The 134,257-nt window shown below is 49.4% G+C and overlaps 6 protein-coding genes, 2 long non-coding RNA genes and 1 other non-coding gene across 29 annotated transcripts in view; 5 read left to right on the top strand and 4 right to left on the bottom strand.

The window, feature by feature from the left end:
- IGSF9 (immunoglobulin superfamily member 9) overlaps positions 1–12,588 on the top strand; it is a 19,218-nt gene extending 6,630 nt beyond the window's left edge. The window contains exons 4-21 of one of the 2 annotated variants that reach the window (XM_023214211.3): positions 1,756–1,908; positions 2,687–2,841; positions 3,079–3,196; positions 4,761–4,902; positions 5,009–5,154; positions 5,297–5,391; positions 6,965–7,105; positions 7,692–7,808; positions 8,017–8,167; positions 8,359–8,482; positions 8,750–8,925; positions 9,177–9,427; positions 9,641–9,725; positions 9,822–9,998; positions 10,264–10,306; positions 10,639–11,499; positions 11,761–11,888; positions 12,123–12,588. In XM_023214211.3, coding sequence (XP_023069979.2) covers positions 1,756–1,908; positions 2,687–2,841; positions 3,079–3,196; positions 4,761–4,902; positions 5,009–5,154; positions 5,297–5,391; positions 6,965–7,105; positions 7,692–7,808; positions 8,017–8,167; positions 8,359–8,482; positions 8,750–8,925; positions 9,177–9,427; positions 9,641–9,725; positions 9,822–9,998; positions 10,264–10,306; positions 10,639–11,499; positions 11,761–11,888; positions 12,123–12,304 — 3,245 coding nt within the window. In that variant the 3' untranslated portion in view covers positions 12,305–12,588. Of the gene's footprint in view, positions 1–1,755; positions 1,909–2,686; positions 2,842–3,078; positions 3,197–4,760; positions 4,903–5,008; positions 5,155–5,248; positions 5,392–6,964; positions 7,106–7,691; positions 7,809–8,016; positions 8,168–8,358; positions 8,483–8,749; positions 8,926–9,176; positions 9,428–9,640; positions 9,726–9,821; positions 9,999–10,263; positions 10,307–10,638; positions 11,500–11,760; positions 11,889–12,122 lie in introns of both variants that reach the window. The other variant, XM_023214210.3, reaches the window with a different exon arrangement.
- Positions 12,589–13,007: 419 nt separating this feature from the next.
- Positions 13,008–16,096, bottom strand: LOC116418941. The gene is made up of 3 exons (XR_004229155.1): positions 16,013–16,096; positions 15,445–15,484; positions 13,008–14,795 (listed from the first exon to the last, which is right to left on the bottom strand). It is a non-coding gene; the product is annotated as an uncharacterized LOC116418941 (long non-coding RNA).
- On the top strand, positions 14,349–21,797 carry TAGLN2 (transgelin 2). 2 transcript variants are annotated; one of them, XM_023214213.2, is made up of 5 exons: positions 14,349–14,499; positions 19,380–19,588; positions 20,083–20,257; positions 20,542–20,644; positions 20,977–21,797. In XM_023214213.2, the coding sequence occupies exons 2-5, from the start codon at positions 19,409–19,411 to the stop codon at positions 21,116–21,118; spliced, it is 600 nt and encodes a 199-aa protein (XP_023069981.1). In that variant the 5' UTR covers positions 14,349–14,499; positions 19,380–19,408; the 3' UTR covers positions 21,119–21,797. The 2 variants fall into 2 exon arrangements, with proteins under 2 accessions (XP_023069981.1, XP_023069982.1); XM_023214214.3 differs by lacking the exon at positions 14,349–14,499 and adding an exon at positions 16,646–16,780.
- A 17,176-nt stretch (positions 21,798–38,973) lies between these two features.
- CFAP45 (cilia and flagella associated protein 45) lies at positions 38,974–67,918 on the top strand. Of its 2 annotated transcripts, none has more exons than XM_023214208.2 (12): positions 38,974–39,077; positions 46,396–46,471; positions 49,036–49,178; positions 51,134–51,278; positions 51,615–51,785; positions 52,944–53,122; positions 55,077–55,206; positions 59,251–59,397; positions 62,457–62,570; positions 63,171–63,364; positions 67,101–67,325; positions 67,712–67,918. In XM_023214208.2, the coding sequence occupies exons 1-12, from the start codon at positions 39,022–39,024 to the stop codon at positions 67,788–67,790; spliced, it is 1,659 nt and encodes a 552-aa protein (XP_023069976.2). In that variant the 5' UTR covers positions 38,974–39,021; the 3' UTR covers positions 67,791–67,918. The 2 variants fall into 2 exon arrangements, with proteins under 2 accessions (XP_023069976.2, XP_023069977.2); XM_023214209.2 differs by lacking the exon at positions 38,974–39,077 and adding an exon at positions 39,786–39,886 and having other exon boundaries at positions 46,346–46,471; positions 67,712–67,908.
- A 4,691-nt stretch (positions 67,919–72,609) lies between these two features.
- On the bottom strand, positions 72,610–76,701 carry LOC111543857. The gene is made up of 2 exons (XR_002731972.2): positions 73,781–76,701; positions 72,610–73,473 (listed from the first exon to the last, which is right to left on the bottom strand). It is a non-coding gene; the product is annotated as an uncharacterized LOC111543857 (long non-coding RNA).
- Positions 76,702–77,783: 1,082 nt separating this feature from the next.
- VSIG8 (V-set and immunoglobulin domain containing 8) lies at positions 77,784–103,009 on the top strand. The gene is made up of 8 exons (XM_023214200.2): positions 77,784–77,832; positions 81,391–81,569; positions 82,008–82,209; positions 82,333–82,554; positions 83,645–83,764; positions 84,206–84,404; positions 85,257–85,640; positions 102,363–103,009. The coding sequence occupies exons 1-7, from the start codon at positions 77,784–77,786 to the stop codon at positions 85,528–85,530; spliced, it is 1,245 nt and encodes a 414-aa protein (XP_023069968.2). The 3' UTR covers positions 85,531–85,640; positions 102,363–103,009.
- On the top strand, positions 88,282–88,348 carry LOC111544047. Its single transcript, XR_002732026.1, has one exon. It is a non-coding gene; the product is annotated as a small nucleolar RNA SNORD64 (small nucleolar RNA).
- On the bottom strand, positions 102,896–113,700 carry SLAMF8 (SLAM family member 8). Of its 4 annotated transcripts, none has more exons than XM_023214205.2 (5): positions 113,396–113,697; positions 110,111–110,437; positions 107,149–107,454; positions 106,961–107,068; positions 102,896–105,179 (listed from the first exon to the last, which is right to left on the bottom strand). In XM_023214205.2, the coding sequence occupies exons 1-5, from the start codon at positions 113,433–113,435 to the stop codon at positions 105,103–105,105; spliced, it is 858 nt and encodes a 285-aa protein (XP_023069973.2). In that variant the 5' UTR covers positions 113,436–113,697; the 3' UTR covers positions 102,896–105,102. The 4 variants fall into 4 exon arrangements, with proteins under 4 accessions (XP_023069973.2, XP_023069974.1, XP_026312818.1 ...); XM_026457033.1 differs by having other exon boundaries at positions 104,682–105,179; positions 110,111–110,419; positions 113,396–113,700; XM_026457034.1 differs by having other exon boundaries at positions 104,682–105,179; positions 110,111–110,308; positions 113,396–113,698.
- An 11,011-nt stretch (positions 113,701–124,711) lies between these two features.
- Positions 124,712–134,257, bottom strand: part of FCRL6 (Fc receptor like 6) — a 15,627-nt gene continuing 6,081 nt past the window's right edge. For 3 of the 15 annotated variants that reach the window (XM_023214199.3, XM_023214198.3, XM_026457032.1), the window contains 10 exons: positions 134,018–134,038; positions 133,423–133,616; positions 132,185–132,451; positions 131,399–131,683; positions 130,962–131,243; positions 130,428–130,553; positions 127,339–127,404; positions 126,575–126,646; positions 125,407–125,438; positions 124,712–125,330 (listed from right to left, as the gene is read on the bottom strand). In XM_023214199.3, coding sequence (XP_023069967.2) covers positions 125,208–125,330; positions 125,407–125,438; positions 126,575–126,646; positions 127,339–127,404; positions 130,428–130,553; positions 130,962–131,243; positions 131,399–131,683; positions 132,185–132,296 — 1,098 coding nt within the window. In that variant the 5' untranslated portion in view covers positions 132,297–132,451; positions 133,423–133,616; positions 134,018–134,038 and the 3' untranslated portion in view covers positions 124,712–125,207. Of the gene's footprint in view, positions 125,331–125,406; positions 125,439–126,574; positions 126,711–127,338; positions 127,405–128,791; positions 128,933–130,427; positions 130,554–130,961; positions 131,244–131,398; positions 131,684–132,184; positions 132,452–133,422; positions 133,617–134,017; positions 134,039–134,257 lie in introns of those variants that run through there. The other 12 variants (XM_023214189.3, XM_023214191.3, XM_023214193.3 and 9 more) reach the window with 9 other exon arrangements.

The raw sequence follows: 134,257 nt of genomic DNA, 5'->3' as shown, positions 1-134,257 counted from the left end.
AGAGCAAGACTCCGACTCAAAAAAAAAAAAAAAAAAAAAAAAAAAGATTCAGGAAATGCAGCCAGGCACAGTGACTCACAGCTTAATCCCAGCACTTTGGGAGGCTGAGGCAGGAGGATCCCTTGAGGCCAAGAGTTTGAAACTAGCCTGGACAACATAGCAAGACCCCTCTCTTCAAAAGTTAAACAATTAGCCAGGCATGGTGACACTTGCCTGTAAACAAGCTACTTGAGAGGCTGAGGCAGAAGGATCACTTGAGCCCAGGAGTTCGAGGCTGCAGTGAGCTACCATCAAACCACTGCCCTCCAGCCTGGGCAACAGAGTGAGACCCTGTCTCTAAAGAAAAAAAAAAAAAAAAGAAAGTTCCATTTGTTCATAGCGGAGTTCAAGGTGGGGATGAGCAATGTGATGTAGAGGGGAGGAGGCTGGAGGCAGGGAGACCTGCAAGTAGGCTGTTGGAGAAACCCGGGTAAGACATGCCACACGTGTAAAGGTGAGGACAGCAGAGAAGGGGAAATGTTTAGGGGGTAGGATTTGAAAAACCTAATGAGCAAGTAGATATGGGAGGTAATTGAGGAATCTAGGAGATGCCAGGTTCCTGATAAGGTAACTTGGTGTGTGGTGGTGCTGTTCACTGATGCAGGGAGAGAAAAGGAAGATGATGTGTGATCAGTTTAGGGACAGGGCCAGGACTTGAGTGCAGCTTTCTGATTTCAAATCTAGACCTCATTTATTTGTTCAACAACTTATTTGAGCATCTGGGTGATGCCAGGCACCATGCTACATGCCTTCCCTACATTATTTCTCTCCTCCACCCCACCTCAATTTTGTTTCTCTTCTTTTTACAGATGAGGAAACTGAAATTGAGAGAGGTTAAGTAACTTGCCCAAAAGAGTACACAGTCGAGCTGGACTCATGCCTAGGTCTATCTGGCTCCTAAGTGTGTGCCTGTATCACGAGGCTACACTGCCAGGGACCCATGAAGCCGTTTGGGGTGCACAATTGCATCCAGGGAGGGTGCTGAGGGCTTGGGTAGGCACCCTTGGTCTGAGCCTGGCAGTGTGGTGTGGATGCTGACTAAGAGCGGGATTGAGGTGTCTGGTTGTGCTGTGGTTGTGTGGCTTTGTGGAACTGTATGTGGTCAGCCAGCTGGGGCCTGAGTGCCCCGGGGCATGGAAAGGATGGGGTGAGGAGGCTGCTGACTTTGCTGCTTGCTGGGCTGGACTCTGGCCACCCTAAGGCGCTTAGGCTGCTGATAATAGCCCTGAGGGATTACGGGCTTTGGCAGGCGGGGTCTGGGTTCCCCTGCTAGGGCCTCAAACACTGCTGAGGTTTTCAGGGAAACAATCCTCTATCAGGAGTACTCCCAGGAGCTCACACCTTCCCCTACAAAAAAAGCCCAGATCCTGTAAGAGTCCAGAGGAGACTACGTGCTGGCTCTTCACCTCCTTCCCCAACAGTCCTGGACGCCGAGTGCAGTTTGAGGGGAAGGTTTTGTCCACCTGCTGTCCCCTTGGTTTCTCTTTGTGTAGACAGGGTCCCAGCTGTTGAACAGCAAGTGCGGTCACAGGGGCTGAATGGAGGGACCTGTCCTGAATGACCCCAACCCCATCTGCATCTCTGTGGACCTCACACTGTCAGAGTAATTGGGAGAGACTGAGCCTGTTCTTACCTCTAAGAATTACCAGTGTGACCAGGGGACTGGGGCTTCCATGGGGTTCCTTCAGCACCCTTGATTCAGGGCTCCTCCCCCAGGACGAGTCCGGCTGCAGAAGGGGGCCTCTCTCCAGATTGAGGGTCTCCGGGTGGAAGACCAGGGCTGGTACGAGTGCCGCGTGTTCTTCCTGGACCAGCACATCCCTGAAGACGATTTTGCTAACGGCTCCTGGGTGCATCTGACAGTCAATTGTATGAGGCTGTGGGGCAGGTGGTGGAGAAGGACAGGGAGGAGGAGGATGGGGACTCTGGCTGGTGGGAGAAAAGGGAAGAGGGAGTTCTATTTCTATCCCACAAACGACTCTGATGCCCCACCCTTCCTGAGAGTCCTTGTTTGCTCACTTAGTAGTTGCATCTCACCCCTCCCTCATACTCCTGCCCTTTTCAGTTCTTCAAATATAAATCCAATCAGTCTTCTAGGCTCTGTGTCAGGAACTCCCTCTTTCTCTTCCCTCCTGCTTCCCTGGCCAGGGAAGTGGGTGGGAGAGAGGGGGCTCTTGGGCCCTGAGTGAAACACAGCTCACATACATATAGCACTTTGTGTTTTCAAAATACCTTTTCACCCAGGCCCTTATTATTTCTGTCTCACTCCTAAGTAGGAAGGAGGTCATAATCATTCCCACTGTATAGGTGAGGCTGGGTCTTGCCACTGATTAGTGGCAGAGCAGAGTCTAGGACCCAGCCCTCCTCACTCCCAGAACAGTGCTCCTCCTGAGGGGACTTGGCTCTCCTCGCTGGCTCTGGACATCCAGCCTGGGTTCAGCCCCAGGCCAGTGTGTGGGGGTGGGTTGATAGAATCCTCACTTGGCCCGGGTGCAGCAGACAGGGTGGCCCCGGGCTGAGCATTCCTATGAGGCGGGGCTGGTGGGTGGGCAGCAGGCTGGAGCCCTGAGTCGTCTCCCTGGCCCTCGGACACTGCTCTTAGCGCTGACAGCCCCTCTGGGGCCCCTGATGCCTGTCTCCCTTGCAGCACCCCCTCAATTCCAGGAGACACCTCCTGCTGTGTTGGAAGTGCAGGAACTGGAGCCTGTGACCCTGCGCTGTGTGGCCCGTGGGAGCCCCCTGCCTCGTGTGACGTGGAAGCTCCGAGGAAAGGACCTTGGCCAGGGCCAGGGCCAGGTGCAAGTGAGTCCTGGGGGTGGATAGAGTGAGCCATATAGAGTGTGAAGGGAAGGTGGGGGCCTGGCAGTGGGGCCAGAGGACAGAGGAGGCAAAGGCCAGGCTGGAAGATGGACCAGAAGAGGGGTTTGGCATTGTTTGCCCCGAGCCTGGGGTGCTGCCTCCCTCTGCTGGCCAGCCTCGGAAGTGCAGGATCTGAGGCTGGCAGGGGAAAGAACTCTTCCTCGCCCACTTCTTCCCTAGGTGCAGAACGGGACACTGCGGATCCGCCGGGTAGAGCGAGGCAGCTCTGGGGTCTACACCTGCCAAGCCTCCAGCACTGAGGGCAGCGCCACCCACGCCACCCAGCTGCTAGTGCTAGGTGCTCTCTGGCGGGAGGGCTGGGCTTCAGGGTTACCTATGCAAGGGGGCTGTGACCTATGGTTGAATTGATTCACAGCAAGATAGGAATATCTGTGCCTGAGGGCAGGGCCCGTGGAAGCTGAGGGGGCTCCCAATGCAGGCTGTTGCTCTGAAACCAGCACCTTAATTTTAAAAGGCTTGGTAAGCAGACAAAGCGATCTTAGTGCCCAGTAGTGTGTTATAGTGGAAAGGATATGGGTGCTTGTGTTAGGCTGTGAACCGGCTAACTCCTTGAGTCCCAGTTTCTTCATCTTTATAAAGAGACTCATGTCTACCTCTCAGGTCTGTTACAAGAATTTACTTAGGTCCAGCTGAGCCCAGTCACAGGCACATGGAATTCCTGGCCAAGATCCTTCCTTTAGAAGGGAAACTGAGAAGTAGAAGGCCTGGACTGTGCCTTCATAGAGCCTATTATCTTTGTGGGGAAGTGGGACTAATTGGGGAAACAGGGAAGTGTTGCTGTCCAAGGTACTGTAAGAAAGGCAGTGCCCGGTAATGGTTAAAGTGTCGTCTGTGGCATAAGGAAGCCTAATGGGAACGCTGCCTCTCCTGCTGTCCTTGGGCAATCACCTCACAATCTGTCTGCCTCTGAGCCTTCATTTCTTCATCCATAAAATGGAGACAATTCCCACTGCCAAGCTTTTGGTCAGGGTTAAATGAGGTTGTGCAGGTAAAGTGCTTAGCACTCAGTGTTCCGCAGTCAGTGCTCTGTTGTGTCAGCTCGCATCATGACCTCTTCTTACTGACTGCTCATGCGGTACCGGCCCAGAGAGGGGAAGAAGTAGTGGAACTGTAGTAGCAGAGGTGCTTTTGCAGGAGGTATGTGGCGTGGCCAGGCCCTTGGGAGGGACATTCCAGACCGGGGGTGCAGGGAGCAAAGGCATGGAGATGGGGGACAGTCAGCTGCCCACACTGACCTCAAAGAGTTCATGAGGGCTGACATGGAAAGATGGCTGGCCAGGTAGGGAGGGTTTGGATCGCAGGGGTCCACACGGCTGGGTTTGAGCTTAGTGTAGTAGGAGCCAGGTGCTGTTGCACGTTCCTGAGCAGAAGTGTTCTGTGGCTCAAGGGGCTGTTTCTGTATGAATGGCGAGTAGAGTGGCAGCCGCAGGGGAGCCTGGAGTCAGGCGCTGCTGCAGCATCTTGAGGTGAGGTATTGGGCACCTGGGTTAGGGTCAGAGACAGAGAAGTAATTCAAGAGGTGACAAGCAGGGATACAAATGGTAAATGAGCAGAGTTAAAGTGACTCCCCCAAACACACACACCATTCCTAGGCAGTGGAACCGCATGAATGGGGTTGCTCTTGATGGAACACAGAGAATTTGGAAAGAGGAATGGGTCTCAGGGAGAGGATGAATTCTTGTTACATACAGGTGGAAGCTTCTGTTTCCATTCCCCAAAGCCCTGTAACAATGAGCCCTAGGATTCCAGAGGGCAGAGCTGGGAAGGATTGTAGAGGTGACCTCAGGGTTCTGGGAAGACTGTGGGCTGAGGCCACCTTCCTCCCCTTGTGCACCCCACAGGACCCCCAGTCATCGTGGTGCCCCCCAAGAACTGCACAGTCAATGCTTCCCAGGATGTTTCCTTGGCCTGCCACGCTGAGGCATACCCTGCTAATCTCACCTACAGCTGGTTCCAGGACAACACCAATGTCTTCCACATTAGGTGGGGTCACCCTCATTAGGAGGGTAGAGGTGGGGAATTCACAGTCTCTGAAGAGCCGCTTGGCTGGGCAAGGCCTGGACCCCTCCTCACACATGCCACATTGCAGCCGCCTGCGGTCCCGGGTGCGGATTCTGGTGGACGGGAGCCTGCGGCTGCAGGCCACCCAGCCTGATGATGCCGGCTGCTACACCTGTGTGCCCAGCAATGGCCTCCTGCATCCACCCTCAGCCTCTGCCTACCTCACTGTGCTCTGTAAGCCCCTGACCCCAGCTTCTCCCACAGCCTGCTCCCTTCCCCTGGGCCAGGCCAAGCCCCTCTCCCCCAACTTGCCACTACTTTCCCCCAGACCCAGCCCAGGTGACAGCTATGCCTCCTGAGACGCCCCTGCCCATAGGCATGCCGGGGGTGATCCGCTGCCCGGTTCGTGCCAACCCCCCACTGCTCTTTGTCAGCTGGACCAAGGATGGAAAGGCCCTGCAGCTGGACAAGGTACAGGCTTGGGGCAGTACAGCTTGGTGTTATTCTGCTCAGGACAGCAGGGTGGAGTTAGCTCAGTTTAATTCAATTCTGTGACTGGGGACACACATCTTTTGTGAATTTAATTTGTGTTATGAGACATGTTGCATAGGAGACTACTTAAAACCACTGAGGAAAAATTTCCATGGTTTAAGGTGGTGGTTTTGTGTCTTCCCTGGGGAAAGAAGAGAGATGATCTCTGGGGAAAATGATGGCAAAGAGTCAAGAAGCAGAACCGAAGGTTCTTTCGTGTGATGACTGGGGAATTGTGTGTCCCGGGGGAACACACACTTCTCACCAGGTGCTGTGTGGGATACTGGGTTGGGGGCAGGGGCAAGGAGGCATCCATCCTTCAAGTGGGCACTGCCTGGGCAGAGGACAGCAACACTGTCTGGAAGGCCATGGATGGAACTCATGCCTTTCTTTTAGGGTGGTTGAGGATAGACCAGCAACAGATTCTGGGACTCTGGTGATGGGCCTCAAAGAGGAGACAGTCATTCCCTTGCAGAAACCAGGATCAAGAGGCAGGAAGTAGTATAGTGCGTTTATGGAATCATGCGTTATGGAATCATGGATCATCCAATTGGGTGGAAGCTGGAGTGCCTGTAGGGACATGAATGGTGCAGAGAAAGCTGGAAAGACAGGTTAGCATCAAAAGGAAGAACTGTGAATGCCAGGTTACCATTGCCTCATTCCAAGGCAATCGGGATCTTTTGTCTGCAGAGACTATAAATTTTTTGAGGCCCAGTATTGCCATCTTTTCATCGTAGTGTACCTGGGGCTTCTACAACAATAGTACTCAGTATATCTTTGTTGACTGTTTAAGAGAAAAGTCTACAGGCAGTTGGAGCCGCTGGAGTTTGTTGAGCATTGTTGTGATAGCATCAGAGCTGTGATCAGGGATTGAGCTTATCCAGTGGAATGTAGCAGGAGATACTGGACATAGGAAGAGGGGTTCTGAAGCTGCTGAAATGGCCCAGGTGAGAGTTGTGGAGTCTAATTTGGAGAGGAGGACATGAAGATGAATGGGTTCATGCCCGGACAAAAGGGACCTCTCAGGATGACTGGCTTAGTATTTCGCTAGGGGGAGTGAGGGAACGTGCGGAGGCAGACTTCAGCAAGGAGGACGGTGGGCCCTTTAATAGAGAAATAGGAGCTGGTTTGGGGTGGAAGACGCTGAACTTAGTTGTGGAGTGCTGGGAAGGGAGCCGGGTGAAGTCCCAGCAGGCAGGAAGCCCCATGCAGCCCAATTCCGGGGTGGCCATTCACGGTGTATTTTCTGTGAGTGGCACCCCCTGGAGTTGTGCAGTCACAGCCCCACACTATTGGGAGGGGGCCCTCTGTAGGCAGGAGAGAAAGGAAGCACTGGAAATCGGAGAGGGGTCAGGCCTAGACATGGAGCTGCTGGAGTCCTCTGCATAGCTGTGGGTTTCTCGTCCTGCCCCCTCTCTTGTACTGCCATCCCGGGCTTGTCTCTGCTGAGCTCCTCTCTCAGAGGAGATTGAGATTGAGAGGATGCTGAGCTGTCATCTCCTCTTCCTTCCAGTTCCCTGGCTGGTCCCAGGGCACAGAAGGCTCATTGATCATCGCCCTGGGGAATGAGGATGCCCTGGGAGAATACTCCTGCACCCCCTACAACAGTCTTGGTACCGCCGGGCCCTCCCCTGTGACCCGCGTGCTGCTCAAGGTTAGGCCGGGGGTGGGCGGGGGCCTGTGGTGACAGTGAGTCAGATGGCTGGAGATGGCGCTAAGGCCAGGCTGATGGGGGTGGGGTGGGGCAGACACATGGGGAGGGGTTTCCAAGTCTGTTTCCCATGGTGGCCATGGCAGCAGCTGCCTGATGCCATCCCAGAGGTTTCTGCAGAGGTGGTGCTTGGCAGGTGGGACATCAGTCACACACATCCAAAAGTAAGATATCCTGTTCGCCCCAACTCTCACTAACCTTGACCATGCTGCCTCCCTCTGGGGCTCTGGGAGGAAGAATGTTCTGTAGAGGTTTGTACATCTCTGAGAGTCCTGCCTAAGCCTGCCAGCCCTTACTACGCCACCATTTCCCTCCAGCCCCTACCCACTGGGGAACAGACACAGAGCCACAGAAGAATTGAGAGATGGAGAGAGAATGAGGTGGAGACAGGCTTGGTGAGTGTTTAGCTAGGGGGAGTGTGAGAGAGTGAGGTGAGACATGGCATGACAGGCACACAGAGAGGGGGAGTAGCCAACCTTAGATGGTGATGTAAGAGAGGGCCCCTCCCAATGCCAGACCTGGCTTGCAGGCTCCCCCAGCTTTTATAGAGCGGCCCAAGGAAGAATATTTCCAAGAAGTAGGGCGGGAGCTGCTCATCCCCTGCTCCGCCCAAGGGGACCCTCCTCCTGTTGTCTCTTGGGCCAAGGTAAGGCTCCTGAGCCCGCTCTGCCTGTACCCGTGCCCACTTCACCCCTGCCTCTTGTGCCCCAGCCATCTTGTGGGAGGGAGGGTGTGGGAAGGAGAGGGCTGTCAGAGGCAGGGTGGGGAGGAACTGGAGCTGCCTGGAGAGATGAGGGGCGCCCTTGGTGAGGGGTGGCTGCGTGTGTCCTCAGGGCTCACCAGTGATTCTGTAGGTGGGCCGGGGGCTGCAAGGCCAGGCCCAGGTGGACAGCAACAGCAGTCTCATCCTGCGACCATTGACCAAGGAGGCCCACGGGCGCTGGGAATGCAGTGCCAACAATGCTGTGGCCCGCGTGGCTGCCTCCACCAACGTCTACGTGCTGGGTTAGTGGCTGGAGAGATGGCCAGGGGCTGGGAGAAATTACATGGGAATCGTTTTTGGAGGCCCAGAAAGGGGATCATGGGTGTGGGACCCCTGGGATGATAATGGGTGAAGGGCACTGGCCTTGGGGCCCCTGCTACTCTCTACACTCCCTCAGGCCCTGACCACTATTCCTCCATTCCCCCCTGCCCAGGCACTAGCCCTCATGTTGTCACCAATGTGTCCGTGGTGCCTTTGCCTAAGGGTGCCAATGTCTCCTGGGAGCCTGGCTTTGATGGTGGCTATCTGCAGAGATTCAGTGTCTGGTACACGCCACTGTGAGTGACCTGCTCCTGCCATTTCTCTGCGCCAATCTTGCCTCCTTTCCTCTCCTCCTTGAACCTATCTGGCCTTCTGCCCTTTCTTCTGTCCCTCTATCCCTCACCAGTCCTGGCTCTGCTTCCCTGTTTCCAGATTCTGAGTTCAGGGCCAAGGTCCTGAGACCTTGGATGGTTGAGCAGAGAGGAGTTGGTTAGATCTCTGGACGCCAGATCTTCTGGTCTACCTAGCTAACGAGGTACCCCACATGTCCTCATGTCTCCCAGGGCCAAGCGTCCTGACCGAATGCACCATGACTGGGTGTCCTTGGCAGTGCCTGTGGGGGCTGCTCACCTCCTAGTGCCAGGGCTGCAGCCCCACACCCAGTACCAGTTCAGCGTGCTGGCTCAGAACAAGCTGGGCAGTGGTCCCTTCAGCGAAATTGTCTTGTCTGCTCCTGAAGGTGAGAGGCTTGTAGTCCCAGAACAGCAGAGACAAGGATGGGGAAGGGCCGCTAGGAAAGTTAGGATATGGGAGGTTCTGGGTGGGAAGGGGCAGAGGTGCTGGCCAGCTTGGGGTCCAGAGGGGTGTGTGGAAGATGATTTGAGCTTGTCTTCAGGGGCTTTGGGAGAAGAGTTGGGCACTGGGGTCGTGGAAGGCCAGGGGAGGGGCGCTGGGAATCCTTGCTCTGACCTGCCTTTCTGTCCCATGCAGGGCTTCCTACCACGCCAGCTGCACCTAGGCTTCCCCCAACAGAGATATCCCCTCCCCTGTCCCCTCCACGGGGTCTGGTGGCAGTGAGGACACCCCGGGGGGTACTCCTACATTGGGATCCCCCAGAGCTGGTCCCTAAGAGACTGGATGGCTACGTCTTGGAAGGACGGCAAGGCTCCCAGGGCTGGGAGGTGCTGGACCCGGCTGTGGCAGGCACAGAAACAGAGCTGCTGGTGCCAGGCCTCATCAAGGTATGTGCGAGAGGCGATACAGGGAGCAGCCTCCTAGGGGCTCTCCTGTGTCCTTCTCCATTCCCCAAACCCTATCTTCTCATCTTGATTTGAGCTCTTCATCTCCGCATCCTACCTCACCCTTCCGTCCCACCTGCACAGTCTTTCCGCGCACCGCTGGGATGGGCGGTGCTGGGCCCTGACCTCCCTCCTGGCACTCCATCCCCATCGCAGGATGTTCTCTATGAGTTCCGCCTCGTGGCCTTCGCAGGCAGCTACGTCAGCGACCCCAGCAACACGGCCAACGTCTCCACTTCCGGTGAGCACCTGGCGTGAGGGAGGAGCACCAAGGCTTGCGGGGGGGGGGGGGGGGGGCTCCGAGTCCACTGACCCTCCCTCGTGGCCCCCTGCCTAGGTCTGGAGGTCTACCCTTCGCGCACGCAGCTGCCGGGTCTCCTGCCCCAGCCCGTGCTGGCCGGCGTGGTGGGCGGGGTCTGCTTTCTAGGCGTGGCCGTCCTCGTGAGCATCCTGGCCGCCTGCCTCATGAACCGGCGCAGGGCTGCCCGCCGCCGCCGCAAGCGCCTCCGCCAAGGTAAGCTCCGCCTCCACCCTCAGCCCTCCTCCTGCGCACTTGGGCCCAGCGCACCGAAAGGCCCCGCCCCTCCTTAAGCCCCTCCTACCTCGGGGAAAATCCTGGCGCCTGTGTGATCCAGGTGCATTCTCTTAGTCCTGCATCTGGTCCTGCCTAGGCTTTTCCCACCCGGATGGGGTTGGGCGTCTGGTGTTGGGTGAGAGAGTCTGCGCCTGGAGGGCCTGGTTTTTTGCCTGTGTCACCTATTATTCTCGTGCCCTTCCAGATCCACCTCTTATCTTCTCTCCGACCGGGACGTCAGCTGCACCGTAAGTGCCTCCACCTCCTTGGCTTTCTCCTGCTTTTCCATTGTACATGCCAGTATCCTCTGCTTCCTTTTTTGCCTCTTTACTGGGGGGATGTTAGGGGTGGGAGAGGAACAAAAGTGGGAGAGGGTAAGAAGGGATGTGCAGTGGCCCCAGCCTGAGGCCAGTCCAGTATGGCCTGTGCCTTCCCTCCACCCCTTCCACCTGTTGGTCCTTTCCTCGCTTGTTCTCCCTAGCTCTGCTCTGTTGTTCACCAAACCTCTCAAGGCCTGATGCTGGCTCCTGGGAGGGGGACCTGCCCCTACCACAGACCCTGATCTCCTGTCCTTCCCCAGCTCTGCTCTGGGCTCAGGCAGTCCTGACAGCGTGGCGAAGCTGAAGCTCCAGGGTTCCCCAGTTCCCAGCCTGCGCCAGAGTCTGCTCTGGGGAGATCTTGCCGGAACTCCCAGCCCCCACCCAGATCCTCCGCCTAGCCGGGGACCCTTACCCCTGGAGCCCATTTGCCGGGGCCCAGATGGGCGCTTTGTGATGGGGCCCACTGTGGCGGCCCCCCAGGAAAGGTCAGGCCCGGAGCAGGCAGAACCTCGGACTCCAGCCCAGTGTCTCGCCCGGTCCTTTGACTGTAGCAGCAGCAGCCCCAGTGGGGCACCCCAGCCCCTCTGCATTGAAGACATCAGCCCTGTGGCGCCCCCTCCAGCAGCTCCACCCAGTCCCTTGCCAGGTCCCGGACCCCTACTCCAGTACCTGAGCCTGCCCTTCTTCCGAGAGATGAATGTGGATGGGGACTGGCCCCCTCTTGAGGAGCCCAGCCCTGCTGCACCCCCAGATTACATGGATACCCGGCGCTGCCCCACCTCATCTTTCCTTCGTCCTCCAGACACCCCTCCTGTGTCCCCCAGGGAATCACTTCCTGGGACTGTGGTAGGGGCTGGGGCCACTGCAGAACCCCCTTACACAGCCCTGGCTGACTGGACACTGAGGGAGCGGCTGCTGCCAGGTCTTCTCCCTGCTGCCCCTCGAGGCAGCCTCACCAGCCAGAGCAGCGGGCGAGGCAGCGCTTCGTTCCTGCGGCCCCCCTCCACAGCCCCCTCTGCTGGAGGCAGCTACCTCAGCCCTGCTCCAGGAGACACCAGCAGCTGGGCCAGTGGCCCTGAGAGATGGCCCCGAAGGGAGCATGTGGTGACAGTCACCAAGAGGTGAGAGCAGTCCCTGCCTATCCCTGCCTCTGCCTCAGTCCTGCCGCAGACCACACCCCTCTCCCAATACCCTGCGCCTTCTCTGCTCCATTCCCACCCTGGGAATGGGAAACCTTGTCTCCTTTTAGAAACTTTTGCTGAGGACCAGGGATTTTTCAGGGGAAACCCATGGCTTAATGTGAGTTTGTGGTCCCTGAATTCAGACTTTTCTGAACAGCTTCTATTCCTCCACCCACACCATATGTTTGTCTTTTTTTACAGGAGGAATACATCTGTGGACGAGAACTATGAGTGGGACTCAGAATTCCCTGGGGACATGGAATTGCTGGAGACATTGCACCTGGGCTTGGCCAGCTCCCGGCTCAGACCTGAAGCTGAGCCACAGCTAGGTGTGTGAGCCCTGGGGAAAGGCAGGCATCTCGGCCATGCTATCCTACATCCCCCCTGCCACCTTAGGACCCATCTATTCCCAGTCAGGCCCTGTCTCGCAGGCTTCTCTGCCCTAGACTGTACCTTGCCTCCTTGGGCCATCTGTACTGGAAGGGCCTAACAAGCTTCACACCTGAACTCTTCACTCATTGAACCTCAGGGCTTCTTCTCATTGTCCTGCCCACCTCTTGCAGGTGTGAAGACTCCAGAGGAGGGCTGCCTGCTGAACACTGCCCATGTTACTGGCCCTGAGGCCCGCTGTGCTGCCCTTCGGGAGGAATTCCTGGCCTTCCGCCGCCGCCGAGATGCTACTAGGGGTCGGCTACCAGCCTATCGACAGCCAGTCCCTCACCCCGAACAGGCCACTCTGCTGTGAACACCCCTAATGTGAGGCTGGGAAAAGGCATATGGACCTGCAAAGGAGGCCCCCAACCAGACAGACCTAGCTTCAACCTAGGGCACTGCCCCTTCCTGCCCCTTTGGTGCCCAGGCACAGACCCCGATAGTGGGCTTGGGTCACCTTGGTATGGAATGTATGTGCTGACCCCCTAGGTGAGTCTGGGGATTGGAACAGGGATCTTAGGTCTGCCTCTCTCTCTCTCTCTCTCTGTGTGTGTGTGTGAAGTTTTTTACAGGTGAATAAACAAAGTTTGAAAGATGTTTCTGTGTGTTATCAGTCTTTGAGAGAGTGCCAGGAGAATCCCTGGACCCTTAAAGAAGAGGAGAATCGGCCAGGCGCGGTGGCTCAAGCCTGTAATCCCAGCACTTTGGGAGGCCGAGACGGGCGGATCACAAGGTCAGGAGATCGAGACCATCCTGGCTAACATGGTGAAACCCCGTCTCTACTAAAAATACAAAAAAACTAGCCGGGCGAGGTGGCAGGCGCCTGTAGTCCCAGCTACTCTGGAGGCTGAGGCAGGAGAATGGCGTAAACCCGGGAGGCGGAGCTTGCAGTGAGCTGAGATCCGGCCACTGCACTCTAGCCCGGCTGACAGAGCAAGACTCCGTCTCAAAAAAAAAAAAAAAAAAAAGAAGAGGAGAATCTTATTGAATGAATGGAGGTGCATTCAGCATTCATTCAGACATTTATTGAGTGCTTACTGAGGCCAGCTACTAAAGGCCAGCCATTGAAGTAGATACTGAGAAAATAAGGTTCTTGAAGACATGCCTTTGCCCTTGAGTTCTTTCTTTCTAGTCAGTGAGGCAGACAAGTAAAGAAATCGTTGCCATATGATGTGATAAGTTCTGTGATAAAGCTATGTGTTGGTTATTGTGGTAGCACAAAGGAAGATGGTGCATTCAAGGCCACAAACATTTAGTGAACGCTAATATCGTGTGCTGGGACAAATGCCACATATTGGAGGGGAGTCCTCAGGACCCTCACAGATGGTGGTAATAATAGTAGTATTCACTATGTGCCAGGCACTGCTCTAAGCCCTCTAGGTGGACTGTTTAGTTCTCTACAATTCTATGAATTAGGTAGTACTACTAGCTCTGTTTTATGGACCAGGGAACTCAAGCATAGAATGCTTTAGTAATGTGCACAACAGTCACACAGCAGGTAAAGGTGGGGAGCCAGTCAAGGAAGGGAAACTATCCTAGGCAGAGGAATAGCCTTTGTAAAGGCACAGAAGAGAACGCTTGACAATCAGTGGGACTGGAATATAGGGCTGTGTAGGACTTGGGGAGGGAACAGAGAATAGAAAGGTTGGACGGGGCTGGATATTGACATCTTGGAATCTCAGGTTCAAGGGAGGGCTCTAACGTGTGAAGAACTCCACCCAGGGTGACTCTGTTCAACTGAAGCCTGAAAGGGTGGGGGGCTTTCTCTCCATCCCTGAACTGTGCTGTCCTCCACCCTCAGAGACAAAAAGAACCCTGGCCAGCCTCCTCCCGCTGAGGTCTCCCGCTGTGATCCCTCCAGGATTTAGGAAGAGATACCAGGTCATAGAAAAGGAGATGAAAGGCAGGGAGAAGTCAGGTCTGAACCCTGGGTCCCAAAACCAAACACGCCCCTAGGGCCCTGGGCAAAGAGTGACCTCACTGTTAGTCCCTGCCCAGGCTTGAGGTAAGAGATGAGCAAGATCACGTGGGGGTGCTGTCCCGGCCTGCAAGTCCCAGTCCTGTCACACACTAGTCAGCTGGGGTCGGGGAAAGGCCTTCCTGTGCCTCCATTTACCTTGCCAGCCTCTAAACTAAGAGGCTTCTTCCCACATAAACACGCCCACAGTCTTCAGCTAACTTTCTAGGCAGAAAGTTTCCTACTGCGGCACAAGCCTACGGGCTCCCGGTGGAGGCTGAGGTTCTCACGGGTGGAGACCACTGCAGCTGCCTTCGTAGGTCCAGACTCCCCGAACCTTTAACCCTTGCTCTGGTCAACTGTCCCTCTGTCTCAAGCAGTCCTCCCGCCTTCTGCGCTGCGGCGCCTTTAAGCGTTCTTGGCCCTTGCCCCGCCCCGGGTCCGCCCCGTCTGAGGCGGGACCCTCCTGAAAACCCCCGGCTGGGCAGGGCGCACCACTTGCAGCTGCAGCCCTTGCCTTAAGTGAGTGCGCTCTCCAGCCCGCTTGAACGGTGAGCAGGTCGCAGGGACGGGGGTCTGGGGGATGTGCGTGGTCTGTAGAAACCAAGAAGCTAGCGCTTTTGACTTGCTCCAGCGAGCTCGGGGATCAAGGGCTGGCACCAGGCAAGGGTCCGGTGACTACTTTACCCCGCCTCGTGCTGTCAGGTCCTGTCCCCAAGCCCTGACCCGACATTGTTGGACGATGAGGTCAGGCGAGGTTAGCCCATGCATAGACAGGGCATCCGTCCGTCCGGAGCGGGGACTCAGGGACTGAGCTCCACCCGCGGGCTCCATCGCCGAGTCCTCACTGGGGCGAGGGGATAAAAGGGCGTCGGACATTAGCTGGCTGGCCCCGAGTGACCCCGGGTCGTGGCGCCCTCCCTGGGCCAGCTCGTGCTCCTGGGCTTTCCCGCGCGACCCTTCACTTCCTGGTTCCAGGAGCACGTGTGGGCACTGCGTGCCGAGTCCCCGAGGCCGCCCTTTTCATTCCTGTTCCTGCTAGCTTGCTATTCTGGGGGCTCGAGGTCACGAGCTGGGGCTAGAGGACTCCGCATGGGTCGCACAGTGACCTTCTGTGAACCTCCAGTCATCTCTATGACGGTCCCCCGACCTCGGGGGTCTGGGTGCTGCAGCCCTGACTGCGCCCCGGGGTGCCCTGTCTGTGTGAGGTTGTGGGGGTGGTGGTGGCTGCTTTTACCCCAGCCCGAGCGCCGCTGCCCCCACCGGGTGCCCCCTGCTGCTGGGAAACCCGGTGGTGGCCGCGGGCGGGCGGGCGGGCTGCCCAGACCACTGCGTCACCCCAACGGCGGGAGGGCGGTGGGTGACTCATGTGCTGTAACGGCCCAGGGTGTGGTCGTGGGAGTGGGGGCCGGCGGCTGGGAGGCCGGACCTGCAGGACCGGAAGTGGACTGCCGTCTCCCCTCCCCACTCCCGCGCCCTAGGTCTCTTGGGGCTACCTGGAGCCGGTGTCTTGGGAGTTCTGTGAGCAGTTGGTATCTGTGGGGCAGAGAGAAACGGGGTGAGAGTGGGGATGGAGTGTGGGATCCGAGGTAGAAGACCTGCGGCTGGGACGGGGGTCCCCCAGTGTTCTCTTTGACTCCAAAGCACCAGACAGCGATGGCTCTCTATCTCCAGCCCCCTCCCAGTTTCTCCTCCCTACTGCAAGGGGCAGACCTAAAACTGCAGAGGAGGCCATGGCAGGGTGGGTCCAGTAGGATCCTACCATTCCAGATCCAACAAATAGGTTTTGTCCAACCGCAACTCCCTCCCTCACCCCAAGGCCTCTGCCCCTGCCCCCCACCCCGGGATTGGCCCCAATCCTTTCTTCATTCCATCCCTTCTCCTTCCAGAATTTTCAGCTGTGGGTTCTCTAGCTCAGAACACTTTCCCTTCCCAGGGGATTTCTTCTCCTGAACGACTACTTCCTGAGTCCGCTTCTTCACCCCAACACGGGTAATTTCCTATCTTCCCCCCACATGCTTGTTCATCCCCACTATAGCTGCCTCCTGGAGGAATCCCTTGCACCTGGTTACACCCGAGCACTGCTGGGACGATCCCACTTCTGCTCCCGTGCTCACAGCCTCCACCTCAATGTCTGTGTCGAGAGGGTGTTTCTGCCGGGAGCCCCCACCCAGCCTCCAACACTGTTTGGTATACAGAGGCCATGGCAACGGCCCCCCACCTCATCCCCTCCTCCCACGCAAGCCTTGGAGCTTCCTGTTTGTGTAGCCTCAGCTTTCTCTTCTGCTCCTGACTCTCGGTGGTGAGGGGCTGCCCTACGGTGGTTCCCTTAATTGTGGGCCGCCCCCCCATCCTTGCTGCTGCTTGTGGTACCTCGCTCTGTCGGCTGGTGCCTTCGTTGTGCTGCTCTTTGAGAACAGTCCCTGCCCCAAATCTGAGTTGGGAAGTTCTCCTGTGTCCCATCTGCACGGTGGATGGAGAGTCCCTTTGTCTTCCCAATTAAACACCCTAGCCAAGAACGCTGAAGTCCTCCCCGCCCCCACCCATGTCCGCCTTTTCTTTGGCTTTGGCTTTGGTTTTGGTGAGGTAAGCTTCCAGCCTAGGGTCTGGGTGGGGCCGAGTGCCTTGCGTGGCTCCTCCTCATTTCCCGCCTATTGTATGTAACTCCAGGGTGAGGGTGAGGGTTGTTCTCACAGCTGGAGTAGCGCTAGGGTTTAGGTTGCTCGCTGCCAGGCTATCCCCCAGGTTATTCAGCTATCACCTTCCCTTGGGGTCCCCAGCTCTGGGGGTCCCCCACACCTGTCTTCCAGCTGGGCATCTCTTCTCACCCTGGTAGGCAACTTGCTTACTGTTTTCTTTATGGGAGGGCAGGGGCAGGTCCCCTGGGTGTCCCTAGGGTGGGCCTTCCCAGCTCCAGCAGCCGCAGCCCATCAGCTCCTGCCTGCCTGTGGGGGTGGGGAGGAGAAACAGCTGCTGGCCAGGCCTGGCCTGGTTGGAACTGCCCCTTCTCAGGACTCCGCCCTATGGCTCTGACACCTCAGAGCTTGAGGGCAATGGCCCCAGAGTGGAGTAGATACACTGCAGCTGGAGGCCGCTACCCTGTCAGCTGTGTCCAGGCCCCAGAGTTGGGCGGTGGAGGGGGTTCCTCAGCATCCACTTTCCACCCAGTGGTGGGTCTAGGAGGCCAAGTTTGTCCTGCCTTGGGGGTTGGGGGGCACTGGAAGGGTCTGGCTTCAGGCCATTCTCTGTGCTCTTAACCCCAGTGTCTAGGTTAATCATTCTTCTGCCCTTTGTTTACCTGTGCCGTGGTGATCCCCAAGCCTCAGGGAGAGAGGTTCCAGTAGAGAGGTCTGGAACTGGGCTGCAGAAAGGGGGCTTGCTGGTGGTAGTAGCTCTTAGCCCCTTCCTCCTCCTACCTGTCTTCCAGCCAATCCCCTGTGCATCAGAGGTTAGAGGTTTCTGTGGCGGAGTGGCCGCTGGGGAGGGTGGGAATGCTTGTCTTGCTTTCTCCTCAGAACTCAGCCACTCCACCCCTCCTGCCTACCCCCAGCTGATGGTGTGTGTGCCTGGTGCTGTGGGTCGAGGCCCAGACTGACATTTATCTGGCCCAGCTTTCGGACTGGGGGAAGTGGAGGGGGCGGGTTGCTCTTAATGAGGTTTAAAAATAACTGATTTAGGGGAGGATCTGCCGGAAATGGGCAGCTTGATAAGCAGCCATGTTGGAGTCGGGACGGCAGGGACTGGCCTGAGACACAGCCTCTGCAGCTGAGAGGGGTTGAGGGTTTGAGGCAGGCTGGTCCACTTGTATTTCGCGGAGTCCTGAGGCCCACTGAGCGGGAGTGGTGGGATTGTTTAACCTGGATGTGTGGGAGAGGGGGAGCCAGAGTGACTTCAGCCCTGAAGGCCAACCTGGCCTGGAGCCAGATGTGGTTAGAAGGGGTGGCTCTCTTTCCTCCCCTTGAATGCAGATGCCTGCCCTGGGGGTCCCCTTTCGTGAGCAGCCTGACAGCTAGCTCTGTTTCAGAGAAGAGAGAAAAGCCAAACCAGGTTGGGGGTGGGACAGAAAATGGGGACCGTTCTGGGTTCTTGGCTCCCCTTGGCATCCGTAGCATGCCCGGGTGTTGCTCAGCCTCTGAGTGTCAGACCCAGGTGGTGAGTGTTGGTTGGGAACACACTGCCACAGTGAGGTTGGCCAACTCAGGCCATTGATCGGGAAACCACCCAGTTCTTGCTAATCAAGATCCTCCAATGAAGTTAAAGAAACCCTCCTGTGTATTTCCCCATCTTGCCTTCTCTTCCCAGGTTTCCCCAAAAATATCACCCAGAGCTCCTGTATTCGTTTCCTATTTCTGCTGTAACAAATTGCTACAAGCTTAGTGATTTAAAGGAACACAAATACAGCATCTTACAGTTCTACAGACTTCAACAGGGGTCTCACTGGCTAAAATGCAGGTGTTGGCAGGGCTGTGTTCCTTCTGGGGGTCTTGGGGCGAATCCATTTCCTTCCCTTTTCTGGCTTCTGGAGGCCACCTGCATTTCTTGGTTCATGGCCCTGTGTGACTCCAACTTCTGCTTCCATTTTTGTTGTTGTTGTTGTTGTTACTTCTCCCACTGTGACTCACCTGTCTCCCACTTTCAGTTAGTAAGGACCCTTGTGATTACACTGGGCTCATTTGGATGATCCAGGATAATCTCTCCATCTCGAGATCTTAATCACATCCACAAAGTCCCTTTTTGTATACAAGGTAACATCCACAGGTTCTGGGAATTACGACATGGACAATTTTTGGGGGGCTATGATTCTGCCTATCATAGCTCCTAGAAGGGAAAGTAGAATTTGTTTTTATTGCCTCGTAGGAAATTCATTTTGCTTGCTGAAATCCCTAAGGACCTATTCAGGCCTATCTCTTCCAGAAAGCCTTCCCAGGCTGCTTCTGCCCATCTGCTTCTTTTAGCTGCTACAACATGTGATCTGAACTGTGCACTTCAGTATTTGTGTACAATCTTTACCTGTTCATATGTACTCACTGTGTCTCCCTGATGGCACTGTGGGCACTTGAGGACCGAGGACTTCTATCTCTTTCACAATCCCTAGCACAAATAGCAGGTGCTCAGTTAAAATCCAGTGGTTTGCACCAACCTCGATGAGTTAAAAAAAAAAAAAAAAAAAAAGGCAAAGAAAACTCTGAGGTTGAGGGAGGGTAGATCCAACCAGTTTCCCAAGCTGTTCCACATTCCTCCCCCTCTCCCCAAATCATTCTCTTTCCCAGGGCTATAAAGAACAGGGTTGCATTTGTTAACAGTTCTGGTCCTCATCCTTGGGGCTCACCCTGGGGGAAATGGTATGTATCCCTGCAGGCAGAATTCCTGAATTCCCCACTCTCCAGGCTGCAAGGTATTGACCAAAGGCCCGGGTGTATCCTCTTCCTAGCTCCCCCACAGCCACTACCACGCACTGGAATGGCTAACAGGGGACCTGCATATGGCCTGAGCCGGGAGGTGCAGCAGAAGATTGAGAAACAGTATGATGCAGATCTGGAGCAGATTCTGATCCAGTGGATCACCACCCAGTGCCGAAAGGATGTGGGCCGGCCCCAGCCTGGACGCGAGAACTTCCAGAACTGGCTCAAGGATGGCACGGTGAGAGCCGGGCCCCACTGGCTTGGAAGTGCAGGGAGAGCAGGACTGGGTCCAGTGGACTGGGGATTGTTTAACCTGAAGAGGGGAAGACTGAGGGCACACATGTCCCAGCCTCTTCCTCAGCCTGAAGATCTTTGTCAAGGATGTGAGAGGGCCCGTACTTTCCTCCCTTCCCGTGGAGTGGAGGGTAAGGGTGAATGTGTCTCCCAGGCAGTGGAAGGCTGAGGTGACACTGAGGAAGAATATCTCTAAGGAAAGAACTGTGGGAGGGTGTATTAGCAAGGAAAGACTAAACACTGGCTTTTCACTCTGGGCTCGGAGGCAGGAGGCTGGCAAGAAGGACTGTGAGGCTTACTCTAGTGAAAGAGTCCAAACTGTCTTCAGGCAAGACACGAGACTCTCTGGTTCATGGTCTCTGGTTCTGAGGGTGGTGCACACTAAGCTGCCGTAGGTAGGCGTATTCTCACCTTTCCACCTCTGCTGTCCTCATCCAGGTGCTGTGTGAGCTCATTAATGCACTGTACCCCGAGGGGCAGGCCCCAGTAAAGAAGATCCAGGCCTCCACCATGGCCTTCAAGCAGATGGAGCAGATCTCTCAGTTCCTGCAAGCAGCTGAGCGCTATGGCATTAACACCACTGACATCTTCCAAACTGTGGACCTCTGGGAAGGTGGGACAGGTCCAGGGGCTGGGTCCTGTCATCCAGGAGGCCAGAGATTGGGCTGGGCCCTCTTGACTGGGGAGAAGGGACTGTTTTCTGGCTCCCTGAAGAGAAAGAGGGGTGTGTTTGTGTTCCATGGAACACTTGGTCATATTGGGGGCTGGAATGGAGAAGGGTATGGAAATGAAGAGTAAAAGTAATTAGGAAGCCAGGCCTGCTGACTTAGCAATAGAGGTGGAATGCTGGCATCCAGAACACTGTGGAGGCTGACATATTCCCATTCTCCTTCCCAGGAAAGAACATGGCCTGTGTGCAGCGGACGCTGATGAATCTGGGTGGGCTGGCAGTAGCGCGGGATGATGGACTCTTCTCTGGGGATCCCAATTGGTTCCCTAAGTAAGTATTGCTGGGACAGCCGCAGGGTCCAGCAGGTGCATCGTTTCTGCCCAGTCCTGTCCCTGGGAAATAACTAATCTCAGTAGCAGCTGGCCCTTTACAAAGCACTTTCAGAAAATTCCTCATCTCACTTAATCCTCACAACACCCTCTGGGATGGCAAGTGACTGTCCCTTTGGAAACATGACGAAGTGGCTTCAGAGAGCTTACGCCTCTCGAGGGCAGAGCTAGCACCAGCCCTTGAGCCAGCAGCAAAGCCTGTGTTCTGTCCAGGGAAGGGATTTACTAGGGCAGCCTGTGATCTCCTCTAACCACCACTCCCTTACCACCCAGGAAATCCAAGGAGAATCCTCGGAACTTTTCGGACAACCAGCTGCAAGAGGGCAAGAATGTGATCGGGTTACAGATGGGCACCAACCGCGGGGCATCTCAGGCAGGCATGACTGGCTACGGGATGCCACGCCAGATCCTCTGATCCCACCCCAGGCCTTGCCCCTGCCCTCCCACGAATGGTTAATATATATGTAGATATATATTTTAGCAGTGACATTCCCAGAGAGCCCCAGAACTCTCAAGCTCCCTTCTGTCAGGGTGGGGGGGTTCAGCCTGTCCTGTCACCTCTGAGGTGCCTGTTGGCAGCCTCTCCCCTGTGCTTACTAATACATTCCCTTCCCCGTACCCTTCAAAACTGGACCAACTGGCCTCCTCTTTTCCCCTGGGACCAAAATTTAGGGCCCTTAGTTCCTGACTGCCAGGCCTCTCCTCTTTCCCCCTGGCCTGTTCTGTCTCTGAACTCTGTGCCCTCCGTTCATTCCATGGCTGGGAGTCAGTGATGCTGCCTCTGCCATCTGATGCTGGACTGGCCTTGCTTCTACAAATATGCTTCTCCCACAGCTGTGGCTGCAGGAACTTAATTTATAGGGAGGAGCCTGTGGCAGCTGCTGCCCCAGCCACAGCTGCACTGACTGTGCTCACCACACATTTGGGGCAGCCTTCCCTGGCAGGGGCCCTCGTGGCTTCTCATTTTCCATTCCCTTCACTGTGGCTAAGGGGTGGGGTGAGGGGACGGAGAGGGAGGGCTGCCTACCATGGTCTGGGGCTTGAGGAAGATGAGTTTGTTGATTTAAATAAAGAATTTGTCATTTTTGAATGGACTCTGGCTGTGTCTGGGGCCACTGTGCCACCGTGGGGAAGGGAGGAATACTGGGCAAAATGCAGTGAGTGATGCAGGAAGGAGGGCAGAAATGAGAGGTTGCAGTGCTAACCTCTGTCTTCAGTTTCCTCCCCATCCTCATTCTCACTTGGTTTAGGGGAGGGGAGGTTGGAATTGAGAGGGGACAGGACCTCACTGCTGAATGCAGACTGCGTAGCAGTGTCCACAAGGAGGTAAGGCCCTTTCTAGTCAATGGAATTGGGTAATCCTGCCTGCTGCCTTTGGCTGGGTCTGCCTCTATAGCCGGAACAGCTTCTCAGTCACTAGGAGGGTGGGGCTGGCTGCTGGCACAGCCATGAGTCCTGGCAAGTGAAGCTATCTCCAGGTGAGAGGCCCCTCAGGCAGGCTTGGGGCGAGGTGGTCTGTGTTGGAGTTGGCCAGACCCGTGTAGGGGCTGATGATGGGAGTTGCGGTGGTGAGGAAAGGTGGAAAGCTGGGGAATGAGCAGGAGTGAGTTGGTGGTGGTGGCTGGAGGGAAGAAGCCTTGTTGATTGATCCTAAGCACCTGTGAACTAAGTGCCTGGGAGAGACTAGCAGCAGAACTTCCTTTCTAGGTGGGTGGCCTTGGGCCATGATAATCAATTTTGGGTCAGGTTTTCTCCAGCACCTATCCTTGACTGAGGCATGAGTGTTCCACCCATAGTTTCTTTTTTTCTTTTCTTTTCGTTCCTTTTTTTTTTTTTTTTTTTTTTGAGACAGAGTCTGGCTTTGTCACCCAGGCTGGAGTGCAGTGGCATGATCGTTCTTGTTGCCCAGGCTGGAATGCAATGGCGCAATCTCAGCTCACTGCAACCTCCGACTCCTGGGTTCAAGTGATTCTCCTGCCTCAGCCTCCTGAGTAACTGGGATTATAGGCATGTACCACCACGCCTGGCTAATTTTTTTGTATTTTTAGTGGAGACGGGGTTTCTCCATGTTGGTCAGGCTGGTCTTGAACTCGCGACCTCAGGTGATCCGCCTGCCTCGTCCTCCCAAAGTGCTGGGATTACAGGTGTGAGCCACTGTGCCTGGCTATTTTTTGTATTTTTAATAGAGATGGGGTTTCACCATGTTGGCCAGGCTGGTCTTGAACCCCTGACCTTAAGCCATCTGCCTGACCTCATGGCTATGCCTTTTCTTGCCAACACCGCAGCCTCCCAAAGTTCTGGGAGCCCCACCCATAGTTTCTAACCACTAGGTGTTACCTTTACCCCAAGGCTTCCCAATCAGATCCTGTGTCTCCCCAGGGGGAATTTGAGGGACCCTGGGCCAGTCTGACAGTAGGTTCCAGCCCCATCAGCCTCACCCAGGGGCCTGGCCTTCCTTGCCCCTCTCCCCTTTTCTACTTGAGGGTATCTCTGTCTCCCTAGGAGGAGAAAGCCACAGCCCTGTACCTGAGGGAAACAGGTTTGTAACCAGAGCTTTTGTTCTCTCCCCTTTTGTTACCCTGCTTCTCTGAGGCTCCCTCTTCCAAGAAGCACCCACTAGGGGACAGGCCCCATGCCAATGCTTCATAGCCATGGCTATCAACCTTATCCCCACACGCTTACCCTTGCCACCTAGAGAGGCCTTGCCAGCCTCTCTCATACCTCGGGAGAGACTATTTGCTTGCTTGCTGCATTCCCACAGGCTATGGCACAGATAAGATAGGCTGCAGCCTATGGGCAAAATTCCCAGGAGATTAGATCCTTTATCTCCCATTCAGGAAGGCTCTGTGGAATGTTAGTGAGGGAGAGTGATGTCATTGCAGAGAAAACATTGAATTTGCTATTTATACTAAAACAACAAGCCATTTGCCACCTTCCCTGGTTTAACTATTTATAGCTATAAATTATTGGCCACACGCCTCGCAACTCTGAGAAATGCCTTTTGTTTGTCACAGTGCCAGCACTGAGAACCACTGCCTCCTCCCAGAAGATTCTCACAAACGCCCAGGAGGTGGATATTACTGTAATGTGTTCCCCATTTTGTCCTTAGATGAGGATACTGGTCTCAGAAGGGCCAAGGAACACAAAGCAATTAAGGGAGAAGCAGGGATTTGCATTCAATCAACCCGGCTCTGAATCTGGCTGAGCCTGTGCACTTCTAGGCTCAGCAAGAAGCGAAGCTGTCAAGGGACTAGGGGACAGAGGTGGTGGTGGGTGGCAGGGCGGTGCTCCTCATCTGTAAGCTGAAGATGATAATTCCTCCCTCATGAAGTTGCCGTGAGGCTTAGATGAGCGCTGGAAAGCAACTTGCATGGGGAATGCTAGCACATAGTGCCAGGAAATGGAAGTGTGGGGAATAAAAGGTAGATCATTTGTGTATGGACCCTGGGCTGAGAGGGAGCTGATGCCCAGCGGTTTCACGCCCTTCACCACTGTCCTGTTGAACACAGGCAAAGATGCTTTGAGTAGCCCTATCCCCACTACCTGGAACAGCTGATTTTCAAGGGTGACACCAGCTGTATTTGAGAGGTGCTCAGTCATTGGGCTCACCTTTCTTCTGGCTGTACCCACCACCACCCAAGCCTTGTGAGGAATCTTAGTGTCCCCTTAATCCATCTAACTGCAGAGTCAGTTGCTTCCTTGTGGAGCTGGCTTCCACTGGCATCTCAACATTTTCCAGCTTGTTTGTCTGTCTGCTTTTTAGCATTTTGCCTCACCCGAGGTTACAATTTCATCCCTAACTTGGCTTCTCTCATCTCTGACCCCACTTTGGGCCCCTGAGCCCAGACTAGGCACCAGCTTGTGTATGATTCTGCCTTTTCTTGCCATCTCCTAACACCTTATTCTGTGTGGCTCTCTACAGTGGTGTCTCTCTCTCTTTTTTATTTTTCTTACATTTTTCTTTCTATTATTATTATTATTATTATTATTATTATACTTTAAATTCTAGGGTACCTGTGCACAACGTGCAGGTTTGTTACATATGTATACATGTGCCATGTTGGTTTGCTGCACCCACCAACTCGTCATTTACATTAGGTATTTCTCCTAACGCTATCCCTCCCCCAGTCTCCAACCCCCTCAACAGGCCCCGGTATGTGATCTTTCCCTCCCTGTGTCCATGTGTTCTCATTGTTCAATTCTTTCTTTCTTTCTGTCTTTTTTTATTTTAAGTTCTGGGATACATATGCTGAACATGCAGGTTTGTTACCTAGGTATACGTGTGCCATGGTGGTTTGCTGCACCTATCAACTCATTACCTAGGTTTTAAGCCCCGCATACATTAACTATTTGTCCTGATGCTCTCCCTCCCCTCACCACAGCCCTTCCCTGACCACAGGCCCTGGTGTGTGTTGTTCCCCTCCCTGTGTCTATATGTTCTCATTGTTCAACTCCCTACAGAGGTGTCTCCTAACACTCTGCACTTGCAGGGCTGCTCCTGCCGCCTGGAACAATCTCCTTCCAGGTCCCACCCTCACTTGCTCCTTTATCTCCTTCAGGTTTTTGTTCAGACATAATCTTCCCTGATCACCTCATTTCAAACTGCACACTTCACTCTCAGCCCAGACCCCATGCTCCATTCCTGCTTTCTTTTATCACCACCTGACACCCAATATATTTTACTTATTTTCTGTCCCCACCTATAGAATGTACACTACACAAAGGCAGGCTTTTGTTGGTTTTGCTCATGTTGTAAAACCAACAACATGGTTGGTTGTTGGCATGTTGTAGGTGCTGGATAAATATTTGTTGAATGAATGAGCATGACACCACCGTCATGCTCCTCAGCCCCCTGGCTTGGCAACACAGTGCCCAGCCAGCCCAAGGGCCTAGCAACCCAGCCTGTCATCAGATCTGAGATACAGCCCAGCTCATCTGTACACTTCCAATGCTTCCGGATTATTCATTTCCAAAAAATAAACACCCAAGAAGCTGCATTTCCTATGGACAGAGGAGAGGAGGTTGGAGAGTGGATTGCATGCTCTGGACGAATGGAAGGTGATTTGAGGATCTGGGGGACAAAGAACGAACGGGAGGAGGGCAGGAGAAGAGGCAGGAGCCAGCTTCGGTTCATTTGCTCCTTGCCTTCAGACTGGAAGTGGAAAATCACTGTGGAGGTGGAGGAAAAGCCAGCTTGGCCCATGGTGGCCAATGGAAAGGAGAGTTGGGGAAGGGAGGCAGAGAAGAGGAGGAACAGGGGGAGAAGGAAGAAGGTTTCAGATGCTCCACCCAGTTTGGCTCACCTGTGGGTAACAAGCGTAGCTCCCTGCAGCCTACTCAGATGCGTGTGAGTGTGCATTCAGGTGTGTGAGAATTGGCAGGGCTAGGGCTGGGAACCGGGGGGTGGGGTGCGGTGCAGGTGGGAGGAGATGAATCTGTGATTGTGTGGAGGCTGCCTGTGAGTATGTGTTTACCAAGGATTGGGGATCATGGGTGCAGAGAGGTGTTTGTCCTGCGTGCGTAGGCATCTGTGTGTTTGTACATGGCTCTGTGGAGAACAGTATGTCCCATTCCTGCCTCAACAGCTGAAGGAGGCCTTTGAGAGTTTGGCAGAAGGCCCAAGGAGCAGTGGAACAAGCAAAGAGCTGGATGATAGGACCCCAGGGAGGGAACAATAAAGGGCCTGGGATTAAATTTGTTGAAGAAAAGGCTAAAAGGGTAAATTAATAACTGTCTTCTTGCAAAGAAATGGGTTTTAGTCCCAGTGGCCAGGGAGGTAGATTAGAAGAAAACGCACCAAAGGTGCATCTAGAGAAATTTAGATTAGACAAGGAAAAATGATTCTCTTGACTCTGAAGGTTACTAGCCTTTGGAATCTCTTAAGGGTCAGGAGGAATGTCTTCAATAATAGGACAAATCGCATCTTCTTGCAGAGGAAAATGGGCAGTTCTGCCTGGGAATGGTCATATACACACTCATTTTTTTCATTCATATATTCATTCATTTAACAATTATTGAGGTCCTACTTTATGTCAGACTTTATGGAGGATGTGGATTATTAATACGTGATCTCTTTGCTCAAAGAGTGCATAGTTCTGTAGGGGAGATACAACACAGATAGAAGCCATAATATTTATTTATTTTTTTTTTTGAGACAGAGTCTCGCTCTGTTGGCCAGGCTGGAGTACAGTGGTGTGATCTCGGCTCACTGCAACCTCCATCTCCCGGGCTCAAGCAATTCTTCTGCTTCAGCCTCCCCAGTGGCTGGGATTACAGGTGTGAGCCAACACGCCCAGCTAATTTTTGTATTTTTAGTAGAGACGGGGTTTCACCGTGTTGGCCAGGCTGGTCTCAGACTCCTGACCTCAAGTGATCCACCCACCTCGGCCTCTCAAAGTGCTGGGATTACAGGTGTGAGCCACCGCACTGGCCAGAAGCCACAGTAATTCAGAAAACCTGTGACATGTGCCTTTGGAGAAATGCAAATAGGGCTTTGTGGGAGGACTACTGCCTACCCCTCAATGCTCTGGATGAATTCCTGGATGGTGACTGGTAGTGATGTCATGGGGTGCTGAGGCCGCATACCTCAGGGCTCATCTCCCCTGATCAACCCAGGGGAGTGGGAGAGCCAGTTGGGGGGACTGCTCTGGAAAAAGGAGCAGTCCCTGGCTTTGTGGTCACAAGTCAAGTTTCAGTGTGGGATGAGGGGCTATTTCTTTCCTGCCTGGGGTGGGGAAGGGCAAAAAGGCCTGAGTCAGGGTGAGAACCAGGGATCAGGTAAGGACAGATCAACATCACTGGAACTGGGGGTAGGTCTGAAGGGGTCATATAAACACCTCCTCAGACACTGGGACTATCAACTGTCAACTGTTTCACATCACTGGTGGCAGGACCTGAACTTTTTCTGTTTCCCTTTTTCTTGAGACGGAGTCTTGCTCTGTCGCCCAGGCTGGAGTTCAGTGGTGCGATCTCGGCTCACTGCAACCTCTGCCTCCCGGGTTCAAGCAATTCTCCCTGCCTCAGCCTCCCAAGTAGCTGGGAGTACAGGTGCCTGCCACCATGCCTGGCTAATTTTTGTATTTTTAGTAGAGAAGGGGTTTCACCATGTTGGCCAGGCTGGTCTCGAACTCCTGACCTCAGGTGATCCACCTGCCTCAGCGTCCCAAAGTGCTGGTATTACAGGCATGGGCCACCGCCCCTGCCCTCTCTCCCATTTTATAGGTGAGGAAACTGAAGCTAAGAGAATAAAAGTAACTTGTTGAACCCAGCTAGCAGAAATACAAGCCTGTTCAGCCTGCAACAGGCTTGAGCTGTGGTTTCTCTGTGAGTGGAGGCCCAGGGCCACGGTGGAGGAAGGAAGAGGTCAGGTTTGGGAAGAGGTGCAGGAAGTTCAGTTCTGCAGCCGCCACTCCTCTGAGGCAAGCGAGGATCTGGCAGCTTTAGATGAGAACTAATGGAGAGTACCTGAGACCCAGCCCCTGGATCCTACCACTTGAGGTTTTTGTCCCCAAGTCTCCCTGATCTTTCTGGACCCTCCTCAGACAGCCAACTTTTATCTCCAGCAATAAAAGCTACCACAATGGTCAGGACAATACTGAGAGTTGCACTTTCAAGGTATTAGCATATCTGTTAATTCCAGAGAGGCTTGTCTCCTCTTGGTAGGGCTTTAGCAGTTTTACACTCTTTAGAGAGAAGAGAAGAACTAAGCCCGGAGACTGTAAGTGATTTGCCCAGGGTCCCAGTATTCTCGGGAGTAGAAAGCATGTCTTATGTATCTTTGTGTGGCTCACAGGCCTCAGAACAGATAGTGTCAGGCCCAGAAGGAGCTCCGTCCAAGTTCATTGTACTGAATTGGTTCTGTATGCACTAGAATCCGGGTCTCTGGACTCCTGGTCACTCACTTGTTGAAAATACCCAAAGTCAACTGTACCCCTGGAGATAAGTTTGGCTGTAGGCTACAGTGGACACAGGGTGGTGGGATACCCCAGCTCCTATCCTGTATTTTCTCCTAACCCTGCTGCAAGGAATCTCAACTTCTTAAAACTTGTTCTGTTCTCTAAGTGACGTCCTCAGACTGCCAGCATTGGACTCTCCTGGCGTGTTGGTTAGAAATGCAGATTCCATGACGTGGTCTGGTCATAGAGACACAGGCCCAGTGGTCACTGAGGGATGTGGTCTCTGCATGGGCAAGACTGTGACTATCTTAATACCCTGCTGGGCCTCCACATGCTGCCTGGTAGAGTAGGCTTTCCACAAATAAATGTGTTAAATGAATGGAAAAAGAAAAAAAAAAAAGAAATGCAGATTCCACTTAGACCTATGAGACCTATGGACTGAGAATCTGTGGCAGAGGTAGTGGAGGTGTTATCTTGAATTTGCATTTAAACAGGCTTCCCCCATAATCCTTAGGCAGCAGTGACCTAGGAGATTGGGGTGAGAAGTTTCTCCAGCAAGAAAGTTGGTCCTGGCCTTGAGGCCCTGAACAAGAGTTGGCCCTACCCCCCACCCTGCACTGTTTGGTGACTGTGGCTAGGTTGCCAGGGGAACCAGGCTGTGTAACTTCCTGGCTTTGGCGGTTTTCCCCTCCTTGGCCTTATCTCAGCATCCGCCACCCAGTCCAGGGCCTGTGCTGGTCACGTAGGAGGGGAAGCTTGTGCCAGGCGTGCAGAGGCGTGTCTAGGATACCAGGACAAGGCTGGCCCAAGGACCTGGGGCGGGCAAGAGGGTGGAGATGTGGTTTTCAAGAAGGCAGGGAGGCTGCAGATTTGCTAATGTCTTTCTCTTTGGTCTGGGAGATATCCGCACTGTGGGAATGTGGGGAAGGGGGTTGGTCAGAGCCTGGGGCTCTGTCTGTCATTACTCTGGCATTTCTACTCCTCATTCATGGCCTAATTCCCCCTCCCTGGGAGTAGGGGCACCAGTAATACTGCGGCCTGGCCTGTGTCCCCTTTTCTCCTCCTTCCTCCTTCTGCTCTCTAGACTTAGGGCCTCTAGCAGCAAGCTCCCCTCAGTACTCCTCACTACCACCCTCACCCTAACATCTCTGCCGCAGCTTTATTCACCCCTACTCAGTCTCCTTGGTTCCAAATTTCTTCCTGTTCTTCAGACTCTCTCCCCTCTCCATGCCCCGTGCTGGGTCTCTCAGAAGGTAGCAGGAAGCCCTGACAGTCTTTAAGAATGGAAAAGAGAAAAAGTTTTGAAGAAAGAGGAAAGGCAGGAAATAGTTGAATAAAATAATTCACGCATTTAAGTATTTGTTTATGTTTTAAGCCATACTTTGAAGCAGTTTTGAGAATTCAAGTGTTTCAGGAAGAAGGAGAATAATGAAAATAGTGAAGTAGCCTCTCAGGCCTCTGTGCAACTTGGAGGATTTATGATCTGATTCCTGATGGTGTTTATATTACATTAAGAACAAATACTCCCCAACCCCCCCGCCCCACCATATTCCCATGCTCTGGGGGAAAGAAGTGCAAAGAAAACAGCCAGACCCTATGCAGATTGATTTATCCAGAATGGTCTTATCTTCATGGTACCTCTCTTTGGGGCTATTACCCTATCTCACAGATAAGGAAACAAGACCCAGGTGGTTCAGCAAGTTACCCAAGGTCTCTCAGCTTTAAGTGGCTGAGCTAGGGTTGAAAACCTGCTAATCTTTAGTTTCCAAAATTAGTCACCACTTCTCTTCTTCACTTTGCTCCCCCGGGGAGCACAAATCAGGGAGACTTCTTCTAGGATATCCTAGATGGCATTATTGACTAGGAACCAGGCCTAGAAGAAATGATGCTGTACTGAGGACCGAATGGACATTGCAGAATTCCTTTTTGGGGAGGTGGGCACCCCTAAAATGGGAGCAGAGGCTATATAGGTCAATGCGGACAGTTCCAAAGGAAGGGGGTCCCCTATCCTGGAGAATTCCCAGTAGTTAGCAAAGGAGTTCAGAGGAAATATGAGAGAAATAGACCATCATTGACACAAGCTGTGTGCACTTACAAAGACACTTCTACAGGAATGTGGAAACCCCATGTCTCATTCCAAATCTATGGCCCTGCTATCCGCATCCCAGTTTCTTCGCCTTCTTCTTTCACATCCAGCTTCAGCATCTCTGATCCCTGCACTGGGAGGTGCAGTTTCCTAAATGCGGTTCAGAGAAAGGGGACAGGGAAGAGAGGAGGAGAAGGCAGGGGACAGGAGGGGAGAGAAGGGGACAGGAAGGACAGAGCAAGAATCGCGGAACCAGTCTCCTTTCTCATTGTTCTTAGACAGGAGGTATGCTAGAGTAAGAGGCTAGTCTTTTCATCATAACCAAACGGCCATGCTGGACCTTGTCTCCCAGACTCCTCTCATTTAGATATGCTTATTCATCAGAGGGCCAAAATTCCTATCCCTCCTACCTCCGCTGTGTGGGGAGCACCTCAGGGCCAGTGGGTGACCAGCACCCAGTTCCAGTGGCCGTAAGATAGAGGTGCCAGGACCAAGTCTAGCCCAAGATTGCTGGGCTCTGCTCCTGGCTCCTCTGCACCCAGTTCCTCTCTTGGCTCCGAGATCCTGGCCCCTGGCTGAAAATCAGGCTTTATTCTGAGACTTCTCTGGGAGTAGGAAGGGTCAGGGAGCCTGATGTGGGGTTAGGGTTGGGCAGAGAATCTGGACCTGCCCTCTTTCTCAGGCATCTTTAGCCTCTAAACTTTCCCCATTGTTCTCAGTCCTTGGCTTTCTGGGCAGCGAGAACGGGTTGAAAATGGCACATGTATACATATGTAACCTGCACGTTATGCACATGTACCCTAGAACTTAAAGTATAATAAAAAAAAAAAAAAGAAAATGGGATTGAGAACTAGGAGGAGAGTGAAATGTGAGCTCGGGGGAAGGAAAGGGACTCTAAAGATGCACAAGTAGATGGGAGAAAGAAAAGCTGGAAAACAACGAGGAGAAGAGTGAGTGGAGCTTGGCCTAGGTTGGGAGGTGAGAGTAAGGACACCCCTGCTCCCCACCCCCAGCAGCACCAGATATGGCTGCAGTTTTGAGCCAAGTTTTCCTGAGAAGGGGAAGGTTGCCTCCCCGCTTATCAGGGTGGACCTTGGTTTTGTCAGGTATGAAGCTTATACAATTTCGAAAGCTCCATTTGTGAAAAACAACACAAAATTATTAAGATTAATTACAGAAGTAAACATTTGTTTTGAATAATAAATTCACAACAAATTACAAATTTTAAAAAACCTGGCAAATACTATAAACATCATAAGATTTAGAAAAGGAACACAGGATTTGTATGAATTGACTGCTTGAAGCAACTCTAAAATACAGTAGTTTCATCCTTACATTTTTGCCTGCATATACTTTGTCTCTTCATATGACAACAACGTTATATTATTTCCTACAGAGGGAATAGAAAGACGGTTCGGTCTTTTCTCTGGCATTGTGAGTGTGGGAAAAACACTCAAAGTGCTTTTCCTTATTTTCTCACTCAACAACAACAATCAAGGCAGACAGAAGACTTCTGTGATCAAATGTGGGGATTTTCTCCTTACCAACAAACAAGCAGTTGATTCTGCAGCAGATACCAGCTCGAATGCAATTCCTGCTGTCTACCTGGAGATAGTGTCAGATCCCAAAGGTAGGGGACTCAGCCTCCAAAACTGCTCCTTGCTTCAGACAGCAATCACAAATCTGGGTATCTGGAACTTCTGACTGACCAGCTTCAAGTTGGGGTTCCCACAACCCTCTCTTTGGGTTCAATTCATTTGCTGGAGCAGCTCAGAGAACTCAGGGCGACATTTACGTTCACTGGTTTAATATAAAGGATATTGTGAAGGATACAGATAAAGAGATGTGTAGGGTTAGATATGGAGGAAGGAGTGTGGAGTTTTCATGCCCTCTCTACCCGCCTCCAACCAGGTGTTCAGGTTCAGCTGAACACCTGAACCTCCAGGTGTTCAGCCATCTGGAAGCTCCTGAACCCTATCCTCTTGGGCCTTTTATGGAGACTTCATTGGATAGGCATGACTGAAGCATGGACATTGTGTAGAAATGCGATTGGAACAAAGGAATTAATCTAATACTAACAGACTGACTGGGGAAAACCTGGCAGGACCTGTCTGTTCAGATTTCTCCTGGCCTTTCTGTGTAGCATTCCTTCATTTAGGTATGGGGCAGGACTCTCTGGAATGAGGGTCTTGTGGCCCACAACCAGATTAGAGTGGTACCTTGGGCAGATGAAAGGAGAGCAGAAGATCAAAGAGAGAGAGATTCTGTTTCCTGAGGCCTGTTTCTGAGGCCTAGAGCACCCCAACATTATAACAAAAGACTATGGGAGTTATGAGCCAGGAATGGTGGATAAAAAAAATTATATATTTAGATGACTGATAGATAAATGATAAATATCACAGGCATGGATTGATCAACACTTCTATTAGAGATTAGAATGTTTCACTTCACAGTTTTTTTTTTTTAAATCATGTCAATTTTTATGATAGCTGTCAATTTGGGAAAATTTGTATTAAATTTTTTATATGAGTTGTGTGATTTCAGGCCATTGTTCAGGAATTAATCCTGAGTGTTCTCTTTTTTCCTTTGAGATAGGGTCACACTTTGTCACCCAAGCTTGAGTGCAGTGGCATGATCTCGGCTCACTGCAGCCTCGACCTCCTGGGTTCAAGGGATCCTTCTGCCTCAGCCCACAAGTAGCTGGGACTATAGTCATGCGCCACCATGCCCGGCTCCTAAATGTTCTTTCAAATTGGTGGCACTCATTAACCAGTTTGTGATAGGTCCTCATTTTAGTGTACTTATGTGAATTTTACACAATCTCCACCAATGTCAATGTTTTATGTCAAATCAACAAGACATTTAGTATTTTCTCAATGTATTCATGGAATTTTCCTTTTTCTTATTGGATTACAAATAATCCAAATGCCTATTTATTCTATTACAAATTTGTCTACCTTTTTTTTTTTTTTTTGAGATGGAGTCTCACTCTCTCTCCCAGGCTGGAGTGCAGTGGTGTGATTGCCGCTCACTGCAAGCTTTGCCTCCCGGGTTCACGCAATTCTCCTGCCTCAGCCTCCTGTCCTCAATTTTTTTTTTTTTTTTTAATAGGGGTGGATAGGCTTCAATTTCGTCTAATAATATAAAGAAAAAAAAAAAGTAAAAGAAAAAATAGAGATGGAATCTCGCTATGTTGCCCAGGCTGTTCTTGTGCTTCTATGCTCAAGCCGTTCCCCCACCTCAGCTTCTCAAAGTGCTAGGATTACAGGCATGAGCCACTGTGCCTGGCCTGCATATTCCTGTTATTGAATGATAGGCAGATCTCATTTTATAGCACTGTGCTTTATTACGCTTCACAGATATTGTGGTTTTTACGAAATAAAAGTTTGTGACAACACTGTTTGAGCAAGTCTGTTGGCACCATTTTTCCAATAGCATGTGCTCACTTCATGTCTCTGTGTCACATTTTGGTAATTCTTGCAATACTCCAAACTTTTTCATTATTATTATATCTATTATGGTGATCTGTGGTCAGTGATTTTTGATACTACTATTGTAATTGTCCTGGGGTACCACAAACAGCACCTATATAAAACGCCAAGCTGAATCAATAAATGTGTGTATTAGACACAACAATATTGAAATTAGGCTAGTTAAAAACCCTACAATGGCCTCTAGGCATTTAAATGAAAGGAAGAGTTGCTGTCTCTCACTTTAAATCCAAGGCTGATCCAGGTGAGGAGGCACGCCTATAGTACCAGCTCCTCAAGAGCTGAGGCAGAAGGATGGCTTGAGTCCAGGAGTCGGAGTCCAACCTGGGCTATGTAGCAAGATCCCATCTCTCTCTGAAAAAAAAAAAAAAAAAATCAAAAGCTGGAAATGATTAAGCTCAGCAAGGAAGGCACATCAAAAGCCAAGATAATCTGAAAGTTAGGCCTCTTGTGCCACTTAGCCAAGTTGCAAATACAAAAGAAATGTTCTTGAAGGAAATTAAAAGTGCTATTCCAGTGAACACATGAATGATAAGCAAAAGAAAGAGCCTTATTCCTGATGTGGAAAAAGTTTTATTGCTCTGGATAGAAGACCAAACCAGCCACAACACTCCCTTAAGTCCACCTAGTTGGGCTGGGCACGCTGACTCAAGCCTGTAATCCCAGCACTTTGGGAGGCTGAGGCAGGTGGATCACGAGGTCAGGAGATTGAGACCATCCTGGCTAACACGGTGACACCCCGTCTCTACTAAAAATACAAAAAAATTAGCCAGGCGCAGTGGCAGGCGCCTGTAGTCCCACTATTCAGGAGGCTGAGGCCGGAGAATGGTATGAACCTGGGAGGCGGAGCTTACAGTGAGCTGCTATCGCACCACTGCATTCCAGCCTGGGCAACACAGCAAGACTCTGTCTCAAAAAAAAAAGAAAAAAAAAGAAAAAAGAAGTTCACCTAGTCAAGAGCAAGGCCCTAACTCTCTTCAGTTCTGTGAAGGGTGAGAGAGGTGAGGAAGAAAAGAAGTTTGAAGCTAGCTGAGGTTGGTTCATGAGGTTTAAGAAAAGAGGTTATCTCCATAACATAAAAGTGTAAGGTGAAGCAGCAAGTGCTGATGCAGAACGTGAAGCAAGTTATCCAGAAGATCTGGCTAAGACAATTGATGAAGGTGGCTACACTTACAGATTTTGAATGTAGATGAAACAGCCTTCTACGGAAGAAGATACCATCTAAGACTTTCATGACTGGAGAGAAGTCAATGCTTCAAAACTTCAAAGGGATGGCTGACGTTCTTGCTAGGGGTTAACACAGTTGGTTCCTTTATTTTTTTATTTTTATTTATTTTTTGAGATAGGGTCTTACTCTGTCACACAGGCTGGAGTGCAGCGGCACAATCTCAGCTCACTGCAACTTCCGCCTCCTGGGTTCAAGTGATTCTTGTGCCTGGAGTAGCTGGGATTACAGGCACACGTCACCATGCCCAGATCTTTTTTTTTTTTTTTTTTTAGTAGAGATAGGGTTTTACCATGTTGGCCAGGCTGGTCTCAAAGTCCTGACTTCAAATGATCTGCCCACCTCAGCCTCCCAAAGTGTTGGGATCACAGGCGTGAGCCACCACACCCTGCCAGCTGGTTTCTTTAAGTTGAGAGCAATGCTTACTTATCATTCCGAAAATCCTAAGGCCCTTCAGAGTTATACTATTTGGCTCTGCCTGTGCTCTATCAATGGACCAACATAGCCGGGATGACAGCACATTTGTTTACAACATGGTTTACTGAATATTTTAAGCCCACTATTGAGACCTACTGCCCAGAAAAAAAGATTCCTTTCAGAATATTACTGCTCATTGACAATACATCTAGTCACCCAAGGACTCTGATGGAGATGTAGTAGAAGAGCAATATTGTTTTCATTTCTGCTAACACAATATCCATTTTGTAGCCTATGGATCAAGATGTAATTTCCAGTTTCAAGTCTTATTATTTAAGAAATACATTTTGTAAGGCTATAACTGCCATAGATAATGATTTTTTTCTGATGCATCTGGGCAAAGTAAAATGAAAAACTTCTGAAAAAGATTCGCTATTCTAGATGCCATTAAGAACATTTATGATTCATGAGAAAAGATCAAAACATTGAGATTAACAGGAGTTTGGAGGAAGGTGATTCCAACTCTCATGGATGTCTTTGAGGGGTTCAGGACTTCAGTGCAAGAAGTAATACTAGACATGGTGGAAATAATAGCAAGAGAGCTAGAATCAGAAATGGAACCTGAAGATGTGACCAAATTGCTGCAATCTCGTAATGAAACTGGAATGGTGAGGAGTTGTTTCTTAGGGGGTAGAATCTACTCCTATTCCATTGACGATGGAGCTTTAAAACAACAAACAAACAGAAAAGAGTTTACTCATGGTGAAGACACTGTAATCATTATTTAAATGACAAAAAAAGAATTTAGACTATTCCATAAACTTAGATGATACAGCAGCTGCAGGGCTTGAGAAGATTGATGCCAAGTTTGAAAGAAGTTCTACTGTGGGTAAAATGCTATGAAACAGCATGACATCCTACAGAGAAATCTTTCAAGAAAGAATCAGCTGGGCGCAGTGGCTCACGCTTGTAATCCCAACACTCTGGGAAGCCGAGGCGGGCGGATCACCTGAGGCTGGGAGTTTGAGACCAGCCTGACCAACATGGAGAAACTCTGTCTTTACTAAAAATACAAAAATAGCCGCGTATGGTGCTGCATGCCTCTAATCCCAGTTACTTGGGAGGCCTAGGCAGGAAAATCGCTTGAAGCCGGGAGGTGGAGGTTGCGGTGAGCGGAGATCGCATCATTGCACTCCAGCCTTGGCAACAAGAGCAAAACTCTGTCTTAAAAACAAACAAGCAAACAAACAAACACAAAATTAACTGGGCGTGGTGGCGCATGTAATCCCAGCTACTCTGGAGGCTGGGGCAGAAGAATATCTTGAACCCGGGAGGCAGAGGTTGCAGTGAGCTGAGATCGCATCATTGCACTTCAGCTAGGGCAACAAGAGTGAAACTCCATTTGAAAAAAAAAGAAAAGAAATGAAGAGCCAACTGATGCGGCAAACTTCACTGTTGTCTTATTGTAAGAAATTACTGCAGCCACCTCTGCCTTCAGCAAGTGCTACCCTCATCAGTTAGCAGCCATTAACACGAGGCAAGACCCTCCACCAACAAAAAGATGATGACTGTCGCTGAAGGCTCAGATGATTGTTAGCACTTTTTAGCAATGAAGTATATTTAAATGAAAGTTTTTTTTTAGACATAATGCTATTGCACACCTGATAGACTACAGTATAGTGCAAATGTAACTTTCAGATGCACTGGGAAACCAAATAATTTGTGTTGCTCACACTGTGTTGTGATATTAGTTTTATTGCAGTGCTCTGAAGCCTGATCTGCAATATCTCCAAGGTATGCCTGTAGACACATTGCCAAGGGTTCTTCTCTGAGCCTTGACATGTGCTTACGTAAATGAGAGGCCTGAAGCTTAAACATTGTTAGCTTTGAGATAAATTTTTATTGTATTTTATTTACTTTATTTTTCAAGACAGAGTCTCACTCTGTCACCCAGGCTGGGTGCATTGGTATGATCATGGCTCAGAGCAGCTTCAACCCCCCAGGCTCAAGTGACCCTCCTAGTGCAGCCTCCCAAGTAGCTGGGACCACCGGCATGTACCACTATGCCTGGCTAATTTTTGATTTTTTGTAGTGATGGGATCTCCCTATGTTGCCCAGGGTGTTCTCAAACTCCTGGATGCAAGCAATCTTTCTGCCTTAGGCTCCCAAAGTATTGGGATTATAGGCGTGTACTTGCCTGCTGGGAGGCAAGTCCCTTACACTGAACTCTGTCATTCCCTCCTTCCTGCCTCAACCTTTTTTTGTTTTTCCTCCAGACAGAGTTTTGCATTGTCGCCTGGGCTGGAGTGATCTTGGCTCACTGCAATCTTCCCCACCCGGGTTCAAGCCATTCTTCTGCCTCAGCCTCCTGAGTAGCTGGGATTACAGGTGCCTGCCACCACCGCTGGCTAATGTTTTATATTTTTGGTAGAGACGGGGTTTCACTATGTTGGCCAGGCTGGTCTCGAACTCCTGCCTCGTGATCTGCCCACCTCGGCCTCCCAAAGTGCTGGGATTACGGGCATGAGCCACCGTGCCCAGCCCTTTCTGCCTCAACTTTGCATCTTCAGACAGTCACCCTGGGCTAAGATACAGACTTTCAGTTTGGACAATTATTTTTCTTGGCCTCAGTTCCCTCTTTGGTTACAGTGATAGTAACTACGTCATGCAGATGTGCCTGGGAGAATGGGGTGAAAAGAATACAGGAAGCACCTTGTCCACAGTGGGCCGGTTACTTGTTTTTCCTTCTTTCTGAGCTGCAGGGAAGGGGATTCTAAGGTGAAGGCTTAGTAAGGAAGGTTCCCAGGAACAGAACAACCCCTTCTCTCAGTCCCAAGCCTCCCAAGGACTGTGCTCCTTCTCTTCAGGCCTTCCCTTCTCCCTCTGATTAAGCCTTCAACACTTGGTGGGACTCTGCGAAGGGGACACAATTTCGTACTCTTGATCCCAAAGGAGATAAAGACTGGGAAATCTAGGGAAGGAATGTGAAGCCTGTTGGAGAAAGTCCTTTTAAAAGCAGCAAGAAGTGACCTTGTCTCCCTTCTTCCATTCCCCTGGGGCTTGTGAACAGCCTTCAGTATCCAAGTTGGAGTAAGAGCTTCGGAAAGACTGGCTGTGAGGGTTTGGAGAGAGGTTTGAGAAAGCAGCTCAGAGACTCACAGAGTCACACCAAGAGCTTAGCTAATCAGCACTGGAGGAAGACAAATGTCCTTGGTCTGGTGGGACAGCTTTGTGAGGCTTGGAGCATGCAGCCTACCGAGGTGAGTTCAATGCCGGCCCTGCAAGTTGGGAGGTAGAGAGGCCAAACTAAATTGGAAAAATGACAAAACCCCTATGTACTTTCTAGAACAGTACATACCAGCTAGGAAGTAGTACCCCAAGGTCAGTTCCTTAGCTTTCGACTTATTCTAATGTAGGGCCTCCATTTTTAATAAACTCTCCAGGTGATTCTTAGCCGGAGATTTGAGGCCCGCAATTTAAGAAACTGCTTCTGACACTGCAGAGACATCCTCAGGGCTGGAAGTTCTTTCTTGACCCGACCAGACTCTCTTCTGCTGTGAAAGTAGTTTGGTCTGATCCTGCTGGCTTCTCTGCAGATTACACTCATCCGGGGTTGGCTTGGCGCCTCCTGGGCAGTGGGGCAAGGGTAATCATAGTAACCTAGGTGAAGTCCCCGGGGAAAACTGTGACCCTGGGCCAGGCTCTTCGGGCCGCTGACAGTTAGAACTCCCTCGGCCCATGGTAAGCTCTTTAAGTTCGGGTTCTGACCTAAAAGTTTGGCCAAAGCCAAAGTGCAGAGCAGGGCACACCAGGGCGGGTCAATCCTTCAGAACCGCGGTTGGGCTGGAGCGCGGGGCTGCAACGGTTGGAGCGACCGGCTCCTGTTCCCTACGCCACCACCAGCCCAAGGCAACTGCCCACTGGAGGTGGGAGAGGGCGGGGCCGGGGGCGGGGCCTGAGCCGAAGAACGCGGGCTAGTGGTTGCCACGGGAACGCGTCAACACCAGGGCCTTGGAGGCGCCCGGGCGGCGACAGAGGTCCGGAGTCAGGGCGTGTGGCTGAGGACATGGTGAGGGAGAACCTCAGATGGGGCCTCTTGTGTCCTGAATTGTGTGGGGGCTCTGAGTGGGGAAAGTGGGGGCCTAGGGGAGGGCAGAGTTGGGTCTAAGGGTCGGGAAGGCCCAGGAGTAAGGAGAACACCTCTAGAAGAAGCAAGGGAGATCATGAGGTGGGGTCAGAAGGGGAATTAAGGATAGCGTCGATAGTGACTGGAAATGTGGAGCGCGCTGAGCGGAGCAGTTGGAGAGAAAGGGATGTCCCAACCCTCTCCCCCATGCCATCAGACTGGAGCCTCAGTGGACTAAAGATTGTGGATGTGGTGTGGGAAAAAACACTGGTGAGGAGGCCAGATAATGGGTCGTGGTACCTGTTTTGCCACTAACTAGCAAGGTGACTGTGCCTGAGCCTCAGGTTTTTCTCCTGTTAGCAGGGCTTCATGTCCCTCAGTAGATAGTCAATAAATATTTGTCAGTGAATGAATGAATGAATGAATGAATAAATGGGTGAGTGAGTGAGGAGGGTCTCAGGTTTGCAAGGCCCGGAAGAGAGACTGGCACAGGCCTGTCAGCCTGGGTTTCACTGGAATGGGGAGGACTGTCAAGGTCCTGAAGGTTGAGAAGGCCAGCAAGGCCTGGGAGGAACCATGAAGGGGATGCCTGGGCTTGAGTGTGTTGGTCCCAGATGGGAGGGGAAGGGCAGAGGATAAGTGTTGGAGTCTTGGGTTATTGGAACTGACCTAGAATGTCTGGGGCACAACAGGTGGCAAAGGTTGCTACTTGGGTATACTTGTGGACAAACTTCAGGCCCAGAGGCTGCATTGCTTTTCTGGGGCTCAGTGGACTTCAGAAGAGTTTTGTTACTTATTAAATAAGCCTTCAACAAAGAGCAGTTCCTGACTTTCGAGGACTCCCTGCAGTGTTGTAATTGGGGTGGGGGGATCCCTTTTCACTTATGTATTCTATTTGATTCAGTGTCCCATCTTCTCTCAGCACCTTACAAACCCAGTAGTGTATGTATGTATGTGAGCACCTACTGTCATGCCTGGTGTCTAAGGGCATATGTTAAATGTTAGTTCCCCTTTTGTTCTCTTTTAAAAATTTCCTATTTCCAAGCTCTCATAGGTCATAAGTTGCACCTGGGCAAGACTCGTGGCCTTCAGAGCACCCAGATCGGGGATTCCCCATCCAGGAGCTACTCAGGGCAGGGGTTTGACTCACTGACTGAGCCCCTTTGAAATTCCTGGGACAGGACTGGGCATATGGACACCTTTGAGAAGCAGTGGGTCTAAGTTAGTGATCTCTGGTAGGCCAGGTGTGTGTGTTTGTGTACATATAGTGCTACTCAATAGGTTTGGAGAATATTTAAAGGCATGAGAAGAGATAGTAGGGGTGGTGAGGCTCACAATTAGGCAGACTTCCAGAACTCTTATAAAAATAATGATTAAAATCCTCCAGAAGGAGAGATGGGGACCTCAGTACTGACTGGGATATTATCTTCTGGTGGCATCCTACAGATGGCCAGCTTGGTCCCACTTGAAGAAAGAGGATAATTGTGTGGATCACTCAGAGTAAAAGGCAAGGGGTCTGGTTCATGGGAATCTCCCTTACTTGGTAACCAAAGTCTTCAGAAAGGGAAGTAGAACCAGACCAAGAGTTTGAAGCCTGAATTTGCCAGCCTGCGGTGACTCTGTGCAAAAAAAGAACTAGATCAGAATGGGTAAGACATCTAGGAAAAGACATATCTTTCCTGAACATGTCAACCCGTTCAGTTGATGGGTGTTGAAGTTACATCAGGGAAACTCCACAGTGACCTATTCTAGCCCCATTCCAGCTTTGTCTTGCTGGATTTGAGTGAAACATCCTGGATCCCAGAATATATAATGCTATGTTTTTTTGGTTTGTTTTTTTTTTTTTTTGCTTTTTTTTAAGGGTTGTACTCTCTTGCTTTCAGAGTTGGAGCACCAGGCCCATTGCTATGCTTTGTTTTCAAATAAAAAAATAGTTTGTTTTTTTTTTTCTGGTCATAAAAATAGCTGTCTACTCATTGCAGGAAATTATTCAATAAAGAAACATCTTGAGATGGTAAAGCTTACCTGACATACTGTTAAACATTTTTTTGAACATGCTTTCAGTAATACATTCTGGGCACATACCTGCCATTCAAACATCTTTACAAGAATACTTCTACATTTGTTTTTCTTTTTGAGATGGAGTCGACTAGGCTGGAGGGCAGTGGCGTGATCTTGGCTCACTGCAACCTCTGCCTCCCGGGTTCAAGCGATTCTCCTGCCTCAGCCTCCCAAGTAGCTGGGATTTCAGCCTCCCGAGTAGCTGGGATTACAGGCATGGGCCACTATGCCTGGCTAATTTTTGTATTTTTTTGTAGAGACGGGGGTTTCACCACGTTGGACAGGCTGGTCTTGAACTCCTGACCTCAGGTGATCTACCCACCTTGGCCTCCCAAAGTACTGGGATTACAGGCATGAGCCACCATGCCCGGCCAAGAATACTTATATTTCTTTTTCTTTCTTTATTAATATTATTTTTTTGAGACAACGTCTTGCTCTCCAGGCTGGAGTGCAGTGGCTCAACCTTGGCTCACTGCAACCTCTGCCTCCCGGGATCAAGCGATCCTTCCGCCTCAGCCTCCCAAGTAGCTGGGACTATAGGTATACGCCACCACGCCTGGCTAATTTTCATACTTTTTATAGAGGTGGGGTTTTGCCATGTTGCCCAGGCTGGTCTTGAACTCCTGAGTTCATTCGATCCACCTGCCTTGGCTTCCCCAAATGCTGAGATTACAGGCATGAGCCATGGCACACAGACTTATGTGTTTCTTACAGTCTGTTTTCTTTACAACTTAACATGTTATGGAGATCATCCTATACCAATGACTGTAAATCAAAATCATTATTTGTTTGATCAGCAAATCTTTCTGCATCAGAGTCTGCCATAGAGCTCCTAGCTGTGGCTGAATTCTTGTGCTCCAGGAGTTGGAAGGCTTATGAAGACAGGGGGAGTCAGCTGAGTCACCAAGACGAAAATATCAAAGCAGGGCTGGCACCTTTATCTGTCCCCAGTCCTCATTTTCCCCAGACCCCCTGCCTTCTCAGCTGCCTTCCCTTCAAGAGCTGTCTCCCCATAAGCAGGACTGGATATGCTTCTCCTTACGCACAGTTCAGCTTCTTGGCAATATTTATTTGGTCATGCAAAGAAGAAAACCAGCCTGTCACCTCCTAAAAGAACTTCTTCACTATTGCCTCTGGCCCAGAGGGATCCAACTTTACATTTATGCTTGGTTCTTCATGTTTTTCTAGTATGTTTACACAGTGACCTTTGTAATCCTTGTTACCCTTGGCAAAACTGTTTATTCTAACCCTGGTGTAAGGCTGTGGCTTCAAAGTCAGCATTTTCCAAATGAGGTTTTTCTCAACCACCCAACCCTAGAGTTCAGAGCTTCCCACTGTCCTGCTCAGTGGCCACTTTTCTGTGGTCATCTGTTTTTCTTCCTCTGTTCTGGCTCAGGCAGTCCTTGCTGTGACTTCCTCTTGACATGGGTACCAAGGGCATAGGAAACAGGAGATGCAGGCTCAGCCCTGGAGGAGCCTGCAGTCTGGTGGACACTTCAGCACAAGGGAAAACCTGTTGGAGTCCTTGAAAAGAGACAGGAAAACAAATGGAAAACAATAATACTCTCCATCTGTATTCCAAAGCCTTTTCACATACGTTATTATCCATAGTGGAGACCACATACGTGATCTGGAAAACATGGAATGGTGGAGTGACTTGGAGTCAGGCAGGCGTATTCCAGAAAAGTATCCATCTCAATCTGGTCTGCAGTCCTGTCCTTGAGAGGTCATCTTTCTTCATCAAATGCACGTTGCTATATTGTTCCTAGTATGTGCCAGGCACTGCGCCTTTTCCCTTAATTACATACAAAACTCATGATCCAAAGCCTTCCACCTTTTCCAGTTATTCCAGATGCTTAGCCTCAATCCCACCTACTGAAATTTCTATTCATTTCCTCTTATTCTATTTTTGGTGGAAAGGGGAGCCGTAGCTCACCACCTACCATATAATAACCCTTCAGAGGCTGTTATTAGGCATTTTGGGGCTACTATTTTTACCTTTTAATAAATCCAAGCTTCTCTGCTCTACTGTTTTGGGGCTGGCTGAAGCTGTAGAGGGAGACATCCTATGTAAGCCTTTTGCTGGCTGTGCCAGGCAGTGAGGGAAATGCACATATAGCATTGTTCAATGTATAGCACAGAGACAGCTGGAAAATAATTGTCCAATTGAGTGTGAAAACCTGATACAGGTGTAACAGGCACTGGGGTGTCTGGTTGGTAATGACAGATCAGAGAGAGCTTTCAGAACACTGTCCAGGGCTTAGTGACCTGTCTACCCTGTTCCCTTGACAGCTGCTGATTCCCAGTCTTGGGGAGACACAATGTGTCTGGCCCATTCCTTCAAGGTAACCCAGTTTAGAGAGATGTGGGGCATGTGGGCTCCTCCAAAGTGAGGTTTGAGTCAGCTTTATCATAAGCCTGGAGTCATCCAGTAGTCCTTGTAGATACTACCTTTTAAAGATAGATGACTACTCTTGGGACTGAGCTGAAGCTGCCTGTCCTTTGGGAATGGAGGTCGTGTTAATCAGATTCTTAGTTACAAGCGACAGAACCAGAATTGCAATTTAAGTAAAAGAGAATGTGTTAAGAGGATTTTGGAAAGCTCAAACATAGGAACAAAGGAAGGTTCTGCAGCTGGAATCAAGACCACAATCAAAACCTAGAACTGGTCTGGCAAGGACCCTGATGCACTGTTGTACCCCCCCAAACTGCCAACTCTGTACGTAGGGTGCTGCTGCTGGTATCGTTATCAGTATTGATATCAGACCAGACACTGGGTCTGACTGCCAGTTCTGTTTGGGTCAGAAAGGTTTTCCTTGTTCTGCCTTTTGGTTCACTAGTTCCCTAGTCATTGTCAGTCCAGGGCCATCTCATTGGGTAAGCCTAGGTCCCTTGGCCAGGCTGAGAAGGTGAATATTTGATGTTTTCAGCTTCTGTAGTTGGAGATGAGCACTATCTCCCACAACTCATTAGATGGGGAATTTGCCAAAATAGGAAGTTAGTAGGGGCTAAAAAATGACTGAGGCACACTAAAAGGGTCTTGGGAAAGAAACAGCCAAATAATGGATATTATGAACTGGTTTGCTTGATTGTAGCTAGTAATCATTTATCATTCACCACTGCCTCAAGTTTATTGGGCATCAGCCACATTCCAAGCAGTGGGTGAGGTGCTTTTCAATCCTTTATATCCTGTGCTCCCACCATAACCTTGTAAGATTGTGGAGATACGAAGGAGGTCAAACAGTGGTATCATTTGTGAGGAAGACTTGAAGCACAAGCTGAAAAGATTGGAGGCAAAGGGGACACTGCGCATGTCTGGGGAGGCAAGTCCAAATTGCCCCACGAGAGGTTGTCCTCTTGGGAAATTGGTACTAGTCTGATAATGAGAAACTGTTGCTTCTCTCCTCCTGCCATTCCCGCTTCTTTTATCTTTACTTCCATACTATGTGGCCGACTTGGCCTTCAGCTTCGAGGACTATAGAATTGCTTTTTAAAAAACCACAAAAAACAAAACAGTTTTGTTTTTAATTGACACATAATGATTGTACACATTTATGGGGTACAGTGTGATGTTTTGATACATGTATATACATTGTATAATGATCAAATCAGGGTAATTAGCATATCTATTACCTAAAACACTTGTCATTTCTTTGCGGTGAGAACACTCAAAATTCTCTCTTCTAGCTAGTTTGAAATATACAATATAAACAATATCATTATTGTATACATGTATATTAATATATATTATTGTATAAATGTATATTAATATACTTTATATATAGTAATATACATTATATACATTAACTCTAGTCATTCTATTGTGCTATCAAATACTAGATCTTACCATCTCATTGCCCGTTACAACATTTATATTTCTCAAAATCCTCTCCTCTAGATATTGTGTATCTCTTTTGAGATATACAGTACATTATTATCAACTATAGTGGCCTTTCTGTGCAATAGAGCACCAGAACTTATTCCTCCTATCTAACTGTAACTGTGCACTCATTGATCAACCTCTCCCCATGCCCCTCCCCTTCCTCTCTTCAGCCTCTAGTAACCACCATTCTACTCTCTACTTCTATGAGATCAACTGTTTTACAGAAATGCTCCTTTGTGCAGAGCTCTCTTTTTCAGGGACCCCCCTGCTCTGTGGGGATGCCCTCCATCTGTTACTCTTTGTCCCCTACGGTTCAGAGTTTACACAGCCACTTTCCCTAACTGTTTCTTTTTCACATGCCCACCCACTCCCCCAGCATGGGCTGGTGAATTGTTGACTGCTCAGGGTCTGGATGCCACTCAGTACTGATGACCCAAACTTTCTGCCTCTTCCTGCAGCCACTAAGCACAGCTGGCATTCTGAGCTCCTCTTCTGCCGCTTCCAACAGGTCAAGGAATAAGGCTCGCTATCGGACCAAAGCCGTGAGCTCTGAGGTGGATGAGAGCCTCTTTGGAGATATCAAGGTAATCCTCAACAAGTCCTTTCAAGTCGATGCCACCTGCAGGCAGAAGCCCAAAAATGTAGCTCAGGGCAAAGCTTCTGCTGAGTAACCTTGCTCTCATAGGTAACTCTCAGACCGAAGACAAAGGAGAATTCTGAGACCTGAGCTGCAGAGCTTTGGGATCTAGTGGGGCCTATGTCAACAGGGACACCCGGCTTCTTCCACCCCAGTCTCTCATGTCTTCACAGTGTTTAAAATCTGCTGTAATGTCAAAAGGAAGGCTCAGCCGCAGAGAGTGCAATAGTTGCAGTTGAGCTCCGTGACGGAACCGCTGGAGGGCTGATGGGCTAAGCTTGCAGACAAGAGCAACATCTTCCCCCTCCATCCAAGGATAATACCATCAGAGTACAACACAAAACCATCCTCCTTTCCCAGTTGCTCAACTAAAACAATTATTTAGCTTTGGGAAATGAGCAGGTCTTTATTTGCAAGTGTTGTCTAGACCAAAAGGTTGACAACTCCTTTAGTCTAGATAAAGAGAGCTAGATAATAGAGCTTTGACTGATTTTGGTACACATGGAGTTTAGTAGGTGAGAAGGAAGAGAGGGAAGGAGAAAAAGAGAATGAGACATGGAGAGAAGGGCAGTGAGAGTTTAAGAGAAGGGGAAAAGGGAAAGAGAGACACCAATAGTGACCTGAATCCCTCCGCCAGTGGGGAAGGTGGGGAGAGGAGAGGAAAGTCGGTGTCTGTTCCTGCTCTTCAACATCTTCATTGTGAATTGAAGAGGACTCTCCAGAGGGATCAAGATAGGCTTCTTAATCCATTCAGAAGACTCTCACTCTGCAGCAGTTTTCCTGTTGGTAAGAGAAAGGATCAACAGATGCATTTATTTTTTATATTTTTTTAAGACAGGGTTTCACGCCTGTCACCCAGGCTGGAGTGCAATGGTACAATCTTGGCTCACTGCCACCTCCGCTTCCCAGGCTCAAGTGATTCTCCTGCCTCAGCCTCCCAAGTAGTTGGGACTACAGGTGCCCACCACCACGCCTGGCTAATTTTTGTATTTTTTGTAAAGACAGGCTTTCATCATGTTCCCCACGCTGGTCTTGAACTCCTAAGCTCAAGCCATCTGCCTGCCTTGACCTCCCAAAGTGCTGGCATTACAGGTGTGAGTCACCCCACCTGGCCGAAATGCAATTTCACTTACAGACATTTGTGTTGTTGTTGCTGTTGTTGTGGGTACATGTGGAGTTTTCTAGTCAAAGCAAAGAGAGATTTGGAATTGGCTGAGTTCTCCAGGAGCAGTCATGCTGGCTGGTAAAAGGGGGTTATCAGAAAAATGCTTGTCCCTTGTCTAGTTTCTTTGGCCTCATTGGTGGGTAAGAGTTCAGGAAGTCTCTCAACAGGCAGTAGAGGGCAGAAGTGGCCTGTGGCATGACTGAGTTGTGCCCACGTGAAAGCAGAGATGGGCACCAGGTGGCAGCAGCACACAGGGGACTGTGAGTGCAAAGTGAGGTAGGACAAGCGGGGCCATCCCCCCGCCTCTGGTCAGGATCACAGTGGCTGCATTAATGACACATCCTTTCCTGTGTTTAGACATTTTCTGAAACAGGTGATTTCATTTTCTTGTTATCTAATTCCTTCAGGTCGGAGAATTTTGAAAAACAAAAACAAAACAAAAAAAACACAGTCTGTGTTCTTGCTGAATTCTAACTCACTGATCTCAGCACCAACTCAATGAGCTGGTAGACAACTACCCATAGATCTTAAGGGTAGGCCTCTGCAGGTCATTTAGTGATTTCTATCTCCCTCAATATGGCTTTTTGCGGGGGTTAAAGTAATTTAATTGTAAGAAAGAATTTAAAATGACCAATGTCAAAGACTGTAAGAGTCTGTAACAAATTATATTGCTTCAAACCCACTGTGTGGTCCTAGAGAGAGAATTATTTCTTCTTTCATAAAGGAAAATCTTTCATGGAGAGAGGAAAATCTAGAGACCAGAAATTTGCTTTCATTCCTGATGACTTTAGACTAGGTATAGACACACACTAGTGACCGCCACTCCTTACTATCCCTACTGTTCTGCAAGGAATAGCTGTACAAGAACAAGAGACTTGTTCTCCAAAAAGCTGGTCAGGACCTGGCACGGTGGCTCACGCCTGTAATCCCAGCAATTTGGGAGGCCCAGGTGGGCGGATCACTTGAGGTCAGGAGATTGAGACCAGCCTGGCCAACATGGAGAAACCCCGTCTCTTCTAAAAACACAAAAATTAGCCAGGTGTGGTGGTGGTTGTCTGTAATCCCAGCTACTCGGGAGACTGAGGCAGGAGAATTGCTTGAACCCGGGAGGCGGTGGTCGTAGTGAGCCAAGATTGCGCCACTGCACTCTAGCCTGAGTGACAGAGCAAGACTCCATCTCAAAAAAAAAAAAAAAAAAAAAGAAAAGAAAAGAAAAGCTGGTCAGTACAGAACACATCCAGCCACGCTCAGATATAGGGCATCCTGCTGCTCTATCCTTGAAGTTAGGACTGACCAGCAGGAAGGGGGGGTGACAAGCTTCTAAGCTATTCTTTCTGAACTCATAGTCCCCAGCCCAGGGCCAGAGTGACAGCCCCATTGTGCTGCTCCGAGATAAGCATACCCTTCAAAAAACTCTCACTGCTTTGGGCTTGGATCGAAAGCCAGAGACCATCCAGCTCATCACCCGGGACATGGTCCGAGAGCTCATGTGAGTACACAGTCCCCTGTCCTTCTTTGCCCAGTCCCTATCCTTTTGCTAAGGATCTTTGCAGGGAGATGGATAAACCCACCTGGTTTCATTCTGTCCGTCCAATCCCCACTTCTTTCCTATTCATTTTCCCCTTTTTGTTTGATAGTTCTTTCTTTCTTCTCCGTCCTGGCCTCTCTTGTTTCTCCCATTGTATCTATTATTGCCACTGTCCTTTATTCTCAGCTTCATTCTCCTTCCTTACTTCTGGCTGGCTGTGTGAGCTAAGGGACTGGTAGAGGGGAGGTGCTTAGTGAGTCCTCTCTAAGTCCCCATTAGTGCCCTCCCTAAAGGGAAGTGATCCAGATGAGTCACTTCCTTTCGGCTGCATTAAGAATCTGAAGCAAAGGGAAACTGACCAGATGCCTCATTAGCCCCTGGCTTCCTCCCAGACTCTAAGGCCATAAGAGGAAATTCACAGGAGCTCCTTGGTTTCCTTTGGGATTAGCTCAGCCCTGCTTCCTGACTAGAGCTGCCCCCAGGCTTGAGCCCCTCCTGTGGGGCTTAGGCCTAGCTCAACCATGTGCCATGAGCCAACACTGCTCGGTGGTTTAGCTCTTGTGTTACTGCTTCACCCTTTACAACCGTTCTCCCTGCCCTGGCTCCACCTACTGAAAACCCTAATTCCCAGAAAATGCTACCTGTGTCACAGCTGGGGAGGCACATCTGGTACACACCCCAGGAGCTGTGTTGGACTGCAGTCCCTTACTGACCATGTCTGGTCAGCCCTGGCATTAAATGGCCAGATGTGGCTAGAGCCCTGCAGCCACTCCTGGAGCCGGAGGGAGGGCTCCTTCTTGGAGCCATCTAGTCCTGAAAACACGTCAGAGGACAAGTGGTTGGTTATTTTTCAGGGCTGCTGAAAGTAGTATGAACTGCTGTCTTAGATTCAGATCACTGCTGGTCACTTCAGATCCTAGGTTGTTTAGGGCCACGCTGCTTCGTGAAACACAAGATCTTGGCTAAGCTGCAAATCCACTCACTCATTCTGTCCATCTCCTGGACCACCCTCCCCCAACACACACACTAGTTTTATTAGATGAGGTTTCACTTCCTGTCTCAGACCATCTGTCTTATTGGCATGTACCTGCCTCACCCAGAAGCAGCTTTCTTCCCACCTCCCCAACTACTCCCTCCCCCATCTTTAATGTATGTCATTTGCTTGTAATCATTATAATTAGCGATTGGTTTGTTGAAGCGTTGGATAGCTAGAAAGGAGAGGTCTATAGACATGTCTCTGGCTATTGTTGATCATAGATTTTAATTAATATTTAGGGTTCAAAGCTTCTCTCTAGGCTGGATAGGCAGGGAAGCTTAGGTTTCTAACTAGCATCTATATCAACCTTGTCTGGCGTCCTCTTGCCCTTTTTATGTCATCCTTGAGGAATAATCTGTTTTTAAAGTTTAATTCAACAGCTTTGTTTTGAATTCTCACTCTGTGCCAAGCGCTGTGCCAGAGACTAGGCTACCAATGTGGTTAAGACAGAGTTTGTGTCCTGAAGGAGCTCATAAAGGAAACAGAGCCTGCATGATTGGCTGTGATACAGGCAGTAAAAACAGAGTGCAGTGGGGGCTCAGAGGAGGAGGTGATCTATTGGGTCTTGGTGGCTGGGGGGGGCAGAGTGGGCACATGTGGACATGACGGGGGGTGGGTCTCAGCTGCACAGAGAAGGTAACATATGAGTTGGACCTTATAGAAAAAGGACTTAAAATGTCTCTTTTTAGCCTGCAGTGCTACCTGACCCCCACCTTGGAACCTCTACTCCCCAGTGGACTCATGGCACACTTGCCGTCTCTTCTGCTACTGGAGAAGTCCACTGGCATGATGGGGAGAGGGGAAGAGAGCAGAGAAGCCTAAAATATGGTGCCGAGAACTTTCCCTCTCACCTCCCTAAATCTGTTCATTCTTGTATCAGTGTTCCCACAGAGGATCCCTCCGGGGAATCCCTAATCATCAGCCCTGAGGAGTTTGAGCGAATCAAATGGGCATCCCATGTCCTGACCAGAGAAGAACTTGAGGCCAGGGACCAGGCCTTCAAGAAGGAGAAGGAAGCCATCATGGTAGTTAACCTCCCTAAGGCTTTGCCTCTGCAGATGGGTCGCAGAATCAAAATGTACTGAGGAACTCTCATTAGGGGTCCCTGAAATGAGGCACAAATTACGTACTTAAGAAATATTGCAGAAAGGAGACCAAAGAGCAATACCTGAGATGAGAGGTGGGAGCAACTGGGGCGAAGGGGAGGGCTGAGAATGAAGCCAGGCTGTGGAACTTCTTGGTTCTGATGTCATCACTGGCCGAGGCAAAATTGTACTGGGTCACCTGTGATAGCCAGGCTAGCGCCCAGGGCACAGAGCGCATGAAATAATCCCCCACTGAGCCAGATTGGTCTCCCTTAGGATGCAGTGATGTCACGAAAGAAGACCATGAAACAGAAGGAGATGGTGTGGAACAACAACAAGAAGCTCAGTGACCTGGAGGAGGTAGCCAAGGAACGGGCCCAGAACCTCCTGCAGAGAGCCAACAAGCTGCGGATGGAGCAGGAGGAGGAGCTCAAGGACATGAGCAAGGTGGGCTCCTCATCTCTCCCTTCCCTCTGAGCACTCACTGCCATCCTGCCTCCCTCCTCTTATTCCCACACTGGACAAGGTCAGGGACTGGTGGGGGTGTGGGCAGGGGAGGGGCAGCAGGAGAGCTGCACCTGCTGTGGTAGTTGCAGTGATCACAGTGAGGACTGGCTCTGCCACCTGCTTGCTGTGTGACCTTGGGCAAGTCACTTGCCCTCCCTGAGCCTCACTTTCTTCATTTGTAACTTGAAGATGGTAAAACTGCTTTGTGGAATCATTGGCAGGATGAAATAAGCTAATAGATGGGAGAGGCTTTGTGGGCTGTGGATTGGTAAATTAAATGTGAAGTGCTACTTTTATTTTCATCCTGTTAGTTCAGTTCTGGCCACGTATGGTGGTCGAGGCAATTGGATGCTTTTGGAGTACCCAAAGCTCTTCCTTTGGCTGAGAACATAAAGACCAGAGGCTCATTTGAATTCTGTTGTAACTCATTTGCATGTGGTTCATTTCCTTACCAAATGAAAAGTGCTGGTTCCCCAATCCCTGCACCTCTGATTTCTGTCTCTCAGGTAAATCTTCTCTATATTTGCCTCCTTTAATTTTCTAAAGGTTTTACTTTTGGGTTCTTATTGATGGGCCCATGGCTTTTCATCCCTTTTGTGTCATGTTGGGCTCTTCCAGCTTAAAAATCTTGTGGCCTGGCCTCTGAAAGAGTGTCTTAGCTCCCCTGAGGAGAACAAGGGGTCCAACCTGGAGTTCATGGGTCTCTTAAGTGGAACAATGGACCTCTGAAGTTTTATAGAAATTTTGTGTGTATATCTGTAAGTGAATTTTATGGAGGAGAGGGCCTACTGCTTTCATCATATTTCCAAAGGGTGACCCATTACCACCAAAACCCTATGATGTAGCTCCCTGAAAGGTGCTATTCCAGGTCCCTCCTTGCACAGACCCTGGCACCTAGCAGGAGGCCAGTAAATTTTTGAGCTCAACTATATTCAGGGGAAAGGTAAATATAAGAACATTCTTATTTCCCCGGACTTGTGAGCAGTCATGCACACCTCCGGCATGCTCAGCAGTATAGCATTCATTCTGTTCCCATTTCTTCCTCTTAAACTTACACATCCCTAGGCCTAGTGCCACAGTTTAATCTCCACTCTCCAGATCATCCTCAATGCTAAGTGCCATGCCATCCGGGATGCCCAAATCCTGGAGAAGCAGCAGATCCAAAAAGAACTGGACACAGAGGAGAAGCGGTTGGATCAGATGATGGAAGTGGAGCGGCAGAAATCCATTCAAAGGCAGGAGGAACTGGACAGGAAGAGGAGGGAGGAAAGAATTAGGTAAAGATGTGGTTTTGGCATCTCCCTCTCTAAGCTATTTCCATGTATCTTTAGGTCCATGTAGCCTAGCAAAGAGGAAAAAAATGCGAAATGGTCATTATTGTCATCTACTTATCTTAAAACTTTACTAAGTGATACACAGAATCACAGAACTTTTTTTTTTTTTTTTTGAGAGGGAGTCTCACTCTGTCGCCCAGGCTGGAGTATAGTGGCATAATCTTGGCTCACTGTAACCTCCACCTCCTGGGTTCAAACGATTCTTCTACTTCAGCCTCCCAAGTAGCTGGGATTACAGGCATGCACGACAACACCCAGCTAATTTTTGCATTTAGTAGAGATGGGGTTTCACCATGTTGCCCAGGCTGGTCTCAAACTTCTGACCTCAAGTGATCGGCCGGCCTCAGCCTCCCAAAGTGCTGGGATTACAGGCGTGAGCCTGGCCGGAATCACAGAACTTTTAAAAGCTTATTTCTCAAATCCTGGGAGGCACTTCACAGTCTGGCTGCAATCCCGTTTCTTACCCCTACCTGCCATCTACTCTCTGCTTTTTCCCAGGCCCCCAACATGCCAGGCCATGTCACAAGTTCTTAATTTTTTGTTGTTTTCTCTTTTTTTGAATACCCTCCTCTCTTTTTCCTCCTGGAAAATGCTCTCTCCTTCCCTTTATACATAGCTTTGCTGTCACCTCCCTCATGTCACCAGGCAGGCTCAGTGGCTCCCTTCTCTGCGCCCATGACTCTGTGTTTATACTCCAGCACCCCACTCTTGTGCTGTGGCTCTCTGACCCTCCTAGATGCTATGCTCATTGGGGACAGGTCCTATCGTATCCATTTCTGTAGCTTCTGAGCCTAGCACAGTATTTGGCCTGTAATAGGTGCTTAATTCATGTTAGGATGAATCAATTCAGTCTCCCCTTCATTTTGTGCTGAAAAGGACAAGTCCCAGAGCAAGTAAATGATAGAATAATAGTGTCCTAGATTTAGAACGCCAACAATTCAATACATGAATTACCTCTATAAATGATCCTTGTACCACACTGAATGGCAGTTTTATCTCCCCAACTGTATCCTATTCTCTGGAACCATTCATCTCTGTACCTGGTATACTATACCTGGTACATTCGCCTCTGTACTTCTGGTAGCTACCTGGTGTACTATAGTAGGTTCCCAGTAAAAGGTTATTTAGTGGCTAAGTGGCTGTCCATCTTCTGCATAAACAGTTCCAGTAAAGGAAAAATCTCTGTCTCATTAGGCAACAGTAATGATTTGAGCTGGTCCTTATATTGAGCCCAAACTTGTTTTCATGTAACCCTTTTACTCTTTACTCCTGTTTACTTCATCTGGAGTCATGAAGCAATTCGAGCACTCCATCTGAATGTGGCTCTCATACTCTTTTCCCTTGATCCTCATCCTAATCTGTGTCTTCTCCCATTCTTCCAGCCTTTATGCATATGTCATGGGGTCTATGCTTGCAAGTTTATTGACACCCCATTAACACATAGGGAATCACTGGCAACACTGCTTATAGACCCTGGGTTTTTTGTTGCTGTTGTTGTTTGTTTTTTGTTTGTTTGGCTTTTTACTATTCAGCTAGCTTCCTATGATTACTCTGGGAAGATTTGGGAGGTGGTAGGATTTCAGAAACTCTTTATATACTGGAAGGTAGAAAGTGTTTTATTAAGTGGGGTGCCCCTCTCGGGCAAACAAATAAAGAAGGAGAATCTCAGGAAAAGTGAGCCCTGGAACCAGGAGCTCAGGAGAAAGGAGGCCAACCCTTGAGGTCCTTCCTGAGTGAAGGACTTTGGTCTGGGCTCATGAAGCATATCGATGTTTAGGGGGCACTTGTCAATTGTTTCTGTGACACCACCCACCTTGGGGGTTGTTTAGATGGAGGTTGGACTCAGGGAGACGTGGACCCTGGGTTTCTAAGACACTGTGGCATTGTTCTCTCCAAGAGGAAGGCGGCAAATTGTGGAACAGATGGAAAAGAACCAGGAGGAGCGATCACTACTTGCTGAGCAGCGGGAGCAGGAGAAGGAGCAGATGCTGGAGTATATGGAACAGCTCCAAGAGGAAGATCTAAAGGTAACAGGCCAGACAGACAATGCCACATTTCACCACCAGCAGCATCAAAACCCTTCAAGACTCTGGGGTTTCAGGGTGTTGAATGGTTTTCTGCCAGGCACATGCTCATTTCACAACATCATCACCATCAACTTTTTATTGCCATGTTAAATATTTATTTCACCATGGTGTCATGCTGGGGGATGAGCAGTGATTTGGATAGATATTGTCCCTTCCTTCCAGGGACTTGGGATCCAAGACTGACAAATCATTGTGAATAGACACATAAAGGAAATATATGGCTGCATGCCTTGCACAAGTAAACAGGGATGTTTTATGGTCTTCCCTCAATCACCTAGGGATATTATATACTTTGTAGATGAACAGTAGCAATATCTGAGTTCCAGTCTCCCTGCTGTTACTTCACTCAAAGTACATAGCATCCCATTGTCATTAATTGTGTTGTGAAGCCAAACCTTTTCTTCCTGTTAGTCCAAGTAAAATTAGTAGGCATATTTATTGCAAAAGAAATGATGACATACCTGCCCAAACTAAGAAGACTTAAAATGTCCTCTTCTATGTGCCTTTTCTGGGATGTAACAATGTATAAAACCCTCTAGCACAGTGAGGGACATGGCAGGCACTTGGATAATTTTTTTTTCCTCAATTTTTTATTTTGAAAATTTTGTACACAGACAGAAAAGTTGAAAAAATTGTATCACACCCATAAACTCTTCACCTAGATTTAATGATTGTTAATCATTTACCTTAGTTGCTTGTTTCTTTCTAGGTATGTGTGTGTGTGTGTGTATATATATATATATTTATTTATTTTTTATTGTTAAACTATTTGAAAGTAAGTTGCAGATATCTTGACACTCTGCCACTAAACTCTTCAGCTTGCAGCTCTAAAGAACACGGACACTCTCTTACATGACAACAATACCATTATCACCTCCTCCATAAAAAACTTGAATTCAGTGATTCCATAATGTCATTTAATAGTTAATCCACATTCACATTCCCCAATTATTCCAAATACGTTTTTCTGGCTTTCTTGTTTCCAAACTAGATGTTAATCAAGGTTTGCACATTGCAAACATTGCAAATCGTTGAGTCTCTTTAGTTTGTTTTGATCTAGAAGAGTTCCCCCATTCATTCATTCATTCATTCATTTCTTCATTCTTTTTTTTTTGTTGTTTTTTGAGACAGAGTCTCGCTCTGTCGCCCAGGCCGGAGTGCAGTGGCCAGATCTCAGCTCACTGCAAGCTCCGCCTCCCAGGTTCACGCCATTCTCCTGCCTCAGCCTCCCGAGTACTGGGACTACAGGCGCCCACCACCTCACCCGGCTAGTTTTTTGTATTTTTTAGTGGAGACAGGGTTTCACCGGGTTAGCCAGGATGGTCTCGATCTCCTGACCTCGTGATCCACCCGTCTCAGCCTCCCAAAGTGCTGGAATTACAGGCTTGAGCCACCGCGCCTGGCCCTCTTCATTCATTTTTATAACACTGATATTTTGAAGCAGCTAGGCCAGTTGCCTTTAAGAATATCTCACATTCTGAATTTGTTTGATTGCCTCCTCATGGTGCCATTTAACTCGTGGAACACGTATTCTTTTATGATTCTCTCCCTCCCCTGTGTTTATGAATTGTCAAGTTGTCATCAGCTAGTGCATTTGATGGTGGTGAGTGACAGGGGGACGTGAAGAATCCTGCAGGTGGGCAGACTTGTAATTATGAAGCCTTCTCACCACACCTGCAGTGTGAGGCGCTACTAGAGAAGAGGAATGAAGATCACCTGAGTAGCTGGGGAAACCGAAGGGGCACACAGCCCTGTGAACTGCATGAGAAGGAGAATAGCAGAGTGAAGACAATGAGAGACCTGGCCAAGTTACTCCATTTCCTGGCTCAGGGGAGAGAGAATGGGAAAGGGCCAAGAAGGAAAGTTATGGGGCAAATATGCAGGGTAGTGGGCGAGAAGTGAGGGCGGGAAAATCCAAGTAGATGTGGGGAGTGGGAATTGGTGGACTCACTGAGGAAGTTCTAGGAGTCCATGAGCCAGCACCATTACGTTGATGTTGTATCATTATCCTTTTAATGTCCTTCCAACAGGCACTCCTTGAGTCTCCAGGAAGTATTATTGGGCAATTTTAGCGTAGAAACCTGTGCCTTCCCAGCTTTAGACCTACTGTATCATCTCATGGTGGTACTAAGGGCAACGTTCTCCACCTTGCTAGCAAACGGGAAAAGAGTGAAGGGAGTTTATCTGGGGTTGCTTTGGAAAGGCTTCAAAAGAAACAGGGAAAGTCCTTTGTCGTCTTGGAAATGAAATGAACCAACAAAAACAACAATCCAAAAAGTAAATAAATAGGGAAAGAAGTAAATAAATACATAATTGCATGTATGTCATACATCAGAAATCAACAGCATCTTTAGCTTTGAGGGCCAGTGAGATTAAATGATGTCTGGGATACAAACAGCAGGCCTAAAATCAGTGAGAAGCAGTTAGAAAGGAAAGGAAGAAGGGGAGAAGGGGGAAAGGGAGTGTGAGAGTTGGAGGAGCAGAAAGGGAAAAGTGGAGTGTGCAAAGAAATGAGTATGGTGAGAGAGAGGGAATGTCTGTGACTCATGCACCACATGGACCTTAGAGGCAGCCAGTTGCCATACCGCTCAGGTTCGGAAGGCTTCCTGAAGGAAGGAGCCCTGAACTGGGCAGTGAGCCAAGCTGGCAGAGAGCCAGCTCTAGAGGACGACACACAGGGAGAGTTACCTTGGTTGGACGAATCAGGGCAGCAGCTGGGCTGAGGAAGAGCTGGAAGGCCAGGGAGGGATTTAGTCTTTGGAGAAACGGAGGGAGCTGGAAATAGTGTGGGAGGTGGGGTGAGTTAATCAATAGAAGAACTTAAGGAGTCTGAGATTGATTGGAGGTGATTGGGGGGCCAGCTGTTTCCCCTAATTCCAATGCCCCTCTGCACCTGAGAATGTGCTTGGCTCAGAAGTGGTATGATCATTGAGAGACATTGAAGGCTCAGGGCTGGGAAAGGCAGGGGGATCCTTCCTTAAACAGGACCTTGTTCGCATTAGTACTCTGATCTCTGTCAAATGTTTCTCTGCGTCTAAGAACTTTTTTTTTTTTCTTTCTCACATGCCTCTCACTTTGGTCCTACCTTCCCTGCCTCATTTAGCAATGGGTTATCGAATATTTGCTATTTTCCTTGCATTGGGCTACATGTTTTTGGGGAAGAGAGGATTTATGACACAAGGTCCCTTGTCCTGTAACTGGGGCAGAGCGAACACATATGAAATGAGTGGGGACCTGCAAGGCAGTGTATGATCACCTTATAAGAGGTGTGGCACCACCTTAAGTGCAGAGGGAATTTAGAAATGGAGAGAGAACTGAAAGTTGAGGCAATCAAGCAAGATTTCCAGAGAAGGTTGATACTTTACACAGAACAGGTTTCAAAATTTTAGCTCTAGAGATTATAAGCTGTGTGGCCAGTGGGGAAGTCACTTCAATGCTGGGCCGCACTTTCTTTATTGGAGCAAGAGAGATAATGAGGCCTACCTTTTAGGATTTTTGGACATATTTAGGTCATAAATAGGACATATTTAGAGATAGTCTGTGTACGGTGCTCAAGAAATAGAAAGTACTCAGGGCAATAGGTATTATTTCAGTCGTCACTATTGACTGGAGAGTGAAAGTTGGGTTTAAATGGGAGAGAGAAATTGAAGGCCACAGGGGTGGGATTTAGCAAAACATGTGAGAGGCAATTCCATGGAACTTTAAGAGCTTCTGCTTCCTGAAAATATAGAGATCAGTAGCATCAGGGGCTGCCACAAAGTCAAGTTGGATGAAGACTGTAAAGAGGCCATTTGGTTGAAGACCAAATTCATTGATGACCCTTGAAAAAACAGCTTTAACAAAGGATGGTTGTAGACGCTAGACGGCAGGCAATGCATTTGTCCCCCGCCCCCGCCCCCCCATCTGCGTCTCTCTATCTCTGGATGCCAGTGGCTTCTCGTCTTACCTCTTTGTACTCTGAGGCTCTCTTTCTTTTGCGGGCAGGACATGGAACAAAGGCAGCAGCAAAAACTGAAGATGCAAGCTGAGATTAAGCGCATCAATGATGAAAACCAGAAACAGAAAGCAGAGCTGCTGGCTCAGGAGAAGCTGGCGGACCAGATGGTGATGGAGTACACCAAGAAGAAGATGGTAGGGACCAGGTTTCTGGGATCTTTGGCTAGGAATGGAATGTCTGTCACAGGGAGAGGAGGGCCGAGAACTGAGGGAACTTCAGTGGAAGGCAGCCGCACCTTCATTCTACGATGCACATCCTTAGTTCAAAAGCCTGGCTTCTTTGTCTCTTCATCTTAGCCAGGCCACTTGTTTATTAACAGAGACAGCCTAGAAAGGACACCTAAATTAGCTTTATCCTCATTAACACCTTTGTTTAGAAGTTGGGATGAGGGCCATGTGCAGGCAGAAAAGAAAACTAAAACCATTGGTGAAAGTAGGTTTTTTGTGGATTTGTCATGACTTGCATAATTATACCCCTGGTAATCATGAGTCAGAGGTTACATAAATTTCTTGTGCAAATGCCTATATTGGGCATCCTGTATTGGGTGCTAGACTCAGAAAATAGTCTTACCCTGACTCCCACCAAAGAACCTATAAGACAGAGCAAATGCACAGTGGAGGAGAGAACCATACCAACAGTTGCAGATGAATGTAGCTCATGAATGTGTCAGTTCATTCTGGGGCAAAGTTGAGTAATAAAATGATTGGGATCTATGGGGTTTGGAGAGTAGAAGAAGGCTTTTAAGAGTGGTTTAGATAAAGTGAACGTGGATTTATATAAAAAGAGGGGGAAGTACTCAAAGTGACAGGAAAGTTATTATAGTCTTCATGTGTTGGTCTTGTTTGCCCTGCTAGTTTTGAAATTCCATGATGACAGAAACACATTGTACTTCTCTATGCTCCTCTATAGTAGTGATTTTTAAAGAAGGCCAAGGGGAGGGTGTGAGTATAATTCGAATGGCATATTTGGTACACCTATGTGTTCTGAAGACAACCACAGAAAATGAAGCTCAGCTAAGCTCACTTATTGGCTTTAGTATTCTTATTGGATGATGGGGACACTCTATGCAAGCAGTAGAGTGAGAATGCAGGGTTGGGGACATAGATGATTCCTACATAATAACAACCACATAACTATCATTTAGTGAGCACCTAGTCTGTGCATGGGCTCTGTGCTAACATGTGTTATCTCTTTTAATCTTTACAATAATCCTGTGAAATAGTCATTGATGATTCAAAATATACTGGATCCTTCAATATGTGTCCATTCAGACTAGGCTGAAATTACCTAGAATAATGCTATACCATTGGAACTCAACCACTATTTTCCCAAGTGGATGAAGGTGGGGATAATGAGCTAATTCTGTGTAGGAGTTAGTGCACATATTTTTCTGGCTGCAGCAGAGAGTTTGTAGTGGACATAATAAGAAATGAGGGTGGTGAGATGGAGACCTAAGAGCAGTTGTTGGGGTGTCTTGGACCTTGAGTGGAACTGGAAGGGTGGAATGATAAGGAGTCGCCATGAATTTCTAAGCAAGAGAGGAGTATATCTTGTCTTTATCATGGAAAGGTGTAGCTGGGAGAGGCGGGAGACTGGCCACAGGATCAGGCACTTGGGCATGTCCACAGTCCACCGTAAGTATCTACGTATATCACAAGCCCTTACCGACTTCATGGTGGTATTTATTCTTGCAGCCAGGGCTGCCCCTGCAGAGCTAAAAGCAGAGATTGGTCGTAGAAACACCCAGAGTTCCCTGTCCTGCTATCTAGGGCAGGGTGGACAGAGGAAGCAGCTTGGCAACAGCTCTGTACAACTTTACAGGGACAACTCACTCACTGGGCTTCACAGAAGTCTGGTCAGGTAAAATGAGGGCCAAGGAAGGTTTTTTTTATTTTATTTTTTATTTTTAGATGGAGTCTTGCTCTGTCACTAGGCTGGAGTGCAGTGGCGCCATCTCCGTTCCCTGCAACCTCTGCCTCCCACTTCAAGCGATTCTCCTACCTCAGTCTCTGGAGTAGCTGGGACTACAGACATGCGCCACCATGCTCAGCTAATTTTTGTATTTTTAGTAGAGATGCAGTTTCACCATGTTGGCCCCAACTGGTTTGATCTCTTTACCTCGTGATCTGCCTGCCTCAGCCTCCCAAAGTGCTGGGATTACAGGTGTGAGCCACCATGTCGGGCTGGGAGGATTCTTTATTAAGGTCACATTTCCCTCCAACCTGCACCATTCATCTTATGATTGCTTAAGAATGGCAGTTGGGAAGCTGGGCTTGGGAAGCTTTTAAGGATATGTGTGTTTTTTCAGAGAGGTGGAAAGGGAGCTAATTTTGATGGTTCATTCTTTACATATCTGGTAACCACTGTGGGACTGCCCAAAGCGTGGTTGGCTCTTTGCCCAGGCACTAATGAGATAACCTCCACCTGCTGTACTTTACAAGCCAGGCAAAAAACCACTGTTGTTTCTTGGCCCAGTAGCCTTGCAACTTGAAAATTGTCTATGACATAGTGGAAGGAGTGTGAAAGCCAGGGTCAGGGTACCTGTGTTCAAATCCTGTTAGGTAGTTTACTTCCTGTGCAATCTTGGGCAAGACCCTTGATCTTTCTGACCATCAGTTTCCTCATCTATAATATCTGTCTCATGAAATGTTGTGAGGGCTCTCCAGGATGACACATAGGACAGTGTTTTATAAACAATAAAGCATTTTATAAATGTTAATTGTTTTTATGTTCATGCACTGCTAAATTCATTTTACCTTATTTATTTATTTATTTATTTATTTTGAGACAAGGTCTTGCTCTGTTGCCCAGGGGAATGCAGTAATGCAATTATGATTCACTGCATCCTCGACTTCCTAGGTTCAAGCAATCCTCCTACCTCAGCTTCCCAAGTAGCTAGGACTATAGGCACATGCCACCATGCCTGGCTAATTTTTAGATTTCTAGTACAGACAGAGTTTTTCTCTGTGGCCTAGGCTTGTCTTGAACTGGGGCTCAAGCAGTCCTCCTGCCTCAGCCTCCCAAAGTGCTGGGATTATAGGCATGAGTCATGGTGCCTGGCCTCATTTTGTCCTATTTTAAAAGGAGTCAGGAAGTGGTAGGGGGGATATTGGAAAGTCTGTTGTAGGGGTTCTGTTTCACTCTGCAAGGCTGGGCAATGGCAATTGTTCTACAAGATCTTTCCTTCCGGCAGGCTCGAGAAGCAGAGTTTGAGGCTGAGCAGGAGAGAATCCGGAGGGAGAAAGAGAAGGAGATCGCCCGCCTGAGGGCCATGCAGGAGAAGGCCCAAGATTACCAGGCAGAACAGGTACCTGCTTAGTCTTGACTTCCCTCTACTTTTCCCATTCCCTTGCCTATCCATCCCTTTGACAGCCTGTAGAACGGCCTTGAGGGTGGAGATGTGGAGGAAAGGATGCAAGTTACCTAGACTTCAGTAGTCTAAGAAGGAAAGGGTGGGCCTGCTCCCAGGGCCTGTGTCAGCAGGGATTGGGCAGTGCAGCATGTGCTTAAGGTTCAAGAGAAAGTTTTTCACTGCTCCATAAAGAAGAACTTTCAACCTTAACCAACCAATGAAATGTGTCACCAGGGGAAACTGTGGTATCTCCATCATTAGCAGTTTTTGAAATTAGAAGTGATTTCAAGACTGCCTGGAGATGTCTGAGGTACAGGGAAAGAACTGGGATGAGTGGGTTGGAAGGACAAGATGACCCCTCAGGTTATCTTCTAACCCAAAAGTTTGATGACAGTATTCCATTTATCCTTTCCTAGAATAACTAGCTGCCAGAGAAATTCATGGTGCTTTTCAAAGCAGACTGTCAGAGTCTGTAAGTAGGTGTCTTCTTAAAGGCACTTGGTCTGTACTTCCAGCTATGTTGTGCCCTCACTGGTCCCCTGCCAATTTTCCCAGGATGCCTTGCGGGCCAAGCGCAACCAGGAGGTTGCAGACAGAGAGTGGCGCAGAAAGGAAAAGGAAAATGCGCAGAAGAAGATGGAAACAGAGGCCGAGCTGCGGAAAAGTCGGCTCGAACAGGTGGCTTTCAAGGAGCATGCTCTGGCTGTTCAGGTGCAACGGGATCGAGATGAGTTCGAGAGGATTCTTCGGTAGGAGGGGCCTGGGAACCTTGGATTCCTTTCCTTGTACTATAGCAGGGATGGTCCATATTGGATAGAGAGAAGCTGTCTGGCATGTTAACAGATGCTCATCCATCCTGTCTGGGTTGGTGGGATCATTATAACTAGATGGACGATTGAAACTTTTAAAACTCACTTGAGCCAAGAATTTTGTGATTAGAGAATTGGGAGATAGCACCTGGAATTGCTTAAGGAATTGGCGATGACTGGGATTATTTACCCTGGAGCAGTAAAAGTATAAATAAAGGTAAAAATCTGGTCCCTTCTGCTGCCCTCTAACTCATGTCCCCCTGCAAATTAGGGATGAAACTGCAAGAGGAGTGGTTTAGGAAAGATAGAGATAAGAACTTCAGACACTAAGGGTTGTGAATCATTGGAGCAGGACTTTAAGGGAGCTTTTTGCCATTCATTTGACACATATAAAGCACAGAAATGCAGGGCTCTGTGCTGGATGCCATGGAGGACATTAGAAATTAACAAGACACTGCTCTTGCCCATTCCACAGGAAAGGTATTAGAGATTTGTGTTTGGATGGACCGTACCTACATCAATCCATCTTTCTTCCTTGGTAGCTCTTTATCCTTTTACTTTAGTTTTCCCTTTTGGCTCAATGATAATTTCAACACGTAACTGGAAGCTAAATGTTCACATCTCTCACTGTTCTGCTCCCTCCCCCAGAGCAGTCAACAGTCACAGCCTCCATTGGTTTCCCTCTCTGCTCTATTTTCCACCAGTCAGACCTGCCACCCCCAGACCTGGTCCCTGGGAGTGTTCTCCTGGTCTAACTGGGAATGACTGTCTTTTTGCTCTGGTTCAGACCCTACAACATCAGGATTTTTCAAAAGGAAACAAGCCAAGCAAAATTTGAATTGAGGAGATACAAAATTACAGACATTATGCTCCGATAAGTAGAGATTAAACAGAATAGCATCACTTTCTTGGTTCATATGCTCTAGGTCCTTCCTCTTGGTAATGGGTAGTTAGTTGTATGCCAGACCAGGCTACCCAGACCGCTAACTAAAGGCAGAGCAGGTCTTCAGGAACCTCTGTCCTTACCAGAGCCAGATTTTTGGCCTTTTATTGGACTGCAGGCCCCAGCATGTCCCCCCTGCTGTGATGCCCTTTGGGTCTGTAACTTTCTCTGCCCCCAGGGTTGTGCCATGGTCACTGGACACCTAGTGAAGAAAGTAGCTTCCTAAGTGCCCCCAAAGATTCTGCCCTTGGGCTACAGACTGCCTTCCAGATGTCTCCCCTCTCCTCCTTGGCCTCTATGCCCTTGGACATCTGTGTTGCTGTTAACAGGCACTCATAAATATTAATGAAAAGAAATTTAAGTCCTACTTTTGCTACCGACCCATTTGTCTTTCCTTTGCATCATTTGCCTGGAGCATATGCACTAGCCAGTTATTAAAGCTAGACCAGCGTTTTTGGAGAAGTTCAACTTTACCTGTTGTTGTAGGTTAGTATCCAGGCCTAGTGTCTCCAGGGCCATGTGACCACCGTGGTGGATGTTTTCACTCAAAAGCTTCTCTGCCGCTGCCCAAATCCAACTTTCTCTGCTTCAGAAGCACAGCCTCCTGTGAGACGGAGTCTTGCTCTGCTGCCCGGGCTGGAGTGCAGTGGCCGTTTGAGATGGAGTCTCGCTCTGTCGCCCAGGCTGGAGTGCAATGGCACGGTCTCAGCTCACTGCAACCTTCACCGCCCGGGTTTACACCATTCTCCTGCCTCAGCCTCCAGAGCAGCTGGGACGACAGGCCCCCGCCACCATGCCCAGCTAATTTTTTGTATTTTTAGTAGAGACAGAGTTTCACCGTGTTAGCCAGGATGGTCTCGATCTCCTGACCTCGTGATCCGCCCACCTTGGCCTCCCAAAGTGCTGGGATTACAGGCGTGAGCCACCGTGCCCAGCCTATATGTGGACTTTTGTTTCTGGACAGAGGGATGTCCATACTTCTCAGCCTGTTGACTAAGCAGAAATAGCTGACTTCCCCTACCAAGTGGTTTTTAGAAATGTCTGGGAGCTTTTGAAAAATATGATGACCAGGCTCCACTTCCTGGATTGTGATTTAAATGGTCTGGGATGAGGCCCATGCGTGAATATGTTTCAAAAACTCCCAGGTGATTCTAAAACGTAGCTAGGCTCTGTGAGCACTGCCCTAACCCGATGGAACAACCAGGTTCGTCCTCACTTGGATTTTCAACTGCCTGGCACCACCGGGGCTCTCTAGTGACACATACAAGTCCCCCTTTTCCACACTTAACCCTTCACTCAGAAGAGGGTGAAACAATAGAAAACTGTTCCAAATACAGGAAAACAATGGCAAGGGAAAGAGGAGAGAGTCTTCCTGTTATCAGAGATGTGTCTGGGTAGTCAGGATTTGGTGTCTAAATACAGAGAGCCGAGGAAGCCAGCAGTTCTCTTCAGGTAAACTGGGAGGTCTCTGTAGAAGGTGTAGAATTTTAGGAGATGTTTGCATGATGGAAAGAGTTGCTGGGAGTAGAGAGGATGCCGCATGTATGGTGGATCTTGGAACAAAGCTAGAGGGAATTGAGGAAATGAAGCAGTGTTGTAGGTACCTTTTGTTGGGGTATCAGTGACTCTAGGGGAGGAGAGCAGGTGAGAAATTCCTGCCTAAGATGATTTTACATTTCATTTTTTAAATTATGTTGAGAACAAAATTAGATGTTAGCTTAAGAAGGCCTATAAATGCATTTTTTTCTGAGATGCAAATGCATTTCATTTGAGTGCTTTCTAAGCCTTTCCTGTTGCCATTAGTGATTTTCTCCCTGATGTCACGGTCCATGAAGTATTTTTGTGGAAGAGGTTTCTAAGGGAAATTTGGAGAGGTGGATCAGGAAGAGAACTGAGAGATATCAGGATGAGCTCCTTCCTTCCTCCAGTAACCAGGGTGGAGTTAGCATGACACTTTACCACATCTTTTACGTTTCCAAGCATCAAGGGAGGGAGGGAGGCAGGAAAGGAAGGAAGGAAGCAAGGAAGAAGGCAGGCAGGCAGGCAGGCAGGAAGGAAGGAAGGAGAGAGAAGAAATCTCAGGATATGCTGGAGAGGAGTTAAGCATTGTTATCAGGGAGAAGTAGGAACAACAATATCTCCCAGTGGGTGAAACTCTGGGTGTAAGACTGGCTACATAATTTTCAGGGCCCAGTGAAAATTAAGAATGTGTAGCTTGGGCAACATAATGAGACTTCATCTCTACAAATAATAAACAACAAATTAGCTGGGTGTGGTGGCACTCTCTTGTGGTCCCAGCTACTTGGGAGGCTGAGGTGGGAGAATCACTTGAGCCCAGGTGGTTGAGGCTGCGGTGAGCTATGATAGCACCACTGCGTTCCAGCCTGGGTGACAGAGCAAGAGAGTGTGGACTCCCTTGTTCCCTTGAAATTATTAAGAGTTTCAAAACAGTGAAAGCAGAGCATCAAACCAAACTGGGGGCCTTTCTAAGCATGCCCATGACATCCAGTCATGCGACCCTGGAGCTAGTTCTCGCTGGGTGGGAGAAGTGGGGATGCATGGGCAGCAGCTTCTGGGGCTGATCTTTGAGTTACAAAATGGGGCTGGAGCACAGAGGGCTGTGGTCTCTGAGGCATGTCTACTGGAGGAGCCCACCCAGGAGGCTCTCCCACCACTTTTCCTGGCCTGGGTCAGCTCAGCTGAGTTCATTGCATTCCTGTTTCCTTCCCCCAGGGCTCAGAGGGAACAGATTGAGAAGGAGCGGCTGGAGGAGGAGAAAAAGGCCACAGGGCGCTTACAGCATGCCAACGAGCTCCGGCGCCAGGTGCGAGAGAACCAGCAGAAGCAGGTGCAGAACCGGATTGCCACCTTTGAGGAGGGCCGGCGCCTCAAAGAGGAGGCCCAGAAACGCCGTGAGCGCATCGATGACATCAAGAGGAAAAAGCTTGAAGAGCTGAGGTGCGCTGGAATCTCCTCCTTCCCCAGATCCTCTTCCCTCCCCCAAAGAGATGGCACCACAGGCTGGAAAGCATGGGATTTGGGGGTGAAGGGCCATGGCAGAGATGCTCAGGGAGCATCCCCACCCAGGCCTCATCCCTCAGAAGGGTCCTGGGATGGGGTCTTGCTAGCAGAAAGTCCTGGGATGGGGTCTTGCTAGCTCTCTGGGAGCTCCTTGGCAGGATGCTGGAGCCTTGGCATGAATGTATGTTTCGGTGGTGGATTATGAGAGCAGTGTTGGGGGATGCAGTCCTCCAGGTTCTGTAAACCCCATCCAGAGCCTGCTTCCTCCCGCCTCCTGTCTGGTCCAGCACCTTTCCTTATACCTGCCTGCATTTCCCCGGCAGAGCCACTGGCCTTCCCGAGAAGTACTGCATTGAAGCTGAGCGCAAAGCTAACATCCTGCCAGCTACCTCTGTGAACTGAGGGGAGCCTTCGTGGCCCTCAGGATGCCTTCGGGGGACAGATTCTGCCCAGTTTCTGGGTGTCTGTAATTTCTGCTAACCTAGACATTTCATAGTTACAGATTAAATCTATTTGACTTCTCTAAGGAACAGCTTGGCTTTCTTGTGGGAATGTGGCTGCTACAAGGTACTGAAGTGGAGTAAAATAGGTTGTAGGGGACCTGAGTGTGGGTGGTGTGGTGCTGAGGGTAAGGGAATGGGAAGATGCTTCTATGATGGTTTCTTCTAAGCCAGGAGGTCACTTTGTCCTGGTGTCTCCTGGCCTTTTTGTGATTCCCTGGGATGTGAACCTTCAGCACAATCTTGTCTCTGCTCCACCCTGACGCCCAGTTCAGAAGCATTTCAGGGCATTGAGGCACAGCTACAGATGCCTCTCAGGGAGGGGCTGGGGCAAGGCTTGGCCAGGTGGAGCTGGTGAAGGAGGCATCAGGGCCAGGTGAGGCAGGGCTCTTATTAGGATCACACCCATGACTCAGATCACATCTGTGGAGGGAGTGATGTTTGAACCTGGAGCTCACTGTGCCCGTCTCAGCTCTCTCCCACCAGAACCCTTTCAATTCCAGGCAATGCTGCAACACAGACACTGACCCATCCCCCACTAGGGCACACGGAGAGCCCTGCACTCCCCACCCTGCCAGTCCAGTCCCCTTACCCGAACTCAGCCCCTCCTGTGGCTGGGCTCTCCTCAGTCGACCTCACTCCCATAGGTGGGGCTCCTAAACAATTTTCATCTGTTTTCAACTTCTCTCACTTTGCCGCAAACTATACTTTAATCATTCATTCACTTATTCAGATACTTACTGAGTGCCTACTACATGCCAGGTACATTCCAGGCGCTCACTGAGCACAACAGACCTCGCTGCCCCCTCAGAAGCCTCTCATTTATGTCAGTCTGCTCCTGTTTTCTCCCCTGAGCTGCTTCCACCAAATTTCTTGTACCTTTGGAATCATCTCTGGCTTTTTGGCCTCTCACCTGGTTGTCAGGTGCTCCTTTGGGGCTGGACTGCTAGCTTCTAGGGATGGAGCCATGTGCCTGTTTTTGTATGCCTAGGGGAAAGGGCTTTCCTCCAGCTGCTGTGATGATGAGGTCCCTCTCTATCCCTGGGGATGGTTCAATCTCTCAAATCCAGAACCCAGTCTTGCCTTCCTTGATGGACCCTGCACTAGAGGGGGCAAGGAAGCTGCTGGGTGCGTCCTGGATGTTTACAACTCCAGGTTACGAGGGCCTCAGGCAAGAGTCCTCTTTTCATGGGACCCAGGGAGAGTCGGTAAGCTGTTTCCTGTGCTTCCTTTTCCTCTGGACAGCCACAGCTTCCCCAGGTGCCCTCTCCACCTTTCCCACCAGGAAAGATTGTTGCCCCGCCCCACCAGCTGTTTGGGAAAGAGGCTTTCTCACTGTCCCTGCTTGGCACCCCTAACTGCAACCCTCCTTCCTAGAGAAGCTGATGCCTTCCTCCCTAGGGGTCTTGGGAAGATGTGGTACCCAGCCTCGGATGGGAGAGAAGACATGGCAATGCCGCTGAGGATTCCGGGACTCGTCTGCAGTTGGCACACTGGCAAAGGTTCTCTCTGAGCATCACCTGTTGCTTAGCTGATGCTGCAGGGACCAGGGAACAAGGTTTTGCCTAGTTCAGGAGACACTCTTTCCCAGGAAAGCCAGAAAGAGCCTGGGTGCTTAGAGTTTGCCTAGTCTCACACCTAAGTCATCTATCTCAGAGCTGGAAAAAATGGGCCACTGTGGAGAAAGGATTGAGGAGAAAGGGGATTCCACACCCACTGCTAACTTCTGAGCCCACTTAGACAAAAATGGGCCAACACCACAGGTTGAAAGTAAGGCCAGCATTTGACCAGAGCTGCTGCTGGTGAAAATATAGGTCTTTGGGTCCTGGAAGATCCCAAAGCCTTACTAAAAGTGAGTGGGACTATCTTGACTGGGCCTGGACACAGGGGCAGTTATAGGTTATGTAAATAAAGGCTGGCTTTGGAGAAGAGAGAATATAGCCGCTTCTGAGCAAATGAAGATGGTTTGGGAGAGAATCTCAGGGCTTTGCCCCAGGGTTGACCCTTCCACTCTCATCAGGAGTTCTCCATCTTGGAATTGGCCCATGAAGTGGAAGAGAGGTTCAATTTCTTCTCTTGGGATTCCTAAGAAGTCACACCCAGGCTTTCATGGGCTCCAGAACTAGTCTGAACCAGTAAGAAACTAGTTCTAAGATGCCTGACACTCTTGAGAGCCAGGCAGGCAGTTGGGATCTGAGGCCAGTCAACTACGTCTGGGCAATCTTTTATAAACCCTCTACCAATCTCATTCAGGAATGGCAGTGGGGATAATTACAGAGAAATCTCCAGGCGTCAAGTGGGGGCTGGTGGGGTTAGGCTGCATGATAGTAGTGGCAGACCCAGCAGGCACTGTGTGAGCTGAGCCTGCCGAGTAAGGCTAGGGCCTGGAGACAAAGAGAAAATGGGCATTCTTTTGAGGACTCTAGTGGGTTCCTAGGCTCAGTCTTGCTACTACAGGTTGGACCTTCAGTGGGGGTGCTTTCTGCTGAGGAGGTTTCAGTTTTCTCCTTCTCATGCTCAAAGAGGGAGATGGTGAGCTCTGTGTACTCCTTAAGCCACTGAATCAACACAGGGCTATGTGAAAGGCTGTAAGAGATAAGTAGGAAGTGCAGTTTGCTGCATCGTCTTTGTTAACATAAAGCCTTTTTTCTTAATTTCCAACACTATTATTGACATTATTATATGGGCATCTGATCTTTTCATATGTACTTTTTACATTATTTTATGTATAAAGGTACATATTAACTTCCTGTGGACTTCCCAGCTCCCTGTCTTCTGCCTTGGGGGTCTTCCAGCCCTTATGATGTAAGACTGAACTAGTCCACTCTAGAGAATCCAGGGGTTGGGCTCCCTGCTGGGGCACTGAGTCAGATCTGCAGGCAGCTGCCTCCCAGGCATGTGCCTCCTGGCTCCTGGCTGGGATCTATGTCCCACCCGCCCACATGTGCCTGTTGCCCACACCACGTCCTGTTGTGGGTTGGAGGCGATCTCAGTACTTTCGTATCTGCTGCAGAAGCGGCTCTAGCTGGATGTGACTCAGCAGCTGCCCTGGTAGCTAAGCCATGCTGTCCCTTCCTCAGTGGGGTGCTGGGATGTCCTTTACTACCCCTGAAAGCCTCAGCACCCCCACCTGTGACTCAAGTCACAGCTGGACATGACTTGGTCTCAGTAAAAGCATTTGGATTAGGCTCAGATGAAAGGGGCTGAGAGAGTTCAAAGACAGACAGGGCTTTCAGGGTGAGGAAGACTGACCATGGTTTAGGTGATGGTGGAAGGAGACGCTGCAGCCTCAGACAAGAAGTCTGGATTTGTGGGCTGTGGAGACTCAGGGACAGTGAGCTCCTCACTGTTTCTCACTCTCTCTCCCTCTCCTCCTAACTGCTGCTTCTGCAAAGAGTGGGAGCCTGGTGGAGAACTGTGGAAGAAGCAGATGGCTCACTGGAGACCATAGGTCTCTTCCCCTCCTGGGCTGCTGCCTACGGCAACCTGCCTCCCCTACCAGACTCTGAGCTATGTCAGGGGAAATCATGCCAAGGTTACCTGGAAGGTCCTCATTTCTGACACCGTAGAGTTATTCTTGATTTGTCTGGCTTAAATAGCTCAGACCTTCCCTCTGTCCTGTCCCCCAAACCTGTCCCCTCCCAGTTGGGACATTCTCCTTGAGGTGCAAGCTCCGTGTTTCTTTTTGAATTCTCACCCATGTCCTCTTAAGAAAGGGGTAGTCATCATCTCAATACTTTTTGATAACTTTGAGGCTGGACAGGAGTAGGGTTGAGATTTTAGAGGGTTTTCTCAGAAGACTCCCAGAAAGAAGAGTCAGAAGGGGGTGAATGGAAGTGGGGAGCAGAAGAGCTGGGCCTGGAAGAAACTGTCCAGAGCCAATGAGCTTTCCTGCATGGTCCCTGGGAAAGACTATCCCTGTGTAGTGGAGATGGGCACCATATCTTAGAATCTCAAAGCAGAAAGGGACCCCAAAGACCCTCTGATGCTTGAATATCCTTTGCAAACGCTAGTCAAGCGGTTGGACAATCTGAGCTTGTACATCCTGAGAGACAGGGCACTCACTACCTCAAAAGGCAACCCAAACCATCTCAGATTAGCCCTGATGCCCAGAAGGTTCTTAATATTGAGTCAATGTGTCTTCCTGTGTATCCAACGCGTGGACCGAGCTCTGCTCTTTGGGACCACACAAGGCAGGGTCAGACTCCTTTTACATGATATTTCTTCAGCTATCTCCTACCCTGGCTGCTATGCATCCTGACTCTGAGGGGAAATGGCTGTCATTCTAGAAACACAGGACTCTCCTGAGCATTTCAGGGAGAGGAGGAAACTGGGAGAATGGGGAATCTTCAAGTTTATCCCTTGGGCTGGGCCTGCTGCTCTCCTGCCAGGTAATACTTCCGCTGTCCCTGCAGCCTTAGCAGAACTCTATTGCCTCTGAGCCCCACCCCTGTGGCACCACCTTCCCCTTGACTCCTTCTATCCTGGTGTCCAGGCAACAGGAAACAAACACAGAGGGCAGAGCAAGGATTGGTCAGGACGAACTTTGTGAGAAGGGCTCTGAATGAGACACACACCAGCTGTGGCTTCATACTGACGCCTGCCAGCTCCCACACACCTTCCTGGGCAACTGCCAGTGGATCAAGGCAGGCCTGGGGCCACCCTGCAGGTCAAGGGGGACCACAGTTCCCCTCTGTGGATATGTGTTTGGGGAATCCAGATGGCAAAATCAAAGGTAAGTTTTATTTCTACAAATTAAAAGGTCAAAGTCCCATTGGACCTGTGGATTAATTCATCACAAAGTTTCTTTCCCCATAAACAGATAGACTCATGGTTCAGGACGATCAATGTTAGTTGCTTAATCCACCTGAGGGCCTGGCTCTGATCCCTGTGAGGTGCTCTGGTGTTCTGGGTAGAAGATCCCAAGAGTTCTGTTCTGAAGGATCTTCCTTCCTCAGTTAAAAAATAATCATCAACTGTCACTCCTGGCTTTGCTCTTCTCAGGCCATGTCTGGCAGGGACCTGGCTTACTTACCAAGCCCAGAAATATTCCCCTGGCCACTTCTCTCCACCCCCTACTCCTTTCTCTGGCACGCTGTTGTTAGTTATCCTTCAGATCTCGGCTCAAACATCATTGCCACTAGGTCAGGATCCTTGCACGTATTACTGCAGCTTACCACATTGCGGGCCAGGAGCTATTTCCCTATCAGATGGGGTGCTGTGTAAGGATAGAGACTGAGTCTTCTTAATTGCCATTTCCCCAGGGCCTAGCATAAAGCCCAGCTGTTTACTGAATGAATGAATGTTCTGTAGGATGTGGTTGATCTTGGCGAGGTGAAGATACCTTTATCTGCAAAGTCTCTTCATTCTTCCTCAGATCTGTCATAGGAAATCACATACCCCTTACAAGAGATTTCTTCTTGCCTCCACTCATTCTCTTGCTAACAGTTCAGTTGGTGGTATTCAATCACCTCCTTTTGCTCTTGTGCTTTGTTGATGTAGTGACAGCTCCGGCCACTCCTTTAATTGATGGGGACCATGTGTGTGCTGCTTGCTCTTCTGAGTCTGTCAGCTTCAGGACATTGCTTGATGGGAGAGATGTGGGCATATCCAGGTTCCTCCTAGAATCCCACTTCTTCTGAAGTGTACCAGTCAGAACCATTGAGGTTTGGGAAACCTGAGCAGGGGCTTGGGACGTCCCTGTGTCACCTGTGTTCACGACTCTTCCCTGCCAGCTTTGATCTGAGCCTTAGTCTCGAACCCAACCCACACCCTCAAACTTAACCCCATATGTCGATCTCATCCCTCTCTGTAACCAGAACCCGATGTTGTCCCATCACCACCCATGCAACCTCTGAGCCCCCTGCCCTTCTCATGCAACCATGGCCTCACCTGGCAGACTTCCACCTCCAAATCGTCACTGAAAGCTGGGTGGACAAAGAGCAGCTGCAAGGCACCTTGGCTTCTCTGTGACTCTTCGCCTATCCATTGTCACTCACAGCTTCTGTTCCAAGAGTCTTACCTCAGAGGTTTCCTCTGTAGGACAACTCCTCCCTGGGTGCTGCAGGGTGAGCCCTGCGCTACATGGGGACTTGGGAGAGGGGGCTGAGCAGCTTGCTGACTGTGTAGGGAGGAGTTTAGAAAGAGTCAGATTGCAGTGCCAGCCAAAGCAGGGGTTGTGGGGAGCTTGATTGAGCCTGAGCCCAGGGAGTCTGGCGGCTAGTGAGAGGGGTTGGGGTGGGCAAGTCCAGGCAGGGAAGGGCAGGGCTTAGAGGGCTGGGGTGGAGTTGCTGTGAAAGGGACTTTGGAGGAAGAATAGGCTTTGGAGGAAAAGTAGGCAGCCCAAGCCCTCTGCCTGTCCTTCCCTGAAAGGTTCTGGGGCTGGGCTGCACTTCATACTGGAAGCAGTCTGTGGCCTTCTCTGAGATTTTGTCCAGCCTCTTCCTACCTCCTGTATCTCCCTGTTTACTCCTTTCTAGGCCTGTCTTTGATTTTCTGTTATTGTCTTAGAATAGAAGCAAATACCAGTCAAACCAGGGCCATTCTTCCCTGGAGAGTCATGGATTTCTCAGGAAAAAGCAGGGGGCCCTTTCGGAAATTTGTGTTGGTTCCCAGCTCGTGGCCTGGGCGCTCTGCCTCCTCTGTTTCCCTCTGAGTCTCTGGAGGGGCCATTTAGACCATGTGTCTTTCTGTCTGTCTCTGTCCCAGTCTCTGTCTTTGCCCCTTAACTCATCACTATCTCTCCCAATCTCTTTATTCTCTCTCTCTGGGGTCACAGGGGGAACCCCAGTAGTCTCCTTGACCAGACCTTTATAAAACTTGAAAAGGAAGTGGGTGGGGAAATGAGAGATTTGGGGTGGAGACTGGCTGGGGAAAAATGAGAGGGAGGAGTTGGGATAGGGATCTTCCTAAGAGTGGGGCCCTCTTCCACTGCTGAGGATACGGCCCAGAGAGAAATACAGACTGTGAGCTGGTCCCAGAGGGAGGGGACTGTGGGGCTGCGATATACACTTTGGAAACTATGCTGACATCCCAATGCCTTCACCCCATCCACAGCCTCCCCACCACTGCCCTCCCCGAAAACCCTGCAGGGCTCAGGGTATAGGGCTAGAAGGCTGACAGCTTCTTTTACAGGACTCAAATTGCAAGGAGGTAGCAATTAAGCCTCAGAGAGTCAAGGGGGAACAACAATGGCACTCTGCCCTTTCAGGCTTTGAAAGACCCCCATGTGATGCCCCATAAAGTGGCTGTTCTAGGAGCATGTAGACTCTCAGTTTCTCCCAACTCCCATGTCCTGAGGACTCCAAATCCAGACCACCCTTCCTCCCCACTCAGTAAGACTCCCTCTGATGGACCCCATCTTCTAGTTCGGTTTGGTGTCAGAGCCCCACTCATTGTCAATAGCTTCCCACATCTCCTCCCCAAATGCTTTTCCTGGAGCTTGGCCAGGTGGTGAGCTTTAGTAGTGGGACAGGACTTCAGAGAGTCCATTCTGTATGGGATTTAATTGCCTCACACCCCTTAGATGGGCTTGTGTACGTTTGGCTTCCTCCTCCAAGTCTTGGGACCCCAATCAACATGTGCTACTAGTAGTCTCCCTGCACTAAGGGTTGAAAATTCTAGCCAAACCTGGATTTAGCAGATGGAGGCTGAAGTCTTTCTATATTAGAAATAAAACCTCATCTTTGATCCCCACCAACTCCCGCTGCTTACGTGTCTTTAAACCACGTTCCAATCCTAACCACAGCCTATTTCAACGTCAACCTCAAACTCAGTTCTAACCCAGTGATAACCCCGATCCTAAATCAATCTAAACCCAGCATTTGATGTAGCCCTAACTGTATTCCCAGGCAGAGCTCTAAATGAAACTAAAACTCTATTCCTTATTGTAACACAACCCCAGCCATAAACCCGAGCCTCGATTCTAGCTGTATTTCTAACCCTAATCCCAACCTTAACTCTAATCCCAACCTCAAATCTGACCTCAACCTCATTCATAATTCAACTAACCCCAAACTTAACCCCAGCTCTAACATTAGCCCACATCCAGAACCCAATTAAATCCCAAGCCTGCACTGTAGTTTAGTGGAACCACAACCCTACTGCTTTCTCCTCAATCTCTCTGTTTGTAGTCTCACCTGTTTTCCCTCCCACTCACCCTGACCTTCCATGGTTCTTGTTCATGAGTGGGTCTAGTAATCCACAGGATCACCAAGACCATTTTTTGGATACTCTGGACTGACACCCTGGGTACCTGGGTATCCCAGCTTAGGCACCAGCCACATTGGCTGAATCCCCATGTTTCTCAGGCCTTTGTTTCCCCATCTGTAAAATGGGGATAATGATCCCTGCTCTTCAAAGGGAGCCGGACAATCCCATAAACCTAAAAATAAATAAGGAAATAAAGATATTCATTGCGTACATCTGGTAGGTCTCAGAGCGCCCTGTTATTGTTGGGAGTTCGGGTGCAAGGGCTTGGAATGCAGAGACGCGTGGACTCCTTGCGTTTCCTTAATGTTCTGTCTTATTTTTCCTCAGAGGGGTGGGCCCTGGCAGCATCCCTGAGCCCCATAACTCTCCCCAACACTCTTCCTCCTCTGCCCTTTCTGTGCCCCATGGTAGGGATGAGGGCAGTCCCTGACTCCTTTGAGGGAGTCAAGCTATTGAATGGGGTCGCTCATGTCCTGACTCCCACCATGGAGTCCAGTGAGGCACAGGCCCATTCTGTTCCCCTCAGACAAGCCAACAAGGGCGGCCCTCCCCTTGCTCCCCATGCCTACCAGGACCCTCCCCACCCCAGCGCCAACTTACCCAGAACTGTGCTGGTTTAGTCAACCCGATGACCAGTCCAGGTTATGAGGGTCCTTGGTCTCAAGGACCCAGTTAATACTGGGATTGCATTAACCCTCAAGACCTGGCCACTCTTTCTGGGCAGAGAAGCCAAGACACCAAGCGATCCCTCAAGAAGTTCACTCAGAGGGGCTTAGCCATGCTCACAGAGACACCCTGGCACGGACATCCTGCCTCCCTCCCACAGACACATTGCTGAGGGGTGCACACGCCTACACAGGCACCCCCTTCCCCGGTCCTCTTGGCACTGTTCTCTCCAACACTCCCTCACTAGCTCATCAGTCACCTTACTCCTACCACACACCCTGGATCCCCCATAGCACCCCTGCTCCCAGGGGTCCCCTACACTTGGGGATGGCCTTGATTCAGGTATGGGTGCGGAGGACATTTCCAGAGGGGACAGCTAGGAGGAGATGCTGTTCCTGCACATACCCCTTCTCTCATCTTTCAGCTCAGGAGGCCTGACTCCATTTGAAAGGCCTGAAGCCTCGGGGGAAGGTAGGCTGGACATTTCTGGGGAACCCTATGCCCTGGGATCAGGATTAACTCTTCAGAGCCTGGCCACTCTTCCTCCCAAGCCTGGCTTCTCCTTCCTCTTCCCCACTTCCCCCAGGCAAGGAGGCAGCAAATGAGTGGTGAGGGGAGCCCTTGGAAGCTGTAAATGAGGTGACTGTTGTCCCCCTAAGGATGTGGCCAGGAGGAAGTGAAGTTTAACAGGTGCCTAATTACAAGTCCCGCTGGCTATCCTGTGCCACTCTTAGGACAGGGAAGAGCTTGGGTGAAGACTCAGTAATGCCCAGCTAGGCCACCCTGTCACCCCGCTAATTAGGGCTCCTGGGACTCCTCCCCAAGGCGGGGACCAGGCCCCCTCCCTCCCATAGAAATAACTCCGGCTGCTCCCCAGCTGGGCACTCATTGCACCTTCCTGCCACCCCGGGCCGTGTCTAGGCCCTCAGTTCCCCCCCCCCCACCCACCCCCTCACACCCACCACCAAGACCCCACGGGATATCCAGCCCAGGAGGAGGAAACACCGAGTCTAGAAACATGGGAGTTGGAGGAGCATTCCACCTTCTACTCGTGTGCCTGAGCCCAGGTACGGGGCTGGGCAGGGGGCAGGGATAGCCAGCATGAAGCCAAGTGGACAGGAAAGGGGCAGTGAGAGCTCACAGCAGAGCCTGGGGCTGCCTGAGATGCCTGGCAGGGTGCTGTCCACCCTTGCCCTGCTGCAGCCGGCTGTGGGTATTGCCAGGGGACCTCTCCCCAGGAGACCCTGTGCCTGAGGTTCAGGGTGGGTGTCTGCGGTGTGGAGGTCTTTGAGTGGATCTTTATGTGTCCCCTGTTGGGCTCACACATGTGTGCAGGTGCCCTGCAAGCTCATGCTGTGAATAGGAGGAGAGGCATTGATTGCCCTGCAGGAGCTGGAGGTGGGGTAGGAGAGAGGTGAGCACGGGCATTGGGTGAGGGCTCAGGAGGAGCTTGGGAAGGATCAATTTTCATCAGACTGTGTGCTATTCCCAGCGCTACTCCTTCTCTCCCAAGGCCAGGGCCAAGGGGCAGGGGAGTCACTTGCCTTGAAAGGGCAAGAGACTAAGGCTGGTGTAAGTCTGAGTGGTTGCTTCCATCATGGCCAGTGAGAGCTCGGGCCTGAGACCACAGCCCTGGGCACCCTGTGCTATGGGAGGGCAGTGCCCCACTCCAGGATGAGGCCTGATGATGGCGGGGATGGCAACTCCAGAGACTTCTCACCCCACCAGGACAGGTCCACAGGGCAGGGCTCAAGTTTGGACATTGTAGCTTCCTGCTCAGGTTGGGGCAAGTTCCACCAAGGGACATTCTATGCTGACATGGTTGGAAACGGCTGAGTCCCTCCTGCGGTCTGGATTTGGGATGAAGGGGCATGAAGGAGGAATGTGGGAAGGCAGGGCGACATTTTCAGCCTCTGTGTGAGCGTGAATGTGTATGTGAGTGTGTGGGTGTGTGTGCCTGTGTGGGAATGATGACATTTCTGGCAGGATAGCTGCAGCCCCTCTCTGTCTGGTGAGAGCAGGGCTGGCAAAGTCCACTTGGAGGCTCCAGCTGTGCTGTGGGGACCTGGACTTCCCCCTGTATGGTGTGTCAGTGGGTATGTGAGGACAACTCAATGCTGGCTGCATTAACACATCAATACCCTCAGCTGGAGCTGCCTTTTCTCCCCTCCCTTACCTCCAGAGGGAGGGTCAGGAGTTCTGGAAGCACCTTGAAGATTCAGAAAGAATTTACAAGCTGAGAGTAGGCACCACTATTAAGATGACACCCCATAAAGCATGGCCAGCTTTTGTAGGGGCAAAGAATCACCACTGTCCTCTTCCTTGGAGAGCCCATTGTGATTCCTCCATTCCTGTCTCTCCACAAGTCTCCCATCCAGCTCTCTCTTCCACTTTGCCTTTCTTCCCTCTCTCCAGGCTCTCCTCTCTCATTCCCTATAGTACTTCCTTAGTGCTACAGCAAAAGGAATCAAGGTGAGACATTAGGAACAACCTCCCAAGGACAGGGAGGGGTGAGAAAAGGCTGGAACCCTTGGGAGGAGGTTGAGAAGACTTCTAAGGAGATAGAAAAGCCGGGTGAGGCTCCCTGGCCTGGGACAATTGAAGAAGCTCTCAGCCTGGTGCAGGGTGGAGGTGCTTTTCTTGCAGCCTGTCGCTCCCTCTCAAGCCCCTCTCCCAGAATGCTTACCCTCCTGCCTGGCAGGCTCCTATGGCATGGAGAGAGTCTTCCCTGCGTGGGTGCTTCCAGCAGTGCTTCTCCAGGGTGGAGCCTCTGCTCTCAGCCGAGCTCTGGTTCATCCCTGGCTTGCCTTGAGCCGCCTCAGGATCTGGCAGATGGCAGCAGGATCCTTATCTCAGGAATGAGCTGTTGTTCTCTTGGCCTGGAGCTGGTAGAGGCATCACCAGGTTCCGTTACAGCCCCAGCAGTCAGCCTGCCTGCTCTGGGTCACCTTGGAGTTTAGCTGGGTTAGGACAGAGCTGATGACCCAGCCAGTGTTCCTAGCGGGGAAGTTCAGGGATCCCTGAGGTGTTGAATGTGTCGAGAGGGCCCTTGCTGGCCTCTCTGGAGCCCGGCTAAGCCTTCCTGGCAGGGCTTCCATGGATATGTCTGGTCTTGAATGAACACACACAGGGACTATATGAACACACGGTGGGTGTGTCTTTTGAATTAATATGTTCCGCGTTTGTGTGCAGATTGTGTCTGTGTCTGTATGAATCTAATAGTGTCTGTGTGTGTAGGAAGATGGGGTCACATAGGTATGTATCTGCATTTTGAAGGCTTGTAACGGTGGGCCACGTATCAATTTGTTTGCCTGTGACGGTGTAATTGTGTGTGTGTACGTGTGAGATCTCTACATGTAAATGTGGTCCTGAGCCACAGAATGACAGAACAGAATGACTGCTGAGATCTGGGGCTGTGACTTCAGAAGACATATTGACTCAAAAAAGAATGCAGACAGAGAATGTATAAGGCCTGGTGAGGGGCCTGCAGAGGCAGGGTTGCTGGAGACTGGGAGGTGGAGTGCAGAGTGTCCAGGGTGGGGTTCTGGCTACGCCCACCCCCCTCCCCGGTCTTATCCCTCTCTAGGTCCAACCGGTTGGGGATAGGCCTGCCTGGGGCTTCAGGGCAGGGAGGGACAAGAGCTCAGTCCCGAGCTCCTGGGTCCTGGGATCCCAGCTCCTCACCCAGGATTGCCTGCCACTGACTCAGTGGCAGGAGGGGCCTCACTGGGAGCCAGCTTGTGGGGGTGGCTGCATGTGAGCCACACAATCACATAAGAGGAAACACACACAGTCCACAATGCTGTGTAGTCAAGAAAGACTCACAATGTCCTACAGATAGCTGTGGCCATAGTCCCAGCACACCATCACTCACTATCACATATGAACACAGTCAGGCTCCTGGTCATAGCTGTCCACTGTCATGCGCAAGCACACACTGTCACTTTTAAGCACTTACATAGCCTCACATGGTCACACATCACTGTACAAAACCACACAGAGGCATACAGCCACAGACACACACTGTCATACACAGATACACATAGACGCACTTAGTCTTTGGCTTCTCAGGCTGGAGAGGAGTCCCAGACGCCATTGTAACCACCCTGCTGCCTCTGGACTGGAGGAGTTCACTCAGCCCAGACAGAGCCCAGATAGGTGACCTTTAATCAGCCAGGCTCCTCCATCAGAGCGTTTAACAACTCTGTGTGTACTACACGCCTTCACACACACACAAACACATCCACACTATCATATAAATATATAACCAGACACGCTACATGGTCATGTACATGAATATCCTCACAGTATACATAAGCAGTCACAAAGACTCATAAGCATACAATGTACATATGTGTACATATTCATACATGCATGTAATCATATATACATACAAGCATACATAACAGCTACATATGTAACAGCTATATGTACAGCTGTTATATGCCTACGACAATTCGTGCACACACACATACACACCCACTAAGAGCAGCCCTCCTTTTTATGAAAGCACCCCTGACCTCTGGGTGCAGCGAACAGAGAATATGAAGGGAAGGGCTGACACTGACTCCCCCTGAAGCCCTGGTTCTGCTCCTACCACCCCATCTTCTCTGCCCTCCCCCTAGCACTGCTGTCTGCTGTGCGGATCAACGGGGATGGACAGGAGGTCCTGTACCTGGCAGAAGGTGATAATGTGAGGCTGGGCTGTCCCTACGTCCTGGACCCTGAGGACTATGGTCCCAATGGGCTGGACATCGAGTGGATGCAGGTCAACTCAGACCCCGCCCACCACCGAGAGAACGTGGTGAGTGCTGGGCACAGGGATCTCCTTCCTCTGTGCTTCATGATGTCTACCTGTTGGACAGCCAACATCCCAAGGGGAGAAGACTGACTTTGAACCTCCCCCAAGGCCTCTCAGGGAATGAGGCAATGGGGATGAGAGCTCTGCAATTGTGAATTAAGCTAGCCAGTCAGTCTATCTCCTCCCATCCCATTCTAAAGGGAAGATAAGGTGTAGTCTCTGCCTTCAAAAAGTTCCCAGTCTGACCATATATTTTTCCAAGTGCTTGATCTCACCTGATCTCACCAGTTCTGTAAGAGGTCAGTGGCTCAGGCATCCTTGTTCTCATTTTTTCAGCTGAGAAAACAGAGAGAAGTTCAGTGAATTGCCCAAAGCAGCCAACCCACATGGCCCTCCTTGGCCCTGCCTGATTCACCACGTGTTTTCCTCTTCTCTTCACAGTTCCTTAGTTATCAGGACAAGAGGATCAACCATGGCAACCTTCCCCATCTGCAGCAGAGGGTCCGCTTTGCAGCCTCAGACCCAAGCCAGTACGATGCCTCCATCAACCTCATGAACCTGCAGGTATCTGATACAGCCACCTATGAGTGCCGGGTGAAGAAGACCACCATGGCCACCCGGAAGGTCATTGTTACTGTCCAAGGTATGGCCAGACTCCTCTGAGCTCCTCTTTCCCTGGCTTCAGAGCCAAGGGCAGCTTGGCCCCCTTGAGCCTGGCTCTGTCTCTTGGCTGGGCCCTGGCTTACAATTGTCTGCCTCCTTGCAGCACGACCTGCAGTGCCCATGTGCTGGACTGAGGGCCACATGACACATGGCAATGATGTGGTGCTGAAGTGCTATGCCAATGGGGGTTCCCAGCCCCTCTCTTACAAGTGGGCCAAGATCAGTGGGCACCATTACCCCTATCGAGCTGGGTCTTACACCTCCCAGCACAGCTACCACTCTGAGTTGTCCTACCAGGAGTCCTTCCACAGCTCCATAAACCAAGGTGAGAGGGCACTGGGCGAGGGTAGTGTGGGGATGAATGGAAGATGGGGGACTCTGGGATCTGTTGGGGTTTCCTTGGGTTATCAGTGCCATCAAATCCCCTGTGGGCGACCCTCCCTCTGGGCCTATCCCAGCAGCTGTGATTTTTTTTTTTTTTTTGAGATGGAGTTTCGCTCTTGTTGCCCAAACTGGAGTGCAATGGCGTGATCTTGGCTCACTCGAACCTCTGCCTCCCAGGTTCAAGTGATTCTTCTGCCTCAGCCTCCTGAGTAGCTGGGATTATAGGCACGTGCCACCATAACCAGCTAATTTTTTGTATTTTTACTAGAAATGGGGTTTCACCATTTTAGCCAGGCTGGTCTCAAACTCCTGACCTCAGGTGATCTGCCCACCTCAGCCTCCCAAAGTGCTAGGATTACAGGTGTGAGCCACTGTGCCTGGCCCAGCAGCTGCTATTGAGAGGAGATGATAAGGCAAATGTGGAGAGTCAGTCAGAAGTACTATGGTGAATTTGGAGGGAGCATGGTCTCAGACAGAGCTGGGCTTGAATCCTGGCTGGGACACTGACTGGCTCCAAGTCTAAGGCAAGTGGCTTACCCTCCCTGTGCTTTAATTTCTTCATATATGGAAAGGGAATACTAATATATACCTTTCATGGGCATGAAAGGATTAAATGGGGGAGGTGGGTAAAGCTCCCAGTACATAGAGAAGCTGACAATATTCAGTCAAACAAAGAATAATAGAGCTAGGAGGAACCTTAGAGTTCCTCTTCCCCTGGCTTCCCCTGTCCTCACTGTACAAAGGAGGAGACCAAGGCTCACAGAGAGGATATATTTCCCTAAGGTCAGAGTGAATTAATGGTGTCTCTGTCTTGCTGCTGGGAGAGAGGTCCTTTCTTGCATCTCTTTCACAGCAAGGGGAAGGTGACTCACCTGGAGAGTGGACTGTGTGTCTGTGTGTGTGTGTGTGTGGGCGTACACACACGCATAAGCCTTCCCTTCTTCCGAAGTGGGTGTCCCATCCCCTACCCCACAAGGACTGAGGTTGGGGTGTGAGCTCTGAGACCAGGTCTTTCTCCACTTCACTTTCAGGCCTGAACAACGGGGACCTGGTGTTGAAGGATATCTCCAGAGCAGATGATGGGCTATATCAGTGCACAGTGGCCAACAACGTGGGCTACAGTGTTTGTGTGGTGGAGGTAAAGGTCTCAGGTAGGTGCAGCTGTCTTGAGGGCTGGGTGGTTGGGAGGGTTGAACTGGAGGAGGCTGGACTCTGGTTTGGAGCCTCAGCTGCTTCTGCCTTTCCACTGCCATCCATTTGCCAATGGGGGCTCCCAGCCCCTCTCCTACAAGTGGGCCAAGGTCAGTGGGTACAATTACCCCTACTGAGCTGGGTCTTACCTCTCCCAGCACAGCTTTCACTCTGAGCTCTAGAGCCCAGAGCGGCTGGAAGCCCTGGGAGAAGCATGCTGACACAAGGGGTTAACTTGTATCTCCCCATATCTTCCCCACTGGGTGTCCCAGGGCTAAAAGTCCCCCTGGGTCCCTCTCCCTCTTTCCCACTAACCCCTACCCTGGCACCTCCTGGTGCTGGTCCCTCAGGCACCTGCCAGGCTGTGAGAAAGCCTGACCTGCCTCCACTTCTCTCCACAGACTCCCGGCGTATAGGCGTGATCATCGGCGCCATCCTGGGCTCTCTGCTCGCGCTGGGCTGCCTGGCCGTAGGCATTTGGGGGCTCGTCTGCTGTTGCTGCGGGGGCTCCGGGGCTGGCGGCGCCCGCGGTGCCTTCGGCTACGGCAACGGCGGCGGGGTCGGCCGAGGGGCCTGCGGCGACTTGGCTAGTGAGATCAGGTAAAACCTGATGCATGCTGCATGCTGCTGTGCCGCAGGGAACCGGCGCCCTGCCCACCTCACTCCTGCCTGCCACCGGCCGGCTGGGCCCCCCACCCCAACCCTGCCCGCCATCGCCACGGAGTGCTGGGACTGCGGCATGTCGACCTGCCACCCAACGCATGGCTTTTCCCTCCCCTTCCCACCCCAGTCTTCACCTCTGCTCCCTGCCTTCCATTTCCCTCCTGTCTACGCACCTGTCTGTCTTGTCTAGACTGTAAGCTCCTGGAGGGCAGGGCCTATGTTTTCTCACGTTTCCCCTGTACTGCGCCGGTGAGAACTCTGACATGATTATTTAAGATGAACTAATAATAAGAATAGTGCTAATAACTTATATTAGAAGCAAACTAGAAATAAAAATAGAACAAGTCTAGTAGTGCTAATGATTGCAATGCCTCCGGGATGGAAGGAAAGACGGAGAAGACTGAGGGGCAGGATGTGAGAAAGAGATTGCTCTTGCAAGGTCAGGGTTAGCTAAGGAAAGATGAAGCGGTCGGCCTGCGAAACATCAGAAAGGGATTGGCGGGGCCTGGAGGGGACTGCCTGCGGTGCTGTCCAGATACGCGTGGACAAGCCCTGTCTGGAGGATGGGGATGTTGGCCCCGGGACCGCTGCAGGGTCGCCGACCCAGGAAGGGGCACAAAAGAGAGTAGGTCGAGGCCGAGGGAGAGAGGAAGGCAGGTGAAGAGAGGCGAGGGCAGGTGGAGGGAGGCGCGGGAGAGAGGTTGCCAAGAGCCCCCGGCTCTGCCCAGGCCGTGCCCACGCCGTGCCGCGGAGCAGCCCGCTCACCCGCCCGCCTGTTGTTTTCCACAGAGAGGACGCCGTGGCGCCCGGGTGCAAGGCCAGCGGGCGCGGCAGCCGCGTCACCCACCTCCTGGGGTACCCGACGCAGAACGTCAGCCGCTCCCTGCGCCGCAAGTACGCGCCTCCGCCCTGCGGTGGCCCCGAGAACGTGGCCTTGGCGCCCTGCACCGCCGCCGCCGCCTGCGAAGCGGGGCCCTCCCCGGTCTACGTCAAGGTCAAGAGCGCGGAGCCGGCCGACTGCGCCGAGGGGCCGGTGCAGTGCAAGAACGGCCTCCTGGTGTGAGCGCGCGCGCCGGGCCGGGCTGCGCCCCTGCCGGGAGGAGGGCGCGGGGCTCTCTGTCCGCAGCTGGGGACACGTCGGGGCCCCAGGCTGCCAGGCGGCTGGGGGTGAAGGTATTTCCCTAAGGAAATGCGTAGGGAGGCAGAGCCTCCTCCCCAAAAGTGGGAGGGGGCGGACGAGGGCGGAGGAAGGCGATCCCGAGCCCTCTCCGCACCCCCGGTACCGAAGGTTCGGGGGAGAGGGAGGGAGGAGGCTGAGTGTCCTAGGGCGGCTGAGGCCGGAGGCCGGGTGTCCCCAGCCTAAGCAGAGGGCCCCGGGGGCCGGGTGGGTGGGGGTCTGTCTGGACGAATTGTTCTGTGTGTGAGGTCTGAGCTCTGAGGCAGCAGTCTTAGTACAATAAAGAAACATTGAGACGGGAGTCCGAAGTGGCTGTCCGCGTTCCACGGAGGTTGGGCACGGGGTGGCTAGCCCTGCCCAGGGCCCGGGAGGGTTGCTTCTGTCTCTCCACCTCGACCCCGCCCCTCTCCTCCCTCCTGCTTAGATACCTGGCAGTCAGAGCTGGAAGGGGCCATCCAATGCCACTCCTTTCAACAACAGACAAAGTGCAGGTAAAAGGAAAACAAAGACAAAAAGAATTAGCTCAGAATCTCTATGACCGTAAAATAAACTATTTGAGGAACTGGCAAGGTGCAATACACTTGCCATTTCTAAATATTCAAAGTTTACACACGTCAAGATTTTCTATTGAGAATAATGTGCTCTGAAGGTCTAGCGAGTCTTTGTATGTTGTTGAAAGCTAAAAGGAAGCTAGTCCTTGGATCACAGAAGGCACAGGCACCCGGTGAAACAGAAACAAGGACAAGTGAAAATAAGACTACTACCTGTTATATTAAAAAAACTAAGTGCCACAGTTCTAGGGTGCTGGGTGAAGTGCAGGAAGGAGGGGGAATAATATTTATATAGCGAATATTATGGAACTCGGAGAGTATGGTAAGTCCCTTCACCTAGATGCTGCTGGTGTTTTAGAACAAATATTTGTGTGTGTGTGTGTGTGTGTGTGTTTTCACTTGTCTACAGTTGGTCAACTTGTGCAGAGCCCATCCACAGGAAATGTTTGAGAAATACCAAATGCATGAATGTGGCAGCATTACTTTATGCTAGCAAAAAAAAGTTTTTAGATATTTTACAGTTACTACCTTAGAATAGAATATTCTGTGGTTAGAATCTAGGCCTTTCTGAGATCCAGCTCCACACTCTTACACCCTGAAGTAGTCAGCCACTCCTAAATAGGGATTAATTGAGCTATTCAGTATTTACCAGCACTTGTTTTGTTAAACACCTTGTCGTGATATTTACAATGTATTTTGGGGGATGTTTTAGTCATTTTTGGTCCAAAAGTGGAAATCAATAAGCACTGTTTTTGTTAATAGGCATGAGATGTCCTCTCTTGTTTAGCGAGATGGGGAGTGCTTAATTGAAGAGTAATGTTTGAGATAAAGTTCCAAGGATATATTTGCTAAGCAAACAGTAAGTAAAGTGGGCAGTGTTATAGATGTTCCTTTGTTGATAAAGGTACCAGGTGGTCACACAGCAATGAGGGGGATGCAGACAAGTAGACAAGCTCTACTAATCCTTCTTTGTTTGACATCATCTCTGTTGGGCATTGGAATCTACTTTCCTAATGTAGTTCCCACTTGCCTATGATTTAAGAATTTCTAATATGGGATAGAAATGATTAATAGGAGAAGCTTAGCAGGATTAATTTCCTGTGCTGAGAAAGATTAAACTTAAGAAAACAGTTAGGTCCATCTTAAATGCCCAAGATTTAAGAAGGAACCTCATAGTTCAACTTGTGTTTGATGAATGTGAATGATTTTGTATTTGATGAGCTCATGAGGACAACATAGTGATGCAGGGGAGTAGGTGTTTGTATATCTGAATTGTCTGGGCTATTTGTTTCTCATTTTATATGTAATTTATTTGTATAACTATTTATAGAGTTCATTTTAGTTAGATTATTTGTGCTTTGGTAGCAAAAATATATTTGAAAGGGTAAGTTCTCGAAGTCAGCAGTTTCATGTCTGCTATGAGACATGTATCAGGAAAAGTAGTGTGGGTTCTATTATTTTCATGCCAAAACTTGGATGGTGTTACCTTACCACTTTGGTCCCTTGTTTCAGGGATGTTAGAACTTAGCTTAGATCTCCCTCAGAATCCTTTTGGACTTTGGGCTTCATTTGTTTGGCCTGCCTTGATTTTATGTAGTCATCCTTCTTGATTCTTTCATACTATTTGTTTACACTTCACTCTGGAATATTTTGGCGGTTGTTTTCAATGTACTCTAGGTCTTTAAATTGGTTTGTAATGAATTATTGAGGAGAACAGCAAGTTGTTGACATTATTAGTCAACATTAGAACATTAGAATATTTCCATTTCAATTTGTTGGGCAATTTGCTCGTGAAAATATAAGATGTTATATTTAGTTCTACCAAAACCAGGATCTCAATATTATTCTTCTGGCAGGTTGCTGTGTGTGTGTGTGTGTGTGTGTCTGTCTGTCTGTCTTTGATTTTTTTCTTTCATATTTTCCCCTTAATTCGGTGTCAGTCAATACTGTCACTGTTTCACATCCATTGTCACATAAAACTAGTCATCTCATTCTCCCAGGCCCCCTGTCCTTGGGAAGGGATGTGCAGTCTGCAGGTATTAGTGATTTTACTTAGCTGCATGAGTTGCTGGGAAAGGCCTTGGCTGGATTTATAATGATCTGTGTTTACTGAGCATGATGAAGTAAAGTTCAATATGATTACTCTGAAGTCTGACCTAAAAAAAAATCCTGCTCCTTCACTATACAGATAGGGAAACTGAGACCCCTCAGGCTGGACTTTAAATCCCCAATTCTACTTTTCCATTTTATTCTAGAAGGTCAGATGAGAGGAAACAGGGCTGTGTCATGGATGACCTCTAAATGTTCCCTGACCATTCTTAGCATCCTTCTTTCTCTTCCCCTCATTGACCTATTCCTGACTTCTTTTATCTCTTTCAGATGTATGTCTTCTTTCTTAATAGCCAGGAAGGGTTTCAGAGTCATACTCTCTGGTATAGAAAGACCTTCAAGACCAGCTAACCCAGCTCCCCCTTTTGGTGGGAAGGGGATTGGCATTTATTGAGCACCTATTAAGTGTTAGGTGGTTTTCGATTTTTTGTCTTATTTATTCCTTACTTTAGTCCTATGAGGTTGTGTATTATCCCCATTATACAGATGAATAAACTGAGCCTCAGAGGGATTAGGTATCTTGACCAAGGCAACAAAGATAATAAAGATAATTCAGGATTTGATCTAGGCATGTTTGATTCCAGGACAGCAGGCTGTTTCTCTGGTATTTGAATTCCTTTTATAGCATTCCTGACAAAGGGTATTCAACCTCTTCTTGACAACCTCCAGTGGCAGCTCACTACGTTCCAAGGCAGGCCACTTGGCCTCTCACTGTCAATATTCAACAGAACATTTCTCTGGAACCCGGTTTTTGTCCCCATATAGTTTTTATCGCTTGATCCAAGTTCTACTCTTAGGGACCCCAGAGCATTGTATTTCTAAATCAGCTGCCTCTAGTGGACAAAGTGGTTGCGCTCCATACAGGATGGCTGCAACAGGAACGCAGCTGGACACTTGTCTGGTCTAGTTGGTGGGAGGTGTTCAGAAGAGCACAGTACTTCAAGGTTGCTTCGTTCTGCTTTCCTTTCCCCAGCTGCCTGCTTGTTGAGAGCCCAGTCTCTTTCTTCTCTCTTTGTCTCTTTTCTTTTGAGGAGAAGCTAGTCTTCCTCATTTTTCCTGCTCCTATTCTAGGGCCACAGGAGGTGTGGGGTGTGCATGGGCCTCAAAGTGTCTTTAGGAAGCCCCCAAACCCTTGTCAGTAACACATAACTAGGAAACCCTCAAGATGCCTTGGGTATTTGCAAAGGGGTGATGGCATTGCCAACTCTGCTTTTATAGAGCTTGCTGGGAGATATGAGAGACAGTAATGAGGCAAAAGGAACCACAGACAACTGTCCTGGGGATGGGAAGGTGGGGAGTTCTTGGAAATGGGAAGGAAAGGACGTTAAATAAGGAGAAGAGCAGGGAACTCCAGGAACCATTCATCCCTTCATTTATTTGGTCATATTTATGAGCACCTATAAGATGACTTGTCATAGATGAAGAGATCTTCAGCGGGGCACTGTGCCTGGCATACTTTTGCCCTAAGGCAGGGGATGATATAGGACCACGTGGGGAGGGTGCTCCCAGTCTGAGGAGCTTCCAGCTCAGCTTTCTGCAAGGTGCTGAGGGACAGAGGCAGCCAGCTGGCTGTGCAGGTTGTTGAATGATATCATCTTCCCCATTCCAGGAGCAAGGAAGCCATGATCAGACTTAGCCTCCATTTGCGGGGTAGGACCAGTGAGGCTCTGGCAAGAAAGGCTCACTAAAAAGCAGCAAGAGAGATTTTAGAGAGACTCTGAGAACAACTTGCTGTTAGGGTGAGTCAACAGGGAAGGTAGAGAGTTCCTAAATCCAATGCTGAGATCACAGTACTTACTTACAGTAACTGTACTTGTGACTGTAAGTCAGTCACTGTACTTACCACCCCAGGAGAATAAGGGAGGGAAGTTTCTGTTTCAGCAATTTTGCTTCAGGGACACCTTGGTGTTTTTTGTTCATTTCTCCTGCATGAAACCTTGTTCAGTGCTGGAAGAGAGCACTTGTGGTGACATATGTTCAACAGTGGCTTTGGGAGTAGGGTGTAGGGTGGGGTAGGGGCTGGGAAGCCCTGATTTATAGCCTTTGCTGATTTCCATGATGTCAATGCTTCCACTATGGCTGAATTTAAGCTACCAACACGATGTGACTGGCATGGAATTGGGAGGAATGTTTGGTAGCACATGACTGTATGGTATTTCCATGATACAGATACAATGGAGGAAGTAAATAACTTTAAGAGCTTAGGTAATAGTGTACTGTAGTAAAGTCATCAGGAAGTGATGAATTTTGAGTACTTATCAACTTTGTTTTAATATCATTTAGTTATAAATGTATGTAATTTACTTTTAAATAATGGCTGCATTTAACAATTGGCTTGGAAAAGTTAGGTGGACCGTGTCACCCCAGGCAAGCAGAAGGCTGGGTACACAAGTGTTGCCTCAAGAACGGAAATCTCAAGTACATCTTGATTTTTCTCTATTTTTCTAGAGAGATGCAAACAGCACAAAGTTATGCTACTTCTATTAAATACTACCTAAATTGTCCTCATCCTACTTCCTAGTTCCACCTTTTCCATCTCTCCCCCACCTTGCTGGAGCTGAATTCTGGTTCCTCAGGTCACTGAAAAATTGTTGAGAGAATTTATATCCCCTTGGTTCCGGGTTTCTCTTTCGGTAGCCATCAGAAACCTGCGTTGGCATCCAAAGAATTTGCATACATTTGTCTCCCAGGGCATCCAGCCATGGGAAATCTATTCAAGAAATGCCTGTGCATCCTCATTGTCTCAGTTCCTTCTCTGACTCTCTCCCCAGGCTCTAGGAAGTCATCCTCTAGTCATCTTCTCTTAAGCCCCTAATTCTCAAGACCATGAGTCATATGGAGTCCCAAGGAATTTTCTTCTGTGTGCTCCTCTTTGATTAACTATTACCACGTGTGCTGCTCAATTACATTTCACCTACTCTAGGCCCAGTCAAACTGTGGTGACTCTGGGGAGGGGTTAATAATAATAATAATTATTATTATTTTGCCTCACTGGAAACAAAAGGGTTTTGGGAATTACCCAATCATAATCCTTCCAGAGTTACAAAAACTACTTCCCTCCTATGGGTTTAGGTTGGGGCCTGCCTGGAGGCAGGGGACTGAATCTGTAGCCCTGTCCCCTAAGCTGCCCAGGGAGTCTCCTCATGGCTCGTTTCCCTGATTTGGTGGGAACCTGGGAAACCCCTGCTCTGGAGTTAACAGTTAACACTCTGGAGTTAACTCAATGTTCATTCAGCCCATCTGGGGTAACAATTTTATTTATTCCTGGTGTATGCAAACAAAACCGATTCCATTCAGTTCTTTGTAGTTAGGTTGGGAAGAATGTGCAGCAGCGGGGTGCATGGAGAATGCGGGAACTTGCAGACAAGGTGGGGATATTGGCTGCTTTGGGGAATCTGGAGGAGCTGGGTGTGATCACTGTGGCTGCTGGTGGGGAGTGGACAGGATGGCCTTCTGCCACCCCTCTGTGGCCATTGCCCTCCCCAGTCTTCTTAGATGCATTTTAGCAGGATGGGCAGGATGGGACACTGAGCACCAAGGAGGAGACTGAAGCCTTGACAAAGGCAGGACATTGAGCAGAGGAGGATGAGGTGAAGCTGCTGATCACATTGTCACAGAGGCTGAGTTTGAGGTGATAGCAGACTCCTGTGTAGGTCTCTTGAGGAATTAAAGAAGGGAAGAGGAAGAAAACTTGTACTAAATATTAGTGAGTTAGCCTTGTTCTCATCTGCAAAGAAAAAAACCCTCAGTTTTGGAGCTAGACAGATGTGGGTTTATAGTTATTTAATAAAATTCCAAAGCCTCAGTTTCTTTGTCTGTAAAATGGAATAGTAATAGGGCTGTTTTGTGTGACAGGCATATTACAGAGCCTGGAACATACGGCTCAGCAAATGGTTGAACCTCAACCCTCCATATCCCTAGAATGTAAATTTCATCTCCCCCTAGAATGTAATTTCATCTCCTACAAGAGGACAGGCCTGGAGGTACGGATCTAACCACACAGAGGTCAAGGGCAGAGGCTGGGGGAGTGGGAGGTCCACAGGGAGGAGAACAGAGAACGAAGAATGAAGCCTTGGGATTGAACTTGGAGATGGCTCGCCATCTTGGGGAAGAGGCAAGGAGTCCAGGAAGCCACCAGTAGAGAAGGAGGAGAACCAGGACTTGCCTCTGAGTCCTGGAATCCACATGCAGGTGTGAATATTGACAGGAATCCTCATTAGTAATAATAATCCTAATGATAACAGGAAGCACCTGAAACACAAGCTCGGCAGGGTCACAGAGTCAGTCTGGGGATAAGCTGCCAGAATCCTCAGGGTGGCTCCCCGGGCCAGGGTGTACCCTCCCGTGCCCTTTCCCATCTGTCTGCTCTCAGTTCCTGGCACTCAGGTCCCCTGTGGTCTCCCTCTGGGCCCAGGGCTCACTGTGGTGCCCTCTGTAGCCCTGACTTTGACAACCCCTCCCAGGTGGAGGGTCCCTCCTGAAGGGTTGCCACACAGCTTTCCCAGAGCTGAGGAGGGACCTTCCTGGCACATGGGAGTTGGGGGACACATAGATTTTCTTCACCGTTTTTGGGAGAATTCATTCAGCCTTGGAAGTGAACTCCTTCAGCCCAATCTAGACCCCACTTCTGGCTTGCCTCTGGCCTGGGAAGCCTCCTCCTGTCAGTCCCCTCAGATGCCCCTGGTCTACGCCCCTCTTCTGCCTGGATGCCATCTGCAGCCTCATGACTCTTCCTGCAGTCACTCACCTGAACTGGCTCCTGTGTCTCCCCAAACGCTGGGGTTGTGGCTCCAAGTCCCTGCCTCAGCCCCGTCCCCACCTCACCTCAGCCCTTTGCCAAGGCTGGTCCGTGAAACTCCCGTACTTCTCTCTCCCTGTCCTCTTTCTTCAGAAAGGCAGACTGGCCTTACCCTGTCCTCTTATCCCAGTCTCTTGCCTGCTCCCATACAGTGTTTGTTATCCTTACCCTGTCTTGGGAGTGTCCTGTTATCCTCCCATCTCCATCAGACTAGACTTCCCCTGAGAGCAGGGGCCATGTCTCTTCCCTTCTCAACATCTACTTTCTTGAGGGTTCAGAATGCCTCTCTGCGCTGATCTGTCCTATAATTAGTGTGGCGGAGGAAGTTTGTATTAGAGACTCCTCCCTCAGCTTAGGAGTCTAATGACAATAGTTAATGCCTGTGGTTGCCTCAAGGACATGATGTAGAAAATGCCGCATATATCCGCCCAGATCCTTCTCAGAGGTACATGTGAACATTGCCCTCCCCAAGCGTGTTCATCACCTGGTGAGCAGAGTCAGCAAGGGCCTGGGGAACAGCCTCACTGGTGGTCTGGGCCTCCCACGGGTAGGGCGTGGGCCATGCCAGGCTCAGCTCTGCAGGACAGGTCATGGTTTAACAGACTCTGTTGGAAGCTCTTTCCTGTCCCGCACGCAGGCTTCTCACTCACAGTTTACTAAGGACTTAAAGGTAGGCCATGTTTGTGATCACTGCCGTGAAAACATTGAGCAACAGATCCTTGGTCAGGAGCCTAACCTGCTATTACAAAGTTGTTCCTGTGGGGAAATCTGCTTCTGTCTTTTCAATAAACATTAGCCTTCCCGAGACTGCAGCACACAGTCTGAGAAAGTGAGGAATGAGGATGGGAATAATCTCCTCCCCAGCCCCCCACCACCTCTCTACCTATTCACCTAAAACCTGCATGCCAATAATACCAAAATTTATACACCCAGGCCAGCCCTCTCTCCTGCACTCCACACTCACATACCTGCTTAGATGTTTAACAGATGTCTCAAACGTAGCACGTCCCAGACACTGCCTCTACCCCACCTACCGTCTTCCCTCTCTCAGTTGATGGAGACTCTGTCCTTGTTTAATTCCTTTCTCTATTTCACCACTCCCCTGCCACATCCACTGGGTTGGGTCAGGAGGCTGAGCAATATATTGGGTTGAATCATATGAAAATTGTCATTTTTGTAAGTTTTAAAATAGTCAAATACAGGTAATTTCATACAATTCAATCTAATAAAGGAAATGTAAGATGACTTGAGGAAGAAAAGTCATCTCTTCTGCTGCTCTGACTCCACCTCCTATAAGGACAATGGGACATTCCTATATCCTAGTAGATGTTGGCAGAGCTCCTTCAACATGAACCTGGGCATGGAGGGACTACAAGACAAGAGGACCTCCCACAGCACTCTCAGTCTACACTGGTCGGGGGCCATGGTGTCCTGGTCAGCTTCTCTACCACCTGGACTGAATCCTGCCTGCCCAGCTCCAGAAAGTCCTGAAACATTCAGGAACCAAGGTTCAGAATGGTAGGGAGTGATGGAACTGCCTCAGTAGCCATGGAGAACTGTCCTTGACCTCCACCCCTCTGAATCCAACCCACCTCATGCTTTGTCCTGCAGCATTCACAGCCCCATATAGATTGTGGAGGTGGAGCCCCTGATGCTGTCTGAGGAGCCTTTCCAAGCAACAGGGGCAGTGACTTGGCCAGGCAGGCATGGTCAGACACAGAAGGGCAGTGCATCAGTCACTCCAAAGTTGCTGGCTTCATAGATACCATGATTGTATCTATCGGCTTTGCCTTTACTGCAAATCTAGAAGCAAACCCTTCTCTCCTGTTACCTCCCAGCTCACAGCCACCCTCATCTCTTGCCTGGGTTATAGCAGCAGCATCCTGACTGATTTCCCTGTTTCCTCCCTCCCACCTTCAGTTCATTCTCAGCAGAGAAGCCAGAGGGATAGTTAAATCATTCTTCTGCTCAAACCCCTGAAATGACTTCCCAAGATCAAATTCCTTACACTAGTGCTCCAGGCCATCCATGTCACTTCTCTGATCTAATCTATCATTCTTCTTCCTGGCTCTCTCCCCGGAGCATCACTGGCACCTCATTGTTTCTTGAACACCTTAGGGTCCTTGTTCTGGCTGTTCTTTTTGCCCAGAATGGCTCTCCTCCGGATTTACCAATGGCTTAATTCTCACCTCCTTCAAATCTTTGCTCAGTTTTCTCCCTCTCAGTAGGGCCTACCATGGCCACCTTGTTTAAGATTGCAGTACCCTCCTGCCTGCGCTCCTCATCACACTTACCCACCTCCTACTCTGCTTTTTTTCCTTTAATCTGTAGCACTTATCCTCCTCCAACATGCTATAACATTTATTTGTTACGATGATTGCTAATTGACTTGTCCCCACCTTTCTGTAAGTTCCACAAGGAGGGACACAAGGTAGGGATCTTTGTCTGTTTTATTCGCTAATGTACTTAAGCTCCTAAAAAGTGCCAGGCATATGGCATACGCTCAATAAATATTGTTTCCAAGAAAGAAAAGGGATGGAGGAGACAGACCAACTGCAGCAGGAAGAGCTAAGCCCCATCCCCAGGAGGTGAGACTTTAGTAAGGAGCGGCCTATCTCCTCCTGTGTGGCCAAGAGGTCCCTAAGAGGTGTAGAAGTTTGTCTGAACCCAGCCGACTGATTATACTGCCTGGAAGGGGAGATGCAGACATGGAATCTCTTGGCCTGAGAGTTTCGCCTTCCTCAGTGGAGGGGATATCTGCAGAATGCCCATTTTGTCCACCTGCATGTTCCCCAACCTTGAGTTAACCACCTCGTTACAAAGTGTGTTTTGGTGATGTGCTTACTGAGTGTCACCGGTAGGACTGGGTGTTAAACCTGATCTGTCTAGGAACATGGAGCCTTCCAAGTGAGATGATTAATCTCATTTAGAAAAATTAAAGAACAATGCACACAACTGTTGATTCAGGCTCATGCAAAGCTGGGAGAGTTGATGCTAAGAGACCACTTGAGGGAAAGGCTTCTGAGAGGAGGAGTGCCTGGGGCTGGGCCTGGAAGTGTTGGTTGGAGACCAAGATGGATAAAGAAGGATATTCTCAGTTGGGAGGCAGGGGGAAAAGCCTGGTTAAAGGGGCAGAGTGCGTGAGTATGTCAGGGGCAGGGGACAGACAAGAGCCTAGTCTGTCTGGAATCGGGGGTGCTGAATTGGGGCTGCCAATAGCTGAGTCATCTCCATCTTAAGGTCTCTGAGGTCTCAGGTTGGCTGAAAGGGAAGGAAGTCTTCCAGCTGCTGTGCTCCCCAGCAGGGGTGGGCTGAGGGACAATCATGGTATCTATGAAGCCAGCAACTTTGGAGTGACTGATGCACTGCCCTTCTGTGTCTGACCATGCCCGCCTGGCCAAGTCACTGCCCCTGTTGCTTGGAAAGGCTCCTCAGACAGCATCAGGGGCTCCACCTCCACAATCTATATGGGGCTGTGAATGCTGCAGGACAAGGCATGAGGTGGGTTGGATTCAGAAGGGTGGAGGTCAAGGACAGTTCTCCTTGGCTACTGAGGCAGTTCCATCACTCCCTACCATTCTGAACCTTGGTTCCTGAATGTTTCAGGACTTTCTGGAGCTGGGCAGGCAGGATTCAGTCCAGGTGGTAGAGAAGCTGACCAGGACACCATGGCCCCCGACCAGTGTGGACTGAGAGTGCTGTGGGAGGTCCTCTTGTCTTGTAGTCCCTCCATGCCCAGGTTCATGTTGAAGGAGCTCTGCCAACATCTACTAGGATATAGGAATGTTCCAGTTGTCCTTATAGGAGGTGGAGTCAGAGCAGCAGAAGAGATGACTTTTCTTCCTCAAGTCATCTTACATTTCCATTATTAGATCGAATCGTATGAAATTACCTGTATTTGACTATTTTAAAACTTACAAAAATGACAATTTTCATATGATTCAACCCAATATATTGCTCAGCCTCTAAGAATCTGTTTCTTTTAAAGCCCCTCTTCCCTGATAATTAAGGACCAATTAACTTCTGACTTCACCCTAAAACTAACCCTTTTTCTTTTTTTTTGAGACAGAGTTTCGCTCTTGTTGCCCAGGCTGGAGTGCAATGGCATGATCTTGGCTCAAGATCAACCTCCACCTCCTGGGTTCAAGTGATTCTCCTGCTTCAGCTTCCCAAGTAGCCACCATGCGCCACCATGCCTGGCTAATTTTGTATTTTTACTAGAGATGGGGTTTCTGCAGATTGGTCAGGCTGGTCTCAAACTCCTGACCTCAGGTTATACACCCGCCTCGGCCTCCCAAAGTGCTGGGATTACAGGCGCAAGCCACTGTGCCCAGCCAAAACTAACTCTGTATTTCCAGGTTTGGTAAATGGCACCTTCATCTGCCTGTTTACTCATGTCAGAGACCTCAGTGTCATCCTTGACCCCTCCCTCAACCAAGGACACTAAGTCTTGTCTATTCTATTCCAACTCCTAAATATGCACTGAAGTCACCCACTTCTCTCCCTTTCTCTCCCCACCTTCATTCCTAGGATTCCTGCAATAACTTCATTTTCCTGCCTTCACTCTCGGAACCTTCAATCCATTCTCCACGCAGCTGCCAGCATGATCTTTTAAAATGCGAGTCTTATTGTGTCATTTCCTGTTTTAAAGCTCTTCAGTGGCTGGCTTTTACATTTATAATTAACTTTTAAATTTCTCCATGTCCTATCAGACCCTACATAATCTGACCTCTGCCGTCCTCTCCTCCCAGAGTCCCTCCTGCTCATTGCCCTCTGTCCCTGGGGACTTTCCCACAGATGCTTACAAGGGCAGAGATCTTTCTAGAAGGGCTTTTGTGGATGCTCATTCCCAGCATGGCAGCTCCCCCACTCTTTGCTTTGCTGACTCCTCCTCTCCCCACTGGTCTCAGCTTGACTGTCCTTCCTCAGGGAGGCCCTTCCCTCTGTCCACCCACCAGCTATATTTTGCTCCCTTGTTATTCTGGCTCTTGGTTTTCAGCTATTTTTTTCTATAGAGATTAGCACAGTTTTAATTAAACATTTGTGTACATTTGTACAGTGTCTGTCTCTGCCTTACTAGTAGACAAGCTTCATGAATGCAGGGACTCGCCTGTGGTGCCCACAGCTCTATTCCTAGTGTGTCTGGCATGGAGTGTGTACCCACTAAAGACGTGCTGAGAGAATGAGTGCCATGGACCTGTGAATCAGTCCTCCAGGAAATCAGAGCCCGCTGTCCGGAGTGTGATTCTAGACCCACATTGCTGTGCTCATTTTGAGCTGCAGTGAGAGCTGGGGTTTTCCTCTTCGTCATGGGGCAGGTGTCAGGTTCAGGGGGTGGGAGGGAATTATGATGGAAAAAGTCCAGGGGGAGGGGTCCCCATATTGAGGCTCACCCATAACATTTGTAATTATAAGTTGAGTTAACACATTATTACGTAAAATATGTTCTACCCTCCTAGCTTGACAAACATACCTTCACAATGCCTTGGAAGGCTAGGTTTGGATTCAGAAATCTTGGACTCTTTGGGGTTTCATACCAGAACTCCCAGCATAGGAAGAACTGGCTCCCTTGCCCAGGCCTTAAATCAGATCCTTTCTCTTCTCACCTGCAGCTCCAGCCCACACTGCGAAAAGCCTTGTGCTCACAGCTGTGCACATCCCGAGCTTCCTCCACACCTTGTCCATAAACTGCCCCTCAGCTACCCTCAGACTCAGGGTGCACGTAGGCATTTTAGCCCATCTTCAGAATTCCCATCTGTATTTCTGAAATGTGATTTAAAAGGGGGAGAGGGAGCTATAGGTGAAAGCACCGTTGTCTCCTTGCCTGTGGAGGAGAGCCAGAGCTGCCCTTCTGCAGTACAGGCCAGGGCAGCAGCCTTCTTGCCTTGCTGTAGGGGTGATATTGTCTGTGCTCGTGGCTTCCTGGGGTAATTGGATAGGGAATGGACCGACAGGCATCCTGTTAGGCTTGTCCTTTCTAGACGCAGCCTACAGAAGAATAAACACTCCATTAGCAGCTGGCTGGAGCTGGCTGAGGCGCTGGCTGGTGACTCCGGCCTCTGGTGTAGGCTTCCCTCAGATGAGTGCACGAATGAGAGCTCTACCTTCTCCTGACTGTCCAGGCCTCAGAACAACAAGTAAGCCAAGAGCCTCAGGCCTTCCCCTGTACTTCTTGTCCTTCTCCTGGGAGTGACCAGGCCTGCGGTCAGTCCTTCTGCCCTCTGCCTCTCACGTCCTCATGCGGAGGCACCCCTACGTGTGGGGATCTGTGCTCAGTGCTCAGGAGGGATCCAGCACCCTGGCTGTGTGTGGGGGATTGTGAGGGATTTTCTGGGACTATTAGGCTGTCAGGTTTTTATCAGTGAGGGGCAGGAGGGATCCCAAGGTATTTTTGAGCAGGGAAGAGAGAGGTCCAGGCTACCAACTGGTTGTATCTGCTTTGCTGGGGGGTGGGAACGGGGGTAGTGGCTCCCTGGCCTGGGAGCGGGACAGCAGTGAGTATGCTGGAACTCTGAGCTCCTGCGGTTAAGCCAACTGAAGGTGGGCATATGGTTGAGGGGGTCAGCCAGCAGACAGAGCTCTGTCTGACCTCTTCATTTTCTGTCTGGTTAGGCTGAGTTCAAATTACTTTACCTGACTTTGGAAGACTCTTGAGGAGGCTAAGCAGGCCCAGCCAGTGGGTACAGGCTTGAAGACCAACAGGGTGGGCTGGCAGACAGGACAGCATCAGCATCAGCATCTCAATCCAGGTGTCCCAGCCAGGACCACCCAACCACCACCAGGAGAATGGAACCAGCCCCCAGCCCTTGTGAGCGGCTCTCCCTTTTCTACACGATCTCAAGGGAAATCTGAAGACAAGCTACCAGCATGAGATGTCCTGGTGTTCAGGCAACACAGTTAAACAAAAGTGTGATGCTGCTGTGGGAAGGCCTGCCCCAGGACACTACCATACCATGCCATCTTCTGTTCCTGCCAGCTGAAGTTTTATTCCCAGGCAATGCTTTCTCCTTTTACCATTTCCCCTGGGACTCTGACTGGCTGTCTTTGGGGACTGAGGTCTTACAGGCCAGGAGGTGCCTTTGAGCTCATGTTAGGGGCTGTGTCCCTGTGAACTCACTGGAATCCTTTGTTGACATACTGCTTTCTTACCAGTCTGTGAGCTCTTTGAGGGCAGGGCTTGTGGTGCTACTATTTAGTAATTCCCGTATCCCAGTTGGTGCTGACACATAGTAGGTGCATAGTAAGTGCTTATTGAATGAACAGATGGGTGCATTTCCTGTTCTACAGATACCTGTTCAAGCTTTGTTTTGTACTTTATTTTGTTAACCCAGTTGATGCTTTTGGCGAGGTCCTACAGCTCCTCCCCACCCCATCAAAAAGGAGGGCCCTTGGCCTCAAATAGGCCAATCAGGCTCCATTGGTGGGGAGTTGAATCTTCAGTGAGCAACTGGGGAAGATAGAACAGAACTATTTTCGGAGGCCCTGAGGCCTGCATCCTCAAGGCTACCGGGCTTTGTCTTTTCTGAGTCTTGGTCAACATTTTCCTTGGTTCTCTAAGTTACTCACAACTTTCTAATACATTTCCTCTTTTATTTTAGTTAAAACCAGAGTTGGTTTCTATTGCTTGCCTCCAAAGAAACTTGACTGATATAAGTGTTTTCCCATTATTTTTAAATTTCCTAAAGAACATAAAATGTTTAATGACTATATGTGTTATATTCACCTATTTGACTGATTTGCTGGTTTTTTTCCTGTTAATGGGATTATTACTTTCTATCAGTCTCTTTTCAATTCTGATACCTCCCCAAAGCAACATACTATAAAAAAGGCACAAGAAGGGAAGCTAGAATAAATTGTCTTTAGAGAAAGCATGGCTTTTTTTCTGACACCCTAGCAGAATCCTTTCATTGGCCTCTTTTGACCATCTCTTTATTCATTCATTCATTCTTTTTATTTCTTAATTTTAATTATTTATTTCTTTTAGAGATGGGGTCTCACTGTGCTGCCCAGACTGGTCTTGAACTTCTGGCCTTGAGTGATCCTCCCACCTTAGCCTCCTTAGTAGTTGGGACTACAGGTGTACACCACAGTGCCTGCTCATTCTTTCTTTCATTTATAATTCATTATTATAAGTCTCCAGTCTACAGTATTGCTCTGAGATGGTTTCTGCTTAAGCAGATTCGTTGAAACCATTTACTTCATATTTGGATTTTCCTACTTGTCAGAACATTCTTCCTTGGTAATCTAGTGCAGTGGAAGGGACTGGACTGATTCAGATAATCGAAAGGTAATTCTGACTGTGCCACTAATTATGTAATTTCAGAAGAGTAACATTCTCTTTGGATTTTGGTTTCCATATAAGAAATAAAAAAACTTGAACTGAGTAACCACAGATTTCCTTCCAGCTTTAAGATCCTATTATTCATATGAGTCAATATCTGCCTTTTAGTGATATGCTCCATTGGCCCCAGTTACACAGTCTGGGCTTATGTGATAAGCCTTCAAATATTTGAGAACCTATGCTCCCGTGAGTGTTTTGTTCTAGGCTCAACATAACCAGTTTCTGTAATCATTTCTCATATGGTAAGGTTTTTAGACTTTTCACCATTCTGGTCATTCTCTTCGGGACACTGCAGTTTTTCAGTGTCTGCGTGGAAATGTGGCTTTGAGACCTGGACCCGGGCTGGTCACGCTGTGGGAGTCTCCCCACTACTTGCCCGTGCACTCAGCCTGCCCCTCCTGGCAGATAATGTTGACTAAGGCGCAGCCCAAGGGGAGGCAGCCACTACAACTTTCCTAGATCTAGCAATAGTTATTGCCATTTTAGAGGCCCTTCCTTCAGGCTGTATGCAGAACAGATGCAAGTAGCCATGGAGCCAAATCTGGAAGGAGACGGTGCTTCCTCTGAAGATCAGTAAGTAACCAAGAGTGATTAACTGAACAGGTGCTAGTTCTTAATACACATGGAAGGAAGATTTGCTACAGGTGTCATTAATGTTTGCAGCAGCCTTTTTTTTTTTTTTTTTTTTTTTAAATTGAGACGGAGTCTCGCTCTGTTACCCAGGCTGAAGTGCAGTGGCACAATCTCAGCTCATACAGCAGTTTTTTAAAAAATGAGGCACTGAATGTTCATGTCTCCATTGATGAGAAAAATGTCCTCTCTAACCCTTTTCTTTTGCTATGCCCCTTTCCCATTCTCTCTGATATCATGTCTCATGAGTCCTTTGCCCTAGCAGCTCTTGTATTTGTCTTTTGTACAGGAGAACAGATGCAAAAACTACTGCTCAAGGAAAATAAAATGAAAACAAGAAAAAGCAAAAGAAGATCTGGAGAGGGCTCTGGCCGGACCACAAGCATCCTGGAGCAATGAAGTAGAGGGTGTTCTGGGAGGAGTCTGATCTCTGGACTCTTGAGGGTTCTTTCTGTCATTGTAACTCCAACAAAGGGGCATTCTCACAAAGTCCCATATGATGCGGCCCCGGGCCGTCTCTCTGGACTCTTGTCCTTCTCTCTCTCCCTTGTTTGGATCCAGCCCCTCTGGCCTCCACTCTCTTCTTTGCAAACACCAACCATGCTGTCACTTTAGGGCCTTTGCATTTTCTGGTCTCTTTGTCTGGAACACTCTGCCACTGCACACTCACTCCTCCACTTCACTGGGCCTCTGTTCAAATGGCACCCCACTGAAGCTGTCATTGATTGCTTTATCTAAGACAGACCCTGTCTCCCCAACACATTGTTCTGTAGCCCTTTACTCTGCCTTATCTTTCTTAACAGAAACTAACAACATCTGATGTATGCTTACTTGTTTATTTATATTATCTAGAACATAAACTCTCAAAGGCAAGGGTTTTGCTTCACTACTGATTCCCAAGTACCAAGAAATATACTCAGCACATGCAGCACCCTCAATCAATATTTGTTGTGGTGTGACTTTTTAAGCATCAGTCTCAACGTTTATTAGCACAAAATTGGTCTCACGGAAGCACTTCGTGTTTTTTTGGCAGAGAGTTCATTAGTCCACTAGTTGACAAGTGAGTCATTGAGGATGGGAACTTTATTTGAGCAGTGTGGATCTGCTCAGCAAGGCCGTGGTGCACCACACTACAAACCACTGTGGAAATGAGGTTGCTAAGAGTCACCTTATGGAGGGAGAGCTGCGGGTCCCATCTCATCCAGAGCTGCTTTGATCGGAGGTGGGGCCCTGGAGATGAACAGAAGAAAGGTGGGGAGTGCTGTATTTTTCCCCAGAAACCCATGAGGGCTCCTTGTCAGATCCTGGGCTTTCCTTTTCACTCATTTTCAGGGGCTGAGGCCAGTTTTGCATGATTCAGTGACCAGGCATATGGCATTACTGTAGGTGGCAGGTGGGGACAGCACAAGCTGACAGGTTGAGTGGCCATGGACCCTGTTCAGGTAATCTTGGGGGAAGGTGATAGGAGAGAAGTGCATGTGGGAAAGGGATGAGATTTTGATAAAGCCAGGTTACCAGCAGGGAACCTCTGAGCAGGCACGGAGGATCTGGGAACAATCGAGTGGAGGAGTGGTGATGTGGATCCGGAGGCCAGCTGTGCTGATCCTGTGTCCAAGGTAAAGTGATTGCCTGGGAACTGGGGAGAAGAGGGAAGGTCCTTGGACAGGACTGACATCCTAGGTGGGGAGAGTGAAGTCACCCTGGGAAAACAGTACTTCAAACCCACCCCTGTTTCTTCAATACCTCCTTCCTCTTTGTTATCAAGACTTGAGTGAGGCTCCAAAAAAAATCCAGTTACACCTGGGTGAGAGAAACTGTGAACCTTAACGGCTAATAATCCCCAAGGGTAAGTTTAGCTCATCAATGTTTTTCCAGTAGCAATCAATACTCCAGAGCTTTTCTAGACAGAATCACTCAGGGGCAGAACGTATTTTCCTAAGATGGCCACAATAAAAAGTTCAATGGAGTCCGAGTGACCTCTACAGTCCTCCTGTTGGGTGGTGGGGTCTTTGTCCCCTCCCCTTGAACTAAGGTAGGTCTGCATTTGCATTGAAGGTGAATGTGGCAGATTCTAGAGTGCCTCATACCCCTTCTGTCCATAATGTTCCTTCTGCATAGTGTTTTATAGCTCTTCACTCTCTCAGTTTCAGGCAAGAAGACTCATCCTGAGCTGAGCTGCTTTTCTTGAAGTTGTGCAAGAACGTCCTGTTGGCTGGGGCAAATTCAATATTTCTTTCCTGGTCACTGTGCTAGAGCGTGAGGAAAGACTCTCCACCCTCACTCCCAGGTCCTGCAGGAGGCGCGAGAGTGGAGGGAGATGGTAAGGATGTCTATTAATATGGTGTTTCCTGTAAAACGGTGCCCATTTCAACTATGGGTCGTCAACCATCCTTGGTGTCTACAACTGCAATTTACCTCGGAGGGGCCATGAACTCTGATTACCTGAAAGTCCTTAGGCCAGAAAGAGAAACGCCTGTCCCCCACCTCTCACTTTCACCTGTGTCTAGACCTTTTCTTATAGGAATGCTTTGGCCATCAGGAAGCATCAGAATCTCAAACTGCAGGGTCTGGGGCTGAAGCTGATGCTGGCATGGGTGACTCAGAGTTCCTCTATTAGTTCAAATATCTAATATATTTTCGAGCCTAAGACTCAGGCTGGAGGCAATTCTTTGGTGCCAGTTGGTTAATACTTTATGAATAGTGGTGGGGGAGGGAATGCCTTGAACTATTAATGTCCCCATGGATCTGGATCCTGGAGAACTTCCAGTGTCCTGGAGGGAATGTTCTGCTTGGCTCATCTTGCCCAGAGAAGAGCCAGGATATGGGAAGATGGGAGAGAGAAGGGGGAGGTGCGAAACGTGCTGGTGCTTTCTGTCCTCGTGGTGTGATGGCTGCCCAGGCTGCTCCTTCGAAGCAGGACAGGATTCCCGTGGGAGGTATGAGGACCATGGTGATTTCCAGGCACCAGTTATGTCCCTGAGCATCGCGTGCCTGTTACTGATGGTCCAGGCATCAGTTCATATTGTCCTTTATGGCAGATCCTGCACAAGGGGGTTCTCTGTCTCTGGACCCACCCTGTCAGCACGGACATCCTTTTTCTTTTTCCCTGGTAAGAATATCAGAAAGAAAGTTACCCCTCCAATGTTTGGAGTCTTGGCATCCTTGGCCTGCCCGCGGGCCTCTGAATCCTCAGTGTGTTAGCCCAAGGTCACCTTAGGGAAAGGAACATTTCTCCTGGTCTTCCAACACCCTGGAAAGGGAGACTCTTCAAGAATAGGAAATTCTTCCTAATGTCTAACCTTGGCCTGCAAGTATGCCGTACATTTAATTGCAGAAGGTATGGAAAGTTAAATAACTGGACAGAAGCCATGAGGCAGAGCCAGAACCAGCTTCTGGACTGCCTGCGTGTAGCTTTCTACTCTCCTAGGTGGTTGGGTCCCTTCTCAGCGGCCAAAGATGCTATTTTACGAGCCTTGAGGACATGACACTAGGCGAAAAAAACCTGGCCAAAGGGCCACATAGCGTATAGTTCTATTTATATGAAATGTCCAGGAAAGACAAAAGCATAGAGGCAGAAAGTAGATTAGTGCTGTGGGAGGAATGGGGGAATTGGGAGGTGATGGCTAAGGGGTTATGGGGTTTTGGGGGAGGTAATGGAACTGTTTTAAAATTGGTTGTGGGGATGGATGCGCAACTCTGCGAATACACTGAAAGGCATTGAATTGTATACTTTAAATAGGTGACTTGTATGCTATGTGAATTATATCTCAATAAAGCTATTTTTTTTCCCTGCTCATTCCTGGCTTCCATTTTCTTATCACAAATCCTGGGGACTCTTGGGGCAGGGGCCAGGGCCACACCCTCCCACAGCAGATGGGGCTTTCAGATGGAGTGCAGCCTCAGCTGATCCCTCTTGCCCTCCTCCCTGCTGGAGAGAATGAACAGGAATCAGCACTGCCTGTCCCCGTGCTTACAGGCTGGACCCAGACCCTGCCTTCTAGGACACACCCATCATAATGAGGCCTCAGTGCCTCCTCCTTGCTGACCCCCTTTCTCCACCTTGGGACAAGCCAGCTCCGACAGCCTGGGATGGAAATGGCCACGGAGCCCTGGTCAGTCGGGTAGTTCTTTCAGGGGCAGGGCATCCTGGGGCAGAGGAAGGGACTGAGTTGGATATAAAGCTTAGAACCTTGTCTGATCTTGGAGTTTCCTCTTCCTTCCTCTTCTCAAGAAGGCAGCCCTATCAGCCACTGGCCAGGGAGTAGCTTCTCTTAAGGAGACATTTTGTAGAAATCTCAGGCAAGAAGGGGTTGGAAGTCGTCTAGACTCCCACTCAACAATGTTTGTTGATGCCAGCGATGTTTCAGGAACTCTCGTGTTCTAGGAACCACTGACATGCCCAGTGGTGACCCAGTATCCTCCTTTTAAGGGCTCAGAATTCAGTGGGGAAGTAAATGTAAGTAGTTCTCTGATTGGGGCAAGCAATGGAGATTAAAGAAAAGACATTAATCAGCCTGAGTGTAGGGGGAGGTCAGGGAAGGCTTTCTGGAGCAAGCACACCTTGAAGACTGAGTATGAGTTAGCCACACGAAGGGGGGAGGCTGGGTGGGAAATCATGGAAAGTGTGTTCCAGGCAGAGGGAATATTATGTACAAAGATCTGCAGATGGATGTGAGGGAACAGTTCATTTGGAGAACCGCAAAAGAAACTTCAAGTAGTTGAGTCTGGTTGGAAACCAAGATATGAGCTAGAGAAGGCCAAGAGATGAGGTGGGAGAGGTAAGAAGGGGCAGACCATCTGAAGCCTAAATAGAAGGAGGTCCAAGACCCCCTCCCCGCCAGGAACTCCACCTCCTCCACCTACCTCCTGCACCTGCAGGATTCCTACCTGAGCAGGGGCCCCAGTGCCAGGCGGAGAATAGAGTAACCAGCATCAGGAGCAGCGAGACAGGCACTGCCACCAGCAGCACATCTTTGTAGGAGGCCTTCCCTGGTGCTGAACATGGAGGGGTGGGGTCAGAGGTGGACTTGATGCTTCATAAGCCCTCAACCATTGACTGCTGACCCTTGCCATACCTGCTTCATGATGGCAGCTGTCCCAGGGCGTGACTGTGGCCAAGTCCCAGCTGACAGGGTTGGAGACAATGCAGGAATAGGCCACACCTCTATCTCCTGGTCCCAGGGATACGCTCAGCACCTGTCCGTCTGTGAAGAGGCTGTGTGGTTCCATACCAAAGTCCATGGTTGTCTCCCGTCGCCAGCTATAGGTTATTTCACTGATGTTGGGGGCCCAACAGGACAAGAAAACCTGGCAGGTTTTGGGGGGCTGAGCATCCCCTCCTACAGCAATGAACACTTGTACCACGGGCCTGGGCACTGCATCTGGGAAAGAAAAGTACAACAGGTATGGGTCCCAGGGATGCTGGGCAGGGCCCATATCTCTGGCTCTGGGATGCACCCAGGGTTAGATGCCACCTCTGACTAGGCCTCTCTTGTTCCAAAATCTTGTCTGGCTTTCCACTGCCCACAGGACAGAAGCTGAATTCCTTAGCTTGATATTCAAAACCTTTCGGGAAATGATTCATGCCCATCTCTCCAGCTGTACCTCCTGCTGCTTCTCCCTGCTCATCCTAATTAATTTGCAGTTTTCCCAAATATGTCATGCTCTTAAATACCTTTCATGCTTTCACATGGTTCATCTGTGCACATAGATGCCTTTCCCTTCTTGTCCTCCCAGAAAACTCCTACCCATCCTTCAAGGCCCGGTTTGAACACATTGCTTAATGCCTTGACTGTGAAGCCTTCCCAGGCATGGCTCTGAGCTCTCCAAGCACTCTATCTCTTTCTGTAGTATTTATCTCACAATATGTCAGTCAGTCAACAAGAGATGACAAGCATTTATTAAGTCAGGCAAGAAAACAAACACATTCCTAGCCTTCTGGAGCTTACAGTTTGGTGAGAAAGACAAATACTGACAAATGATTATGAATAATTAATAAAATAATTATGAGGGTGCAAAATGCTGTGAAGGAGGGGCCCAGAGGTGAGGTCTCTGTCTTATTAGCTCAGTAACCTTAGCTGTCTAGTGCTGGCAAATAGTGGGCGCTCGATACCTGGTCACTGAACAAACCGATATCCTGGTGTCCTAGGCCACGGATCCCCCTTCCTATACAGGTTGATGAGTAAATCCTGAGTCTCAGCGGAAATGAGGCCAGTGGGAGAGCATTCTGGTAACAACGGGAGAGCTCAGTCTCTGACAGCATTCCAAAGTCAAGCAGAGAAAAACCTCGTTAATGCCAGTTCAGTCTGGTGGGATTTGTGATATGAAAGAGAAATGATTTGCTGGGCACACTAATAGTATAAACAAAGATTACAGGGGGGATATTTACATCACTTAAGAGGACAAGCTGCTTCCAAACACGATCAAGCACAGTAGAAACACCCATTGACATTTCTAGTAACTGATCTGCTAATTCAAATCATTCTTATCTATTGTCAAAGCAGAGCTCCTAAGGATGGCTGCTTGGCAGCTTCGTGCAATTAGTTCTAATCACGCTATGTATTTGGAAGCAATAAAACAGCAATTTCCTTAAAATCTGTAATTCAGATGCTGAGAACAAGGCATTTTAGAGCTTAGTGGTGTGGGTGCTGCATGTATTATCACATTCAATGTTCTCATTTCACATGTGCGGCAGCTGAGACTTAGACCGGAGGAGGGGCTCCAGGGGCTGACTGTATGGTAGGGTAGGTTATTCACTGCACAAGGACATTGGGCTAAGGGGGTCACAGGGTAACAGGTGGCAGGGGGTGGGGGTGCTGAAATACAGCCAGTACTCTGCTTGCCAAGATGAGGCTCAGGGCTGTGTGCATCCAGAAAGACACCTGCAACTGCATTGGCACCCTGCATGGCTCGCCCAAGGACAGCCAGTTAGCTGGCCCGCGGGAATTCAAGACACCTCCCCAATTTGCTTACAGCCTTTATCTCCCTCATGACTACCCTCTTCCAAGCTGCTACCTCTGCTTTCCATTCTTAAAGCTGGACTCCCCCCTCTTCCACTCTATCTAAATTTCTAAAGTTTTACTGAAACAGTGATTTAGGGTCACCTATGCCTCTTTTCTAACCCATTAGGTAGATAAATGAGAGCTGAAAGCCCCTTTTTCTTGACCAGAAGACAAATGATGAAGGTGGTGGAGGTGGCTGTGGTGGAGGTGGAGGTGGAGTTGTTTGGAAACAAGGTCCACCCAGCCCCCAGTCCATGCAGCCAACTGAGGTGCTGAACGTAACTGTGCGAAGGGCTCTGCAGACCCATGTGAAGCAGAAGTTGCACCCAGCTGGGCCTGCCAACCCACAGAATTATGAGAAGTAAACATCGTCGTTGTTTTCAGTCAGTAAGTTTTGGGATGGTTTGTTTTGCAATGATGAATGACTGAGAGAACCCATGAATCATATATAGTTAAAATCTTTCTAAGAAGCGCTTTTAAGAAATGTGTAAATTCTATACTTTTAGTCATAGTTTCATTATAATTTGATTTTTAAATAAATCCATTATGTCATAGTTTAGTATGTAACATCATTTTTTTTTCCTTTATAGTGGTACATAGACTAGTGGCACATCTTATAGTCTATGACGATCCTTTAGAACTGAGGAAGCACAGGCCAGGCTCTGTCCTGGATGCCACTGCAAATCCCACTGCATTTCACCCTGTGGGTACTCTACGTGGTAGTATTACAATGCCCATTTACAAAGGAGAAAGGTGAAGGCCAGGGAGGCTAAGCATTGTGTCTAAGGCCACTGAGCTAAGAAAAGACTGAGCTAGAGTTCAGGCAAGCACTGTGAAACGGCAAAGCCTGGCTGCTGCAGCCAGGAGGAATTTTCTTAGACGTGACTACCAGGGAGCAGCTGTTCCCTGAGTCAGCAACATGGTCAGAGACCAGAGCTTTCTGGAACCCAGCTCTCCCTGGCTGCTATGACTTAGGATGCTTGTCTGGTGCTTTGTGGGAGAAGAGGGTCAAGCAGCCAGTGTCAGACACACTCACCGTACACTTTTAGCTGGAGGGTCTGGGTCCAGGTCTTGCCCCTTGTGTCCACCATCAACACAGAGAAGTTGCCGCTGTCTCCAGACTCCAGTGGCCCGAGCTCCAGGCTGAGGTTGCTGTGTAGCTGGGCTCGGCCCAGGAAGCGGGAGTGGTACAGAGTCTCCAGGGAGCCTCGGAAAAATGTGGCCAGGAGCTCCTCTGAAGGCCAGAGAGATCGCCAGATAGCCTCACGGACTTGGAAGCCGGGAGGGCGTGCTGCCACCAGCAGCACCGAGCCCCCGACTTTGCTCAGCACTTGGGCACCAGTAACTGTAATGGGAAGTAGGGCTGAAAGAACAGAGCCCCTGGTCACTCTGCCTGCCCCACGCTCCTCATCCTTCTTTTGCATGCATCTGAGCTGCTATGGGGTGAACTGGGGCCCCTCCACTGACACTCCCTCCACTCAAGTTGAGGGTACACTGTGCCAGGTACCGGGGATAAAACATATGGAAGATAACCCCAGTGTCTGCATTCATGGAGCTTACAGAGGAAGCCAGACATTCAAGAAAGCAATTAAAATGAATTCTGTTAAATACCATGAAGGGAAAAATGGGATGCCCTGGGAGAACACAGGTAGGGTGACAGGGGACCTCACCCAGCCTTGATGGGCTCAGAAAACAAATTGTTAAGCTGAGCCTTGAAGAGGAATGGGAATCAGCCAGGCCAAGCGGAGGGCGGCTTGGAGCAGGATAGGGAAGTGTCACCGGCAGAGGGCACAGTACTGACAAAGGCCTGGAGGGGGAGAGTTGGTGCCGTGGGGAACTGAGAGTAGTTTTCTGTGTGAGGAGTAGGAAATTACACTGCAGAGTCAGATGGGAGTCAGATCATGTAGGGCCTTGAAAGCAATACTGGAGTTTGAGCTTTATCTGTAGAGCAGTGGGGGTTCTCAGGTGGGTTTTTAAGCAGGAGCGTAACAGGATTAGATGCATGGTTAGAAAGATCACTCCAGCAGAGATGTGGAGAATGCACTGGAGGTGGGCAGGACTGAGGCTGTTCACGTTAGTCCAACGGAGAAGTGATGGCAACTTGAATTGAGGAAGGGAGGAACTGGGATGGAAAGAAGTGGGAGGAATTGAGAAACATGAAGATGGTGTAATCAGTAGGATTTGGTAATAGATTAGCTCTGGGGAGTGAAGGAGAAAAAGGAGTCAAGGATGGCTCCCAGGTCCTTGGGATCCACTGGATATTATTCTCTGTGATCCAGAACAGGAGGAGAAACAGACAGGGGGCAAGACGGCAAGATGCTGCTTTTGGGGACTGTATTTGAGTCAGGGGTGTATAGGAGACACTTCTGCTTGAAATGCCCGTCTGACTCGTTTGCTGACTAATTTCTGCCCACTCTTGTAGCATCACTGCCTCCTCTGACCTCCCCTATCCCTCACAGGTAATGTAACTGAGAGAGATTACATATCCTCTCTTGTGTTCTCACAGTGGCCTGGGGTCACCATGCTGACTACCCTTATCCCTCTATTATTATTGCCTGTTTGTGAGTCACCGTCTCCCACTAGACTGTGAGCTCTTTCTCCCCATCATTGTGCTTCCAGTGCCCACCACCGTTTAGGAACAGAGTGTGGGAGAAGCCTAGTAAATGGTATTGAATAAATCACCTACCCTGCTGAGGACTGACCCCATGCCTGTCACTGGCACAGGGTGTAGGGAAGAATAAGAGGTGATGAAGGTTTGGTCAATGAGCCGTGTTCTGGATGGTTGCTCAGTCGGCCATGATAATTCCAGTCCCTCCTCCACCTCACTGTCCTCCAGGCCCAACAACCTCCTCTCACACTGAAGAAGGCTTCAGTGTTAATGCAGAGTAGGAATGTAACACACAAAGAGCATTGCACTGGATGTCAACCAAGACCTAGCTTCTACCTGCTCCTGGTGCTGCCACGATCAGCTGTGTGGCCTTCTGCACATCACCCCCCACCCCTCAGGCTTCAGTACCACTGAAAAATAACCCCTGGCAAAGGGGTCTTTACCAGGTCAGTCACACAGATCTTTTGTCATTAAGGGCCATTTGAAAAATTATTTTTGGGCTGGGTGTGGTGGCTCATGCCTGCAATTCCAGCACTTTGGGAGGCTGATGGCGGATCACTTGAGGTCAGGAGTTTGAGACCAGCCTGGTCAACATGATAAAACCCCATCTCTACTAAAAACACAAAAATTAGCTGGGTGTGGTGTCAGGGACCCGTAATCCCAGCTACTCGGGAGGCTGAGACAGGAGAAACACTTGAACCCAGGAGGCAGAGGTTACAGTGAGCCAAGATGCACCACTGCACTCCAACCTGGGCGACAGAGCAAGACTCAGTCTCAAAAAAAAAAAAAAAAAAAAAAAAGGCAAATTATTTTTGTCTCACATGTCCAATGATTTGAAAGATTTTGTGAGCCAAACAGACCGAGGCCTTTTTTGAGGTTGAGGTGTGATTTCCTGCACATGTTTAGAAATGTTGAAGAAATCTGCAGGCTTTGGAGCTCTCAGGGCCAGGAATCCAGGCAGGGAGAAGAGACAAAGCAACCCAAAGTCCCTATAAGCCTCTGATGTAAACAATGGCATCTTAATCTTTGGCGCACCCCATAAACCCTCATCCATGGCCTGGCAGTGCTGACCCATGTCACGTTGGCTGCTTGTTGACCAAGGAAGGGAACTCAGGCATCAGATGGATAGAGGGATGGCCAAGTGTGGAGGAGACCCCGTGTGTCAGCCATCCCAAAATCACACCACCATCAGCCACCCCCACATCCACGTGGGCCGTATTTAGCCTCTCTCATCCCTACTTAGTACTTGCCTCCCCTTAAAAAGGCCTGCAGGGAGGGACCTCAGCTCCCCCACAGGCTGCTGAAAACACACTCTGCTGATTGTGGGGAACCCTGCTCTGCCCTGCCCTCTGCTTCTCTCCTCAAACTCTGTATAGCTTCTGCATGCTGACACTGCTGGGTCCTCACCGTTCTCACAGCCGACTTCCACTGGCTCCGTTTTTATTGCCCTGGGCCACAAAACAGCTCATGTCTCACAGATAAGAATACCCCTCAAGCTGCCACCTTCTTCCTCCCAGGACCCTGCATTTCTTTGTATCTGCCTAGCTTAAAATGTTGCCCAAGAGCTTGTTCTAGTCTTCCCTACCCACCTACCCACCCTCAGCTTCTGGGTTCTCACTCGGGTTGAGGGAGCCCTGCCCAGATGTCTGGCGAAGGCAGCTGGGGAGGGGCCTTCAGCTCTCCAAGGACCGGCTGTCTGCCTGCCCCACTTACCTTCCCAGAGAAGCAGACTCCACAGGGGCCTCATGGCCATCCTTCTCTGGTGAGGCAGGTAAACTCCTTCAACAACCAAAATCCAGAACCTCCCGGGCTGAGTGGGTGCACGGGAGGAGCTGTGGTCCTTCTGGGAAGTCCCATGTTCAGAAGGAGGAATCTTGACTCAGAACAGGATGCCCCAAAAGTGAAAACATCCAGAATAAAGTGGAAGTTGGCCCTGGGCCTCGCTAGGCTTTCAGGAGCAGATTCTTGTAAGTCAGCCTCTTTCACATGCACATGGTTGGCTAACACATGGCGACAACAGCCCCCACACAAGCCACATCCTCCTTGCTGGATCTCACTGGCCTCCCTGCATCCCAGCCTGCCTTACTGCGATCTGTCCCCCTCAATCTAGCTAAAAGTCCTTCTGTGGCCTCCCGTGGCCCTGAGAATGAGGACTAACTCTCTGCTCTGCATGCATGCCCTCCTGAGTCAGGCCTTCTTCTCCAGGCTGGTCGCCCACAGTTATTCTTCCCTCCAGCCATCCCAAGCCAGAAGGCCTCCTTCTCAGAACTACTGATTTCACACTTCCCTGTGTGGTACTTTCCACCCTTCCCCCGACTAGGCCTGCTGCTCCTTTTATCCTTGCAAACAGAGTGTGGCTGTGTAGTCAGCGAGGATGTCCTTCCAGGCTTCCTGACCACAGGCAGGTGAGAGGCCCTCTCCTTGTGCCCTGTGCACGCCCACACCTCCCTCTTGACTCTTGATGTGTTGTTGATGACAGTTTTCTGGTCTTCACAGACTGTTTAGCCAGCATGGTCTTTTATTCCTTTCTGGGTTGCCCTCAGTGCTTGGCACATTACAGATGTTTCATGAGTATTTGTTAAGTGAGTGAGTACATTCTAGACACGGTTACGCGTTTGGCTTTATGTAAGCCTTGCAACTCTCCTGAAGGGGTGGCCTGCCCCTCCACACCTGTGGGTGCTTCTCGTTAGGTGGGACGAGAGACTTGAGAAAAGGAAATAATACACAGAGACAAAGTATAGAGAAAGAAAAGCGGGACCCAGGGGACCAGTGCTGTGTTTTCAGAGGACCCACACTGGCACCGGCCTCTGAGTTCCCTTAGTATTTATTGAGAATTATCTTTATCATTAAAAGGATAAGGGAGTGGCTGGACAATAGGATTATTGTAGGGAGGAAATCGGCAGTAAGACATATGAACAAATCCTTGTAACATGAATAAGTTTAAAGGAAAAATGCTGTGCCTTGAGATGTATATGCGACATCTCCATAAACCTTTTAGCAGTATTGCTCCAGCAAGTCCCACCTTATTCCTAAATGTGTTTTCTCCTTACTCAGTAAACAAGACACACAATGGGTATTACCCGGAGATGTTCCAATCTCAGGGAGGGGCAGGATTTTTAACCGTCAAGCTTCTTTCAGGTACTTGTTTAACAAAGACACATCCTGCACAGCCCAATATCCTTTTAACCTTAAATCACCTTCGCACATGTCTCTTGCAAGGACAAAGTTGGGGGTAGGGTCACAGATTAACAGCATCTCAAATACAGAACTAAATGGAGTCTCTTATGTCTACTTCCTTCTATATAGACACGGTAACAAGCTGATCTCTTTCTTTTCCCCACACTCTCCTGAGAGGATCACCTTGTTATCCAGTTAGAAATGGGGAAACGTGAAAACCAGAGTGAGGTTAGGCCCCCTGCAGAGGTCACAGAGGTGCAGAGCTGGAACTTAAACCTCAACTTTTGAAGTGTGGTCTATTTTGCCACAGTCACCCCCTCCTCATCCTGTTTCTGTTCTCACTTCAAGTTTCCTGGTTTCTTGTAAGGGAACGTTTTTTAGAGGATGTGTTGCCCCTAAGGAAAATTCCTGCTAGTCTGGAGTGTGGCTCATTGTATCTGGCCCTGCACAGCCTCTCACCTGTCAATCAAACTGGACACTGAGCTTTGGACTCAGCCAGGAACTAGGCATATAGGATGGGGCGGGGGTGGTGGTGAGCAGGAGGATTTTGGGATAAGGTTTTTGCCCTCCGGATACTCACAACCAAAATGTAGAGATAGGTACACCAGGGAAAGTGAAGGCTTATCTGCAGACGGACGCCACTTTGTGCAAACAGGTAGTCAGCCCTCAGAAGTGGGTGGGAAAGAGGGCTTCGTGGATCTGGGCAGGGGACGCTTCTCGAGAAGGTGGAATTTGAGCTGTGCCTTGAAGATGGGCATGGTTTAGATAGGATGAGGAAAGGAGAGAGCCAGAGGTTGGGGGTGGGCTCTGGGTAGGAGGGGAGAGCACAGCGTGCAGGGATGTGGCCGTGGGAAAATACCAAGTAGGCTCCACAGAGGACAAGTGACAGCAGACAGGAATCCTTCAGGGCTGGGTGGGAAGAATGGAAAAGGAGGTTGGGGGCAGATTGTGGAGGCCTTGAAACCTGGGTTAAGTTATTCTGGAGACAAGTGGCTCTCAACCGTGTTCAGCACTTGGATTCTCAGAGGTGCCATCAGGCTGAGTTAGGGCCCAGAAATCTGTGGTTGTAACAAGCACCCCACCCAGGGTGAGTCTGTGGCTGGTGGACTGGGGGAACGCTCCGGAAGCGCTGCTTGAAGGGAGGGGCTGTTGCATGTTTTAAGTGGGAGTGGGAGGACAGCAGCAGGGCAGGTTGGGAGAGAATAAAGGGGCAGGGGAACCTGAACAGCAGCTATTGTCTGCCCTTTTCTCCTGTGAGAAGGAGAAGGGCCTGCATATGAAGGAAATGTCTGGAGTACCGAGAAAAGGGCAGAACTGGGAAGCTGCCTGGCGTGGGGGTGGAGAGGGCAAGGGAGGGAACTCATTTACGGCTCCATTGCCAATTCCATCATTCATTCATCAGGCATTTATTGAGCATCTACTTAGGTGCCAGGACCTAGGGACACAGAGATGAAAGCTTAGCCCCTGACCTTAAGGAGTTCACAGAAGATGGGATATATAAGCCAATAATTATAACCAGTGTAGCAAGAGCAATGTCAGATGTACGCCCTGGAGGCTGTGAGAGCCAGAGGACAGATTTGACCCTGCCAGGGCAGGTGGGGGGCTGGGGAGGGCTCTGTGGAGGGGGTGGTATTTGAGGTGAGACTTAAGAATACAATCAGATGAGGGCAGGAGTTCAGAACTCAAGCATGAATCAGACTTTTTGAGTTCAAATCTTGGCTGTGAAACCTTGAGCAAAGTAACTTCCCTGTGTTTCAGTATCTTCACCTGTGAAATGGGAATCACTAACAATACCTACCTCTTAGTATTGCCAATGAACACATGTAAAGGTTTAAATTGGGATCGGGTGCAGTTAGCACTCAAATACTAACTGTTGCTACTAAATGGCCAGGGAGAGGGAAGCAGGGAAACCTGGGTAAATCAGATAAAGGCATGTTTCAGGCTGGGCAGTCCCCTGTTCTGACTCTGTGCTCGCAGACTGGGAGCTCCATGAGGGGAGGGATCTCCTTCATTTCTGCACCCTGTATATTGCCATGGACAGGCTTTCGATGAAGCAAAGCCCTCCATGCATCTGTTGGATTGGATTGAATGATTCTAAAATGTCAAAGCCTAGGACTGGGAGGGCTGTGGGATGCAGGTATGGGGTCAACGTGGAGCCAGATCCTGAATTCCTTTGGAGAAGACAGTGGGCAGTTACATTGCCACTAAGCAGAGTTGGTCACCCATAGTTGTCCATCCAAGCAAGGAATGAATTGCAGTCCTTCCCCCACCTGAAGCCCTTTTCCTTGAGGGGAGTTCTGCGGAAGCTGAGAAAGGGGGTAGGAGGAGGTGGAGTGAAGACTGAAAAATATTCCACCTCCCCAAAGGGAAAAACTCACTGCCCATGTGACCATTGGAGAAAGACGAACTAAGAAGGCGGTGATTCTTTCCAGAAGCAGGGAAGGGTTAAGTCTGCAGCAGGCAGGTTCTCTCTACTTGCTAATCACTGGTTCACACCATATTAATTACCCAGCCACAGAGGGGAGTGCACAGGAGTAAATTAGCTGGTGAGTTCAAAGGGGCCACTCCCCACATTCCTTAATTAAGAGAGCAGCTGGCAGCCAGTGCTGCGACTCCATTCCCTGGGGCCTTTCTCAGCTGCATCTGCTGCGTTGGTCGCGGAGGCAGGCATAGTAGCTCCATCTGCCATGTGGAACAGCCTGCACCCACCATTAGCCCACCTTCACTTTGGGCTGGGGGTGAGGGAGCAGGTGTTGACCAAGGTCACATAAGCTGCCTGAACTCGACCATTAACCCTGAACCGCTTGATGTGGAGTTCCAGGGTGGTGTGGAATTTGGGTGAAGCTTTGTGCCTGCAAGCAGAATGGGGCCACACTTCTCCCAGGAGGAAAGATGGAGAAGGGAAAGAAAGGTGGGGTGCCTGAGGAGCTGAGAGAGAAGGGGAGCCAGGCAGGAAAGGAGGCAGAGGCAAAGCAGCTGGAAGGAGCGGGCATTTAGCAGGCTTTTCGGGAGCCAAAGAGGAAGGGTGTTACTAGGGAGTGGGGAGGCCTCTGGGCACTGCTTTGAGGGGGTGGTGTGGGATGGGGACTGAAAGGGGAAGGTAGGACCCCACCTAAGCCCTGTCTTTGTGTCTGCTTTCATTTAATCTGTCAGCAGGCACCATGCTACGAGGAGCCACAGACCAAGAGGCTGCCTGGGGCAGCGGAGCCCGTGTGCACCCCTCCCTGGCTAGCCAGCTTAGGCAGCAATGCCATGACATGGCAGGAAGTCTGGTCTAGAGGGAGAGGACCCTGGAAGGAGCCTGTCTCTGTCACTCCTTAGAAACGCCCACTGTTGCTGAGCCACTGGAGATGGGAAATGGATGCGAAATGGCCTTACTTCTCATGAGATGGCGCTGGCACCGCTTTGAGCCTAAGTGCCTCCTTAACTTTTGTGCCTGAGGTGCCTCTCTTGTCTCACCCTGATCCTGGCCCTGCTGGGGGAGAAGTAGAGGGAGTGGAGTCTTAGATGAACTAGAGGCATGGTGCACACAGCTGGAGAGGGAGAAACTGAGGAGAGAGGAGAGAGGAGAAAGTGAGTGGGATGGAACAGCTTGCAGGAGTCTGGATGGGAGGGATCTTTGGCTTAGGTCTATCTGATTTTGAGGCAAAGATACACCTTCCCAGAGATTTGAAGGAAGCCTGCCTAAAACAGAAACAAAACCATGCTGCGCTCTCTTGAGGTAGAGAGGGGGAAACTGGAAGCTCATGCAGGCATTCACTCACTCATCGAACACCTGGTTCCCATCCTGTGCACACTAATGCATCCAACCAACACTAAAGAGCATCGAGCACGTGTGAGCCTCATGGGGTCAAGAACTCAAGCTGATGGTCCCAGTAATCATAATGCTCCTGAGAGGATCAGTCACAATAAGAATCTGTGCCCTATGTGGGAAAGAATTCCAGAACAAGTTCAACATGGGTTCTTATTCCAAAGAACCTGAGAAAAGGGCCCCTCTGAGCCAAGGCACAGCAAGTGATGAATGCTGAAGGAGCAGACGTGCTGTCGGCTGCGGGTCCTGCCAACTGTAGCCTCTTCAGCAGTGAAGAGGGAGATGTGAACAGGTGGCAGGACACAAAAGATCCCAGTACTGGAGGGAAAAGCCTGGGTCTTTCTCATCTTGTACACCCTGTCAGTAGTCACTGTTATCACAGTCGATATGAAGATGAAGGACACAGAGCTATTTGGTGGATGCTTATTTAAATAAAGCCTTACTTCTTAGCCAAATCTAAGAGAACAAATCTGGAACTGAAAGAAATCCCAATGTGTTCAATCTTCCAGGTTTAGAGAAGGGCCACGTTTCATTGTTATTGCTTGTATCTAGATTGTGTATTCACATACAAAACAAGCACCGGTGTCTAATCACATCTTACACTGAAGCCGTCCAGTGAGTGGGTCAGATCAGTATAAGCCAGCGCCAAGACCTCCAATACCTGAGAGCGCCACCAGAGGGCAGCCACAAAGCCCCCAGATGGAGGTTTTTTTCCTGCTCTCTCACTTAAGGAGTAGCTCCAGGTTGCCTCTCCACCCTCAACCCAGCTAGAGTTCTTTTCTCTCTTTTTACCCTGTAGGTAATGTGACCCCACAGAACCCAGGTCCCTAAGAGGAGGCACAGACAAGTCACTCTGGCTGAGTAAGTGTTTGCATTTAGCTTTGACTTGAAGCGAGAAGCAATGTTTCACAGGGCAGACCCTTGAGACTGTGAGGAGGCTACTGGCGGGAAGTCCTGTGGCTAGCATGGCCAGTGGAGCTGTGGCAGGCCAGGAGGGCCATGGAAAAGGGGAAGTAGGGAAGCAGCTCTCTGGTCTCCCCAGGGCACCCCTCCTCAGTGTCTGCAGGGTCTGTTTCTAGAGAACGGTGGATGTCCCCATTCTTTCTTGGAGATGGCCCAGCCCACCAGTGTCCTGCAGAGCAGAAGCAGGTTCCTGCTGTGACAACCGAGGACTGGAAATGGGGCTTTGGGACTCCATGGGCTGACATCAGGGGAAACCAGTGAATCTGGGCTGGAGGGCAGGGCCTCCTTTGAAATCTCTACTTTATGTTATTTTTTGAGATTTTATTTTTCTTCAATTTTCTTAGTAATTGTTCATTTGGAAAAATCCTGGCTCATTCTTTTCTAAACAAAGGGAAAAGGATGTTTTCAGCCATGCAAATAGAGCTGGGTGGAGAGAAGAGGTATTCTAGGCAGAGAGCAAATGCCTGAGAGGCCAGGCCAATAGCGTGTGTGTGTGTGTGTGTGTGTGTGTGTGTGTGTGTCTGTGTGTAGGATAGGACTTCTCACCTATCTGTCTTGAAAGACCTGTTTTTCTTTTTTATTTCCAATTCATTGCAGGCCTATATTTTTGTAGAGACAATAGAATAAAACTACTAGAAAAATGAAATTAAGAAGACATACAAAATACAAGCCCTGATTTTTATGATTGTATTAAACAAACATAAAATTACTTTGTCAGGTTGCTCTAAAAGCTTCTAAATTCTTGCTTCAATTTTTCTGCTTAACTTGTCATGGACTAGTAAAAATCAATTCACAGACTGGCACGAGGCTGTGGACCACACATTGGGTATTACTGGTGTGGGGCAGGGAAGGTGGAAAGAGAGGAAAACTCAAGAAGGAGGTGGACTATGGGGACATCTGGAAGGGCTGGTTCCTCCCAAGTCTCCATCATCAGTTTTCCTTCATGAGCTGTCTTGTCTATGTTTTTACTTTTTACAAGTGGGCATTATTTTATAGAGGAAGTGGCAAGGCCTTGGCTTCTGCTGGTACACCCTGACTGACCAGTGAGAACCTTGAGCTTCTAGATTACCTGGCTTGTGCTTCTCAGTCCTCCCAGGGGGGTCTCTGATTATTGACAAATGGGAGGGGCCCTGGGGTATTCTGAACATGGACTGGACATCTGTGAGAGAGAGGAAGAGGAGGATGAGGAAGAGGAAGATGAGGATGGGGAGGGGTTGAATGTACTCTGATGAAGTTTATATCTTGTAGGTAGACCAGTGCTTTTTAAACTTTAAACTTTAATGGGTATATACATTGCCTGGAGATGTTATTGAGATGCAGGTTCTGATTCAGCAGGTCGGAGTTGAGTTTGGGCGTCTGCATTTCTAACGAGCTCCAAGGTGATGTCAACACAGCTGGTCCAGGGGAGATGCTAGATGCCTGCAGCTTCCACGGTGCCAGGAGATCGCTGATCACACTAACATCTCCTTCATCAGCCAGCTAGCTGGGTGGGGTCTGATGCAGTCCAACATCTGTAAGCTGAACCTTACTTTCTCTGCTTCCAGAGCAGGGGTCTATGAAGCTGGAGCCAGGGTCTCATAGGAACAAGTACAACTAATCCTTTATTGACTACCCTCAGTCATCAAAGAGTAAGGACTGCTTGAACAAACCACATCAAACTATCAGGTATTGCAAATCGTTGATATTGATGAACAATATGGAACTAATTGATAGACCTCTATTAACAAAAAACTAGATGCTACAACCGTATACCTTTTTAAACAAGTAAGGGGTAACTGAGTTTTCTGATGTACTCCACACACCAGGGCTTTGGGCAAGCCTCAGTTCTGTCTTTGGTAAACTGGAAGGAATTTGAACAGGAATGGGGCTGTGTGGAAAGGCAGAGCTCTCGGTGCCAGTGAGGCTCTGGCTGTGGTGTCAGGATTCTATGACATTGTCTGGGCCAGGCGCTTTTCTGGCTGACCTTGGTCTTGCTGAACCTCTGAGAGGCTCCTCAGCCCTGCGGTCACTCATGGGCTCAGCAGCAGCTTGGAAGCTGGAAATGCATTCAGAGCTGCCCTGGGCTTAGCCCTCTGGGGTGTGGAGTGATGCTCTTTCTTTTCTTTTTTTAGTTTGAGAGGTGGGGCATATCCATTATATAAAACCCTTAATTAAAAAAATTTTTACTGTCGTGTCATTTTTTCCTAAGAAGAGCAAACTATTCGTTTAGTATTTCAAACACATGTAAGAAGGAAATGACAGGTTTCTTCCACCCACATCGGGGCTTTCATTGATAAGCCCACGGACAGTCCTGGCAGTACCATGGGCTGTTATTGTCATTGGACCACACTGTATTTAGCACTCACTAGAAATAGCATGCAGGCAATAGTATCAACAGCTATAGGTAAATTTAAAAAACAAAGCAAAACATAAAACAGAAATAAAACCAACTCTGTAAACTCCAGGTTCACCTGGACTGTAACTCCTCTTGTGACTTTCACAGGAAAGGACAATAGCAGCAACCACCAGATCTCTAGGGTGTTTAAAAAAATCAAATGGTGCTGCACAGCCAGGCCCCGCTCAAAGATGCCAGTGCCATCTTGAACACACCACCATACAGTATAACCACCTTCAGTCACTGGAATTGTGTCTCATGTAACCAACTATCATGTGGCATTGCAACCTTACAATGATCATGTGGACACTGAACAGTGGTCAATGTTGTCTTAAAAAAAACCCCGCCTCAAAGACCACACAATCCTGAAAATCTCCCCGCAGCATCTCTCAGACAGTAGTCGTCAATATCCCAAGAACTGACCTTTAAGAACAAAATAGAGAGAGATTCGAAATGTTTTCCTATTCCTCTGAGAGAACAATGCTTCAGGGTAAACCTGGTGATATTTCCTGCTGGCATAACCACTTGACAACAGTGCCCCTTTTATTCATTTCTTTTCCCTCTCCACCAATTGGCATTTGGACTGAGAAAAGGGCCAGCAAAGAGAAATAACAGACAGTAAGGCAAAATTACAATGTGAGAAAGTGTATTTGGCTTTTTTTTTCTTTTTAAAATAAGTGCATGCAAATACATCTAGAAGCATTTCTGACTTGCCAAGTGCTCTGAAAGGGCAGCAGATGCTCTTTCTTTTCAGGGTCAAGGTAAGCATATTCAAAGGGACTGAGGACCATCATAGAAGCACACGTGCACACACACGTACCAAGTCGTGCGTGAGTCACTTAATGACAGGGATGCATTCTGAGAAATGCGTTGTCAGGAAATTTCATCACTGTACAAACATCATAGTGTGTACTTACACGAAACCGGATGGTATAGCCTATTACACACCTAGGTTATATGGTATAGCCTATTCTTTTCTTTTCTTTTTCATTTTCTTTTTTTGGTATAGCCTATTGCTCCTAGGCTACAAACCTGAATATAATAGGCAGCTATGATACAACGGTATTTTCGTAGTTAACATATCTAAACGCAGAAAAGGTACAGTAAAAATACAATATTAAAGATGAAAAAAAATATACCTGTATAGGACATTTACTGTGAATGGAGCTTGCAGGGCTGGGGTTGCTCTGGGTGAGTCAGTGAGTGAGTGGTGAGTGAATGTGAAGGCCTAGGACATTACTGTACACTACTGCAGGCTTTATCAACACTGTATGCTTAGACTACACTAAATTCATGAAAGTATTTTCTTCAGGTCGGGCGCAGGGGCTCATGGCTGTAATCCTAGTACTTTGGGAGGCTGAGGCGGGTGGATCACTTGAGGTCAGGGGTTCGAGACCAGCCTGGCCAACATGGCGAAACCCTGTATCTACCAAAAATACAAAAATTAGGAGGGTGTGGTGGTGCATGCCTGTAATCCCAGCTACTCGGGAGGCTGTGGCAGGAGAATCGCTTGAACCCAGGAGGCGAAGGTTGCAGTGACCTGAGATGGCACCATTGTACTGCAGTCTGGGTGACAGAGTGAGACTGTCTTAAAAAAAACAAAAAATTTTTTTCAATGATAAATGAACCTTAGCTCAGTGTAACATTTTTACTTTTTAGGTTTTTAAAACTTTTTGACTTTTGTAATAAACCTTAGCTTAAAGCAAGGACATTGCACAATTATACAAAATATTTTTATATAAGCTTTTTTTATTTAAATTTTTTTTAAAATTTTTAAACTTTTTTTGTTAAAAACTAAGACATAAATAAACACACACATTAGCCTAGGTCTACACAGGGTCCAGATCATCAATATTACTGTCTTCCACCACATCATCTTGTCCCACTGGAAGGTCTTTGGGGACAACAACACACATGGAGCTGTCATCTCCTATGATAACAAGGCCTCCTTCTGGATACTTCCTGAAGGACCTGCTTGAGGCTGTTTTATAGTTACCTTAAAAAAAAATAAGTAGAAGGAATATACTCCAAAATAACGATAAAAAGTTATAGTAAATACAGGGCCGGGTGCAGTGGCTCACACCTGTAATCCCAGCACTTTGGGAGCCGAGGCGGGTGGATGACTTGAGGTCAGGAGTTCGAGACCAGCCTGGCCAACATGGTGAAACCCCATCTCTACTAATAAATAAAAAAGTTAGCCGGTTGTGGTGGTGCACACCTGTAGTCCCAGCTACTCAGGATGCTGAAGCAAGAGAATTGCTTGAACCCAGGAGGCAGAGATTACAGTGAGCCAAGATCGTATTATCGTGCACCAGACTGGGTGACAAAGCAAGACTCCATCTCAAAAAAAAAAAGTTATAGTAAATACATAAACCAGTAACATAGTTGTTTGTTATCATTATCAAGTATAGTGTACTGTACATAATTGTATGTGCTATATTTCTACATAACTAGCAGCGCTGTAGCTTGTTTGTACCAGCATCACCACAAACATGTGAGAAATGCATTGTATTATGATGTTAAGGCAGCTATGATATCACTAGGCAGTAGCAAATTTTCAACTCCATTATAATCTTCTGGGACCGCTGTTGTGTATGCAGTCTATCACTGACTGAAATGCTGTTATGTGGCATGTAACTATTTCATATATATACATATATATATATATATTTTCTATTTAAATGTTTTTTTTTAATTTTTAAACTTTTTTTGTTAAAAACTAAGACATAAATAAACACACACATTAACCTAGGTCTACACAGGGTCTGGATCATCAATATTACTGTCTTTCACCACATCATCTTGTCCCACTGAAAGGTCTCTTCGGGGACAATAACACACATGGAGCTGTCATCTCCTATGATAACAAGGCCTCCTTCTGGATGCTTCCTGAGGGATGAGATATATTTATATATATTGGGGGGAAGTAACATGCTTTCTGTGGCTTCTGTGTCCACTGTCACTGACTGACCCTAAGTGTGTGTGTTGGTGGGCTATCTCCCCTCCCATTCCATTGGTTGGTCTTCTGCTAAGAGGAGAACCCAGGGTTCAGGTGCTCCTGACCAGGACAAGGGCTCCGGGGCTCCGTGATGCTGGGTTTGGGAATTGAAGGAGTCCCAGAAAGAGTCGAGGAGCCCGCTGTCCCCCTGAGGAGCACTGGAGACTGGGGGTGGGCATGTGTTGATAGGAGAACACCGTCACTAGCAGAGAACTTCCTCACAGTCGCCAAGGGATTCTTGGAGGGTGCTTCTTATATTCACCTCCTTGGATGAAACCTCACTGGGCTGCAGGCATCTCACCTCTGCATAGATGATAGGACTGTCCTGTGGAAGAGTTGGCTTAGGATGAGGAAGCAGATGTAAGACAGAGGGTGAGAAAGGAACAGGGATCCCAGCTCACCTTTCTCTCCGCGGCGAACTCAGCAGGCCTGGCTGTGGGGAAAGAGTGAGTTCAGGTCAGGTCTCTGTGCTTCACAGCAAGTACATCTCCTTCCCACCCCTCCTGGCCGGTTGTCTTCCTCTAGAGAGCCAGGGAAGCCAGCGGGGGGAAATTCCTTTCACTCCTCCTCAATCTGGAATGGGGAGACCTGGGTTCTAGTTCCAGTTGGACTATACACCAGCTGTGTGACCTCAGGTCCTGGGGGAACTGCCCTTCAGTTAAGAGACTCTTTGATTGTTCATTTCCCCTACTGCCATTTATGGGAAGGAGCAGAAACTCTATGCCAATTCAAACCCATTTTTGCAGACTAGGAATTGAACTAGCAGAGCAGGTAAGACATTAAAACAACAGCAACAACAAAACTCCCTGTTTTGAACATCTATTACATGTAGACAATTTTTAAGGCTTGTTTCTAGAACCCAGGTTCCATTCCTAACAACTTATAGTAATCCTGCAAAGCAGGCATTATCTCCCCTTTATAGATTAGGCTCAGAGAGGACACTTGACTTGCCAAGTCCACAGTAAGTAAGTACATAGAGTCAGGTTTCAAACTCAGTTCTGAGACTCAGAAACCCAAACTCTTCCCATGATGCCACGTGACCTATTTCTCTGTTAAAGGACCAGCCTTTCCCCCACCTCTGCCACCTGACTCTGATAGCTGTGGCTGGAGCTCATGGTCTTCTTGACTCCATCTTATATTGAGGGCTGTCCTGCTTAGACTTAGACTCTGGAGCAAAGGAAGATTACATCATTTTTTCTCTCTTTTCTTTGTCCTTCACATTGCTCAGGAAAGGGCAAAAAACTCCCTGCAGTTATCATGGTAACAGTGGTGGAGGAGATGGTGTTGAGAATGGTGAATGTAGTGGTCATGGTGGTGTCTGTGGTGAGCGTGGTAGTGGAGGAGATAGGTGGTGGTGGTCATGGTAGCACTGATGATGGTGTGAAGGTGAAGGTGGTAGTGAAAGAGGAGATGGTGGTGACAATAATGGAGATAAATACGATGGTTTTGGTGATAGTGGTGGTGGTCACAGTCATGATAAAAGTGGTAATGACAGTGGTATTGATACTTTCATTGTAGGTCCAAAACTTCTGTTCGCAAAAGTACCAAGTTTGGTCGGAGATCACTCACCCTCACTCCTCTTTGAGGTTCTATGCACCACAGAGTAGACAATACCTTCATCTTTCTCTTTCTGGTGTTGCACTGAAAGAAGGAATGAGGCTTAAATAGGATCCAGCTGACTCTCCCACCTCATGCCATAAGTGTCCTGAAGACATGGAGAAAAGCCCATCAGGGGCTCTGTTATGGTGATAAGCGGCAATGGGGGTTGGTCACTAATGTGGAGATAGCCATCATGGCAAGAAGAGTCAGGCCCCCTTAGCACTTTTTTTTTTTTTTTTTTTTTTTTTTTTTTTTTTTTTTTTGCAGCTTCCTTAGCCCTGACACTGTTTAAACCAGAGGTTGACAAACTTTTTCTGTAAAAAAGGTAGTACATATTTTTGGCTTTGTGACCTGTATAATCTCTGTCACAACTATTCAACTCTGTAATATGAAAGCTCTCAAACAAAATAAACAAATGAGCATGTCTGTGTTACAGTAAAACTTTATCTACAAAAACAGGCAGTGTGCTGGGTTTTTGCCATAGGTTTGCCAACCCTTGGTCCAAACCTTCCCTGCCCCATCTCCTGCAGCCCTGGCTCCCTTCCCACCTCCCTCTCCCACCACCAACTCCACAGCACTCCCTCCTCATGCCTTTTCTAGAAGCTGTTTGTTTTCCTTCCCCAGATGCCTCCAATTCCTGAGACACAGGGCTCAGGAAAGCTCCCTTCTTACTTCCCTTAAGAAGCTCTTCTTGGCCCACATGGGCAGACCACCGTCCTGCTGGAAGTCCTTACCATTGGCATATAGTGGGCACTGCTCTCCACCTGGAGCTGGGGGTGGTATCTGGGATGGAAGGGGCCCTAGGAGATACAAAGGCATGATTCACTGGGTGTCCCCTAGAGGGCAGGTGGGACAGGGGACAGGAAAACTGTGAACAAGAATGACAGGGAGGCCTCCAGCAGAGGTTTGAGGCCAGTTTGATTAGGAGGGCTAATTCACAGGTCTGGACATGGTTGATTTTTATGGGATGCTTCCTTTGAAAAAATACCCTAGATGGCTCCATGGGAATCACAAACTAGGAGAAAGTAAGGTGAGCAAGAATGGATGACATTTTTGCTCTCCTCCTAGGAGGGGGCCTAGGCTTACCAGTCAAGCTGCTTTTCAGAAGGAAGAAAAGCTAATAACTTTGACCCTACACTATATGCCAGACACAGGGCCAGGCAATCCAAATAAAATATAATCTTCCTAGTAAAGCACCTAACCAGTGACCAGCACATAGTTGGATTTCAAAAACATCTCTCTTCCTAATTCTTTGGTATCTAATATTTTTCACAATCATCTTGCAAAGGTTGATATTTTTATCTCCATTTCATAGATGAGGTGACTGGGGCTGGGAGAGGTGACTTCTATAAGGTCACAGTAAGTGGTGGAGACAGAATCTTAATCCAGGTTTGCAAGCCTTTTCTCCACTAGCACACTGCCTCTGGAACAGCAGGTGCTTCCAGATCTTTAAAGGTAACTCTTGGGATAGGAATTGGGTCACATGTAGATTTTAGAACACTTGGGTCATGCCTGGTGCCCAAAAAATACTCATTACACTAACAGCTAGAAAGCATCAGAATCAGCGGGTAGGATATGTGGAAATGGCTTCTCCTGTAAAATCAAGAGGGGATTTATGGAGACTTAGACAGATCTCCGGTGATTAAGCATTCTCCAGTGCTCCTTTGTCAGGGCTAAGAAATGAGCCTCAGTTTCCGAGTCTCCATTCAATGAAGAGTTCCATGAATTTGATAGAACTTTGTTTTATGGGATGTGTGACAACAGGTAGTAAAAGGAATGCTTTTAAACAAGCACAGCAGAACCTGTACATGCAGGTGAGTGCTACTTTGAAGTGGACCCCTTGCATGACCATATCCTGGTTCCAGTAACACCATCATTGGTCAAATGTTCTAAAAATTGACTTTGGACATTACATCTGTTGACTGTGTTTGGTGGTGGCATATTTCTCTTTGTTAAAGAACAGCTATGATATTTGGAAATGGTTGTGAGTCTCCCAGAGCTGGATTTGGAGAATAAGGCTATTGATCTGGCTGTTTCTCTTGCGTAGCTATGGAATTGGTCCTGAAAGTGACTTTCTGAGCAATATTCTAAAGAATATTTTGTGCGCCTGAGATTCTGAGATATTAAGATCACCACCAGCAGCCCTGTTTGCATGAGAGATAGGATCCTTAGTAAAATGAAGCCTACCTGCTCCAGGGTTGGCAGTGGGTGTGGTGGTGATGGTCTATAACCTCTACATCAAGAGGATGCTCTTTTGTTCTCTGTGAAAGGCATCTTCTTCTTGAGGATCTTTCAATAGTGGCCACTGTTTCACCATCTTGTTTGGGGCTGGGCAGGGAGGCAGTTGTGCTACATTACTCTGCCATTACTCTGCCTTTAATGCTTTGACTCAGAGGTGAGTGGACAGAAACAGAAACACCTGTATTACTGAGGCCAGGCGAGGCCATTTGGAGGAGACTTCATTAGACACAATGACAGTAGAACTCACAGATCTTTGGTTTGTGGTTCCCTACTTCAGCTGTCTCCCCAGTAGGTCTGGGTCTCCTCTCCTTTTCCCCCACTAAGAAGGGATACTTAGAGCAAGTCTAGCCTGTATTGAATCCAGACTCAAGACTAGTGAGAAGGGTGGAGATGGGAAGTTGTATGGACAAAGACTACAAATTCAAAAGGGGAGAGGAAGTTGAAGTCTGGTCCAAGCCCTAACTAGGTGCCTGGTGAGGCAGGGTATTGGGACTAGGGCTGGGGAGAGATCCTTTCAGGTACCCTGGTGGATGCAGGAAGGAATGCTTTGAACGTATGACTGGGTGGTTTTCCTTAATTAGCAGGATGGCCTAGCTCCTGGAAAACTCATCCCAAATTTCTCAACAGAGGGAGCTGCAAACTTAAATAAGTACATCTGTCTTTGGAGGTCTATGAGAACAATCACTTTTGTCCCAGACAAGCAGAAAGTAAAAACATTGCCCCTGCAGAGGAGGAAGTGGGGTTGAGTTGAACCTCTGTAGGCAGATTTGAAGCCCTAGGAATGAACCAACACCAGATAGCTTTGGCACTGGTAGCCATTCCTTGCATGTGGCCTGAGTCGAGCAAAGGTTAGAGTTGGAATAAACGTGTGGCCACCCAAACCAATTGCTTTGAAAGCCAACATTCATTCTTATGATCATGACTCAGACAGGAAGAAGAAGAAAATCTGGAATATCAAAATAAATAGATAACCTGAAATGTCATTTATCTGACTGTTTTCCTCTACATCAGAATTTTAACCTACCTTTTTATTTTCAGTGACTTTGATTAGAAGCATTAGAGAATGCACAGAGGAGAAAGGGCAGCCTGGGAACCTGCTGGGGCGATCTGCTTAGATTAGAATAAGAATTTACTGAGCACCCACTATGTGCCAGTCTAAGCAGATCAGAGTTCTGCTTAGCAAAGCTCAATGAGAAAGAAGGAGGACTTTTTTTTTTTTTTTTTTGTCATATTCCTAGCCACAGATTGTCTTTCAAATGTAAAGGATACTGATATACATCATGTTTGGCTTGTAATAATTCCTTGGTTTATGTTCTATTCATGCCTGAGTGTGCAGTTGTGTGTTTGTGTGCATCTCTGAATGACTGTGAGCATGTGAGCGAGTGCATGTGTGTATATGTCTTGGAAGCATTAACTGTCCTTCCATGTGCCCCTTTGTGTGACACAGGAAGAGAAGTCCCCCCTCCCACCCCACACCCAGGAGAAGAGAGTGGCTGGCCCTGTCAGATTCTGGCTTTCCAAAGCCTGGGCAGGGCCTGCCACAGGGATTCAGCAGCTAAGAAAGCCAAGAAGAGTTACTGACCAGCTTTTCTCCAGGGTCTCAAATAAACCAGAAGTGCAGCAGCAATGACCATCATGCCAAGCAGGCTCACAGGCAGCCAAGGAACCAGCCAGTTGCTGCTGGTGGGAATGGACAAGACTTGAGAACCTGGGAACGGGGAGAAGAAGCTGGCCATGAGCACTAAGGATAAAATTCAGAAATGCATTTCAGCCTGGCATGGAAGAGGCAGAATGACTGGTATTAGAGGAAGCATCTAGCCTGGGGGAGCCTCGTAGATGGGCATGAAGGATGGCTCAGGGGATGGCAGCAACGATGATGGTGACACCATGAGTGACCAGGTGACTGCTCCCCCCATGATGCTCCCCACTCCATGGACTTCAATATTTCTCTGCTAGGCTCAGTGGACAGATGGACCAATTAAGGTCCATGCTCGGTCATGCAGTGGCTGCCACGGGTCCAGCACTGTGCCAGGCGTGGTGGGAGGTACACAGAGGGTGAGATCTGATCCCCGCCAGCTTGCTGGGGCTCAAAGCTTTGTTGGAGGACAAAACTCACCCTTCAGAGAGAGCTTCTTGGGCTCACTCCTCTCTCTGGAGACACCGTTCTCAGCCTCGCAGGAATAGTTCCCAGCATCCTGCTCTGACTTCACTGGGAAGAGGAGGGAGGCATTTCCACCACAGGGAGCTGAGTGGTTCCCCACAATCTTCTCATCAAGGTAGAACAAGTACAGGATTGGAGGGGAGCCCCTCTGGGCCTCACAGAGGAGCTGCACCATGTCCCCCACAGCAGGGTCAGTGGGTCCGTGGTGCAGAGTGAGCACAGGACAGGACACAGGAGCTGGGACACACATCGGGTGGGAGGCTCAGCCTGACCACCCAGGACCCTGGCTCCCTCCTCTCCTGGGGACCTTTCCCCAACTCCTTTCCCCCCAGGGGATCCCATTGCCTGATGCCCAGGCCCCTGGGGGCGTCTCCAGTCTCTCACACACTTACCCTGCACTCTGACCCCCAGCTGGGGGCTCTGCTTCTGGACCTGGCCACCCTTGAGGGCCACCTCACACCAGTAAAGCCCGGAGTCTCCCTCCTTGACTCCTGGGATGCAGAGTTCTGGATGAGGGCCCCTGTCTTGCAAGGTGTGGCTGTCCTTGTGGAAGGAGAAAAGGAGCCTCAAGGTTGACCTCAGGGGATGCAGCTTTGTCTGACATCTCAGGGTCACCAGGCTACCCTCTCGGGGCTCAGGAGAGGGGGAGGCACTCAGCACAGGAGGTGGGAACAGCTCTGGGGAGATGCAGGTCCAGGGCTCAGGAGGGGAGTCCCGGATGATGAAGCCCCAGGAGGCTGAGGCCTGAGCTACTCATCCCGGGCTGCAGCCTGGGGACGCCGATGGGAGGCAGTTTCATCCCCAGGACCTGTCCTCTTGTCCTTACCCACAGGCTCTGAAATGACTCCCACACAGCCAGGCCCTTCTGGAATCTTGGAAATCAGAGGCAGTGAGGCCCTTCGAGGTCCTCTAGTCCACAGAGGGGAAGGGTGAGCCTGGCTCTTCCCAGTGCCCCCTCCCAGGAATCTTCCCTCTCCTTCCCCTGGCTCCATATGTGCCCCACAGTGGGGACAGGGGAGTATTGAGACAACATCTTGGGAAACCTCAGGGCCCCATTCATTGGCCCAGCATGAGGGGCAGCCAGAGACAGGGGTCCTGTCCAGAGAGCTACTGGCCTCTAGAGACGGGATCCTTGAGTGGCACTTCCCGCCCCACAAACTCCCAAGCTGGTGACTCACCTTGGACTTGAACCATGACAGTTTCTGAAGTTAGTGTGAATATCTGTGGAATATACATCACCTGCCCAGTGCAGCTGTACTGGCCACTGCTCTGCACTGTTGCTGCTTCCATGGACAGAGTCTGGGTTTTCTTAGGGGAATGAAGGAATTTTCCATCTCTGTAGAACTTCACCTGAGACAGTGGTGTATTCTTCCATCCCTGACATTGCAGAGTCAGGGCATCTCCTTCAAACACAGGGTTTGGCCAGGCTTGGAGGTACAGCCAGGCTGTGAGACAGAGGAACAGGGCAGCCCTGGAGTTGCAGGTCCCATCGGTCACTTCTCTCTCTCTGTCCCCCAGCCTAAGGCCTCCCTCTTGGGATGGAGGCCCTTGGATGGCACCAGTGCAGTGTCACTGTCTCCAGTCCTTCATGCCGACCAGAGAAGGGCAGGACCTGGACTGCCTTTACTTCTTCTCCTTCCTTTCCTTCTTCTCTCCTTCCTCTTCCCTCTTTCTCTTTATTCCTTTCTCTTCCCCTCCCCTTCTCTCTTCTCCCTGTGTCTTCTCTGTGGCTTTCCTCCCACCCACCCTCCTTGTCTTCCTTTATATTGCACTTTCCTGTCTGCCTTGCCAAGCTTGGCTTAATTGCATTCATTCTGTTCATTGTCTTGCCTCATTCCTCCTGATTCAATTCCCTCCAGCCTAGATTGGCTTCTCCTCCTCTGGCTACCTAATGTGACACTTTCTGCAGCCTTCACTTCTGTTAATAGCAGCATCTGTGTCCACCAGAAAGCAGTTGGTGGGGAGTGTTGGAGGTGCCACAGCCTGAGCTCTCTCCCTCCTGCCTTCCTCATTGGGCTTCTCCAGGCCCAGCCTCCATCTCTACCTCAGCAGGGCATTTCATCTTCCACCACTCTCATGGAAGGGATCTGTTCTCTCTGTCTCTATTCCTAAAATGTATTCTGTGCCCTGATGTGAGCAGAAGAAGAGCTCCCAGGAATCCACTATCACCTGCATGGCAGCAGCATCATTGCCTGCAGGGCAGGCTGAGCCTGTCCCCAGTCTGTATCTGTCCCCAGGCTGTATCATATCTTTGATAAGCCAGACACCCCCATTCCCAGACAGCCTTCTGAGCCGTCCTGATGGCTTGAGACTAATGAAGAGTAACTGTTAGGGAGCCTCAGCATATCCTGCTCTTGTCTAGATCTTCTGGATCCTTAGGACCCACTCTCCTCACCCTGGAAGAAATGATGCTTACCGCATTACTGAATGGTAAGCCTTGCTTCCACTACTGCTTTTTCTAACAGCACTAAGTATTGGTTTGAATTATCTCCTCCTGGAATCACAGGGTATGTCCTTGGAGGTCAAGATTTCATAGATCAGAATTTTTTCCTGTTTGACAGAAAGCTCCATGGAGGTCAGTGTCACCGAATGGGCTGGAGGGAAGGGGATCTGAGGAAGGAAGGAAGGCTGATCAGCAGACAAAGGTACCTGCTTCTCTGAACATAAAATGAAGGAAGGGAGTCCCAGTCTTGTTGAGTTAAGAATATAAGAGCTCCAGAACCACATGGAGAGAAGACAGAGGCCATAGCCACTTTTAAGGGTATAGGATAGAGGCCTAGAGCCCCACTGCTGAGGGTTGGGTCACCTTGGGACTACCCTCAGCCTTAGACTAGTGGAGTTTCAGGTTCCTCCTTTTCCTGGGAACTGGCCAAGACACCTGAGGAAGGGGCCTAGTCTGGTGCTGCTCTGCAGATGTTTCTGGGGGATCCCATGGCACTGTCCTGTTCCCATCTAGTAAGTTGTGGCCCATAGACATACTTTGAATTAGAAGAGACATGGACACAACTTACCAGTTTTCCCAACACAGGGAACTGCAAGATAACAAAGTAACATAATTAGGTTAAGTAGCAAAAAGAGCTTTCTGACAAGGAGGCCTGTCACTTCAGCAATTGGGACTTACACTCATTCAACCAACCACCTAGCCACAAAACCGCCCATCCACCCATCCACCCAACCATTCAACCATCCAACCACATAGACACTCAACCGCCAAGCAACCCAGCCATCAGCCATCCAACCATCCAACTACA

This window comes from Piliocolobus tephrosceles, chromosome 1, assembly GCF_002776525.5.
Source record: "Piliocolobus tephrosceles isolate RC106 chromosome 1, ASM277652v3, whole genome shotgun sequence".
Lineage (NCBI taxonomy): Eukaryota > Metazoa > Chordata > Mammalia > Primates > Cercopithecidae > Piliocolobus > Piliocolobus tephrosceles.
This window is presented reverse-complemented; position numbering and strand designations above follow the sequence as displayed.

Bases quoted from the DNA above. Each gene is read 5' to 3' on its own strand.
- CFAP45 (XM_023214208.2), top strand. From the start codon at position 39,022: ATGTCCTTGGTCTGGTGGGACAGCTTTGTGAGGCTTGGAGCATGCAGC. The intron at 39,078-46,395 runs GTGAGTTCAATG...CGCTTCCAACAG, and splicing joins GGAGCATGCAGCCTACCGAG to GTCAAGGAATAAGGCTCGCT. The intron at 63,365-67,100 runs GTAGGAGGGGCC...TCCTTCCCCCAG, and splicing joins GAGTTCGAGAGGATTCTTCG to GGCTCAGAGGGAACAGATTG.
- TAGLN2 (XM_023214213.2), top strand. From the start codon at position 19,409: ATGGCTAACAGGGGACCTGCATATGGCCTGAGCCGGGAGGTGCAGCAG. The intron at 19,589-20,082 runs GTGAGAGCCGGG...GTCCTCATCCAG, and splicing joins ACTGGCTCAAGGATGGCACG to GTGCTGTGTGAGCTCATTAA. The intron at 20,258-20,541 runs GTGGGACAGGTC...TCTCCTTCCCAG, and splicing joins AACTGTGGACCTCTGGGAAG to GAAAGAACATGGCCTGTGTG.
- SLAMF8 (XM_023214205.2), bottom strand. From the start codon at position 113,435: ATGGCCATGAGGCCCCTGTGGAGTCTGCTTCTCTGGGAAG. The intron at 107,069-107,148 runs GTATGGCAAGGG...CTCCATGTTCAG, and splicing joins CAGCTGCCATCATGAAGCAG to CACCAGGGAAGGCCTCCTAC. The intron at 105,180-106,960 runs GTAGGAATCCTG...TATTCTTACCAG, and splicing joins GCACTGGGGCCCCTGCTCAG to GGAAAAAGAAAAAGGATGTC.
- VSIG8 (XM_023214200.2), top strand. From the start codon at position 77,784: ATGGGAGTTGGAGGAGCATTCCACCTTCTACTCGTGTGCCTGAGCCCA. The intron at 82,555-83,644 runs GTGAGAGGGCAC...CTTCACTTTCAG, and splicing joins CCACAGCTCCATAAACCAAG to GCCTGAACAACGGGGACCTG. The intron at 83,765-84,205 runs GTAGGTGCAGCT...TTCTCTCCACAG, and splicing joins GGTGGAGGTAAAGGTCTCAG to ACTCCCGGCGTATAGGCGTG.